General features: G+C 38.0%; 7 protein-coding genes, 2 non-coding genes and 1 pseudogene across 13 annotated transcripts; 6 read left to right on the top strand and 4 right to left on the bottom strand.

The window, feature by feature from the left end:
* The first annotated feature begins 27,853 nt into the window (after positions 1-27,853).
* Positions 27,854-27,965, top strand: LOC142175005 (small nucleolar RNA R71). The gene has a single exon (XR_012704202.1). It is a non-coding gene; the product is annotated as a small nucleolar RNA R71 (small nucleolar RNA).
* A 4,421-nt stretch (positions 27,966-32,386) lies between these two features.
* Positions 32,387-32,468, top strand: TRNAS-AGA (transfer RNA serine (anticodon AGA)). Its single transcript has one exon. It is a non-coding gene; the product is annotated as a tRNA-Ser (tRNA).
* Positions 32,469-45,185: 12,717 nt separating this feature from the next.
* LOC142174591 (uncharacterized) lies at positions 45,186-46,672 on the top strand. The gene is made up of 2 exons (XM_075240412.1): positions 45,186-45,650; positions 46,385-46,672. The coding sequence occupies exons 1-2, from the start codon at positions 45,186-45,188 to the stop codon at positions 46,670-46,672; spliced, it is 753 nt and encodes a 250-aa protein (XP_075096513.1).
* Positions 46,673-47,040: 368 nt separating this feature from the next.
* LOC107805083 (pentatricopeptide repeat-containing protein At1g31430-like) lies at positions 47,041-49,870 on the bottom strand. Its single transcript, XM_016629063.2, has one exon. It carries the CDS (start codon positions 49,644-49,646, stop codon positions 47,721-47,723), a length of 1,926 nt encoding a protein of 641 aa, XP_016484549.1. The 5' UTR covers positions 49,647-49,870; the 3' UTR covers positions 47,041-47,720.
* A 3,838-nt stretch (positions 49,871-53,708) lies between these two features.
* LOC107805084 (uncharacterized) lies at positions 53,709-57,119 on the bottom strand. 2 transcript variants are annotated; one of them, XM_016629064.2, is made up of 3 exons: positions 56,989-57,119; positions 54,725-55,104; positions 53,709-54,598 (listed from the first exon to the last, which is right to left on the bottom strand). In XM_016629064.2, exons 2-3 carry the CDS (start codon positions 55,097-55,099, stop codon positions 53,849-53,851), a joined length of 1,125 nt encoding a protein of 374 aa, XP_016484550.1. In that variant the 5' UTR covers positions 55,100-55,104; positions 56,989-57,119; the 3' UTR covers positions 53,709-53,848. The 2 variants fall into 2 exon arrangements, with proteins under 2 accessions (XP_016484550.1, XP_016484552.1); XM_016629066.2 differs by having other exon boundaries at positions 54,725-55,113; positions 56,989-57,115.
* Positions 56,721-67,480, bottom strand: LOC107822682 (ribonuclease TUDOR 1). Of its 2 annotated transcripts, none has more exons than XM_075240503.1 (17): positions 67,210-67,480; positions 64,698-64,863; positions 64,518-64,592; positions 64,322-64,435; positions 64,132-64,233; positions 63,138-63,344; positions 62,839-63,051; positions 62,653-62,760; positions 61,484-61,654; positions 61,203-61,400; positions 60,765-61,115; positions 60,449-60,679; positions 59,809-59,997; positions 59,658-59,735; positions 59,337-59,531; positions 58,376-58,753; positions 56,721-57,679 (listed from the first exon to the last, which is right to left on the bottom strand). In XM_075240503.1, exons 2-17 carry the CDS (start codon positions 64,845-64,847, stop codon positions 57,491-57,493), a joined length of 2,949 nt encoding a protein of 982 aa, XP_075096604.1. In that variant the 5' UTR covers positions 64,848-64,863; positions 67,210-67,480; the 3' UTR covers positions 56,721-57,490. The 2 variants fall into 2 exon arrangements, with proteins under 2 accessions (XP_075096604.1, XP_075096603.1); XM_075240502.1 differs by lacking the exon at positions 67,210-67,480 and adding an exon at positions 65,615-65,879.
* A 7,670-nt stretch (positions 67,481-75,150) lies between these two features.
* On the top strand, positions 75,151-79,029 carry LOC107822685 (inositol polyphosphate multikinase alpha). 2 transcript variants are annotated; one of them, XM_016649242.2, is made up of 2 exons: positions 75,151-75,279; positions 77,782-79,029. In XM_016649242.2, exon 2 carries the CDS (start codon positions 77,862-77,864, stop codon positions 78,858-78,860), a length of 999 nt encoding a protein of 332 aa, XP_016504728.1. In that variant the 5' UTR covers positions 75,151-75,279; positions 77,782-77,861; the 3' UTR covers positions 78,861-79,029. The 2 variants fall into 2 exon arrangements, with proteins under 2 accessions (XP_016504728.1, XP_016504729.1); XM_016649243.2 differs by having other exon boundaries at positions 75,160-75,279; positions 77,862-79,029.
* Positions 79,030-79,147: 118 nt separating this feature from the next.
* LOC107822683 (protein FRIGIDA-like) lies at positions 79,148-88,852 on the bottom strand. 2 transcript variants are annotated; one of them, XM_016649241.2, is made up of 3 exons: positions 88,116-88,852; positions 80,229-80,404; positions 79,148-80,120 (listed from the first exon to the last, which is right to left on the bottom strand). In XM_016649241.2, the coding sequence occupies exons 1-3, from the start codon at positions 88,774-88,776 to the stop codon at positions 79,305-79,307; spliced, it is 1,653 nt and encodes a 550-aa protein (XP_016504727.1). In that variant the 5' UTR covers positions 88,777-88,852; the 3' UTR covers positions 79,148-79,304. The 2 variants fall into 2 exon arrangements, with proteins under 2 accessions (XP_016504727.1, XP_016504726.1); XM_016649240.2 differs by having other exon boundaries at positions 88,083-88,851.
* Positions 88,853-90,653: 1,801 nt separating this feature from the next.
* LOC142174590 (uncharacterized) lies at positions 90,654-91,697 on the top strand. Its single transcript, XM_075240411.1, has one exon. The coding sequence runs from the start codon at positions 90,654-90,656 to the stop codon at positions 91,695-91,697; it is 1,044 nt and encodes a 347-aa protein (XP_075096512.1).
* Positions 91,698-121,979: 30,282 nt separating this feature from the next.
* Positions 121,980-140,370, top strand: LOC107761111 (4-coumarate--CoA ligase 2-like; annotated as a pseudogene).
* Positions 140,371-144,179: the final 3,809 nt, after the last annotated feature.

Below are 144,179 nucleotides of genomic sequence, written 5' to 3'. Positions count from 1 at the left end.
GCCTCCCAAGAAGCGCCTGATTTAACGTCGCGGCACGACGCATGTTACCATCAAAGTCACTTCAAATGAATGAGTTCCACCACGTGGCTGTCATCAAACTTTCCCAAGTAATGCTTGACACGATGCACATTGACCCGGAAAACTTCACCATTTTTGTTCTTGAGATCAATAGCACCAAATGGGATTACACCAACAACTTCAAATGGACCACTCCACTTAGACTTAAGCTTTCCCGGGAATAACCTCAACCGGGAGTTGAACAGAAGAACCATGTCACCAACTTTGAATTCCTTCCCTCAGGCATACTTATCGTGAAGGTACTTCATCTTGTCCTTGTACAAGGACGAGCTGGAGTAGGCATGAAATCTAAACTCATCTAGCTCATTGAGTTGCTCAACCCGGAGATTCGCAGTGACATCCCATTCTAAGTTCAATGTTCTCAAGGCCCACATAGCCTTATGCTCCAATTCCACCGGAAGATGACAAACTTTCCCAAACACCAACCGGTACGGAGACATACCAATCGGGGTCTTGTAAGCTGTCCGATAGGCCCAAAGAGCATCATCTAATTTCTTCGACCAATCGGTCCTATTGGCATTGACAGTTTTGGACAAAATACTCTTGATCTCTCGGTTGGAAACCTCAACTTGGCCACTCGCTTGAGGATGATAAGTAGTGGTCACCTTGTGATTTACACCATACTTGGCAAGCAATGAATCAAAAGCTCGGTTGCAAAAATGAGAACCACCATCACTAATGATTGCACGTGGAGTGCCAAACCTTGTGAAGATAATCTTTTTCAAGAACGCCACCACACTTCGAGCTTCGTTGTTGGGAAAAGCGACGACTTTGACCCGTTTTGACACATAATCAACAGCTACCAAGGTATAGGTGTTCCCAAAAGAACTAATGAACGGCCCCATAAAGTTGATACCCCACACATCAAAAATGTCCACCTCTAGAATTGTGTTGAGAGGCATCTCATCCTTTTTTGAAATCCCACCGGCTTGTTGGCATTCATCACATCTCTTGACAAAATCACCGGCATCTTTAAACAAGGAGGGCCAATAGAAACCGCAACTAAGCACCTTAGAAGTCGTCCTCACCCCGTCATGATGGCCACCATAGGGAGAGGAATGACAAGCCTCCAAAATACTCAACTATTCTTCTTCCGGGACACATCGACGAATCACACCATCGGTGAAAATCTTGAACAAATATGGTTCATCCCAATAATAATCCAAACTATCCTGCTTGAGCTTCTTCCTTTGGTTAGAAGGGAGCTCATACGGGATTATACCGGTCACAAGATAATTTGCCACATCGGCAAACCACGACATATCATGCATAGATACCGCAAGGAGTTGTTCATCCGGGAACGCATCATTGATCTCAAGGCCGTCAGAAGACCTCCCCTCTTCCTCCAAGCGAGACAAGTGGTCCGCCACTTGATTTTCACTTCCTTTCCGGTCCACAATTTCTAGATCAAACTCTTGAAGAAGTAGCACCCATCTCATCAACCTTGCTTTTGAATCTTTCTTGGTCATCAAATACCTAAGGGCGGCATGATCGGTATGGATAATCACTTTGGCCCCCATAAGGTATGGTCGGAACTTTTCCATGGCAAACACAATAGCTAGCAACTCCTTCTCGGTGACTGTATAGTTTCTTTGAGCTTCATTCATCGTCTTGCTTGAGTGGTACACCGGATGGAACATCTTGTTGATTCTTTGGCCCAAGACCGCCCCTACCGCAACATCACTAGCGTCGCACATGAGCTCAAATGGCAAGCTCCAATTGGGTGCGGTAATGATAGGGGTAGTTGTCAACTTGTGTTTTAGAAGCTCGAAAGCCTCCATGCATGTCTCATCAAAGACAAACTTGGCCTCCTTCTCTAACAACTTGCACAATGGGTTAGCTACCTTAGAGAAATCTTTGATGAACCTTCGGTAGAAACCCGCGTGCCTCAAAAAGCTCCTCACCCCTTTGACAGAAGTAGGGGGAGGTAACCTTGAAATGACTTCAATTTTGGCTTTGTCAACTTCAATACCTCTCTTTGAAATCTTATGACCCAATACAATACCCTCTTCTACCATAAAATGACATTTTTCCCAATTGAGAACTAGGTTTGTATCTTCACATCGGGCCAACACACGGTCCAAATTTGTCAAGCATTCTTCAAAGGAGTCCCCCACCACGCTAAAATCATCCATAAAGACCTCCAATATATCTTCCACCATGTCGGTGAAAATTGCCATCATACATCATTGAAAGGTCGTTGGGGCATTACACAATCCAAACGGCATCCTCGAAAATGTGAATGTGCTGTAGGGACAAGTAAAGGTCGTCTTTTCCTGATCTTCCGAGGCGATGAGAATCTGATTGTACCCCGAATACCAATCTAAAAAGCAATAGAATGACCGACCCGCAAGACGATCAAGCATTTGGTCAAGGAACGGCAACGGGAAATGATCCTTTCGAGTCACCTCGTTAAGCTTTATATAGTCCATACAAACTCTCCATCCCGTCACCGTCTGAGTAGGAATCAACTCATTGTTAGCATTGGTTACCACAGTCATCCCACCCTTCTTCGGTATGCATTGCACTGGAGAAGTCCATGAGCTGTCAGAAATAGGATACACCACACCGGCGTCAAGCCACTTGATAACTTCCTTCTTGACCACTTCTTGCATAGCTTCGTTGAGTCTCCTTTGGTGTTCAAGTGAGGGCCTCGCATCCTCCTCCAATATGATCTTATGCATGCAAAGGGCGGGGCTTATACCCCGAATATCCGCCAATGTCCATCCGATCGCCCTCTTGCGCATTTGTAGAACCGCCAAAGTGGCGTCAACCTACACGTTAGTCAAGCAAGATGAAAGAATAAAAGGAAAAGTGAAATTAGGGCCCAAGTGTTCATACATAAGGTGAGGAGGAAGTGGTTTCAACTCCAACACCGGCGGCTCCTCAATAGATGGCTTGGTTGGGGGAGTTTTGCGATTCTCAAGATCCAAGGATAACTTCCTAGGCTCATAAGAATACGAGCCCATACCATGCAAAGCGTTTACACATTCAACTCTCTCGGCATCATCATCAACATCCATGTTCAAGAGCACGGCCTCAAGTGGGTCCTCAACATTCACCATTGCGCTTGTGTCATCCACTATCACCGCCGTGACAATGTCAACAAACGAGCACACCTCGGTGCTATTCGGTTGCCTCATAGATTTGCACACATGGAACACCACCTTTTCATCACCAACACAGAAGGTCAACTCTCCCGCCTCGACATCTACCAAAGCCTTTCCAGTAGCTAGGAAAGGTCTTCCAATGATAATTGGCACCTCAAAATCCACCTCACAATCCAAGATAACGAAATCGACCGGCAATATGAACTTATCAACACGAACAAGGACATAATCAATAATCCCTAAAGGCCGCTTCATTGACCGGTCCGCCATTTGAAGCCTCATAGAAGTTGGACAAGGTTGTCCGATTCCCAAGGTCTTGAAGACCGAATATGGCATTAAATTGATACTTGCCCCCAAGTCACAAAGGGCTTTTGCAAAGTCGGCACTTCCAATGGTACATGGGATAGTGAATGCACCGGGGTCCTCAAGTTTCGGAGCCATAGAATGTACAATTGCGCTCACTTGATGGGTCATCTTGATTGCCTCACACTCCATTGATCTCTTTTTTGTAACCAAATCTTTCATGAACTTTGCGTACCCCGGCATTTGCTCGAGTGCCTCCACCAAAGGCACATTGATAGTCAAACTCTTCATCATCTCAATGAATTTCTTAAATTGTTTGTCACCCTTTTGCTTGGCCAACCGTTGAGGATAGGGCAGAGGAGGCCGAGGTAAGGGTGCTTTGGCTTTGGGCACCACCGGCTCGGGCATATCAATCACGTGTTCCCTAGAAGGGTTCACGGCCTCTTGTGTCTCATCTTCAACCTCATGAATATCAATCCGCACATCATCTCTCACACTTGGTTCAACCACATCTTCAACCACCAAAGGCATTTCATTATCTCGTAACTCATCTTCATCCACCATAACTTGGTTTCCTCTTGAGGCATGCACATCACCGCCTCTTCCACTTCACGTTGTCACCTTAATCACATGATTATTGTGCCCACCCTTGGGGTTTACTACTGTATCACTTGGTAGAGCACCCTTTGGGTGAGTATTTAAAGACTGAGAAATTTGGCCAAGTTGTACTTCCAAGTTACGGATAGAAGTGTTGTGGGAGGACAATTGAGCTGCGGAGTCTTGGTTCTTCTTCATCATTTGCACAAACATAACTTCAATTCTACCAAATTCATTTCCCGAAGAACTAGACCCTTGAGATTGAAACGGCGGCGGGTTGTTTGGTTGTTGAAACATCGGAGGCCTTTGAAAGCCTTGCCCCTAATTTCCTTGACCACCATTGTTATTCCACCCACCTTGCCCATTGTTGTTGTTCCAATTGTTGTTGTTGTTTCCGTTCCAATTCCCTTGATTACCCGAATTGTTGTTCCCCCAATTTCTTCCTTGGTTGTTGTTATTGTTCCAATTACTACCTTGTTGATTGCCCCAATTTCCTTGGGGTCTCCATTGTTGGTTCCCTTGATTACCTTTATTCCCTTGATAGTTGTTGACATATTGGACTTCCTCACTTTGATCATCATAACATTCATTCAAATAGCCACCACCATTATCATAGTTATCAAAATTTCCTTGAGGTTGTTGCCCTCTTTGCCTCCTTTTCATCATATTCACTCCTTCCATGGCGTTGACTTGGCGCGGGTTTTGAACTTGTTGTAACTGCGCTTTAGCCAACTGATTCATTGTTGTTGTAAGTTTGCCAATGGCTTGGCCGTGATCATGTAACTCCTTATGCAAATGTATGATGTTAGGATCACCTTGAGACACATTATCCTGGCTTGGCCATACCGATGATGTTTCGGCCATCTCATCTAACACATCACAAGCTTCATTGTAAGGAAGCTTCATAAAATTTCCTCCCACCAGTTGGTTCACAATACATTGGTTGGTTGTGTTGATACCCCTATAGAATGTTTGTTGGATCATCACATCATTCATATCATTGTTAGGGCATTCTTTCACCATTGTTCTAAACCTCTCCCATATCTCGTGTAACGGTTCAGTCGGCTCTTGATTGAAGGCTAGAATCTCGTCTCGTAGAGCCGCCATGTGACTTGGAGAGAAAAACTTAGCGATGAACTTGTCCTCCAACTCATCCCATGTAGTGATGGAATGATTGGGGAGCCTCTCCAACCAATCTAACGCCTTCCCCCGAAGTGAGAACGGGAAAAGTCGAAGTCTCAATGCATCTTCCGAAACATTTGTCTGCTTGCTACCCCAACAAGTATCCACGAAGCCCTTCAAGTGTTTATAAGCACTCTGATCAGCGGCCCTCGTGAAATAACCTCGTTGTTCGAGCAAGGTGAGCATCATATTTGTAATCTGGAAGTTCCCCGCCCGAATTCGGGAAGGAACTATTGCACTTGCGTACCCTTGATTGGGTAGAACTTTTGGTGCCACTCTTGGTGGAGGTGGAGGAGGGTCTGGTATATTCTCATTTGCATTGGCATTTGCATTGGCATTTCAACCTCTCCTAGGAGCTTAAGGTAATATGTCTTCTTGTTCTAGATCCTCAACCTCCTCCCCCACGACCAAGTTTCCAAGAGGGTCATTTGCGTTTAAAGCCATGTGTACCTGAGTGAATTGACACAAATAAAATTAGTAAAAAGAAGGAAAGAGAAGCAAAACACAAAACTAGCTACACAAATAGTCAACACCGTAAGATCCCCGGCAACGGCGCCAAAAAGTGGTCGCAGCAAACTCAACCTCACACAACGGTAGGAAGAGCGGGCGCTAAGACTTTTACCCGAATAGTGGTATCGGGGTCAATTTCCACAGGGAGCTTGGAATGGAGTTGCGTATTTGTTCAGACTAGGAATGTGTGTTTGCTCCTAATTGTACTTCTAACATTTTTTGGGGTTTTTGTTTAATAACTACTATTATCAACTATAAGTTTAAGCTAATTTATGCTGAAGGTATATGTTCTAAGTTGTGATTAATATAGAGAAAGGCACTAGGGTCGTGGCATCACCTAGGTGGTTAACTAACGGGTAGAGACTACTAATAATAGATTGACATATTTGGGATCAATGTTATAACCGTTGCACAATTGTACCCACTCTCACACCTCTCGGTAGGGAGAGCAAATTTGCCCAATTGACTCTCTCGAGACCAATTGGGTAGGCCAATTAGACCAAGCAACTTGGGTTCAAGTATGGTGATTACTCTCTCGAGGTTTAACCCGTTAATTGGGACTACCATTTCTTATGGGTCTACCCCAATTCCTTGTTGGGTCAATTTTGGGGTCATGGACTCTCTTTCTCAAGAAGAGTCAAGACCCACTAAGCTAGAATCAATGTTTGCAACCATCAATCCTTAATTAAACCATAAAATTAACCCAAATAACAAACACCCAATATCAATCTATCATTAAGAAGCAACACCCATTAATTACCCACACTAGGGTTAAGCCACAACCCTAGCTAATGGGTTTAGCTAGACATAATTAAAGAAGAAACTGAAGAAATAGAAGATGAAACAACCATATTAATTAATTACTAATGTTAAACTACAATAATCTATGATGAAACCAAGCAACAAATGCCCAAAATAGGCCAAAACATAAGTCTCATGAGTGCAGCAGCTATTATATGTACCAAACTTAACCTAAAAATGGTAAAATGTTCTATTTATATTGGGCTGGAAAAATTGGACAAAAATGCACCTGCGGGGTTAGTGCGGACCGCACAAAGTTGGCACGCGGCCGCACTGGGTTGCTTGACCTCTGAATCTTGCTCTCTGAAGATGGTGATGCGGACCGCACAAAGTTGGAATGCGGTCGCATGAAGACTGGCACGGACCGCACAAAGTGTTGTGCGGCCGCATGAATGGTTTTGGCAGCTTCTCTGAACTTCACTGACGTGGACCGCGTGACCATATAGTGCGGCCGCATGGAGAGAGACGCGGGCCACATGAAGTGGGACGCGACTGCGTGGTTTGCTTCTGGAATATGACACTCTCTGAACTTCTTGGACGCGACCGCATAGAAAGATTATGCGGCCGCATGAGTGAGACGCGGGCCACATGAAGTGGGACGTGGCCGCATGAGTTTGACTTGTAATTTCACAGTCTCTGAACTCTTATGATGCGGCCGCATGACATGATGGTGCGGTTCTCACCAAGTTCTGAATGTCCTTACTTTAATGATCTTTGACACTTGAGCAGGTTTCACTCCGATTTGAGTCGATCTTTAACAATTTGTCACTTTATAGCTCAAACCTGCAATAAAGCATAATCTGTAAGCATTTTGGGACTATTTTGTAGCAAATTACACTCAAAGCGCAGGCAAGTATGGGTATAAAACATGTTAAAATCCTACTTATCAGTACCCAATAACATAACTGGAGGAGAAATGGAAAACATGGTGGGGCAAGTATTGGAGAGTCACAAAATCACTTTCCACGAAGATGAGCTGCCACCTGAAGGGCTAAGACACAACAAGTCCTTGCACATCACTGTGCAGTGCGAAGATCATTTCATCACCAGAGTCCTGATTGACGGAGGGTCCATCCTCAATATTTGTCCATTGGTGACTCTCCGAACACTGTAAAAGAGTTGCATGAGATCAAGGATGGAGCCATCAATGTTAAAGCTTTTGATGGATCCCAAAGGTCCACTATTCGGGAAATCAGTTTGTGTCTGCAAATGGGATCGACTTGGTTCGACGTTGATTTTCAAGTGATAGACATCCCAACATCTTACAACTTGCTATTAGGACGGCCCTGGATCCATGCCGCTAGGGATGTGGCATCAACCATACATTAAGCAGTGAAGTTCGAATGGAATCACCAAGAGGTAATTATTCACGGCGATGGTAGCAATCCCATATACAGTCGCTAGACCATCCCAGCAATCGGAGGAAGAAGGAAGATAGGCAGAGAAACCTATCATCACATTGAGCGAGTCAATGCCATGGACAAGGACAAATGGTGGGATAGCAAAATTGAAAGTGTACTGAATTGGTGCAGATACGAACCTGGTAGGGGACTTGGCAAGAATCTCCAAGGAATCACTAAGCCTATCAAGTTGAAGAAACACGGTACCACTTTCGGTTTGGGATATAAATACACTTGAGAGAAATTCAACCACTGGTCGCCACCATGGTGCAGTCCCTACTACCCACTGGAGCATCCAATACCTCGCTTAGAACAGACTTTCCAGCCTACCAATGTCATATATGGGTCAGGAGAAGAGGAAGCACTAGCGGCGATGAGGAATTTGTTTTTGGAAGATGATAATATGGACTGTTGTGTCATTTTCGAGTAGGAGGGGAGGAAAGCCCTTCTATACAAGTTGTGAGCCGAGGGGCACGCCTCAACAATTGGTCCATTAGAACCACCAGGGCCCGAAAAGTTTCGGGGTAGCAAGGCTGAACAAAGCACCATGCATTATCTTTATTTTTTCGCTAATTGACTTTCTTTCCTCATTTTTTATATTGAAATATGAGCTCCAATGTTCAAAACAATTATAAAAAAAATTATCAAAGTATTTCAGTTTCTTATAAATCTTGCTCTTATTACTTTTTATCGTTTACTTTATTCACACAACATTACGATTACTTATCTTGATGAACCGACGATTGTGACATGCGACGAGGCAATGCAATAAACGGATATGGACTCAGAAGAAGAGGATATACCAGAAGAGGTTGTGAAAGAGGTTGAGGATTTTGAGAACAGAACTAAGTCTAACCTGGACGAAACTGAGATCGTCAACCTGGGAGATGCAGAAAATGTCAAAGAAACACGAATCAGCATTCATCTATCACCATCAGAAAAGAAAGAGTACACCAAAATTCTAAGGGAATATGAGGACATATTCGCCTGGTCTTATGATGACATGACTGGTCTCAGCACATCTATTGTGGCCCACAAACTATCAACTGATCTGATATGTCCACCAGTAAAACAGAAGCTCAGGAAGTTCAAACCTGACATGAGTTTGAAAATCAAGGAAGAAGTCACCAAGCAAGTCAAAGCCAAGGTTCTCAGAGTAGTAGAGTATCCAACATGGTTAGCCAATATTGTGCCAGTGCCGAAGAAGGACGGGAAGGTTAGAGTCTGTGTCAACTACCGGGATCTCAACCGAGCCAGTCCGAAAGACGACTTGCCGAACATACACATTCTAATTGACAATTGCGCCAAGCATGAACTGCAGTCGTTCATTGATTGTTTTGTTGGGTATCATCAGATATGGATGGATGAGGAAGACGCAGAGAAAACGGCTTTCATTACACCGTGGGGGATTTATTGTTACAAGATGATGTCATTCGGGTTAAAGAATGCTGGGGCCACTTACATGAGGGCCATGACTGCTATTTTCCATGACATGATACACAAAGAGATCGAGGTATATGTAGACGATGTCATCATCAAATCCAAGAGAGCCAATGACCACATAGAAGATCTGAGGAAGTTCTTTAATAGACTAAGAAGGTACAACTTGAAGCTGAATCCCGCCAAATGTGCATTCGGGGTTCCTACCGGAAAACTACTTGGGTTAATTGTGAGTCATCGAGGAATAGAACTGGATCCATCAAAGGTCAAAGCTATCTAAGAATTGCCACCACCGAAGAACAAGAAAGAAGTTATGAGTTTCTTGGGAAGGCTTAACTACAGCAGCCGGTTCATAGCTCAATCCACTGTTATTTGTAAGCCAATCTTTAAGATGTTGAAGAAGGATGCCGCTACCAAATGGACTGACAATTGTCATAACGCCTTCGACAGAATCAAGGAATACCTGTCAACGCCGCCAGTTTTGGTCCCGCACGAGCCGGGTAGACCTCTATTACTTTACCTTGTAGTATTAGATGGAGCTTTCGATTGTGTTCTGGGGCAGCATGATGAAATGGGAAGAAAAGAACAGGCCATCTATTATCTCAGCAAGCAGTTCACCCCGCACGAGGCCCGGTACTCTTTATTGGAACGCACCTGTTGTGCCTTGACTTGGGTAGCTCAGAAGTTGAGACACTATTTTTGTGCCTATACTACTTACCTCATATCAAGAATGGATCCTTTGAAGTACATCTTTCAGAAACCCATGCCCACTGGCAAGCTAGCCAAGTGGCAAATCCTGCTGAGCAAATTCGACATTGTTTACGTGACTGAGAAGGCAATCAAAGGACAAGCACTAGCAGATCATCTTTCTGAAAATCCTGTGGATGGAGAATGCGAGCCTCTAAAGACGTATTTTCCTGATGAAGAGGTATCTTTCATAGGAGAAGACATTGCAGAATCCTATGACAGTTGGAGAATGTTTTTCGATGGAGCAACAAATTTCAAAGGAGTTGGCATAGGAGTAGTCCTAGTATCAAAAACCGGTTAGTATTATCCGGTATCTGCCAAGCTTAGGTTCCCGTACACCAACAACATGGCCAAGTACGAAGCCTGCATCTTAGGGCTCAAGATGGCCATTGACATGAACATTCAGGAATTGCTAGTGATCGGAGATTCAGACCTACTTATACATAAGGTCCGAAAAGAATGGGCAACCAAGAACTCCAAGATACTCCCTTATCTGCATCGTGTACAGGAATTGAGGAAAAGGTTCACAAAGACAGAGTTCCAACATGTTCCCAAAGTTCAGAATGAGTTTGCCGATGCATTAGCTACCCTATCGTCCATGATACTACACCCCGACAAGAACTTCATTGATCCTATTCCGATAAATATCTATGATCAGCCAGCTTACTGTACTCATGTAGAAGAAGAAGCAGACGGAAAACCTTGGTTTCATGATATCAAGGAATATTTGACAAAAGAAGAATATCCAGAACTCGTAAATCCTACTCAGAAACGCACACTTCGGAGACTATCTAACAACTTCTTTCATAGCGGAGGAATCCTGTATAGGAGGACTCCTGATTTGGGGTTACTAAGGTGTGTCGACGCAAAGGAAGCATCCAGGCTATTGGAAGAAATTCATGCAGGGACTTGCGGTCCGCATATGAACGGCTTTGTCTTAGCTAAGAAGATACTCTGAGCTAGTTATTTTTGGATGACTATGGAAACGGACTGCAAATGCCATCGCTGTCAGATACATGCAGACATGATAAAGGTGCCTCCAAACGAGCTTACTGCAACAAACTCGCCATGGTCGTTCGCTGCTTGGGGAATGGATGTTATCGGACCTATCAAGCCTGCCGCATCAAACGGGCATAGGTTCGTTCTAGTGGCAATTGATTATTTCACCAAATAGGTTGAAGCAGCATCGTACAAAGCAGTGACTAAGAAAGTGGTAGCAAATTTTGTCTGCGGCCGCATTGTTTGTCGGTTCGGAATTCCGAAGTCAATCATCACTGATAATGGTTCCAATCTCAACAGGGACCTGATGAAAGCCATGTGTGAAACCTTCAAGATCAAACACAAGAATTCTACAGCTTACAGACCTCAGATGAACGGAGCTGTAGAAGCCGCCAATAAGAATATCAAGAAGATATTGAGAAAGATGATAGAAATGCACAAGCAGTGGCATGAGAAGTTATCATTTGCCTTGTTGGGATACCGCACCACAGTCTGCACATCAATCGGGGCAACTCCCTATATGTTGGTTTATGGTACAGAGGCAGTTATTCCCACCAAGGTAGAAATTCCCTCCTTAAGAATCATACAGGAGGCCGAACTTGACGATGCAGAATGGGTAGAGAGTCGCTACGAGTAGCTAGCTCTTATCGACGGAAAGAGAATGAATGCAGTTTGCCACAATCAGCTCTATCAGAACAGAATGTCCAGAGCCTTCAACAAAAGAGTCAAGCCGAGATAGTTTACACCGGGGCAACTGGTGCTAAAGAAGATTTTCCCACATCAAGAGGAGGCCAAAGGGAAGTTCTCTCCCAACTGGCAGGGTCCATACATGGTTCACCGGGTTCTAACAGGAGGAGCCCTCATACTTGCGGAAATGGACGGTGAAGTTTGGCCGAAGCCGATAAATACAGATGCAGTGAAGCGATACTATGTGTGACTTTTATGCTTTCCTCATATGATGTAATTTGAACTACGCCTGACCTGATTCTCGTTTAAGAGGGGATATGTAGGCATCCCTATGTGTTCGGTCATACTTCAATAAAATTTTCATTTCCTCCCGCTATTGGAAACTGGGGCAGAATTTTGAGGAGGACCCTCAAAATTCCGAAGTGATTTCAGCCATTCGACGCAAGCAACCGTCGGAAGTAGCAGCCCGGTAAACTGGGGCAGAATTTTGAGGAGGACCCTCAAAATTTCGGAGCGAGAGAAGTTGCAGTATCTTGAACCACGTCGTTGTCGTCAGTTCATATAAAGAAAACTATTCTTAATTATGTATTTATTGTCACATTTCTTTACTAAATCATGCATGTTCATTACTAAAATTGCCTTGTTTACCAACGCTACCCCAATGATACGAACAGTATCACCAGATCAAAGCCAAGCAGGTCAAGCAAAGCCAGTGGGGATATGAACTAACTTTTCCCCTTTACAAACTCATGATTTTTTTTGGATGCAGGCACTTGAGTTGCAAAATCATCAAATATACTATAAACTCATGAGACTCACATTGCTTAGGAATATAACTCTCGAAACCGTTGCACTTACTCACAGCTATTATCCGCACAAAATGCTCCCAGCAGACACAGTATCCCCAGCAGTCGCAATATCTCGATCTGCTACCAGCTAAGAAAATTCTATCATCATTTTGCCCCTTTACTCCCTGCATAAGGCTACCTTTCTGCCTTCCGAGGTTAAGCTCTACCTCCATCTGCATTTTCTGCATTGCATAAGGCTACCTTTATGCCTTTCGAGGTTAAGCTCTACCTCCATCTGCATTTCTCTGCATTGCGTAAGCCTACCTTTCTGTCTTTCGAGGTTAAGCTCTACCTCCATCTGCATTTCTCTGCATTGCATAAGGCTACCTTTCTGCCTTTCGAGGTTAAGCTCTACCTCCATCTGCATTCCTGCATTGCATAAAGCTACCTTTCTGTCTTCTGAGACTAAGCACTGTCTCCATCCTGCATTACTCTGTATTGCATAAACCTACTATTCTGCCTTTCGAGACTAAGCACTGTCTCCATCCTGCATGGCTGAAATATCGCCACTTTATCTCTCTTGCATCAACTGAAATATCGCCACCTTCTGCATTTCATGGGCTGAAAGATCGCCAAATTGTCCAAAGGCGTCATTGTTCGGAGGCACCATTTGCATTGCCCGAGAACGCCATGCCATGGCCAGAGGACCACATTGTATCTCTTGCATATCATTATTCAAAGGCATCATAGTTTGGAGGCATCATTCTCATAGCCCGAGAACATCATTTCATAGCCTGCGAATCCTTTATCATACACTTCATGGCCCAGGACGTCATGGTCCGAGGACGTCATCCTAACCATCCGAGGACAACATTTATGGTCCAATAGGAACTTGCATCACGTTTAAATTTATGCACAATATATGCTCATTTGCACGTAAACCAGCTAGCAACGGCCGTCTCAGCAGGGGAGATCTCGCCCCAGTTCCCGCAGCCTATCTGACTCTGACCATCCTTCTCAACCCAAACACCGCGTCCGCTTTTCGAAATCTACATCGGTATATTCCGCCAATGGATCCTAAACTACATATGGCCTGATTCCTGTAAGACCAGGGATATGTAGGCAGCTCAAGAACCAGAGCTCGGTCAAAATTCTTCAAATCGTTTCATTCGGTCAAAAATTGGCCATCATATCTTTACCCGGCAACTCTTTCATCCTTTCCGGGTAAAGAGGGGCAGTTGTTGATACCCAACTTTTTCTCATATATATACAGAATACTTTCAAAATAGCATATACATACATACATAAGCATACCCCAAGTTTTTTAGTATTTTTCCGATCTTTTGAAGAGTTTTTTAAAAATTAATTTACTATCCATTTTAGCAGTACTAAATCCATAATTATTCCCAAAATCATCAATTTTGGTGAATAATTTATTTTATTCCCATATTTATACCAAAATATAGTTAAGATAATTTTTGTAGATTTTTACAAATTTATTTGGTATTTAAAAGACTAAATTGCATGCAATTGCAATTATAGCCTATTTTAAGATTAATAGCATTTCATAATTGTAAAATTTATTCCAGTATTTTTAAATGAATATTTGCGTATTATTAACTGGCTCAGTACTTTTAATTTGCTTTTAAAATCATTTTTTGCCATTTTTATAAAATAAAAGGGAAAAAATGGCCATTTAACATTTAGCCTCATTTCATTTCAATTACAGCCTATTTACATTTCAATTTTAGCCCTCAAATTAACCCAATCCTAACCCCCAACTGGAACGGCTCAATTTCATCTTTTACCCGACCCATGACCCAATTAAAAATACCGGCCCGGTTTCCCATTTGATCCAGGCCGTTGATAATTTTGATCAACGGCCATAATTTCCCCTTTCCTTTTTAATTTCCCAAACACCCCTAACCCTAATCACTTTCACCTAACTAGCCGCCTTTGAATCCCTTCATCTCTCAAACTCTCTCAAAGTTTCTTCGTAACCCTAGTCGACCTCTACCCTTTTCAACTGTTACTCCATCGGAATCCATGGCTTCTCAGGTCATGGATGGCTTGTACTCACCCCCCTCCACCATCAAACCGTTGTTGTTCGAAGCTTTGAGGCCCGACTCTGATGGCTCTCTTCAGATCCTTCTCGGATCTATAGTTCTATGGCTTCTCCGGCCATGCTCCGGCATATTCAAGCATTAGGAGCCTGATTCTAACTCATCCGACTCAAGATCGGACCTTCTTCCAAGACTTTCTCATTTCTAAGGTTTCGCTGAAACCCTAAGTTATTCGAGGTTCTTTCTCTGTTTGTTTGCTTAGATATCTGTTGCATCTATGCTTTACTTGGCATTTAAAGTGTTTTCCCCAAAAAAAAAATCAAAATCGTTTGTCTTCGATTTAGGGTTTCTGAAAGGTTTTTTTCAAAAAAAACATCTTTCTGATTCTTACTCTTCTTTCTTTATGTGTGTTTGTATATATCATGCTTGTGTGACTTCTTTTACTATGCATGTACTGTCCTTCTACTTTTCTTTTATACATGATACTCCTGTGCTCATATGATTATCCTTGTTATGTTTTCATTACTCTTCTACTATATGTGTTTACTGTTAAGTTCTTCAATTTTGTTTGCTTTACTGGACTCTGTTCGTGTTCTTGCTAAATGTGTTTCATCTACCGCTTCTTAAGTTTGTATCACTTTTCTAGTGAACTTGCTTAAGTTCTGAGTTTTTCTCAAAACGTGTTCTCCATGCTCTTGATTGTGTATCATGTCTGTTTGTTTCTCATGAGTCTCTAAAAGAGACCTCTGAGCTGATTATCTGTCCTTTCATCTTTGCTTCTAATTAAAGTTGAAAACCCTAGGCTTTGGGTTTTGGCAAGTTTTATCTTGGACCAGGGTTCTACTTTGGGACCCTATACTCTCAGACTCATTATGAGTCTACAAACTGAACTTTTATCCCTTTGCTTATGATTCTGAACCTTTCTATGTTAGATTCTTTTCTAAGTAACATGACAGTTCCTTCTTGATTCACCTATTTGTGTGCTTTATATATGAGAAACTCTGCTTTCAAGAGGTTTTTACCAACTAATGATTGATTCCGAAATCCTCTAATGGGGGTTTGATTGATTGTTACTGATTTTCTTTGATTGAACCTCCTTTACCTTTTTCTGACTTGGTTCATTTGAATTGAATTTGTAATTTTGATTTCCCTAGCTGTTTGATTGATTTCCTTTCCTTATTTTTCACAAACCGTGTACCATTGGACTTTTGCCTTAAATAAACCCTGTGTATTTACCCTTCTTGTACTACTTTGGAAAAGATTTTAATCTAATTATTTCCTTAACTGTCTTCTACCCGTTTGAAATCAGAATCCCTTAACTGAAGGGAGATTTTGTGTGATTTATTGCAAACTATTCCCTTACCTTTTCTTACTTGTTTTCTGCACTATAAAAGGGGCACGGCCCTTCTGCACTTAGACACCTTGAACCTTCAGTTCAATACTTCGAATTCAACACTTTACACACGCACCTCTCAATTACAATACTATTTCAACATTCTACTCTTTCTGAGATCTTTTGGAATTGTCTTCTTGCAACTTGGCTTTCTTAAGACTGCTTTTACTTGTTTGTTTTCCCTGAAACTGGTATGTTCTAATTTAACTTTTCTGCCTCACTCCCCTATATGTTTATTTACAGTTTCTGCAAGCTTGTTTACTTTACTGTTCACGTTCAGTGATTAATGTTAACTAGGTAAAAAATATTTCTTTGCATCTACTGTTTGTTATGAATTCCCTATGCCCCCACTCCTTTCTATGTGTTTGAGTTAAGATTCATGGCCTGACAGCATCCAAATTGCTGCTTACATCTGAACTTGATCCTCAATGGATATCAACTCTCAAAATGTGGCTAATAGGCTAGTCAGGGGTGTGCCAGCACTCCTGATTGTTGGGCATGACCACCAGCCTGTCATGGCCTTCCCCTAAATCCCCTCTATGCACTTACACTTACTCTTAAATTCTAAGTTCTGCCCCCCTCTTATGAGCCTTGCTTTGGGACCTTGAGTTCCTTCTGAACTTGGACATCTGAGGGCTGGCATTTCCACACTGCACTATGCTCTTAATTCTGCAATATTTGGGTTGTAAGCATTTCCCGGAGTCCATTTGAGGCTCTTGAGGAACTTTGACACATCCCAAATAAGAGAAGGCTTTGGAAACCTAATCCTGGAAGTTGGTTCACCTCATATTATTGGACCTTGAGTCTGAATTAGGCTCATTGGTTGTAGCTTAATTTCTGATGTAATTTTAGTTTTCTTAATTCATTCTGGTATGTACTATATTGTAATAACTTATGGGGTTCTAGTGAAAGGGGGGGTCACTTATGTATGCAAAGGGTAGACAGCATCCTCATAGGTGTTACCATTTACAATTTCTGCACTTCTGCACTAGAAATCCTGCCTATAAGTTTTCCGCACCTCTGCATATATAGAAATCCTGCCTATAGTTTTCTGCATTCATGCACGTCATATAGAAATCCTACCTATAGTTTTCTGCATTCATGCACGTCATATAAAAATCCTGCCTATAGTTTTCTACATTCATGCACGTCGTATAGAAATCCTGCCTATAGTTTCTGCATTTCTGCATCTTATATCTATCATTAGGCAAACAGTCATAGGTTAAATAATAATCAATTGCATTCTAGATACCATGTCTATAGGACTCTTGCACTTTCATAATCGTTTAAAACGATAACACCTAGAAATCATGCATGTAGGAGTAACCTTTGAATCTGATTCGCTTATGTTATCTACAAGTTTAAAATCAGTTGCAATGTTGTCTAAAATTTGCGGAACTTTTGTTTTTTTTATAATCAGTAAGTTTTCTTTAAAATCAGAGCAAGCACTATTAGATATCATGCCCATAGGTCTCACTTAGGCAAAACATTAGGTAATTAATTAACTGCATCAATCTTTGATAAATTACAACCAGGGAAGGCTAATTCGGACTCCTCATCTGAGAAATATGTGATGAATCAGCCTATCCCACGCTTTAATTTGACTTCAGACCATAACCAGTACAGGCAAGACATGCTAAACAATCTGTCTTTATATGAGGAGGCATGTTTGAGCCCTTTAAACTGTTATGTGTTATCCCCATACCTGCCTTATATGTTTTGATTATCGCCCTAGAAATTTGTCCTTTTAAAACTCTGAAAACCAAATCTCCCTTCCCTTTAGGACTAGTAGTCCCAAATGCCTCTGGGACTGATAGGATTGGGCGGGTACTAGCATGCAATAAGTAATGATACTATTTCGCGCTTAGTACCTTAACGGGATGGGAAAGTGTAAATATGGATATGATGACTGGTGCGCAAATACCACGTGCAACCCCTCTTCTGAGGAGAGATTGCCGGGTATTGCATTGATGTGATCCATATTGCTTGTAAACCTAGGACCCCCTTTTCTTTTAACTTGTTTTATTGTCCGAACTATTTCTACTTTCCTTATTCTCTCCAAACTTTCAATTTTCTTGTAATAAGATGTGAAAATCCCCTTCTATTTGAGGCCCTTAATTGCCTACTTAATTATGTAAAGTCAAAATTGTAACATGGCCGGGAACCACACTAGTGGATCTTGTGGGGTGCCTAACACCTTCCCCTCGAGATAATTTCTAGCCATTACTCGAACTTTGGATCTTCAAACTCAAACCCTTCTTAGTGTCCTAATGCACTTAATCATTAGGTGGCGACTCTTCAACTTCCAAAACCCAATTCCCAAAAGGGAACGAGTTGTCCTCCTAAATGTCACAAGCCCGATTTCACGAGAAAAAGGGGGCGCGACATCGATCATGAGCACTGTTACTATCGTAAATCGCTCCCGGTTAATTACGATAATTTACTAGACGCACTCTCCCGAGTTACACTAGCTGGATTTTCTTACAGCTCACTTAGATCGCACCCAAGGTTTCGTTATTCCTAATCCCACCTTTAAACACTCAGTTATTGATTCCTCATATACTTTGGGAGCGGTGTTGTTCAACAACTACCTAAATATGCACTCTATCCCGAGTAATACATATTAAATAGGCACAGCTAATTGAGGATCCTATCAATTAACTACAACAAGAACGTAGTTGAACAAATAGAGATTAAACTGGGCAAACTATATTAACACAACAAGAAGTTCATCCCTCAACAGGTTCCATCAAAACCCTAGACTAAATAATTAGCTACTCATAATCGTGTTCATAATAACAGCAGCAAAATTCATCATGAATGATAAAAATAAAAGAAAGAAAGGTAGAACTCGTTGCGAATTATCCCCATTGCCTCTTGCCTCTTCTTACCTCCAACAAAGCTATAAAAACCTTGATAATCTCTTTTTGGGCGAGCTGGGCCTCTTATAGGTTAAGTGGAATTACCCCCAAACTTCCAAGTTTACCCCTAAACTTGTTGTGCTCCGGAGTGACTAGCGCAGCCGCGCTCGAACAGTGCTAGTGGCCGCGCATATGGCCAAGTGCACTGTCCCATTTTACTGCTCTAGCGCGGTCACGCTAAGGACGCGCTTGGCCTGCGCTAGAGTGGATCATCATTTTCTCTCTTCTTTTTTTTCTTCTTCCGCATGTACTCAGCTCCGAGGGGCTTTCTTTGCTTTAATTTAGCTCCAAACATTGTCCTAAGTCCTCATAAGCACAACTTGCTCCTGCAAAACATGATATTCACAATTAGAGCTAATTTATCGTCATTCAACCTTCCTAGAACGATGAAACATAGTCAAGTTGGGGCATAAATAGTCGCCAAACTACATGAATCTAGCCTATTATCAACACCCCACACTTAAATTATTGCTAGTCCCCGAGCAATCCACCATACTCTATAAAGGTTCCCTCACTAAGCTTTTCCCAAACGTCTCACACCAAGAACATATCACCAAAGTTGCGTCTAGTAGTGTAACATCTTTGCCTCAAGAGTCGACTCTCACGTGTCATGCAATATTCATACTTACTCAAATTACTCTATACAGAGGTCAACACTTACCTTTCCTTCATGAATCAAATGCCCTCGCATCACACAAGAGAGTAGTTCTACAAATAATAATATTAAGAACAATTAGGAACTTAGATAGACAAAATTCACTCACTCTCAGAAAGAACATTTATATGCCACAAAGATGCACCATATGCTTGCCCGTAGTGTACTACTCTACTAATTGAGCTCATTCAGTCTAAGATCAATTAGGACTTCATTTGGTTGTAATGTTGGCTAAGGGACGGGTAGGATACATTTGGATATAGTGACTAACCTCCGTAAGCACTTTTAATACAATCATTTTTGCATTCAGAACCATATTTATGTCAAACCAGACATTCCACCACACTTCTATTTATAATACCCCCAAACTCCTTTAGGTGCAATTGTATCAAGTCACCACGTATCAAGGACTAAATTTACTTATTTTTTTCTCTTTTTTTTTCTTTTTAAGTAACGTTTATTATTTCCTTTTTCAAAGCACTGCACCTTTTTTCTCTATTTCTTTGGTTCCACTCGAAAACCAAACCATCACCTCACACTTTAACATTTACATATTTCATAACCATTCAAGTGCTCATGGGAGGTATAGGGGTTCAAACAGATGGGCCGTTCAAACACTTGGGTAAGGTTTGTAATGTGGTTGCCAAAGAAACAGGCTTATAGGCTCAACGGGGTTAACTACGATGTATTGCATTTAGGTGGGTCTACTTTATATATTTGGCTTAATAAAGAAATGTCTATATCACTTCTAAGACTGAATAAAGCTACTATTTTGCTTTGCAAACACACAGGACAAGTTCTAGGCATCAAATGCAGAGCATAGAATACAATACAACTCGCATACACATGGCATATGACTCACTCTAGATTGGCTTATCAAAACACTCTCGTTTGAGTACTCAAGTCAGTTACAAACATACAAATTAAGGCACTCTAACAAGAATCAATAACTGAGACTAAGCGTCACACTCTAGTGTCTACTGTGTTCAGGTGTATCAACGCTAAGGGCTTCTCTTCCTATTTCAGCTCATAGCCCATAAGTACCTACTAAAAACTAGAAACAAAATAAACAAAAACTAACTACACCCGGTTCAAGCAAAATCATTGGAAAAGAATCGTGGCCCAAAGAAAAACCAATAGGGAGTTACTACACTACCTAAAATAGAAAATCTTTTTTGGTATTTTCTTTAGACTTACTTCCCTCAAGAAAAATGTCTAAAAGATCCGTCATCAGGAAGAGTCCAACATATTTCTGGTTTTTTTATAGAGATTTTCTTGTCAACTTCGACCCTCAAGAACACCGTCGAAAAAGATCTGTCATCGGGACAAGTCGACTTACCTAGTTCGACTGCTACTCAAAACCACAAAAACAAAGAAAACATAAATCAATCAAGAAAAACAAGGAAAATATAAAACAATCAAGTTCTCACATATACATACATACATTGAAGTATCTCCCACCCCACATTTAAAAGGAAGACATGTTCTCATGGCATACAAAATAAAGAAATGTGAGGTAAAGGAACTTCCCGGATGGATCAATCTTGATCGGAGACCATCCCCGAGTCCAGATGACATGCACGACCTAGAGCTCGCAGCCAGCCCATTATTTTCTTCTCAGATTTAACCTGCTGGTTGGCCACCGCATCAACACGCGTACCTAAGTCCGCGATCGAGGTACGCAACCCTGCCACCTCCTACTCTAAGGCTATTAATCGGGTAACCCGACCAACCTTAGATGGTCCTGCAGCTGTTGCAACCTGCGCATGGGCAAGCGACTCGGCTCTTACTTTCTCCTTCTCATCCTCCCCTTTCTCAGATTCATTGGAGTCAATACTATCATCACCACCAGGTGCCACAGGATCCTTCCCATTAGTCACCTTATCAGCTCGAAACTTGGAGTCTCTCGGCACTATCCTATCCCCATTCAAATTTTCCAGCACCCGAGCTGCCCTACAAATCCTAGTGACTAGTGAGGGGAAAAAGAAACCATACCTCTTCACCGAACAACGTGTAAATATATCCTCTTGAATAAGCTTGGCCACATCAAAGTTGTGACAATTTATAAAGCACCAAATTAAAGCATCTTGAGGAGCATTCACTTCCGTGGTGTTGGAGGACAGGAGCAGACGGTTGTTGATGACATACAACCAGCACTTCCCTTCAAAGGTGAGTGCCACTAAATAGAACTTCTTCCCATATTTCATCCACACAATCTCCTTGCCAGGTACACATATGGTTTCAAAGAATCTCTCCCACTGAGTGTATTTCTTGCCATATAGTTCATAATAGTCTTCATACTCATCCACTGGTGCGGGCAGCTGGTATATCCTCCGAATAGCCTCAACAGAGGCATCCACAGCCTTCTTGCGCATTGTTACTACACCATTCACATGTTCTTTTATGTTGGTATAGAATTTGCGTACAACCATCAAAGTCCCATCGTCCGGCTCTTCAAAGAAGATTTGTAGCCCACGCCTGACCAGCTCATTATACAAGTTGAGGCAGCCAAGTTGGAGCGACCCTATATCTATTCTCCTCTCCGGTAATGGTTTCTTAGAAGCCTTATCAGCAAAACGGTCCTGAGCCTTGGCAGAGACGAACCTGTTACTATTAAAAGGACGAGTAGGATCTGACCCGCGCGCCCTAGAAGATCCAGCTTGACCGATGGATGAAGCACCAGTGGTTCGGCATTTTTTGGAAGGTGTCATAGTGCCTAGAAGAAGGATAGCATTAGCACAACACAAAAGGTGTGACTCAACTGCGGTTACTCAGACTTCACCCGCACAATTGGTCATAATTACCATTGACACTCACTATGGTATTTAAACAAACACTTTGTGGGAATCATTTACCGGAACCCCCAATTAAACATGTTGTAACCCAAGTACTACCACAATTAGCCCAAATTCACCCAACTAAGTTAAGAGATACAACTCCACAAACATCACCACCCACAAGCACTACGTAAACACTACAAATTACTTCTAAGAAAAGAGAAGAAAAATTACTACATAATTAAGAAGTGAAACGAAAATCCACAAAAATTGGCAAAAAGAAAACCTTACCTGCAGTGGGAAGAGATTGTGAGAAGTGAAGAAGAGTAGTGGAGGGATTGGCTTGAACCTTTTGGGGAATTGGGGCTGGGATTATTTGGGAATGAAGAAGAAGGGAATTTGGAGAAGAGGGGAATTAGGAGAAGATGGGAATTAGGGCTGAGATCGTGGGGTGGGGATAGGAGAAAATGGGAATAGTTAGGATGGTAATAGCTAGGGTGGGGGGAATAAACAAAATAAAACAATTAACATACAAAATAAGAAAATAAAAAAAATGTTAAGTTAAACAAATTGGCAGCTTGAACGGAACTAGCACGGTCGTAGCACGGTCTGAGCACGGCCTCGCTAGCAAAACAAAATGTTTAGCCATATGTGCAGTCACTAGCACGGCCACTAGCACGGGCGCGCTCCTTGGCAGAAAGCTGAGGCAGAATGTTTGGCCATATGCGCGGTCACTAGTGCGGGCGCGCTCCTTGGCCTCAAAATTTTTCCACTTTTTTTACCTTTTCCTTCAGCGTCTGATGTTCTTGTCACTCGCCCAAGCTCACCTGCACTGGTTAGTACTTACCAAACTCAAAAATAACAAATACTAACTATACTAAAGTCACTATGCATTGGGTTGCCTCCCAACCAGCACCTTAGTTAATGTCGTGGCATGACAGTTACAACAAGTCAATGGGTTGCCTCCTATGCAGCACCTAATTTAACATCGCGGCATGACACAGATGAGCGCATTTAAGGCTCACTCGACCTCTGAGGTTCAGTCAGATGGATCACTGACACTTCCTTGGTTTCATAATGCCCACATACGGTTTCAATCTTTGCCCATTGACTCTAAATGTAGGGGAATCTTTCTCTGAGGCAATCTCTATGGCACCTGAAGGGAGCACTTCGACCACCCGAAATGGCCCAGACTATCGTGACTTGAGTTTACCCAGAAATAGCCTTAGTTGTGAGTTATAAAGCAACACCATGTCACCGGGATTGAAATTTCGCTCAACAATGTTCTTGTCGTGGAACCTCTTCATTCTCTTCTTTTATAACCTCGTGCTCTCGAAAGCAAGAAAACGGAACTCGTCTAGCTCATGCAATTCTATGACTCTATTTGTTCCCACAGCCTCAATGTCCAGATTTAGTTGTTTCATTGCCCACCAAGCTCTATGTTTTAGTTCCACTGGCAAGTGACAGGCCTTCCCGAACACCAACTTGTATGGTGACATGCCAATTGGTGTTTTGAAAGCGGTTCTGTAGGCCTGGAGTGCATCATCTAGCTTTTTTGCCCAATCAGTTCTTGTGGCGTTCATAGTCTTGGTCAGCACACTCTTTATTTATCTATTCGACACTTCGACCTATCCATTGGTCTGAGGATGATATGGGGTTGCCACCTTGTGGCGCACATCGTACTTTGCTAGCAATTTCTCGAAGGCTCGATTCCAGAAGTGAGTGCCTCTGTCACTGATAATAGCTCTCGGGGTCCCGAAATGCGTGAATATATCTTCAAAAACCCCACCACCACCCTTACATTATTGGTGAATATCCTCTGCCTCAACTGAGTTTTCAGCTACTTCAAGTCGTGATAGATGATTAGCAATCTAGTTTTCTGTGCCCTTACGGTCACGAATCTCCAGGTCGAACTCTTGTAGTAACAGCACCCAACGAATCAGACGCGGTTTAGACTCCTTCCTCTCAATCAAGTACCTGAGAGTAGCATGATCAGTATATACAATTACCTTAGAGCCAATTAGGTATGATCTGAACTTGTCGAATGCGAACAGTTGGAAGCCCCCATTTTCATCAAACATCCACCACAGCCAGCATCTCCTTTTTAGTCACAGTGTAGTTCAGTTGGGCTCCACTCAATGTTCTACTGGCATAGTAAATTCGGTGCATCATCTTGTCTTTCTGTTGTCCTAGCACTGCCCCCACTACATAGTCAGTGGCATCACACATGAATTCGAATGGTTGCTCCCAGTCGGGGGCAACAATGATGGGTGTTGTGACTAGCCTCTTTTTCAACTCCTTGAATGCTACCCTGCAATCATCAGAAAACATGAAAGAGTAATCTTTTTCTAACAACTTACAAAGAGGTTTGGCAATTTTTGAGAAGTCTTTGATGAATCTCCGATAGAAACCGGTATGCCCGAGGAAGCTCCTGATTGCCTTGACTGATGTAGGGGGTAGGCAGCTTTGCTATCACATCAACTTTAGCACGATCCACCTCGATTCCCTTGCTTGATACCCAGGGTCCCAAGACTATACCCTCTTGTACCATGAAATGACACTTTTCCCAATTAAGTACAAGGCTAGTCTCAATACATCTTTTCAACACTCGGGTCAGGTTTGTAAGGCACTCATCGAATAAGTTTCCTACCACTGAGAAATCGTCCATGAACACCTCCATTATGTTTTCGACCATGTCGGTGAATATGGCCATCATGCACCTTTGCAATGTGGCGGGTGCATTGCATAGGCCAAAAGGCATCCTCCGGAAGGCATAAATCCCATATGGACATGTGAATGAGGTCGTCTCTCTGTCCTCTGGTGCAATGGAGATTTGGTTGTACCCTGAGTACCCATCCAGAAAACAAAAATAGGACCTCCCTGCCAGTCTGTCAAACATCTGATCAATGAAGGGAAGTGGGAAGTGGTCTTTCCGGGTGGCCAGATTCAATTTCCTATAGTCCATACAAATTCTCCAGTTGGTGATGGTTCTTGTAGAGATCAACTCATTGTTATCATTTCTTACCACTGTCATACCACCCTTCTTAAGAACACATTGCACCAGGCTAACCCAGTTGCTATCAGAGATGGGGAAAATGATTCTCGCATCCAACCACTTAATGACCTCTTTCTTCACCACCTCCTTCATGTTGGGGTTCAACCTCCTTTGGTGCTCCTTGGAAGCTTGTGCCCCTTTTCCAGTAGAATTTTATGCATACAGTATGCCTGGCTAATCCCCTTAATGTCTGCCATGGTCCACCCGATGGCAGTCTTGCACTCCGTGAGTACCTGCAAAAGTTGTTGTGCCTACACATCTAACAAACTAGATGAGATAATAACAGGTAATGTGGAGTTAGGTCCTAGGAATGTATACCTGAGATGGGCGGGCAGTGGCTTCAACTCCAGCTTTGGTGGTTCTTCTATGGATGGCTTGGCTGGAGGAGTTTCTCTGTTTTCTAAGTGCAGGGGCTCGAATTCAAGTGTTCTCTCCCAAAACCCTCTGCCCTCTAGATCCAGCACCCATTCTTCCAATTCTTCCCCATTCACCTCATCTAAATTCACAAGACATGCAGCAAGAGGATCTTCAATAGTCAATGTCTCATCATCCTCTTCCACGATTACATCTACGGCATCAATAAGAGAACAATTGGCGAATTCACTTGGTCGCCTCATAGATTTCTGCATGTTGAATATTATCTCCTTATCGTTCAACCTCATCTTGAGCTCCCCAGTTTCACAATCAATGAGGGATCTCCCTATGGCCAAGAACGGCCTTCCCAAAATTATGGAAATTTCTTCATCCACTCTACAATCCAGAATCACAAAATCTGCAGGGAACACAAATTTTCCTACCTGTACTAACACGTCATCCAAAATTCCTGAGGGTCTTTTCACAGTTCTGCCAGCCAGTTGCAACAACATAGATGTGAGTCTAGCTCTTCCAATCTCCAACCTCTTATAGATCGCCAGGGGCATAATATTTATGCTAGCCCCCAAATCACAAAGTGCCTTGGCAAAGGAAAAGTTATCGAGTGTGCAGGGAATTGTGAAACTCCCTGGATCAGACAACTTCTCAACAACTGGTCTGCTCACCACAACACTGCAGGTCTGAGTTAGAGTCACTATGGCCAAATCTTGGAAGTCGAATTTTCGGGACATCTAGTCCTTCATCATTTTTGCATAACCAGACATCTCCTTCAAAGCATCAATCAATGGAATATTTACCTGGATTTGTTTCAACATCTCCAAGAATTTCTTGTATTGTTCCTCTTTCTGGTATTTGGCCAGCCTCTGTGGGAATGGTGCTGGAGGTCTCTTCTTCCCAATGATTTGGGGTTTCTCTTTGTCAGACACCACCTCAATTACCGATTCCTGGGCTGTCTCAGCTTCTTTCTCAGCCTCAATCTGTGTATTGGTTTCTTCCTGGGCAGGCTGTACTGTCACCTCTGTCAGTTTTGCTGAATCATCTAGCTTAATAGGCACTGGTACAAGTGTCTCAGCATGTCCGCTTTCTTGAGCTCTCTCTTGCTTCAGGTCTAAATCTCTACCATTACGTAGACTTACTGCCATTAGCTGCTTCGAGCCTTGATCTTTTGGATTTACCTGAGTGTCTACAGGCAATGTCCCATGAGGATGATTACTCAAAAACATCGAGATCTGGCCCATTTGCACTTCAATATTCTTTATGGCTGACTCATGTGCATCTACCCTTTCACTCATTTTCGCATTTGACCCAATAACCTGCTGCATCATTGCCTTGAGTCTAACAAACCCATCTTCCTGTCTCCCACCATGTTGTTGCTAAGGAGGATGATAACCCTGCTGCTGATTTTGGTTGTTGTATCCCTGTGGCCTTTGGTAGGGCGCCATATTATTGTGAGGTCGCATGGCTACCATATTTCCATTTTGTATTGTGGTTGGACTGGCATGTATGACTGATTCTGCGGGCCCCAATTCTGACCACCCTATCTCTGGCCCCCATAATTAGACACATAATTCATGTCATTAGGGTAATGATGATGATCATTTTCCGCATTCCACTGGCTACCAATTGGCTGACTAATGCAAGATGTGCATAAGCCCCCATTGGTTTTATCTACAGTGTGCACATGCTGCTTCTGCCCTGACTCTTCCACCTTTTTGGTGAGTATGCTTATTTGTGTCATTAAGGTGGCCATATTTTTAGCAAGAGGGTTAGCTGGATCTAAGGGCACTGAGTGAACTACTAGAGTGATAGATGCATTCCTGGTTGTCCACCCCGAATTCTGTGCCATCTTGTCAAGCAAGATTTGGCTTTTTCTCCATGTTTTGCTCAAGAATGTCCACCAGCTGAAGCATCAACATTAGCCTTTGCGCTATCTATTAGACCCATGTAAAACCGATGCCCCAACATCCGGTCTGGAATACCGTGGTGCGGACATATAACCAATATCCCTTTGAATCGTTCCCATGTTTCTTGCAACGTTTCCATTGGTTTCTGTTTGAAGCTCAAAAATTCATCAATTTGCTGAGTAATCTTGTTAGGTGGATGAAACTTATTCACAAATTGCTTGACTAATTCTTCCTAAGTCGTGATGGAATTAATAGGGAGTGAATTTAGCCAAGTCTGGGCAGCACCTGTCACTGAAAATGAATACAACAACAGCTTTATTGCTTCCTTAGTTACGTTGGGCTGCCTTTGAGTTTTGCAGATTGACAGGTTATTCTTCAAGTGATGTTGAGGATCTTCAATGTATGACCACAAAAATAGTCACTTGTTTTGCAACAAGTGCAGCATGTTGTTTGTGATTTGAAAAGATTCAGCCTGTATCTGCGGGACTAATATCGATATGGCCAAATTCTCTATTGTGGGTTGTGCCCAGTCATATAGAGGAGCCTCTGGCACTAGAGGCGCCACTACCTACGCAGCTGGTTCTACCACGTTATCCCCATTGTTGTCTCTGTTGTTTACCTGGTCTGCCATGTCTGGTTCAGGTTGTTTAGTTGATTGTTGTTGTTTGTTTTTCCGGTTGGCCCAATTCAAGTCCTTGAAAACTTTTTCGGGATCTGATAATGCTTCAAATACTTCACCAGTTCTCGATGAGTTTCTAGGCATGCACTTGTACAACCAAGTTAACAAACGTTAAAATTTCAATGTATGGATTGAAAATAGAGAAAACTTAATACACTAAGAATTTTTGTATTTCTTTCAACTGTAAGTGATAACACCGTTAGTTCCCCAGCAACAGCGTCAAAATTTGATCACGCCCAACTATGCCTTATAAAAAGGACAAGTGGTCGTTGCAAATATAATCCGAGTATTTAGCCCAGAGTCGAATCCCATAGGGAATTAACCTACCAATTACTTTTGTCAAACTCACTGAATTCTCCGTAATCAACTTCCCAGATATTTTGAATAACACTTGGTGATAATTCTACTAATTATAACTGAATAAAATTAAGTAAACTAAAAGCTAACTATGACTGAGTTGTAAACAAATAAGAGAATGATCTAAGGTTGTGATTTCCCCTATTGATAGAATCCCTTCCTGTTATGTTTCGCATAGATTTGCCTAATCGTCTCTATCTATCATGAGCACTCTTACTATCGTAAATCTATCCCGAGTAATTACGACAATTTACTAGACGCACTCTCCCGAGTTATGCTAGCTGGCTTTTCTTACAGCTCACTTAGATCACACCCAATATTTTGTTATCCCTAATCCCACCTTTAAACCCTCGGTTATTGATTCCTCATATACTTTGGGAGTGGTGTTGTTCAACAACTACCTAAATATGCACTCTCTCTTGAGTAATACATATTAAATAGGCACAGCTAATTGAGAATCCTATCAATTAACTACAACAAGAACGTAGTTGACCAAATAGAGAATAAACTGGGCAAACTATATTAACAGAACAAGAAGTTCATCCCTAAACAGGTTCCATCAAAACCCTAGACTAAATAATTAGCAACTCATAATCGTGTTCATAATAACAACAGCAAAATTCATCATGAATGATAAAAATAAAAGGAAGAAAGGTAGAATTCGATGTCGAATTATCCTCCTTGCCTCTTCTTACCTTCAACAAAGCTATAAAACCTTGATAATCTCTTTTTGGGCGAGCTGGACCTCTTATAGGTTAAGTGAAATTATCCCCCAAACTTTCAAGTTTACCCTTGAACTTGTTGCGCTCCGGAGTGACTAGCGCGGCCGCGCTCGAACCGCATTAGTGGTCGCGCATATAGCCAAGTGCACTATCCCGTTTTCTGCTCTAGCACGGTCGCTCTAAGGCCGCGCTAGAGTGGATCAGCATTTTCTCTCTTCTTTTCTTTCTTCTTTCACACGTACTCAGCTCCGAGGGGCTTTCCTTGCTTTAATTTAGCTCCAAACACTGCCCTAAGTCCTCATAAGCACAACTTGTTCCTGCAAAACATGAAATTCACAATTAGAGCTAATTTATCGTCATTTAACCTTCCTAGAACGGTGAAGCATAGTCAAGTTGGGGAATAAATAGTCGCCAAACTATATGAATCTAGCCTATTATCAATGCACGAGGCTTCTGCCGTGCGGTTTTTGACATTGTGATGCACGAAATTTCTGTCATGCGGTTGTTGTTATGGAGTTGCACGAGGTTTTTGTCGTGCTATTATTACTGTTGATATTTGCACATGTGGTGTGACAAGGCGGGATATATATATATATATATATATATATATATATATATATATATATATATATATATATATATATATATATATATATGCGGGTTGTATGTGGTGAGACAAGGTGCGAATATTATTATGCACGTGTGGCGAGAGAAGGGGGCTTTCACTTTACTATTGCACACGTGGTGAGACAAGGTGGGCTATGTCGGGGATTGATTGTGATGATTTGTGATAGCCTGGGGGAATTCTTATTGTTGATATTTGTGTAGTGGTACATTTACCTGCGTGAGCTTTATATTGTGAAGGTTGTGAGAAAATATTCTACGTGTTGTCCGCTCTTTTTCTTATGCTTACTAGCTGGTATGAACTATGTTATGACACTTGCACAAGTATACACATAGTTAAGCACTCTCATCGGTTAAGAGTTTTCCTGAATATTATTGAGTATAGATGCACGCCATTGTTTACTTGCCTTCTATGTAAGAATGGCTCTATTGGCACGTGAATCGCCAGTGCGATTATGAGGTATTATTGAGGCACATGATGCCAAGTGTTAGGGTTCAAGTATTGAGACCCGTGAGTTGTGATTTATCCAAGGTTCGGTACCTCGTGGAGTTTGTTGACTAAAACTTGATGTAAAAGTAGTTGTAGTTGCTGAGTTATTACTTGTCCTAGTTGTATATGTGATTCCGAATTTGGATTGTGTTCCATTCACTCTTCTGTGTCATTTTTTATGGTATTCCGTTGACACTTGTTGTTTCCTTTCTTATTGCAATTACTGTATTGTTAGCCATATTACGTAGTCTTTAAGTAGATATCATATTAGGTTCTTCCTATACTTATACTTGTTAAGTTTATTAGATTAGTGGGTGTCTCGACTATTCCTCGTCACTACTCTACCGAGGTTAGTCTTGATACTTACTGGCACCGCTGTGGTGTGCTCATACTACACTTCTGTACATTTTTTTGTACAGATCCAGGTGTTTGATCGTTATTAGTTGTGCGGATTCTTGCTGAGGAGACTCAAGGTAAACATGCTGCTGCGTTCGCAAGCTTCGGAGTCACCTTCCTATTTTGTATTCACATCGTTTTTACTTATTTCTAAACAGTTGTATTTAGAAGTTCTAGCAAACTCTGTAGAGCTTATGACTTGTACCACCGGTTTTGGGAATTGTAAATTTTGTTGAGATTTCTATTTCAAAGACTGTTAGATGTTATTTAAATATTGTTGTTATTTCATTAAATATTAGGCTTACTAGTCCCTAAGACTAGATGTCATCACGATACCCAACGGAGGGAAATTTGGTCGTGACACTTGTAATAACGCTTAAGCAAATTTTTCAATATTTCATTACAATTTTTACAAGTATTGATGGGTCAAGTCAGTGTTTTCAATATTATTTATATCTTATCCATGAATTTGGCGCTGGCACTCCTACGAATGACAAAATTGGTGTTATTAGTTAGATCATCCCTCATTTGAAATCTCCACCTTAATTATTTTTGATGATCAAGGGCTTTCAAAAGATACATAACAAACCAATTATCGATGGTAATTACGCTCTCTTTATAATTTCTCTTCCTTTTTTTTCCAGGGCCTTCAAAAGATTCATATTTAATGAGTGTTTTTTCTTTTTTGTGTAGTGGGAACAAGTTGAATCTAACACCATGGATCACGGGCGGAAGCAGAAGTTGAGCTGCGAGTTCGGTTAAACTTAGTAGCTTTTGCTTAAACAGTATATTTGTGTTAATAAATCTATTAAATATATGTAAATATTAAATTTAGAACTCAACCATTAATATTTGAAGTCGTTATTCTAAATCTAGAGCCCATAAGATTAAAATCATGGCTCCACCGCTACCATGGATAAGCCTATATCTCTATGCTTAATTTTGGAAAGAGCGATACTAACTAATGAACCACCAAGTGGCCATGTAACTTGTCCGCTAAAATAATGTACTCCCTCCGTTTCAATTTAGACGAGATAGTTTGACTCGGTATGGAGTTTAAGAAAAAAAAGATTTTTGAAACTTGTGATCTTAAAAGCTTTGTGGGATATGACATTTGTGTGGTTATAAAAGCTTCTCATTAAGGGTAAAATGAAGAGTTTAAAGTTAAATTATTTCTAATTCTAGAAATGTGTCATTCTTTTTTGAACAGACTAATTAGGAAAGTGTGTTATCTAAATTGAAACAGATAGAATAATAGCTTTAAGAAGCATTTGCAGACTACTATTAATTTATTCCAAATACAATAAAATAGGTTAAGCTGAAATCCAGCAAGAAGGTGGACGTGCCGGAGTGGTTATCGGGCATGACTAGAAATCATGTGGGCTTTGCCCGCGCAGGTTCGAATCCTGCCGTCCACGTATTTCTTTTCTTTTCCTTTTCGCTATTATCTTTCTTTCCCTGACCTTTTCATTCTGCTTGGTGGTCCTGGACAGGATCTTTGAGGTATCCCTTTAATGAAGAATGAAGATACAGATGAAACAAAATTAATGTTAGGTTTACCTTAAGCATATGCTACAAAATTTTGCTAAATTTTTGTATACATGAATTTTTCGACCAAAGGTATGAACTTACCGCCCTTCACGGTAGCCTAGTAGCTCACTTTGGTGCATGTCTGTAAAAGAATATGAATTTTTTTTTTTGGAATCACAAGGAAACTCGCAATCGCTATAGTCTCTGCCCTTCAGGCGAGTTCTCTGTGTGCACTAGGTAAACTCTCACTATGTAACAGCCTGCAAACCACACAAGGGATGTAAACCGCACTAGACAAGCCTTGTGCGACAGGCTCGACCAAGAAGGCATTGAGGGGTATCGACATGCCATGTGGGTTTTTACTAATGGAAAGCCTTCCGCATAGCTACCTATTATACTCATTCGTTCTCCTTCCTATTATAGCACTATGGTGTATATTTGGTTTTAGAATAACGATGTTGGATCTAGTTTTGTAAGAATTAAAATTAAAAAAATATTGTGTTTGAAAATACTACGTGTTGCAAAAGTTTATAGGAAAATCACAAACATTGCCTAATCTCCCAAAACCTTAAACCGCCTCTCAATCCTATGAAGCCCTTATATAAAATTCCAAATATGGAAGAGCTCCAGTTGAATATATTGTAAAATTGTTCTTCTCATAAGTTGGTATGCAGGCTCAACGGTTTTACTAAAGAAGGTAATTTATTTTTCAGAAATTTTAGCAGCTATACACATCATCTGCACTTGATTTTACTTAATTCAACATCTTTGTTTATTGTTTTTATTTTCTTCTCTTTCTTTTTAAGCTTAGTAGACAGTATCCATATAAAATCCAGTCAAGTTTAACAATTGTAAAAGTCACCCTTTTTAATATTTTGCTTCTAATCAGGATAGTATGCAAGTATCCAGGTTTTTCATGGTGGGGTTTAATTTTACATAAACCAAGTTAATGCCTTCAATTTCCGCCAAAAATATAAGCTTTACTGACATAACAACAATAACTACAACAACAAGAAGAATCGAGTGGAATCTCACAAGTGAGGTCTGAAGAGGCTAGTATGTACGTAAGAGCTTACCCCTACTCTGGAAAGATAGAAAAACTACTGTTGTGTCTCTTTTGGCTTGGTTGATGGGTGCAGTTTGGATTGTGCCTTTCAATTAAGCAACTATTAGCTTCGAGGACAGAGTTGTATAGCCTATTTGGCCAAACTTCTCCAAAGCCAAAAGTATTGATTTTGAGTTTTTTTTTTCAAAAACAAATTGAAGTTTTTGGCCAAACTTTTTGACGAAAAAACTGCTTTTGAGTAGAAGCTGGAGCAATTTTGGAGAAGCATCAAAAAGTGGCTTCTCCCCAAAAGTATTTTTCTGAAACACTTTTGAGGGAAAAAACTTCTCAAAATAAGCTGATTTTAGAAGCTTGGCCAAACAGGCTAGTATACTGTTTAACCAAAAATAAGAATTTTGGTCAAAGCTTGTTTTTAGAAGAATTCGGGTTACTGATAATCAAATAGAAATAAGAATAAATGATGTAAATAATAGCTGGATAAAAAGTAAAGTAAATCAGTATATTCCAATAGCATTTTGTGTCCTTACAAATATTCATTCCTCACCTTTTATAGCTATTTCTAAGTAATATGTTTCTTTCCTTCCTTAATGGAGTTATTATGGACAATTAATGACATTTAATGTAACGTTATAATTGGCAATCGCGACTGTTCAGTACAGATTCTATAACGTTTCCTGTAATAATACGTATCTATATTCTTTTGCTATCTAGGTTCATTCTTCCGATGCTTCTTCAAATTATCAAGAGGTTTGAGCACCCATCCCTTCTGGTTTTCTTGGATCTTTGTTCTGTCTGTTAAAGCTCGTGCCTCTTCAACTATTCTTCGCCAACTGTCATTGCTTTACTGATCCATGTGTCATGACATGTCATCACATAATTAATTCGATATATTAACTTGATTTTTCCCAATACAGATAGTCTCTCCACTTACCATTTATTCAACAATAGAATATTTGGGAAGTGGATCTCATTAAAGCGGGAATTTTTGCTACCATTACACCTTCTCTGGAACTGACGCTTCATATGTCACTTCCATTTAATGCTCGTGACATGTGGCATCTTCTGATTTGATCTGCGGCTCTTCAGCATCTTTTAGGGCTTTTTTGCGGCTTCATAAATTACGAAGTGATAATTCACATCATGACGTTTCCATCATTACACCTTTTTCTTTGATGGTTGCTTTTGAATATAAATATAGATTTTGTTTTTGCCTTTCTCATAAAAAGTTACTTATCTTAGAATATTCATTCTTGTTTTCTTCCTTGTACAACCATGTCTTCTTCAAACCCTAATCCTCGAAGAGTCCCCATTGTTGATGAACTTTCTCTTGTTCTTATTAGAAGTAGAAGAGAGGGAAGATTGCGTAGTTTAGGGTCTTCGTCTATACAAGGTGTTTCTTTACTCCAGTGAGTTCTACCTCTCCTTCTAGAACTAGGGGTTCTCATTCACATAGATCTTCTTCTAGAGGTAAAGATTCTAGTGAACCAGTTTGTGAGCCTTTAGTAGATGAAATTGTCCCTTCTGAACTATCTTTTTACTCTGATAGAGAATCGATTAGGAATCAGGTTTCTTCTATGTCTTCTTTGGATCGTGCTGATGTTTACCCTTCTCAGATTACCGAAGGTTTAATTTCTGTTATCCGTAGGGATTGCCATTGGAGACCTGACTTCCCTATCATAATTCCTAATGCAAACCAAAGAATTACATCTTACATGACCGAATTTTTGTTTGTGTATACATATCCCTTTACACTGAATTTTAAACCCCCAATTGATCCTGTTATCATTGAGTTCTGTCATTTTTTCAACGTTTGTCTAGGATAGATTGGCCCCATTATGTGGAGGACTGTTTCTTGTCTAAGGCACTTAACAAGATTGGCTAATTTGCCTTTTACTTTTTTCCATTTGATCCATCTCTACTCTCCTAAGCTTTTTCGACATGGGATCTTTACTTTAGTGGCGAGTAGTAAGAGAGTGCTAGTTAGCCCTGAGGATGACAAGGGCCGTGGCTGGTATGCCAAATTTATTGTTGCCCCTACTGTAGGTTTAGTAGGTGAAGAAAATGTACCATTCCCTGAAAAGTGGAATTTTGCACGTAAGTTTTACTTTTGCAATTTTCTCTCTTTTTTTCCTTTTCCATTTTGAAAGGGTTTATTTTTCCTGCGGCTATTTAACTTTCTCTTTTTTCAGCAACCATGGGAACTGTTGATGAGATTCCCAATTTTTGTGGTTGGGTAGAGAAGTTATTGATTGTTGCCCCGATGGAAGTAGATCTTGAAAAAATCTTTCACACAGGTTTGGTTGGAAGGTTAAAACTCATGGTAAATGCTTTATCCCCTTTCTTTCCATATTTTTGTTCATCTTTCCTTTAGAATTTAATTGACCCTTCTTTTTATCAAGGTTCCCCATACGTGGTGTAAGTGCTGAAGCAGTCGCAGCTTCCAGAGTTTCTTTGGAAAGAGCTCAAGAGATAATCGTGAGTTCTTCATTGGAAAGGAAGGCTGATGCGACCCAGGATTCTGAGAAGGAAGAGGAATAAGATGGAAGTTCCTTGGTTAAAAGGCCGCGGGCCAGAAGACGCGTCTTTTCAGATGATGAAATGAATCCTCCCCGTTCTGTTCCCGTGACCGAGCCTGTTGAAGCCACCTTGGTGAGTTTTGATGAAGATACTCTTACGGCAGCTCGTGACTCTGATGAACAGCTTTTTTCTCGTGAGTTTGATAGTGAAAATTTAGATTTAGTTTCCGATGAAATACCCCTTGCCTCCTTTACCATGTCTATCCCTGTGGTGCGTTCTTTGCCAGTTGTTACTGCTACTGTTTCTGCTCCGCCCCAAACTGTTATGACTTCCTCTACAGTTCCTAATACTACCATTCCTCGTACTGAGGTTAGTTCTTCAAGTGGAAGTGGAGCAATGAAGCAGATTACCATTGAGGTCCCTGCCGATGGTAATCTTTTGAAAAAGTCAGATCGGGCTGACGTATGGTTGAAGCCCTTGATCGATCCAGTCGAAAAGTTCAAGCTTGAGAGTCATAGTTCTTTGACTTGGATGAATGATATAGTGCAATCATCACTGAAAGTATTTGCTTTTTTTTACGCTTTATTCCATTCTTTTTTTATTAAGGTTCTTACCCCTTTCTTCTTTTTTAGATCAATCTTATTGGCATAGAGATGATAAAGAGAGTTTCTCATACGGAGCAATTAATGCTTGATTATCAAATTGAAGCAAACAATTGGAAAGAGCAATATGAAAGTCTTCAGCTTGAGATGGAAGTTCTAGAAGAAAGTAAGTGTACCTTGGAGCAGCAGCTAAGAGTTATGGCATCGGAGCTAGCAGTTGAGAAAGCTTCTTCCAATCAGACTGGAAAGGATAAAAATCTCCTTAAGACATCATTTTCCGAGCAACTCTCCAAAGCCAGTGAAGAGATTAGAGGATTGAGGGCCTTGCTGAACGAAAAAGAAGTTTATGCAGGTGAACTTGTTCAGACACTCATCCAGACCCAAGAGGATCTTCGTGTGTCTTCTGATAAGGTCAGATTTTTAGAAAGTTCACTTGCCCTTTGCAATCTTCTTATGATGCTACTTTGGCCGAGAAGGAAGAGCTCAAAAATGAGATTGACCAAGGGGAAATGGATTATGAAGCTCTTGAGGACAAAACTACTATTGAAGTGAATTGGGCTATTTTAAACACACGCCATGATACCCTAGTGGAGGCTAGCCAAGAGGGTTTTAATTTGGATGCTCAGTTAGCTAAGATAAAGGAAACCATTGAGAAAACTCAGCAAGACCAAAGTTTTCCTTCTCCCATGGCTGATACTCCTGAGTATGTTGAAGCTAATGTAGGTGCGCTGGATGTCCCAGCTCCTTCAGATCAAATCGAGCCTTCTGTTGTTGATGATATTGCTTTAGACTCTTCTTCTGCTCCATAGTGAAAGTTTATAAAGTTTGACTCTTTTTTTTTCTTCTTGGTGGAATTTATGGTTTTACCCCTAGTCCCATTTGGGAGTTAAGTTTTTGGTAATGACAAGTCCTCAGACCTTTTCGAGGTATTTTGTAAAGAATAACAATCAGATTATAACTAAGTTCATACTTAGTATAAACTTAATATTACAAGACTTTTTATTTCAACTTAATTATCTTGAGCTTCTGTTTTACTCTTTTTTGCCTTGTTTCATTATATAAATTCAAGGTCTTGCTTTTTAATTCATGGGTTTTCGTCTTACCCTTTTTGCATTTTTTTTATAAAAAAAATAATTTTTTAACTTCATGGATCTTTGAATCAAACATGAAATTATAAAATAGGGCCCTTTATATACGACATTTAATGAAGAAGACGTTTCACTTCAAAATGGTGTAAATATACGAAAAAGGAAATAGGAACACACATGTTTCTTGAAATAACTTTGATAAAGTTTTCATTTGAACTTTGTCAAGTTTAAATAACAGCTTACATGTATTTAAATATCTTCTATTACTTTTTCGTAATTGTTTTCTTTACAACAGATTTGCAAAAAGGAAAGAAAATCCAAGGGTTTTTTTATAATCCATGGCTAAATACTGCCTTTAACCTAGACATCATAAGATTATGAAATCTATATGAAGGTTTTTTTATTGTCTTGTCTTACATGTTCGTGACTTTGCTCTGAACTTGATATACTTGATGAGTAGACTTTTGGGCTTGACTTGAACTTTAATTATTTTCAGTCTTCTTTGCCTTCTTTATACATATATCATATGTATATTATATAGTCCCCCAAGTATTTGAGCTTTGAAGTATGAAATCTCGAGCACTTGATTATTCCTTCCATGCGATCCTTTTCCTGAAAAGGAAAAACATACGGGACTCGGAGGTATGATTTCAGATGAAGACTACTTAACCCATTTAAATTTCCATCATAATAGTTGTAACCCTAGACCGGGAATTATGTTCTTTCCACATGTCTTTTCAGGTCGTAATTCATCATTTAGTGCAGGCTAGCTTTTTGCATATCATCTAAAATCGTTAGTAAAATTTTAAAAATTCAAAAATAAAAGTTATTAGATGAGGATACCTGCACGTGGGTATTTCTTTTCCTTAGAAATAGTATCTCTTCAGATGAACAACATTCCAATTTGAAAGTAGAATCTTGCCATCCAGTGTTTCAAGTTCGTAAGCTCCTTTTCCTGCGACACCATGAATCTTATAAGGCACTTCCCAAGTTGGACTTAACTTTCCTACATTAGCTGCCCTCGTGGATTGGAAAACTTTCTTGAGTACGAAGTCCTCAATCTTGAAGTATCTGATACGAGTTTTCCGGTTATAGTATCGCTCCATAACTTGTTTTTGCATTGCCATCCTTATTAATGCAGTTTTCCTCATTTCTTCAAGTAAATCTAGGTTTACTCGCATCTCTTCTTCATTGATTCCTCAGTAGCTTGTGTATATCTCGTACTTGGTTCCCCTATATCAACTGGAATCAAGGCTTCAGCTCCGTATACAAGTGAGAATGGTGTTTTCTCCATACTTGTTTTTGTGGTTGTTCGATAAGCCCACAAGACCCCAGGTAACACCTCTGGCCAATTGCCTTTAGATTCTTTCAATCTTTTCTTCAAGTTGTTGATAATGACTTTATTTGTTGATTTAGCTTGTCCATTACCCACCGGATAGTAAGGTGTTGAAGTAATCCTTTTAATTTGCCAACTTTAAAAAAATTCTGTGATTTGTGTGCCTTGCCTTTAATAGCGGACCCACGATATCCATCCCCCATTTCATAAAAGGCCATGTTGCAATGACCGGATGTAATAATTTAGCAGGTCGATGCATGTTGTTACCGTATCTTTGGCACTTGTCATATTTAGCCACAAAATTTTCCGCGTCTGCTTCCATTTTTGGCCAGTAATAGCCAGCTCTAATCATGGTTTTTACTAAAGATCTTCCTCCCGCGTGATTTCCACAATGTCCCTCATGTATTTCTCTCATTACATACTCTGTTTGAGAAGGCCCGAGGCATCTTGCTAGAGGACCACCGAACATTTTACGATTAAGATTGCTTTGCTTTAAACAGTATCGAGCAGCTTTTTTGCAAAGTGCTTGGGCCTTTTTCTTATCATCAGGTAAAATTCCATACTGTAAAAAATTGACAATCTCGTTCCTCCAATCCCAAGTTAGATTATTGAAATTTACCTTATTTTTGTCTTGATCAAGTACGGAATGAAATAAATGAATCACAGAAGCATCTTCATCATTCGTTGCTTCTGCAGCAGATGCAAGATTAGCTAGGGCATCAGCCTCTGCATTTTCCTCTCTTGGTACATGCACGACTTTCCAAGTTTGAAATTGCCTGACCAAATCTCAAGCCTTTTCCAGGTATTGCTACATCCTTGCCTCTCTGGTTGTGTAAGTCCCCAGCATTTGGTTAACTACGAGCTGTGAATCGCTTTTGATTATGAACTGTTCTATACCAAGATCTCGTGCCAGTTCTAAACCTGCAATCACAGCTTCATATTCTGCCTCATTGTTAGTAATAAGGTGACATTTTATGGCTTGTCATACGGTTTCTCCCGTGGGTGGTATCAAAACAATACCTAAACCTGCCCCTTTCACATTCGATGAACCATTAGTAAATAAGGTCCAAGTTCCTGGATTAGACTCGTTTAATACCTGCAGTTCTTTTTCTGCTTCTAGTTGTATCCCTTGACTAAAATCTACCACAAAATCTGCTAAAACCTGTGACTTTATTGCAGTTCTAGGTTGATATGTAATGTCATATTCACTTAGTTCTATGGCCCACTTGGCTAATCTACCTGATAACTCTTGTTTATGCAATATATTACGCAAGGGATAGGCGATTACTACAGAGATGGGATGATATTGAAAATAAGGTCTTAACTTCCTAGATGTCATAATTAATGCAAGTGCAAGTTTTTTTAGACGAGGATACCGAGTTTCAGCATCTAATAATGACTTGCTAACATAATAAATCAGAGACTGTTTGCCTTGGTCTTCTCGAACTAACACAACACTTACCGCTTCTTCTGAAACAGCAAGGTAGATGAGTAGTTTCTCCCCATCTTTTGGTTTTGCAAGCAACGATGGATTTGACAAATATACTTTCAAATTTTTAAGCGCCTGTTGACATTCTTCAGACCATTCAAATTGATCCTGCTTTTTTAGGGCTGAAAAGAACCTGAAGCATTTTTCTGATGATTTTGAAATAAACCTTCCCAAAGCTGATATTCTTCCTGTCAGTCTCTGTACTTCTTTTTTACTTATCAGTGTATCCGGAATTTCCTCAATAGCTTTAATCTGCAAGAGATCTACTTCAATGCCACGGTTAGAAACAAAAAATCCTAAGAACTTACCTGACGAAACTCCAAATGCACATTTCTCAGGGTTTAATTTCATGTTAAATTTATGAAGAATTTGAAATGTATCAGACAAGTGTTGGATATGATCCCCTGCTTGTTGTGACTTGACTACCATATCATCTATATATACCTTCATGGTTTTCCCTAGATGTTCTTGAAATATTTTGGTCACCAACCTTTGATATGTGGCTCCAGCATTCTTGAGACCGAATGGCATTACTTTGTAACAGTAAATCCCCCTGTCTGTTATAAATGAAATTTTTTCCTCATCTATAGGATCCATTTTTATCTGATTATACCCTGAATATGCATCTAAAAACCTAACAATTCATGTCCTGTAGTAGCATCAATTAGTTGATCTATATGCGGTAATGGAAAAGAATCTTTAGGATAAGCTTTATTAAGGTCAGTATAATCTACACAAACTCGCCATTTACCATTCTTTTTAGGTACTGCTACAGTATTAGCTAACCAATTTGGATATTTTACCTCGCGGATGGACCCAATTTTTAAAAGTTTTTGCACCTCATCTTGAATCACCTGATTTTTGAAAGATCATTGCTTTCTTTTCTTTTGTTTTACAGGTGAGTATGATGGATATTCATTTAACTTGTGGGTCATCACTTCCGGAGGTATTCCTGTCATATCAGAATGGGACCAGGCAAAACAATCCACCTTAGTTTTCAAAAATTCAGTCAACTTACCTTTGATTTCTTGGCTTAGGTTGGCCCCAATGTAGACTTTCCTTTCAGGTTGAGGTGCAAATAGTACTACAGCCTCCAATTCTTCAATCGTTGTTTGATGTTTTCATTTTCCTCTGGCTCTTGCATGGTATCAGGCCTAAAGTCTACATTTGTTCATCCGTGCTTAGTTGAGGCTTGTGTTGCAGCATCCTCAACTGGATTTTGTGATTGCTATTTCTCTTCGCTTTTTGCGCTCGAATCTGCTATGGAATTAATACTCCTAGACACTTGTTGATCACCACGGATTTTCCGTATTCCCCATTGTGAAGAAAATTTAATAACTTGATGCAAAGTCGATGGAACAGCTTCCATTTCATGAATCCATGGTCTACCAAGAATCATGTTATAAGCCATATCCATCCGCTTGAAATTTGGTGTCTTTGACTACTCCTTTAGCGAATGTGGTGAGTGTTAGTTGTCAAAATCGGACAATGTATGAGCCTTGGGTATCAACTTATCATCAGCTTGCATCTCATTTACCACTCTTAACAGAATGATATTTACAGAACTACCTGGATCAATCAAAACTCGTTTCACGTTAGTGTTATGTACAAGTAAACATATTACCAGTGCATCATTATGTGGAGTTAGCACGCCATCCGCGTCTGCATCATTGAAGGTAATATTATCTTCTTCCAAAATTTGCCGAACTCGCTTCCCGTGTGTAATCGTTATTTTTGACACCTTCCTCGCTGCTGTTACGCCATAGACTTCTTCTCCTCCGTTTATGACATTAATCGTCCTTTTTGGTGAAGGGGGTTTTGGAGGCTCCTGCCTATTTTTCATATATGACTGTTTTCCCTTTTCACTAAATAATTCAGTTAAATACCCTTGTTTCAATAAATGTTCTACTTCACCTTGCAGTAATCTACAATCCGCCGTTTTGTGGCCGTGATCATGGTGAAACTCGCACTAAAAACCAGGATTACGCCTATTCGGATTTGATCTCATTTCTCTTGGCCATCGTACCTTGTCGACCATATTCCTTAAAATAACCACCAATTCGGATGTGCTAACATTAAAACTGTAACCGCCGATCTTTGCCTTCGTGCTTTTGTCAATATCACGTGTTTCTCGCGTGTTTCGTTCTTTTCTGAGCCTTGATGATGAACCTGATTCACTATCTCTTGATCTATGATCGTACCTTAGGTTTTCCTGTTTTGAACGTAAGTCTCTTCCCGCTGGTCCCATGTAAGGCTCGTACCTATTTTTACCGGACCTTTTTTCAGTTTTAGTTCGCCTTGAACTTACCTTTTCATCGCTTCAAAATTGAATGATGGTATTTTCTTCTATCCGCAGCTTCGTGCTATATCTATTGTAAACATCATTCCAAGTTGTAGCTGGAAATTCTCATAAACTTTCTTTGAGTCTCCTAGTGGCTTCTGAACTTTTTCCATTTAGATTGCTGGCAAACGCCATACCTGCCCAGTTATCTGGTACACGTGGCAACGTCATCCTTTCACGCTGAAACCTGTCTACGAATTCCCTGAGTAGCTCTGTATCTCCTTGCTTTATTTTGAAAATGTCGTCCATTCTTTTCTCAACTTTTTGAGCTCCCGAGTGTGCTTTGATGAATGAATCTGCAAGTTCAGCAAAAGAATCTATAGAATTTTCGGGTAGAAAATAATACCATGTTAAAGCTCCTTTAGTGAGTGTTTCTCCGAATTTTTTGACCAATACTGATTCAGTTTCTTGCTTGGTTAAGTCGTTGCCTTTTACGTCGGTTGTGAATGCAGTCACGCGATCCCGTGGATCTGTTGTTCCATCATATTTCAGAATATCGGACATCTTGAATTTCTTCGAAATCGGTAGAGGAGCTGCACTTGGCTTCCAAGGTTGTTGTGAGTATTTGTCCATATATATTCCCTTGATTACAGGCGGTACTCCAGGTATTTGCTCTATGCGATCGCTCTGCTCCTTGAGCTGTTTCTGCAATGTTAGTACTAAATTTTGTAAATCAGAATTGATTGGGTTACCTGACCCTCCATCACGAGATTCGCTAGGAATTCCTCCAATGCCCGAATTAACGAGTCCTGAGCAGGGATTTTCTAAAGTGTTGTTGTTTGGATTTGATGTTGGCGGCGCAGCTGGCAACTGGTTAGCGAAAGCCTCAAGAGCATTGCTAACTTGTTGAGCAATTAACTTTTTCAAAGCTTCGTTAATAGCCTCATCATTTTGCATTTGATTGAGATCCATCAGGAGTTCCTTCTCGAGATTGTCGAGAAGAATTTCGTGGGGAAGGGACTGGGGTTCCATCGCCTTGATGATTCTCCTGTAACTGATGGTCTCCTTGATTGTTGTCGTTGACATTTGACATGATTGATTTTTACAAAAAAGGTCAATTCAGAAAGTAATAGATTATCAGATTCCCGGTAACGGAACCAATTTGTTTAACCAAAAATAAGAATTTTGGTCAAAGCTTGTTTTTAGAAGAACTCAGGTTACTGATAATCAAATAGAAATAAGAATAAATGATGTAAATAATAGCTGGATAAAAAGCAAAGTAAATCAGTATATTCCAATAGCATTTCGTGTCCTTACAAATATTCATTCCTCACCTTTTATAGCTATTTCTAAGTAATACGTTTCTTTCCTTCCTTAATGGAGTTATTATGGACAATTAATGACATTTAATATAACGTTATAATTGGCAATCGTAACTGTTCAGTACAGATTCTATAACGTTTCCTGTAATTAATGCTCATTAACTACCGGTAATACGTATCTATATTCTTTTGCTATCTAGGTTCATTCTTCCGATGCTTCTTCAAATTATCAAGAGGTTTGAGCACCCATCCCTTCTGGGTTTTTTGGATCTTTGTCTGTGCCTGTTAAAGCTCGTGTCTCTTCAACTATTCTTCGCCAACTGTCATTCCTTTACTGATCCACGTGTCATGACATGTCATCACATAATTAATTCGATATATTAACTTGATTTTTCCCAATACATATACGTATACTAAGTTTTACTAATTGTTTACTACTCTTAAACTGCTCTTTGCTTTGTTATTGATGCAACCAGGCAATTATTACTTCGTTACTGATGTAATCCGGCAATATTGGCCTTTTAGCTTTGGTTTTGTTTTTAATGTCTCAGCAACAAAAAAAATTCCCGCTGTAGCCCCCCTGTAGTAATGGAGGACAGGCTTAGCCAATTGCCAGATGACATTCTTGTATCAATTCTTTGTAAGTTGACACTGAAAGAAGCAGTGCTCACAAGTTGTCTTTCAAGTCGATGGCGCTACATATGGACACTTGTCGCACGTCTCAACTTTAAGGAAGCGTTGAGCCAGATTTAATCATGTCTTGAGTTTGCACAAGTCTTCTCTTTTAGAAGATTCACTGTCTCTTCTCTTTTTCATAGTAGTTTTCAACGTGACGTTGATAAGTTGCTGAAATTTGCATTATCAACAAAAGTCCAAAGCCTTAAGATAGAATTATCCCTCTAGGATGGCCAAATTTCAGATATGTTTGGATTTGAAAAAGTTCCAGGAGTACTTATCGTCCTCGCCAATCTTTGGATTTAAGAATCTCAAAGTGCTGACTTTAGGCAGTGTTGATGTAGACAATCAAGTGGTCAATATTTTCCTCTCGAGCTGCCCCCTTCTTGAACAATTATCTATAAGAAAATCTCAGGTATTAAAACATCTGGAAATCGGTCCTTCCCTCAAGTTGAAGCATTTGGAAATATATGAATGCGACATACATTATCTGGAGATCTGTAATGTCAATCTTGTCTCTTTCTATTTCTACGGATCTGAGAAAACAAACTTGCGTATAGAGAATGTTTCTTCGATTGTTAATCTTGAGATTGAGATTTACTATGGATCGCTGCCTAGACTCATTGATTTGATTACAACGAAATTCACTCAACTGGTGAAACTTCCACTTGAAGTAAAAACTAGCCAATATGAGGTAAGCAATTTTCCCCTCCCATAAAGAACAAATGAAAGTTCGAGTGCCCTTTTTTTAACTCTTCTTTATTTTTTTCCAGGATGTTGATTATTATTTTTCTTTTCCAAAATTCAACAATCTCAAATGGCTTATACTTACTATTGACGAAGCTATCGATAGCAGTCTACTTAATGTTACTCCACTTTTGCAAGCGTCTCCATACCTGGGAATGTTCGAGTTCAATGTATATAGAGGTGTTTATTCTTTTTAATTAATATGTCACCCTTTTTGGCTTGTCCATCTCAAAGGCTGGATGATTTTCATGCAAAAGAAAAACCAACTTTCTCCTTTTTTAGCCTTATCTGTCCTACAGTGTTTACATTTTGCCCTCATGTCTGAATGACCAACTGCTTTCATCTTTTGTTTTTGTTATTATATTCTTAACATATATTACAATGTATGGAACTTTTGAGGGTTAGATATATGTCATCTAGTGTCTTACTTGCTTTTGTACTTCTCATTGGAAACTAACGTTGGATGTTCAGAGGAATGTAGTACTGTACATTATAGGATGTGGCAAAACCGTGAAGGATCGAACGATTATCATAATCTATACATTGTCAAATTAAGTACAGTAATACACAACTTTCTTTGATATACACACATTCAATTTCTGATTTAGATTTTGAAGGAACCAGTTACTCCACTATATTTCAGAGTATAATTGTATTTTTTTTTTTTTTTTGCCTTTTCAGGTTAAGTGGACTAATACAAGGATCTTTGATCAATTTATTCTGGACATACGTAGGCAAAATCCATATCAACATCTCAAAGTGGTGAGATATGGAGGTTATCTTGGGGGTACAGCTGATAAGGAATTTCTTAAAAAATCGTTAGCACTTGAGAAAGCCATCGTTAGACCTTGCGATCATTCTTCATATTCAAGGAAGAAGAGTTCCAAAGTTGAGAGAAGGTCAAGAAGCCGGGCTTGGAGGCAGCTACAAGGGAAAGTTCCCAAAGGAGTCGAGCTTGTGATACTTTAACTCACCCCTCTCCTTCACAAGTTGATTTCTTTTCCCCTTTTTCCTCCCCCTCTGCGATTAGGCTTCGAAAGTTATTATTTAATCATTCTTCTTTTCTTGTTTATTCGATCGTAGTTAGTGCAGCTAATCTACCAAAAGTATTTAAATTCATCTTAGTCAGGAATTCATTATTGTGATAATGTTACAAATTGCCATTTAAAAATGCGCGTTTCCTTTCTTTTTCTGCTAAAGAAAGAAATGTCGATGCTCTTTCTTTCCTTCCATTATTTGTTGCTTTTCTTTCTGTTAACACCGCAATTTCCCCCTTTTGCACGCCCTCAACCATGACATATAATGCACATACAAAATAACAAACGCCAAACTAAAGGTGGATCCAGAATTTGAACTTTATAGGTTCTGAATTCTACAACAATGATTTCAAGCGCTAATTTAAAATTTGTATATATTTAGTGAATTTCAAACCACAAATACAGGGTTTAGGACAAACCTACTGGGTTCGGCCGAATCCATAAGTTGCCTTCAACCTCCGCCCCTGAATATAGTACTCCCTCCGTCTCAAATTAAGGATGAACTCCAGAGACTGCTGGATGGCATCACTTAGTAGCTCCTTTAGTTGCTGGTCTTTAACAAAATATGGGCTAAGCAGCTTCAGGTAGGTGTATCTCACACTTCCAGCAGAACATGAGCACCTTGGATCCAGACCAGTAAGCATCTCTGCATTGTCAAATTTTGCATGGGATTTTCAACAATTCCTGGAAGGTAACATCCAACTTTGGCCCAACATATGCAGGGATTTATAATTAAGCAATGGTGTAAGATACATGCAGTTGACTTAAATGTAATAACCACATATACTTCTCATGCTCCCCAGAAGAATTGTCAAATATGTAACACAATACAGAGTCTTCAAGACACCAGCTTCTCATCCTAATGCAGATATGAGCATGAATTGCTTCTAATCATAGCCATTTATATCGGAAAAAATTAGCCAATGGGCTTATATGTTGGGACGATATCACGTGATAACTGGAATATTATTATATTAACACTAATAATCCAGAAAATCAAGCTCAAATACTCTTGATTTAAGAACTAAATTCATTGCTTGAAGTGTATCACATATGACGTCAATCTGAGAGTGTACGCTATCAGCAACAAGAAATTCATGAACAGAACCATCTACTTCAATAAAAGAACATCCAGGTTGCTTCTGGATTCCCTCAGCACCCATATTCCTCCTTACCATTCTCACATCCTTCCACCTAGATGCAGAGGCATAAGCATTAGACAGCAGTACGTGTGCCCCACATTTCTCTGGCTCCAATTCACTAATCTTTTTGGCAGCAACTTCCGCCAACTCTACATTTCCGTGTCTACTACAAGTGAAAAGCAGGGATCGCCAAATGATAGCATCTGGTTGAATGGGCATGGAACCGATGAACTCCATAGCCTCAACCAGAAGATTTGCACGGCCCAAGAGATCAACCAGGCAGCCATAGTGCTCAACCCCGGGGGACAATTTGTATTGCCCGGTCATCTTCTCAAAGTAGTAAAACCCCTCACCAACACACCCACCATGACTACAGGCAGATAAGATCCCGAGAAATGTTACGCCATTTGGCCTTACTCCACTCGATCCTTCCATTAGTGAAAATAATTGCAAAGACTCATCGGATCTTGCATTCATAGCTAACCCAGAAATCAACATACTCCATGAATAAACATCCTTATTAGTTAACGAATGAAAAACTTCAAGAGCCTTATCAACTAATCCACATTTAGAGTACATATCAATCAAAGAATTCTTCACTACAAGGTTCATTTCAATACCACTCTTTTCACAATAATTAAGCACCCACCTTCCCAAATCTAGTGCACCCGAATGCCCACATGCAGAAACAACACATGCAATTGTGGCAGGTTCGGCCTTAACCCCAGCCATCTGCATCTCCCTAAATAACTCTATTGCTTCCTTAAACATATCCGACTGCAAATAACCTGCAATCATAGAAGTCCAACAGACTGCATTTTTATCTAATAATCTATCAAAAACCTTCCTAGCATCCTCTAACTGCCCACATTTTGTGTACATGTCAACTAAAGAAGAACCCAGAAACACATCAATCACAAGCCCATAAACAACAATCAACCCGTGAATCTTCTTCCCCAAATCAAGCAACCCGGTTCTTGCACACGCAATAAGAGCACTCACAATACTTACATCATTCAACCTCACACCACTTTCGTGCAACATTTTTCTAAACGTTTTCACTGCTTGATGACAAAATCCACATTGTAAATACCCAGAAATCATACTATTCCAAGTGACAACGTCTCGACCTGAGTCGGGCATAAAATCAAACACCTTCTGTGCAAGCTCAACAACCCCACATTGGAAATACATATAAACCAATGCATTTTGCACAAATACATCAAATCCAAACCCCATTTTCAAACTCACACAATGAACTTCAACACCCTTGTGAAAACTATTTAACCTACCGCAAGCTTTCAGTACAAAAGGGAAAGTGAAATTATCAAGAATCATACTTTTCCGCATCATTTGATTGTAAAGACTAATGGCTTGTTCAGGGAATGAACTGTGGGAGTATGCACGGAGGAGGAAATTACAAGAGAGGACATTAGGGTTTGTGATTTGGGAGAAAAGGGTGTGAGAAAAAGCAAGGGTAAAATCAGGATTTGAAAGACAGTGGCTGAGGAGTTGGCTGGAAATGTATGGGTTAGCGAAGAAGCCTAAAGTGAAGGCATGACAGAGGATTTGGGTGAAATGGTTGAAGTGTGTATGGGTTTGCAAAAGAGATAAAGAGAATGTGTGATAAGATGGTGATGTTCGAGATGTAAGAAGAAAAGAGATTAGGGTTTTGGGTTTTGGAGGTTTGAGTTTGAACGGAATCCTCAGTAGCATTTGACAATGGGCGTGCAAAAATGGCTTCATTAAAGGGAAGTTTGGCATGAGTGGAATCTAAGAATTAAATAAAAATTCAATCTATTTCTATTCTTTTTTGTCCTAGGTTGAGTTTTACGCTAGATACTCATCAAAGAATCCAAATTAAGTTGATTACGACCTTGGCTTTTTAATCTAGGAGTATAAATTATATTCAAGCACTCACCAAAGTCTTGTTCCGTTGTATCTAGCTTCATCATAAAATAAAAATATACTGCTCCTATTACTTATCAGGAAATGGTCAATCATACTTTCATTTTGATATTTATCTAAAAGTTTGCTGTAGTTGAGACTTGAGTAGATGGGCACTAACACAACGATATAGCAACACAGGATGGTCCACTACTTTTTAGGAATTTTTACCTCGTTTAACACCTTATTTATTTTAAATAGATACCATTTAAAAAAATTATATTTTATAGATACCTTTTAAGGTTTATACCAAAATATTTAATTTTGATTACCTCCTAGCCCTAAGCCACTAAATACGCTAATCGGTTATATTATTTTTTTTCTCTCTCTACTTTGATACATCTCATTCTCTTCCCCCATCCCATTAAAATTTTTGATCTCCTCCTCCTTCCACCGTTTTTGTGCAAAGCCCACTTCAGAAATTACTGTATGTGTTTTGATTAAAATAATACCCTCGGCTTCAGCAATGGAAATAGTGCATAATCGGAATCGATCGCGGAGTAAGTCGGTGGCTGCTTCTTCCTCTTCTCTGTCTAGTTCGCTTGTCATTTCTCCTCCGTCGATATCCTCCATTGTAGTAGGAGAATTGTTAGAGTATAGTTGCACTCGCAAATTAGGTGTTGATTGCGAAGGATGCGCGGGAAATAGGAGGGCGGGTCGAAGGAGTTGCTCAAGTATATTTGTCTCTGCCAACTTCGATTTGTTAGTGGAGACAAAGGTGTCTCCAAAGATGGTGAGCCTAGAGATATGGATGTTGTAGGATAATTTTATGTTAATATATTTCAATGTATTTTCATGTATTTCATTGTATTCATTTGTCTTTTTTTCATTGTAATTCAATGTACCTCGTTGTATTCCATGTATTTTATTGTATTCACGGTCTTTTTTTCTCATTGTATTTCAATGTATCCCGCTGTATTCTATGTATTTCATTGTATTCACTGTCTCGCTATATGCCATGAATGTATTCATAAGTTTTTTTTAATTAATATAATTTATGTATTCAGATGTATTATATAATTTCTCTGAAGATTGCTATGTTTTTGGGGTATTTTTCGGTTGAGAATCTTTTTTATAACTGAAAATACAAAATTTGTGTGTTATAATTGAGTTTGTTGAGTTATATTAGGAGTATATTATGTTAATTGATTCACTTTCCGTTTTAAAACCAGTGTAATCTCCTATTTCATGCCGTGAATACAGTCGAATACAATAATCTGTCCAGCTGTAATCTCATGTTTCACTCCATGAATACAGTCAAATACACTCGAATACAACAACTGATCAGCTAGACTTTTCTGATTCACGCCTATTTTTGCTTGAATACAATAGCTTAAATATATCAAATATATCTTATAACCACATAAAAGGTATTTATAATATGTAATATAGCAAATGGTATCTATGAATGACTAATTACTACTAAAAGATAGTGCTTTATGGAAATGTTCCTACTTTTTACAATGATCGGTCTTTCATAGCAACTTAGACCATGTTAATACTGTTAGAAATTGCTTGAGCAACATCGGATTGCATTAACGCGCCATTAAAAGCATCAATGATAGGAACCATTGATTGCATAAAAGTCTTGATGTCCCTGACATATTGGAGTGATATCATTTTAATTTCTCGTACATTCTATGTTCACTATTATATATATATATGGTGGAGGTGGTGAAATAAATCAGGTATAAGCAAACTAATTGATTGGGTTATGATCGGCGCCGGCTCTAATGTTATTCCAAGTAAGGCTTTTGCCTTAGGCCCCCAAATTTTGGAGGCCCCTTTTTTTAGAAATAATAGGTTTATAGGTGTTTAAAAAAAATAGTAATATTTAGTACTTTTCATACAAAAGTAGAATTTTTCTATAACAATTGCATCAAAACAAAGAAGTTTTGAAGATTATAATTGATAAAATTGTACCTGAGATTAACAATATCTAAAGATAGATTAAATGGGTTGGCTATATTTTCAATTGAAAAGGAATTATCAGAGGAAATCGATTATAAAGAAATTATTATCAACTTTCTTTTAAAAATTTAGGCCTCACATTAAACTTTGGTTTTAGGCCACAAATATGTTTGAGCCGCCCTGGTTATAATGTGTCAAAGTGGGAACAGTAACAAAGATGCAAATCTAACAGCTTGGTTAAGTTTTAGTTTAGTGTTAAAATTATGAGGGTTATGAGAATATTCTAGAGTCAAATACAACGCCTCTCGTAACCCTCAATACTAGTGTCATCAGTTGCTCTCTTAACTCGTTCCACGCTAATAAGAACGTCCACTTGTACTTGATGAACGGTTTTTAGGGCAAAGCTAAAACTTTAGTTGATTATGTCAAAGTATATTTCTATATAACCAAAATCGTACTAATTTATAGTCCATTTGGCCAAGCTTCTTTTGAGGCAAAAGTATTTTTTTGGATCAAAAGTGTTTTTTTTTTCTAAAATTAAGGTGTTTGGCCAAACTTTTGAAAGGAAAACAGATATTTTTGAGGAGAAACACAAGTAGTTTTGGAGAAGTAGAAAAAAACAGTTTCTCTCCAAAAAGTACTCTTTTGAAAAATACTTTTGAAAAAAACACACTTAAAAGTGATTTTTTAAAGTTTGGTCAAACACTAATTGCTGCTCAAAATTGCTTTTTTAATTAATTAGCCAAACACAGATTGTTTCTCACCAAAAATACTTTTGAGAAAAAACACTTCTCAAAATAAGTTGATTTTTACAGCTTGGCCAAACGGGCTATTAGTTTCCCTTCTCTTTCTCTGTGGTCATGGTCCATAAAAGCCAAGTTCAGACCACCCTACGCATTGTTTCTTTGATAATTTTAAGGAGGTGGTGGTGGGAGGGAAGCACACTACTAAGTACTGAGTAAACTCTTTCTCAACTTGCAATTTCAGTATTCAAAGGAGAGGCTTAAGGATATTTTGCAATAGATCAGATCAATATAGTTGAAGCCACTTTTCTTGGTCATTGATAAATCCGTAAACCTTTGATGAAGACATACAAGCATTCAAAATTCATCAGTAAGTTAGAACAAGAATAACTGAATTATCACACTAGTTGCTAGAAAAATATTCCTTGCCTTCACGCGGAATCGTCACACCCACAAAGGCATGACAGACAACGGGAGGCAGCTTCATTACAAGTCAATACAAATTTTAAAAAATAAATAAAAGGAAAACAAAATTTATCTCACCTCTCAAAAGTCAGTTTCTAAAAGTTACAAGTGTATAAATAACACATTAAGGGGTCGTTTGGTTTGAATACCCCTTGTTCTGGGATAAGTTATGCTAGGATAAGTTATGTTGGGATTAGTTATGCTGGTATTGTTTTGGTATGTTATATTAAAAATGACATGCATTGCATAATTTCTAAGAAGAAGCTATTTGTTTACAAAAATACCCTCCATCTTATTTAGCCTCCATCTTCTTACTCCTTTATCCAATTGACGTACGTCAATTTCCAATTCTTACATCAACAAGTACTAAATAATTTTTTGAGGCTCTAGTTTTCATTTGTTTGAAATATATCTGCTGATTTCTTCTTCTAAATCTGCTTCCTAACTTAATTCCATGTTTTCTTCAGATGTAAGATCGCTAATTGCCATGTATAATATACTGATTTCTTGGTCTTCTCAATTTTCATGGAATGTATTGTGATTTAAAAAAAAAACTCCACATCAGAGGTTCAAACCAAGATCCACAAGTTGGCTAGAACATAACCAAAACTATAGAATTTAGAGGCATCAAAAACATAGTTAAGCTAAAAAGAGAAATTGAAGAATTGTCATAGTAGTAATATAATTACATATGTACATAACATTTACACTAGAGTTAAGCTATTTAATAGATATTAGTTACACAAAAAATATAGCATCCTCGTGCCCACCAGTCATAAACAAAAGAGTATGGACATAACCCGAGGTATCAAAAATAGCACTACAGTTTAACTTTAAAGTTGTTAGTCGAGCAAAAACTATCAAACTAGTACCACCACATATACACAACTTTACCATACTTCAAAGTTTGCCATTAATAATCATGAACATCATTGTTTGGTGCTCAAGTTCACCCATACGTAAAAATAATTTCATCTTTTTGACATCTTCACAGAGAATCATTGTAGCTTTGATATATTCTTGTACAGAGTACAACTCAAATGCGGGAGACTCAAGGATGGAATAAATTTCACTACGAATATCGGATCGGTCACAATTGTCAATCTTATCAATCAAGGCACCCATTCTTTTATCTTGACTTTCAATAAAGTTTTTCATAACTTCTGTCATACCCTTAAGAAATGTCTCACTAGAATCTTCCACAACCCTTTTTCTTTTCTTGCTTTTCTCTTTTTCATTGAAATTAGAAGAGGATCTATTAGCATGTTCACCTTGTTTATGATTTTGTTGGAATCCTGCATGTTCATTTTCAAATGCTCCAGCACATTCTTGTTCAGATGCTCTAGCATCTTCCTTTTCAGATGCTCCAGTAAAACTAGGTCCATCATAAGTATTTTCATTTTCAGCTTCTCCAGTAGCTATATTAGGTCCATCACCAGCATCATCTTCTCCTTCATCATCAACAACAATAGGCCATCCTAAGCTCATGTCATTAGAAATTCCTGAAGCTTGACTCCTTAGAATATCCTCAGCAACATCTAGCGGCCCTTTTGTGAACTCTCCTGTCGCTCTATCCTTGCCAAAAATTTCCTCCCAATCCTCAAACATTGGCCATTTCTTAGTTTTCATGCTTTTTGCTTTTGGATCCATCTAGAAAAAATAAGGAAAGAAACAAAAGTAATGACATATGCGTCAGTTATAAACTATGATGGGAACTCAGGAAAATTCCTATATGAAGTAACAATATTCTAATAACTTAAGCAAAGTATAAATTACCTTTATAAAGTCATCCCACTGTTTTGGATCGTCAACAATTATGGTTCCATCACTATATTGAAATCTCAAACCACTTCGACTCTTTAATAAACTTATGTTTGAATAACATCTCTTCCACGCTTTTACTTTATTATTAACATGTGGTTCACCTTTCAATTGACTACTATGATGACATTCATGCAAATAGTGCTCTAATTCCATCAAGTATCCTCGCCTAAAGGTTTCATTATCAGCTCGCCAACCATCAGCACGCAATTTTTTTAAACCATCTAAAAGAGCACTTTCTTCTACTGGAGTCCAGATCCTTCGGGAAGAAGGTGTTGATTTTCTTGATCTTATTGGCAATAGCTTTGAATTTTCTGCCTGTCTATTCATTATATCTGTATAATCTTGTGAAATAAATCATCATAAGTATTAGTTATCTCCACAAAAAGCATAAGTATCTCCAATATTATTTAGCATCACAAAAAGCATATGTATGGAAGTATAGAACTATCAAAAAAGAAACGCTAACTAAATATAAGTAATCTTCACAAAAATTAAAGTAAGTAACTATTTCTTATAATCACAAAAAAACTGAAAGTTGATACACCTTACAATCATACAAAAAACTAAAGAGCAAAATACCCAAACACCACAAAATATAATACAAGCATGGAACGTTTTGAAACGATCAATTGTTTAGACTTGCATTCCACATTGATTGAGCCAACTCATCCCTCCATGTGGTCCACTCCTGAGATGATTCAACAACATTAATGTTGTCATGTTGATACTCCACTTGTTCTTCCATATCAATATTTAAGGGATCCACTTCCATCTCTCTACGAATAAAGTTGTGCATCAAACAACAAGCACTAATGATCCTATTATGAACCTTAACTGAGTACCACGAAGAGTTTCTAAGAATTCCCCAATGCTCTTTCAAGAGACCAAATGCTCTTTCGATAACATTACGAGCCCTAGCATGCTTCATATTGAAAAGCTCTTCTCGACATCGAGGTGGTGGATTGTCACCTTGCCAATCCCTTAACCAATATCTATACCCTCTGTAAGGTGAAAGAAAACCGTTTCCATTTGTATATCCTCCATCGCACAAATAATAATTTCCTATAATATAAACATAAAATTTTGTTACTTTTACGTAGCATTCTTTTTGTGATATAACTTGAGTGTATAAGCATACGTATGGCATACCCTCAGGGATTTTCAAACCATTCGTTCGCACTATAGCATCTCGTAATACACGACCATCGGTAGCTGATCCTTCCCAACCACGTAATACATAAGTAAAATTAAGATTTTTATCACAAACTCCCAATACATTAGTTGTTATTTCTCCTTTTCTTGTTTTGTATCTTGGTTTGTACTCGAATGGAACTCTAATTTGAATGAAAGTACCATCAAGTGCATCTAGACATCCCTATAAAATCAATTATAGATTATCTCAAACTATTAATTTCTTTTCGTATGATTATATATTTTTTTAGTTTTACATAAATTAATATATGCTCAAAAGAAATTTTACATACCTTAATTCATCTCCATTGATCTTCAACCTCATCTTCAAGCACTGGTTTGAGATTAACAAGTAACAATGGAGATGATACAATTCAAATGAGATATAATTTTAGGAATTCGAACACTCATACGGTACCTAATCACACGCCTATTTCTATGTTGTATTCTTATAGAATAACCATAAATAGTCATTAAAAGAAATATAAATACAACAAGTTGTTGGCACAATATCTCCTCAAGGATAATAACGCATTCAATATCGGACAATAGTTGATGATCCATAAGAAAACCTAATTTTGCCATTACAAATATGAAAAGAATTAATATACAAAAAATTACAATTAGAAAAAGAAATCTGTGAGTAAAAATTTATAATTTTCAAGTACATAAAGAGAAACAAATGAACCCAACAAATATTTGGAAAGAAGCTAAACTAAGATTTCATCATCAACATAAAGAGAGAAGGGCTAATAAATGGCAGAAGACAATCCACAACTATGATTTGTGGTACTCTTTCATATATTTCAGCTCTTTCGGCACTACATATTGAGTTTTAAAGGCTATGATTTTTCTCAATTATTTGCTAAATAAAATTCAGCAAAACAATTACGTACCATTCATAAAAGAGTTCAGAATTTTACTATTTTGGTAGAGAAGAGGACTGGACCCAAATTATGCAACAAAGAACTTATAAATGATAACAAGAAAGAATAAGAGAAATAGGTTTTGATAGAAGTTTTAACCTTGTGAGAAAAGCAAAATGGAAGATAATGTCTTCTTCAATCACTACAACATAGCTTCTGCATTCAAAGAAGAGAAGAAGTTTTCCCCGAGAGCAGAGAAATTTGTAGCGGCGTTGCTTTACCAATGTTGCGTAAAGAATGGGAAAAGTGACGTAGAAAAAGGGTTTGAGGACTTTAGGGCTATTTTGGTGAATTTCGCTATTTCGTCAGGGGATAATAATCGCAGCATTAATTATCCCACCTCCTGAGAGGTATAAGTAATCCCGGTATTAATTTTAATACTGGAATAACTTATACCAGATTTGGTAACCAAACAAGGTATAAGCTGGTATTAAATTTTTATATCAGCGTTATTTTTACTTATACCCCATACCAAACGACCCCTAAAGCTAAGCCGGACTTTCCACCTCTCTATTCTTGTAAACAGCAATTATCTTGTCTGCAGTTTGTAGACTTTTCCTGGCAGAGAGAGCTCATCTAAATTAGTACAAGAAAGTTCCGTTCACCGTTTCCCAGCGGCTTTTCTAGCAGAGGGAGCAGAATCCTCATCATCTGACTCAACATCTCCGTATTCCCACATTCCAAGTCTTTTATCTTTTGCTTCTTTTTGGTATTTTTCCAATTCATCCATAGCCTGTTGTCTATCCTTTGGCTCAAATCTCCTCCTTTTCTCCAACCTAGCAAGTCCTTCCTGATATTTGAACAGCTCATTGTCAGTAAACAAGAATGCTGTAACCCCCGACAAACATAATCCTTGCTACAGACTATTTAGAGGGCTAAAGAAAAGCTCAAACAGGCAAAGAAAGTGATTGAAATGAGGACCATATGTTTCTATTGATAGATCTCCTAGTTTACATCAATTATTATCACAGGAATGTAGTCAAACATTGAATGCACTGGACATACTTCATAACAAGTCCCAGCAACAAAAACTCTCTGAGGCACCCACAGGTGTAGCAAAGTGCTCAATGAAGTGGGAGGACACCACGAGGTCTTAGGTTCAAATCCTATCAGAGGCAAAAAATACTACATAATTTCTTCCCATCTGCCTATGCCTTAGTGGCCAGAGTTACCCCGTACCTGTTTTGGTGGGAGGTAACGGGTGCCTGGAGGATAGCCGAGGTGCACGCAAGCTAGCCCAGATACTACCATCGTAAGGAAAAAAAAAAGAAATAACTCTTTGAAACTCAAATCAGTCATCCTTCACAATAATATGGTTCTACCAAAATGAAACTTAATTTTTTGTGAGTTGGTGCTCGGGTAACTTTAATTTTTTGTGAGTTGGTGCTTGAGTGGGGTTCTTTTTGGTTTGGGGGGGTTTGGGGGGTAAACATTACTAATTTAATTCAATAATTTCCAAGGAAGAGGAGGGTTAAGTATTTCAAACCTTTAACAAAGTAGCATTTACACTGACATCAGTTTCTGGATCAACCAAAGTCGCCAAAAAGATTGTCCCGGTTCCTTGACCTTTAACTTTTCCACCTGAAGTGTCTCTTTCCTCTATTATGGCCTTAAATTCTTTAGGGGCACTTAATACAAGCTCACTTAGACGATAAGCAACCTCTTGGCCATAATCATCTTCCAGGCCAGGAACTTTAAGATATGCAAAACTGCACAGCTGAGCAAGACCAGGTGTAGAGGACACAGAAGCATCAAGGAGTCGCAACTGACTGTAAGGAACCACTTCTTGGTTTCCGTAGTCGATGTAGAAAACTTCAAACCTGTCTTGAGAAGACTGTACAGCACCTCGAGGAGCATTTACAATCTACACATATTTTAAAGTACAAAATTAGGAAGAGGAATAAAGTATGACAAGCAAGAGGAATAAGTATGACAAGCAAGAAGAATAAAACATGCAATCACCTCTGTAACTCAGAGAAATAAAGTGATATTTCTAAACCAACAGAGAGAAATAACCCAACCATCATGAATATGTGTGTATATATATACATATATGATCTCTCTCTCTCTCTCTCTCTCTCTCTCTCTCTCTCTCTCTCTCTCTCTCTCTCTATATATATATATATATATATATATATATATAATAAAAAAAATCATGTCAAATTATGATTTCATCCACCAGGCATGCTCTCACACTTGACACCACTACGATATAACATGCAATAGATGTCTCTGCTATAGTTTTTGGAGCTTTCCTATGCCATAATATTGCTTTCTATAGACATGTTAGAATATGCAAAGCTAGGTCCTATGAGTAATTTGATTAACAGCTGCTATCTATTCAAATCGAAGCATAACAAAAAGAGATCAGTGACCTATGAACCTTCACGTTGGAAAACTACATGTATCAAAATATAATACAAGAAAGAGGATGGTTGGAATTTCACCATTGCTCGGTTCCATGAATTATCTGCACTGAATTGAGCAAGAACAAGATCTCCTTTCTTTGGATTGAAGGCACCAATTACAGGAGCTTCCTGAAGGTTGAGAGAGGCAAGCTGCCTCTGAAGGGTGGCGACTTTCTGATCTGTGACCGACTGAACATAAAATTTTCCCCCTCCCAAAACTTCAGTGACCGTGACCTGAGAATATAAATGAATAACATTATAGAAGGCCATGTAATCAAAACACAAACTGCATACAGCTTCAGCTCAACAGCAGTACCTTATGTCCAAATAATTGAGAAGCACCATACGTAACTACATTACCTTCACCTCTTCTTTTTGACGTCTTTCAGCAACAGCACCATTTGAAACTACCTCTCCCTCGACATAGTTCTCCCATATCTGCACTTGTGCAAGTTAATATTACAAGAATGTGGGACTAATAAGTGTGATATATACTGTCTAAGTCACTTACCTTCAGTTTCTGCCTTTTGGCAGCCTGTTCAGCTTGCATGAGGAGGTGAGCATCCTGCAATCTATCAGCACCAAAGGAAGTTTGCGTTCTAGCCAATCCAGCTTCTAATAGTATCACTGCCACATTGGATCTTGACTCCCATAATGTGCCCAAGAATGTTCCAGTTCTATCAACTGTTTCTACCTCAATCTGAGCGAAGAACATGTAGGAAATGCGAAATAAGAGAAAATTTCAAGGCAACTAGTTATATGATAAGAAAACGGACCTCAGGCCTAACTCAACTCCAAAATTTAGCTCATGAGGTAAGGATTGTCAAGATCACACAAGGAGAACAACTCACACCCTCAACCAATATGGAATACTAATATCCCCCCCCACCCCCACCCCCACCCCCCAAAAAAAACACCGAGAACTAGATATTTGGAGCATGGATAACATGACATGGAGGTATAACATAGGGTAAACTAAACAGGGATGGGCTTGGTTTTGATACCAAGTTAAGAAAGAGGACCTTAGGCCTAACTGATCCCTGAAAGCTAGCTCATGAAGTGAGAATTACCCAAGAGCATATAAGGAAACACAGCCCATACCCTCACCAATGCGGGATCCTTAACTTTATAAATCTACGAGGAAAAATTACCTCAACGTCCCTTTGCATTATTTTTCGCCTCATTAAAGCAATAGCTTCATTGGAGTAAGGCTCATCACGACCCGGGCATCTCACACCAGACAAGGAGAAAGCAATACTGCAAGTCTCCTTGGGAATGAACAGCTTATATCGATGACCACTTAGGACATACTCCACAACAGCAGGCATCCTCCTGTTGCGCTGCAGGAAAGGCAAGAAATCCTTGGATTTCTTTGCAGAGGCCTGAAGGACATTAAAAAGAAATATTAGATGTTTACCATGGTCACTGCATAAGGAGAGAACCAGATCATATGACAAGGATACTAACCGTTAGTAGGTCTGTTACGTGCATCACTGGAGGCTCCTTGGGCGAATGCATACCCTTTTTCCCAGAAATAGCACGCGATTCAGCAGCCAGAAGGGCATCATAATAGTTTGATCGTTCTTCAAAGTCACGATGTCTAACCACTGTTGCAAAGCCACGGCCAACCAAAAGCTCAGCAACATTCACACCAGCCTGCTGACTGCCTGCAGCAGATGGAGCAGGTGACACATCCTCCCCATCCTTGGACGCAAGGAAAACAGTACCAAAATCCATGATCCTTGAATCTGCACTAGCAGAGGGAACAGGTCCATCTGCCAAGCTGACCTTCCGGGAGTACTCCATTGAAACATGCACCTAAAAGGAACTAAGATAAGTAAATCCTCCCCATTCTGATTCTATCCTAGGAGAATAGGAAAGTGATATTAAAAAATAAAGCCATACCTGTCTTCCAATAAGGCGATTTCTTAAAAATTCCTTTGCTTCCCGAGCATAGGGAGCAGGTTTTTCATCTCGACGAGGATTCCCCAATTTAGGTGTTCTAATACTTGAAAGATTGACTCTTCGCTCAGCTGATGGATCTCCGAATGACAGAGAATCATCAGCTACAATAATGCAATCACCGCTTACAACCTCAACCACCTACAGAAAGCCAAGCAGATACATATGACCTTCAATAGTAGAAAGATAAATGACCATTTACATGACCATCTGATAATATCTACCTTTCCTGCAAAATTCTGGTCATGAATAGCCTTGGAATTTGTTGCTGGGGGTACATAGTTTGTCCAGATCCTCAAGCGAGTCTTCTTAGCTTGCAGCTCTGCATTTTTCAAACGCCTCTTGGCATCATCCTCAAGCATGTTTGCACTCCATTCAACATATTTAGCAAAGCCCTTTGATGAGAGACGAGCAAGGTGTCAACTTTAATTTTGAGAGTGCCTTATAAGTTCTAGAGCCACAAAATTTAATCTTTTTTCTCTTCTAAAGAACAACTAGTAGACAATCAATATTAGTTAAGGAAGTGAAACAGCATAAATGACTCGAACCAAGTCTTTTTATCTTTTCTCAACAAAACCAAGTCTATACAATACCTTGTGCAAAGAGATTCACATGACAATAAGAAAGAAACAGTTAATACATATCATTGCATGAGAATCTCTTCGTCAGTGCCAGGAAGAAACCAAGATATTGAGAAGAATGGTGATTGACACTTCACCATTGTTTAAGGAGTTCATTCCTAATGCTCATGCATTGCGAGATAAAAGTTTCCAATTTCAGAAAGAATATGCGTCAAAATATGGCAGATACTTCAAACTAATGCAAACTTATCTGATCAAGAGGTAGATATGGAATAACGACCTATCTAAAAATGTTAATACTGAAAGATAAAATTGATCAAAATACAGAAAGGAGACTATATATGATGAACACCAAGTCATAATTACGTAGAAATCATCACTCTTACTGTTATAGAACCAACAGAAAACTAGGGATATGTGTCTAAGCAATAAACATGAGATAGCCAAATCTCCTCTTGAGCATATAAAATCAATCAAAATATCATCAAATGGAGAACCAACAAGACAAGGACATCTGAGCTATAACAATCTCCCATTCCTTGGAGAAGAGTTGAATACCAACTGGTGAAAACAAGAAAAAAACCCATTTACAGAAATTCGCTAAAAGCTTGTATTTCCGCGTAGAAGAACAGGTAAAAGCAAATGTATCAGAAGAAAAATGACAGCACCACTGCAGGAGAAAAAAAGGCTGTTGAATCATCATAGTGAAAAGAAGATAGTGCCCAATATTAGTATGCGCACACACACGCACAAAAAAAATTCTTGTAATCTGAGTCTATGACATAGTAAGTGCAATAATGTTTATAACATACATTTTCAACAAGCTCCAATCCCAGGTCCTTTGCCGATTCTCCATCAGGATAATACACTGAGCCAATCAGATTGCTATATTTGTCAACGCCCTCAAGGACAATTCGGACCTGTAAGTTAAACCGTCTTAGAAGAGAGCAACCTTGAATACACAAGCCAAAATTTAACGGTAATAACTTGAATCTCACATCTCTGCTTAATATGCGGGTTTCAGTAAAATGCTTTGCTTCTCTGCCATATGGATCAGGGGCAACTTCTGCTATAGATGCTTTTGAAGCTGCAAGTCTCTGAGCTGATGTCAGTGCACGGGGTTCGCTTGATGATTCTCCATTTGGTTCATCAGAGGTAATATCATTGTTAACAACAGTTTCTGCTGCAACTCTTCTTCCCATTGTTGGTGCCTATTCACAGAAGTAAAAAGTAAACCGAAGAGCTAAATGCATGATAAACCTCATCAAAGGAAAACATAAATTTCTGCTGTATCAACCTGTATTCCCGCAACGAAAACTTGGACAAATTGAAAGTCTGGAAGCAAGTATACTCGTAGTGTACTTCCATCACGAACCTGCTCCACAATTGCTTCCATAGGCTTACCTTTATTTGAAGCCAAAAGACCCATCGCATCTAAGTTACTAGGATCAACCATGGCAGAGGGAGGAAGATTCCTGATCGATGCCTCAGAAGCACCAGGTGCCTGAAACCACCAGTAAGCCAGATTTAAATATACAAGAAAATGGTATCTAGGTGGACTTAACATAAGAATGCGATTCAATGGAAAAAGATAAAATGAAGTATACCTAGAGAGAAGCAAATCAATAACTCATACCAAGCTCCATGAATTCATATTATGAGAAACAAAATGAAATCACAAACAAGCTATGGCAGAGATTCACCAGCCAGAATGACAGGAGCACAAGTGGTGTTCACTCAGAAGGTTACAACTTATGCGGGTCAAGACTCAAGACGGCCACTAAAAATTTGTTTTCATGGCGGCATATTCTACTTAGCAACAATAACAAGTCAGAACATATAAAACAAATATATTCCGGAGGGGAAGACCCCACTATTTCATCAAAGATCCTTAAAAGCTAACACCAAAGCTCAGTATACAGTGGATTAGATTGAGTTACTGATACTGTACAGAGCTAACACGTTGCCCAATTTAAAGTGCAGACAGAAACAGACCACAAAATGGAAGCCATTCTACATACTCCAAATCTCATCATGAAAAAGAAATCCTAAAAAACACATCTGCCTGACTAGAAAAGCAAAAGAGACATAAGACTTATCAAAGAAAAAATGTGTATTATACGTGGTGTCCACCAAGAAAGGAGTAAAGGACAACCTCCGGTGCTCAGCCACCTCACACCCCATCCCCCTCCTCCAAAGAAAAAATAAAGTTTTGCGAGAAACTTTGTGAAGAGCATTTGTCCAATGGTTTAACAGAAATCAAAGAGAATGAGAATATAATATGAACAGACCCTGCTCCAACGGCCTAGACCTTGTTGCTTTGCTTGGTCTTCAAGATCAAGCAGGACTTGTAAACTCGAGCTAACTTCACCTTTCTGTTGACCATCCCTAATCTGAATCCACCGAAATTAGTTCGTGCATGAGCTTTAGATCCTAAAATAAAGAAGAAACATTAGAAACGAAAATAAAAGGTAATGCAACCTTGGCCCAGCCTGCAGCAATAACCAGCATGGCAACATTCTTGTCACCGAGAAAAACAGAGCCAAATTCTCGCCCTATAGCTGGCACAGTGTACTCCACTCTGAATGTGACTTCCTGCATATGGAACCGAATGTAATTAGTCTTATGAAAAAAGAAAATAAAAGAAATTAAAGCTAGTATAATAACTGAAAAACACCTTTCCAATACAAAGCTTCCTTAAAAACTCTTTGCTCTCCCATGCAAATGGCTCATCCACCCCACCACGACGGGCCTACAATTGGGAATACAGAATGAGCAATGAAAGCAGAAAACAGTGATAGAAACAAGTATTACAATGAAGATATAGTACAACAAAGAATGAAGAATTCATTATTACCAATCGTGGAGCACCTAGATGCGCTAAATTTATTGTTTTTTCAGGGGGAATTTCAGCCTTGGAGCTCCCAATTATCACCAAAGTGTCTCCAGAGGGAACGGCTTTCACTCTTCCCTTCAACCATCTTATGGTTTCAGCTGGAGCTGCCATTACAACAGCTACACGCCTGCAGCAACACTCATGTGATGAAGCATAACTGTGAGGACATAAAATCTTTTTCTTTTTCTTTCTCTTTTTTGTTTTTGTTATTAAGTCAAAATTGTTGGAAATCATACTGTTGAAACTTGAAACCAAAAAAAGCCTTTTCCCCTTCAACATACATGCACTCACAAAACAAGTAAAAATCATGTGTACTTTTGCAAAGAAAATGCTGAATTGGACGTTACACATTCAAAGAAACATCTTTTCCTTTTGGCACAAAAAGCTCGAACCTTTGCAGGAGGAATACCGAATAAATACTGAAAATTGGTAGAAAAGTGGGATAGAGGAAATAAGAAAAAAGATATTTAGTTATAGATCGCCGCAAAAAATCCTCAAGCAAAATATGTGCGCAATTAGTAAATAGAAAAAAAAAAAAAAAAAGACTCAAAAGGCACTTAGTAGTAGCGATTAATGCATATCCCAAGCCCAAGACATTGTAAAAGCAGACAATACTCATTAAGAATTTGCAGATAAATGCAAAATAGTCACATTAAACAAAATCTTAGGGAAACACAGATAAACATATTCAGAAAATCGGATTGCATAGCACACTACAAGCAAACATGAGCATACAGTCTTGCTGTAATTGCCGGGAGGGGCGAAAGCTGACCTATGTTTAGGAGTGGGGTACACTAGCACCCCGATGATCTGCAAGAACTGTGTATATTTATGGTTACATTTCATTAAAAAGTAGCTATATAGACTACTTGACTTACCTCATTCACAATAGAGATAGGAGTGCACATGTTGCAAAAATGTGGCTAATGACTGCCGTATGCGTCCTTCTGGCATCTACGGTGTATTCTGTCTTTGCCAGGGCTTCGGCTCTTCCTTTGTTTTCTCTCAATTTTTTTCTTTATCTTTGCTATTCTCTCTTTGAAGAACAGCCGGGTTCAAGCTATGGAATTAGCCATTGGCGCTTGTGTCGGTAGGCTGCCTACATCACTAACTACGTTCGTGTGGTGCCCTTCCCTGGACCCACTGCATCAACATCGGGCGACCCTTTTTTAGCTATTTTGTTTGTCGGGTCTTCATCTTTTTTCTTTCCTTTTCTCCAATTTTCCTTTTTCTTTGCCTTTGTTGTTCTTTGTTTTTTCCTTTCTTTTTTTCTTTATTCTTCTTTTTCCGTTGACGATAATAGACAAAAATAAAACTCGAAACATTTTAAATCCTTAAATCGAAGCACTATCGCTTAACCAAATCCGAGCTTTCTACAAGTTCGCAAAGCTTCGATTCTCTTTCGGAACTCTAAACTGAGAATAAAATTAAATGTCTATTTCTTTTCTTTATTAGATTTGAATTTAGAAAATTTGAGATTATATATGGTGTTAATTCGCTGTAGAACTTTTTGATGTTTAAATTTTGATGAGAATGATTTATGCGTCAGTATAGAGATAAAACCAATTCTCTGAGTTTTATCCTTTAGAATTTTTGGTTTTCCTGTTCTACATATACATGATATAATTTATTTTGCTTGAATTTGATCTTCTTTTTATTCATAGAATCATAATCATTTGCATAAATGGCATTTTAAAATTAAGATAGGGCACTAGTTTTGCGAATATTATGTTCTCATTCTGCTGCTTTTCAATTAATTGTTCAAGATATTGTCGATTAAATCCAGCACTTAAGTTAAGCTAAAAATATGTATACACTTCTTTTAGTTTGTTGATTATGTTTAATTTACGGTAAAATATTCTAAATTACATAATTGTGCCTAGTAACTTCATTAATTTAGTGGTAAGGCGCACGCTTTATTTTGCAATAAACAACAATTTCAGCTTGAGGCTTGGATTTCTAATTGAATAATTATTGAGTTTTATGTATGCCTTTACTTCGCATTATGAATCTTAAAATTGATAACTGTGTGAAGGAAAATATGGATTTAAACTGAATCATCGAATCGGATCTATCCAATACACGCTCTACTCATACTATATAACAATGTGACGTGCACATCAAAAGCAATGTGGCATCTAATGACTTCAAATCCTGGATTCGTCTTTGATTGCCGGACTGGAAAAAGTGATTGCCGGACTGGATTCATCAAAAGTATAGATTCCACTACAGCACAAATACATGCACGCGCGCGCACACACACAAAAAAAAAAAGTGATATTCCATGGAATCTTTAAATCTACAATTATGCAGCAAAAACAACGAATGCATGTATACTAAACAATAAAACGCACATAATAATACAGAGATCTGCAAATGCATGGATTAATATAATTACAAAAAAAAGGGTTAAAAATAAAAGCAGCTCAATTCAATTGATAAGTGCATGCAAAAGCACAGATAATTACGATACCTGAATGATCAAGCTAAATGGATCGATCGACCGGAAGCGGAGAAAGGGAAGAGAAGTTTATCGATCTTATAACAAATGGCTTACAAAATCATGAAAATTCCGATTTTTTTAATGGGAAAAATTCTAATTGAATACTTAGCGAGAGTACAGAGGCGGTGACCGGAGGCTGACGGCGGATCCGATCAGAGAGAATGAATATACACCTCCTTCTAATTGAATACTTAGCGAGAGTATCGTGATGTATGTGTAATGTTTATATCCGAATTGGGGTAGGGGGTAAAAGAGGGGAAATGGGGTGTATAATACACCTCCTTATTTAGTAAAATAACCTTCAATGCCATGGTAGTTTGGCCGGTATTGGCAGTAAAGGTCCAAATTAATACACCTCCATTTTGTTAAAATCACTAAAAAAATTATGGTAATTGAGAAAAATATAATTATTTGTTCCCGCTGTCACAAGAGTTTGTTGTATTTCTGCAAGAGGCTATTTTTACGGTTCGAACTCGTGATCTTCTGGTCACACTGCAACAACTTTACCAGTTACGCTAAAATTCACTTTCGATTTGAGTTAAACACTGAACTGAACGTAAATAAATATTTTCTCGCATTATTTTTAGGTACTAATAAGAAAGGTAAAATTGCACCCCCATTTTTTGGTAAAATTGCTTTAAATACCATAGTAGTTGTTCAGGTAAGGGCAGTAAAGGAATAAAATACATCTCCATTTCGGTTAAATTACTTTAAATGCCAAATAGGCTTTTGTGATTTGGTTGAGCTGAAAAGCTGACTGTACTTGGACTTGATGAGGACGGGTAGATTTGCCGTATTTATACAACAACAACAACCTCCAAATAGACTCCCTTGCTCTTGGGAGACTCGAACTCACAACCTCTCGGTTGGAAGTGGGGGTTGCTTACCATCGGAGCATTTATGACGAAAACAAAAAACCAGGTAGGAAAACTCAACCAATGAACACATGACATGTCAGAAAGAGAGAGGTACTTTTGCCAAATCAGCAACATAGTATAGGCTGGAGTGTAAATTTGAATTTCACCTCAGCAGACAGCAGTAATTATTTTTACGCGATTTGTGCCTCTGTCTCATCCAAAGAGTAAGTTTTGAAAGCCGCAGTTACTATTTTTTGAAAGAAAAATAATTACTCCTTTAAATTTGTCCGCTTGCGTAAAAATAAGGACTGCAGTCAGATTTGCAGAAAATTTAGTTTCACAAATGTAGTACCTCTATTTTAATTTATGTGAACCATTTTGACTGAGTACGGAGTTAAGAAAAAATAAAGATTTTTGGATTTTTGTGGTCCTAAACAAGTTAAAAAGGGACCAGAGTATTTGTGTAGTTATAAAAGCTTCTCACTAAGGGTAGAATTGTAAATTTAAGTTATATTGTTACCAAATTTAGAAAGAGATCTTTCTTTTTGGAACGGACCAAAAAAAAAATAGGTTCACATAAACTGGAACAACGGGAGTGGTACTTACGTAATTATTACCAGCTCAGATCCAATTTATATCTACTTATTGTTTTAACAGTTTAGTACACCTCTTAAAGGAAATATTTTAAAGTAGTTTTAATCACAAAATTATTAAATTAGAATATTATTTAATTTTTTTTACTGTCTATCTTCCTTTTCATCTGGTAGATTTTCAGATTTCCAACCAGCTCATCTATGGTCAGCTCCTGCAAATCCTTTGCTTCAGTAATAGCATTCACTTTACTCTCCCATGAACTGGGCAGGATACTAAGAATCTTCCTCACTAGCTTGTTCCTAGGAATGACTTCACCAAGTGAGTGTAACTCATTTATGATGGAGGTGAATCTTGTGTGCATATCTTGAATAGATTCATCGCTCTTCATCCTAAAGAGTTCATACTCGGTGATGAGCATATCAATCTTAGATTGCTTTACTTGAGTGGTTCCCTCATGTGTTGTTTGCAAAGCTTCTCATATCTCCTTGGCGGTTTCACAAGCATATATCTTATTGTATTCATCAGGTCCTATTCCATACATCAAAATTTTCTTGGCACGAAAATTTTTCTCCACAGCTTTCCTGTCTGCGTCAGTGTATTCTTTTCTAGTCTTTGGCATCGTCAATGGAAGATCTCCGACGTTCTTCGTTGGGATATAAGGACTATCACATATGACATCCCACAACTCATAATCTTCAGTCATGATAAAATCATGCATTCTTGTCTTCCACCACCTATAGTATTGCCCATTGAACCTGGGTGGTCTATACGTAGATTGACCTTCTTCAAAATTTGGTGGAGCAGCCATAAGGATCCTTCCTAGGTATTAGCTTGGTAGGAGGAACCCGCTCTGATACCAATTGATAGTTTATATGAGTCCACTAAATTATAGAGTACCAGGTCCTCTATGAGTTTCCACTAAGGATACTAATAAAACAGTAAGTAAATAAGACGTGGAGTTTTACATGAAAAAATCCCTGCTCAAGGGGATAAAAAACTATGACCTACACTGATAGGATTTCAACTTCACTATGAACAACTTTTAGATTACAATCTATGCAATCTAGGAATTAAACTCGTAATCCCTCATTAACTCATAATACACCTATTACAAGCCACTTTACAATACACCTATTACAAATACTTCAACTCATGACTAACTCTAGTCACGACACAAACACAAAGGGTTTATGGTTTTACAAAAGGGGTTCCTAAGCAATGCTTCTAGCTAAGCAATTTAGGAATTACAATGAAGAACAATTACAAAGTTACAACTCAACTAAGAACAACAAAATACTAGATTTAGGAACTGGTCCGTATTAGCATTAAACTTTGTTCTTGAGGTTCTTGAGAATTAAATTCAGTGTCTCAGAAGGCTTGAATGCTTAAAGTGAATTCTCAAGTGTTCAAGTGATGTTTTGTTGTAATACTCTTGTTAATACACCTTTAATGACATCACTTGAATGATATAAGCACTTGGTTGGTCAAAGGACAAGTGACTGCAGAACTGTGTTGCACTCTGTGCACTATTTCTATGGCAATCACTTTTCAGTTGTACACAGTTAACTTTCATACTGCTGGCAGGGACACACAAGGGATCAGGTCCCTGTGTTGGTTCTCTGTCTTCTATAGTTGCAGCAGTTCACATTAGCTGGAGTCCATTGATTAGCAATGTATACTAAGTGTGTCAGGTTCCCTATCTGGTTCTTGATGATAAGTTTGTTAGATCATCAAAACATAAGGCTAATACATTGAAAAAACATCATAAAGCATATTGAATTAGATTTGTGCGAATATTGCATTTACGGGAAACAAAAGATAGTTAGTTTTTCAAAGGCAGGACGGACGCCAAAGAAAGAGAAGCTGGAACTAGTGCATACGGATGTGTGGGGACCAGCTCATGTAGATTCTCTAGGAGGCTCACGCTATTATGTCACCTTCATTGATGATTCCACGAGAAAGGTATGGGTTTATTTTCTGAAAAATAAATCTGATGTGTTTGTTACCTTTAAAAGATGGAAAGGTGAAGTTGAAAATCAGACAAGCCTAAAGTTAAAATGTCTAAAGTTTGACAATGGAGGATAGTATGATAGTCAAGAATTTAAAGCATTCTGTTCTGAGAATGGGATCAGAATGATCAAGACAGTTCCTGGAACACCGGAACAAAATGGCGTTGCTGAGATGATTAATAGAATCCTGAATGAATAAGCCAGAAGTATGAGAATACATTCTGGGTTGCTAAAGTATTTTTGGGCGGAGGCTATTAACACGGAAACTTACCTCATAAGCAGGGAACCCTCTATACCGCTGAATTTTAAAATTCCTGAGGAGGTATGGATAGGAAGGAAGTAACTCTCTCACATCTGAAATTTTTTGGTTGTGTTGCTTATGTGCATGTAAACTTTAATGATAGATATAAGCTTGATCCTAAAGCCAAGAAATGTTTCTTTATTGGGTATGGTGATTATAATTTTGGTTATCGATTTTGGGATGATTAGAATAAAAAGATCCTAAGACACATGAATGTCATATTTAATGAATATGTGATGTACAAGGACAAGATTTAAGTAGAACCAACCACCACAACAGACAGACATCTGAAATAATTGAGTTAGAAGAAATCTCAGGAAATGAAGTGGCTAGAGACACTACAACTGGATCTGAAATTGAAGATGCCGAACCAGAAGCTGAATCTAGATCAGAACCAGAACCAAAACCAGAACCAGAACCAGAGATAGAATCAGATGGAGAACCAGATCTGGAGTTAGGACTTGAATCAAATTCGGGATCAGTTAATCCTGAAACTACATTAAGGAGATCTAAAAGAGTCACGAATGCTCCAAATAGGTTAACTCTCTCTATCTCTCTCTCCATTATTTACTTCTGACTGATGCTGGAGAACTAGAGCATTTTGTTGAAGCAATGAATGTGATAAACTCTGATAAGTGGAAGCTAGCCATGAAAAAATGGATGAATTCTCTTCAAAAGAATAAAATATGGATACTTACAGAGTTACCAAAAGGAAAGAAGGCACTGCAAAACAGGTGGGTGTACAGGGTCAAGGAAGAGCATGATGGTAAGAAGAGATACAAAGCACGGTTAGTAGTAAAAAGCTTTTAGCAGAAGAAAAGGATTGACTACACCAAGATTTCCTCTCCTGCAGTCAAATTAACTATTATCAGATTGGTGCTAAGTATCATAGCTGTAGAAAATTTGCATTTGGAGCAGTTAGATGTTAAAATTACTTTCTTGCATGGTGACCTTGAAGAAGACATCTACATGAAGCAACCTGAAGGTTTTCAAGTTTCTGGTAAAGAAAACCTTGTGTATAAGTTGAAGAAGAGTTTGTATGGTTTGAAATAAGCTCCCCGATAATTGTACAAGAAATTTGAAGGATTCATGCATAACAATAATTTCACACGATGTGAGATGGACTATTGCTGTTATATCAAAAATCTTGATAAATCCTATATTATTTTACTGTTGTACATTGATGATATGCTAATTGCAGGATATAACACAAATGAGATCAATATAGTTAAGCAACAACTAGCGGAGGAGTTTAAAATGAAAGACTTAGGACCAGCTAAGCAAATGCTTGGAATGAGGATTAGCAGAAACAGGTTTGAAGCAACCTTAAAATTATCTCAACAAAAGTACATACAGAAGGTACTAAGCAGGTTTAGTTTTCATGATGCAAAGACCAGAATCACTCCACTCGAAAGCCATCTTAATCTATCGAAGGACCAATCACCTAAGATAGATGAAGAAAGAAAGTACATGTCCAAAGTTCCATATGCTTCAGCGGTAAGAAGTTTGATGTATCTCATGGTTTGCACAAGATCTGACATAGCCCATGCAGTTGGAGTTGTCAGTAAAGACATGTTAGATCCAGGAAAGGAGCATTGAGAAGATGTAAAATGGATATTGCGATATCTCAGAGGAACCTCAGGTATGACACTTTGTTTTAAAAGGAGCAATATTATCTTACAAGCTTTTGCTAATACAAATTTAGGCGGCGATCTGGATAGTAGAAAAAGTACCATAGGCAATGTGTTCACCTTGGGTGGTACTGCTATTAGTTGGATGTCCAAACTTCAGAAAAGTGTTGCTCTATCTACCACTGAAGTAGAGTACATGGTAATCTCAGAAGCTGGAAAAGAGATGATTTGGCTCAAGAATTTTCTTAAAGAGCTATTTAAAGAGCAGGACAATTGTGAGCTTTTCAGCAATAGCCAGAGTGCAATTCATCTTGCCAAAAATCCAGTATTTCATGCAAGATCAAAGCACATCTAGTTGAGGTATCATCTTATCCGAGAGTTGATAAGTGAAGGAATTCTTTCCCTGCAGAAGATACCGGGATCAAAGAACTCATCAGATATGTTGACCAAAGTTGTCGGTGTTGACAAACTAAGGCCGTGCATCGCCTCAGTTAGCCTTCAAAACTGATAGAGTGAAGGCGCCATTAGAGAATAGAAAATCTTTTTTTAAAAATATCTTTCTTGATATAACATAGGTTTGAAGGGGAGAATGATGGGAGCAAACCTTGCTATTATTTGTAAAAGAAAGAAAAGAGAGAAGACATAATAAAAGTGAAAAATCTCAAAGAAAGAGGAGAAAAAGATATGTGAAAAAGACAAAGAAAGAAAGGCCGGCAGAATGAAAAAGACTGCAAAATCTGTATGCATTAAATTTGTTTACAATCGCGATGCCGTCCTGCCGTATGTTCATATCTTGCTGAAGATTTCAGCTGATTCCTCTGCCTATAAATATGCATTCCCTTCTTCAGTTGAAATCATCCCTCACAACATTCTTCTTTCTCTCTTAACATCAATATAGAGCTATTCTTTGTGTGGCCATGAAGTAGGCAAAAATTGCCGAACCACGTAAATTTTTGTCTTGTCTTACGACTTTTTATTATTTTTCTCTTTGAAATTACTACATCCTTCATTTAATCCGACACGCTTGCCAACAATGTTCAACAATACTTTTAGATTTTCAAATAGTTCTTTACTTCTATTGCTCTGTAAAATCTTATCTAAGATCAACAATATCACAAGAAAGATTAAATGAGTTGGTTATATTATCAGTGGAAAGTGAACTATTAGAGAAAATCAATTATAAAAAAATTATTAACAACTTTATATATCAAAAAGTTAGTAGAACAGACTTCGAATAAAACATATCTTATAACTTTCTTTTAAAAATTTAGGCCTCATATTAAATTATGTCTTTAGGCCCCGCATGTGCTTGAGCCGCTCCTATAGTTAAGTTTCTAATCACCCTTAATCACATAAGCTGCATGTGTTCATCTGCAATCTGGTAAGCCTCTCCTTAGTTAGCAACCTGCCTTGGTTAGCTAACCAGATAATAAATCTTTGTTTTGGCTGCAACATTATGGTCCATATTAGACTGGCCTCTTGTAATCTTAATTACATGTACCCATAATAGAGCATGGTAACTTCTATCACTGAATATGCACCATTTGAAGTGAGTTGATTACTCCCCATCCTGATATCACTGAGCCATGAGGACCTTGAGCAAATTCAGCTTCTTTTAATACCAGCTATAATAAATCAGTGGTTTGTGACTCCAAATATCATTCTTCTTTTATTAAAAAATAAATAAATTATATCTACATTTTCGAGCTCACATCCTCAAGGTTAAAATTCGTGAAAAGTTCTTTAAAATTCGTCTGCAGAGATTCATGATGTTTATTTCCAAAACCTTACCTCAAGGTTAACATTATGATATGTTGAAGAGATTGTTTGGTAGGATGCATTAGAGAAAATAATGCATGCATTAATTTTTGGTATTATTAATCCCTTGTTTGGTATACTTTTTAAACATATGTATTACTAATTTTGATATTATCCTATGTACAACGACACAACTAATACATAGTAAACCATGATATTAGCAATATCAAGGCTATTAATGCATACATTAGTATGGTTAAAAGCAAAATTATCCTTAAAGTCTCTTAAAACTAAAGAATATGTATTTTAATTTTTAATACACATTACCAAACAGTGGATAAGAATTAATTTTTACATAATTAATGCTTGCATTATTAAATCATGTATTACTAATACAGCTTATTAAGTACTACAAAAAGTCAAATTTTGGATTATATCAAAAGTAGCCAAAATGAAAGAATATTTTCATGAGAGGGATCTTTCGTTGGCAATGTCAAAAAACAAGAACATAAAAAGGGAAAAAAGAATACATACATTTATAGGAACATCTTTTTTGAACAGATTAATTTAGTAAATTAAAAAATAGGCATGCGGAAAAGCGAATACTCCTTTTGAAGTTCGGATCTGATACGAATACTACTTTTAATCAGTTTTTATTCTCTACAAGCTTCCAACAACAAGTATCAGTACAATTGGTAGGAGCTAGACAGAGAAATAACACGTGTCAGATTATAAATCTTCCACATCACCGCCTTACTACAGAGCTCAATGAACCCGCAGTAGTCAATCTTATTCTCCTCCTATTTAAACCTTGTTCTTTCCAAAATTCTCACAACTAAAATCTCACTTTTCAAATCATTGACTGCTTCTTCGAAGGAGTTGAAAGAGAGGTAATTATTTGAATTTTCTAATTCAAAACTTGCTTTATTTTTTTTTTTCTCGAATTTTGATGTTGCTTTATGTGTAAAGATTGTTAATACCTATAAAACGTCTTTTTTATTTTTCAACAATGTTTTATCCTTTGGCAGTGATTCAGATTTTTAGGCGGAAGAAAACTTCAGCTTTGCTTTTATTTTAGCATGTAAAGAGAAATAAATACTTAAAGTTGCAAACTTTGGTCTGATTTCTATGGTTTATTATTCATATGCTTTTGTATTTTTCTTATTGTTGCTATCACATAGGCCAAGCTGGTTTAATTTTCTAGTTCAGTTGTATGTTTTATATTGTGAAAGAACTTAATCTGACACCACTTTTTCTATTCCTTTTTGTAGATTTGATTTGATTTTTATTTCTAAGTATACTGCCAAAGTTGGGATTTTTTCCCAGGTTTCTTGCATTTTCTTAATCTTAGAGCGATATTTTGTTCCTTTATCTGTCTAAAACCCAGTGATTCATGTCTATGTTATGCTGCAAATCTGTACTTTACCTGTGATCTACCTATGCAACTCTTTAGAGGTCAATCCAAGATCTAAAGGCAAGGGATGTACCATTAAATATATATATATATACATATTTTTTGAAATTTTTCTTTGACTTCTCTATATACATATATTGTCCAAGTTTGAGGTCGTTGGGTCGTGCTGGATCTGCCTCTGCGACTGTTCAGAACGGGAAACTTAGTGCAACCTTTACTAAAATAGAAGTGGTTTAAGTTTTTTCCCGGCCCAGAATATTACATGACTATCTTTCGCTTTTTTCTCTCTCAATCCACTTGTACATTGGATCAAATTGGACACGGAGGTTTCATATAGCTAATTTTAACTTTTTTTTAGATTGATGCTTACTTGATTGATAATGTTGACTTATTAATTGGAGGAGAATGGATACAAATGATTCATATAGTAGAATACGACTAAGTTAGGATTCAGGTTACGTGATTGATATATGTCCAACTTATTCATTAAAGGGAATGTACTAGACAATTTGTTTGTGCAGATAACTCGTGTAATTCTACAAGAATGTGGTGCAAGCTAACTGGGCATCTTGTATTTCTAACTTGTTTCCTGTTTTTTTTTCCCTTAACCAACTATTCTCTGCATAATTTAGTGATTCTGTTATAGGTGTTATTTCGTTTTGGTCTTGTGACTTGTGTGTTAATGTATTAGAGGTCAAATTTGTGTTGTTTGTCCTGGAAATTCATTATCCAAAATGAGAATGACACCGTGTGGTTGTCCTGGTGGATAGTAATTTTTAAATCCATCCGTCAGCGGTTGAGCCGTTAATGGAATCATTGTTGGTGATGGACCGGGTGAAAGAAAGTCTAACAAAGAAGAGAAGTACCTGCATAAGCTTCGGCATGGGAGTCAGGAAAGGGTACCTCAGGAATAAATGAATTGAAACAAGAAGTTTGGGTTATAGTCTTATATTTCTCGTCTTGTTTAAAGAGTTTGAGTACTGATAGACAGGACCAGCTAAAGAAGAAAACTAGAGGGTGTTTGGCTAAGCTTATAAGCTGGTCAAACTGGCTTATAAGCACTTTTTGGCTTATCTACGCTTTTGGTAAAATTAAAAGTGCTTATAAGTTAAGTGCTTATAAGCCAAAAATAAGTCAAAAGCCATAAGTTGGTCTCCCCCAACTTATCAAATTTCAGCTTATAAGCACTTTAAGTTTGACCAAAATATTTACTATTCTATCCCTAAAATACTTCTTTTTAAAACAAAACTCTTCGTATACCCAGTTCTTCAGCTGCATATTATTAATTTCAGCACTTTTATCCAAACACATAACTGCTTATTTTTTAAATCAGTTTCAGCACTTAAAAGTGCTTTTCAGCACTTAATGTTTATCAGCTACTCTAAATTAGCTAAGCCAAACGGGCTCGTAATCATATCTTGGATGATCAACCTTGATTGGCTTTGTAGTGTATCCTTAAATTCGTGCATCTCTTGTGTAAGTTGGTTTCCTCTGGTAGTTTCTTTTAGCTTGTTTGAGCATAAGATTTGGGAAAATAATAGTAATGAAGTGACTTAAATTTGATTAATGTCATAAAAGGTGTTTCCAGGAGACCATGAAATATTTGACCACTCGGACTATATGGGAAAAATGTAATTTCTCACCAGTGATATCCTAGAGATAAAAGCATAACTAAGTCTTCGTGTATGAGACAACTGATATATTTTCTTTTTCTATTTTTTGATTTTTACTTTTTCTTTTATCTTTGGGCTCTTTTGGTTCTTGGATCCGTAGTGATGATCATGGTGAAAGTTAATTTAAGTTATATGTGCTATTGCAATCCCAATAACAAAACTGGAGTTCGATTCAATCTATTACTTGAATATCTTGGTTTTGCAAGTACCAAGAATTCAATGATTTTCCTATTCCTTTTACTCTGTTGCACTTTTTGCTTTTCCTTGAGGCTGATATGAGCTGTAACTGGGTCTCAATTTCACAGGAACGACTTTTTGTGTCAGAGACTTTGATTGCTAGATATTTCCCTTCTTTTTATTCTGAAGTACTTCACTTTCTGTGAAGATGCTTAAGGTCCCTCCCCATCAAGTTGCAGGACACGAAGCGGTCGATGGAAAGCTGGGTCCCCTCGTGGACGAATCAGGGCGCTTCTACAAGCCTTTGCAAGACGATGAACGAGGGTCCAATGAGGTTGCTTTCTATAGTTCATTGTCTACCAATAGTGGGATCCCGGAACACATTCGAAGATTTTTCCCCACCTTTTATGGCACTCAACTCATAGAGGCATCTGATGGATCTGGCTTGAAGCCTCACTTGGTCTTGGAAGATCTTGCTCGAGGTCAAGTCAACCCGTCAATTATGGATGTAAAGATTGGTTCAAGAACCTGGGCACCTGAAGTATCCCAGAAATACGTTGAGAAGTGCTTAAAAAAGGATAGAGAATCATCAAGCCTTCCATTAGGGTTCAGGATATCGGGGTTGCAAATCTTTAGAAACAAAGAATTAGGCTTCTGGAAGCCGGGAAAGAAAGCTGCTCAGAAACTCTCTACAGAGGAAGTCAAGTTAGTCCTGAGAAGGTTTGTTTCTTCGAATACATTAAATGACTTGGATCTGGAACCAGACTGCGGTCTCGCGTCAACTGTCTATGGCGGCTCTGCCGGCATTTTATCTCAGTTATTAGAGCTGAAAGCTTGGTTTGAGGATCAAACTATATACCACTTCTATGCTTGCTCAATTTTGCTGGTCTTTGAAAAAGAGCTGGCATTGGAAGGAAGGAATCCAAATGCTCAAATCAAGCTGATTGACTTTGCTCATGTTAACGAAGGACGAGGTGTCATCGATCATAACTTCTTGGGTGGTCTCTGCTCGTTGATAAAGTTCGTTTCTGAAATTCTTACTGCTCCTAATGAGTACAAAACAGAAGTCTCTGCAAAAGATGGTCAGAAGAATCTTATTAACACTGATAATGGTGTTGTAGCTGATCAGGAGAACCTTATTAACTCTGGTAATGGTGTTGTCGCTGACCAGAAGAATCTTACTAATGCTGTTAATGGTGTTAGCTGAACCACTTCAACACTTTGGAACCATTTAGGAGCATGGATTCCAAGCACACCATGATTGTCCACTTACACGCGTTTTTTAAGATTTATTTGAAGTGTAAAGACAAGCAACAACATTTTTGATTGGATTGATTTGATGTTGCAAGCATAATTCTATGATCATTCTTTGTGTGATACTTTTTGCATATTTGAAAATTTCAAGTGCCCAATACAAGAGCTTGCCAAACATAATATTTTACTTTATCGAGGAAATGGAATTTTGTTAAGAGAGTAGAAACGGAGAGATTCGTATACCAGGCCTTGAAAATTGAGCAGGATCATTTACTTAAGCTAGTAAAACATAAGAACATTCCCCACACTTGTGCATCTTTGATGCAATTAGCATATCACATTACAAAATTTTGTATACTACAAGAGATTACCAAAGTTCTAGAAGTTACTGCATGCCTTAGGGATAATATGTCCTTGAGTACAAGTAGGAAGAACGATGGTTAACAGAGGGAACAGCACCTACTGCATATGAACCACTGCTCTGATATGGTGCACTTCTTGGAACAGTATTAGCCAACTGATAAGGATCCGAAGCAGAGCTCAGGCGACCGACACCAATGGGAACACTGTTTGGCAACCCCATAGAGCCTTGCCACGGTGGTGGTGACCCGTATCCATAGTTGCGAGAGACGGACCTCTCATGCATGGATGCATCCCCTTGCCATCCATATAACTGATAGTTATAATTTCTTGCTTGCCTGGCTCTACCAACAACCGGCATCCTTCCACGAAATCCAGCATATGAGTCAGCTTGTAGAACATTATCTGTGCTTCTTGTTATACCTGAACCAAATCCACCCATAACCACACATCCCCTACTTGCTGCTAGTGAGCCAGGAACAGTATCAGCTATCGAGCCAGCAATAGGTCGTGGTGACAAAGAATAATCATAAAAGTGGCCGGCAGTTCCACCTTCTAGCAAGGGTCTCTGGCTACTGACGTGATTAACAGCTCTTTGCTGTTCTGAACCTGGAATACGTGTGCGCTTTGCTTGTCTGTCATCGAACCTTCTAGACAACCCAGTTTCATCAAATTTCCAGTTTTGCACCATCTTCTCCCTTCTTTGATCATTCCTAGCTATTTTTTTCTCCAAGCTCTCAATTCTGTCACTGATACGAAACCGTGGAATAAGCTTTGAGGGATCAATGTTATGGGCTTCCAAACATTCGATGACAGATTTCATAGTAGACAATTCCCTCTTGTTTACTTCATTCTGTATGATGTAACAAAGAGCAGTTATGTTTAGGACATAGGAGAAGGAACAAAAGGGTTGGGGGGTTGGGGTGGGGTATTAGTGTTCGAGATGAAATTCAAGAATTACCACAACATCATGTGAACCATGCGATTTCCATTTCCTTTTCTTCAGCGATTCTTTAAATACATGTAAAAACGATGACAAAATTGTGCAAGGGCTAATTTTTTCCTCGACGCCAAAAGTATAAGCAACATCAACAGCCTCAACTTCCATCTTATGCTTCACCATGCCCTCTATTATTTCTGTTGCAAATTTACATAAATCAAAGTTAGGGGGTCAGATAAATTAGTAGGTCCTCATGCGGGCCAAGGGCCCAAGTATCAAGTGGGGAGAATAAAGCATGTATCCAAGGTAGCATATAAAATAAGTTAAGTCATAGTCACTTATTTGTTAAAATATATGAGGTGGATTATGCGCTCCTGGACTTGACCTGCAGGTTTTCCCCTATCAAAAAATTTCCCCCAACTAGAAATGAAAGAAAAGGGCACCCAAGTACGCGACCTAGTGGTTAATGAAGTGGATGAAAATTATCGGAGACCATGGTGCAAATCCCACTAGAGCCAATAAAAACGAAAGGTGAATAGGTGATTTCTTCACAACTGCCTAAGCCTTGGTGGGCAGAATATATAATACTCTGATATTTGTGCCGGTGGGGAGTAGCAGCTACTCGGTGGAATAGTCGAGCCTCGCACAAGCTGCTTCAAATGCCGCTAGTGTTTTTGAGAGCCAGAAGAGCAAAAAAGCGACAAGGGCTTGTTTCTCTTAAATCGAGAAATGAACGACATCTTTATAGAAGTACCAAAATATACCTTGCGTGCGCGCACACACACAACACACACACACACACACACACACATATATATATATATATATATATATATAAAAGCAAATCTTTCAATTTAAAGACTAAAAAGTCGAGTCTCAAAAATCTATGTATATATAAGCAAATCTTTACAGTTATAAGCTGATTTCTTATAATAAAACAAAAGTTAAAAGGAATTGAAAGATAAAAACAAAAAAGGAACAAAAGCAAAATAGCTTTAAAAGAAATATATCTCTAAAACAAAGAAAGAAGGGAACAAGTAACTGTAGCAGTTGCAGCAAACGTATTTGAACAGTGAAGGGAAAAGAGGTGTGGAATGAAGGTGCAAACTAGAGAACCAAATTCAGGTAGAGTAACAGGTAATGAAAGGTCACATCGCGACCTTTGATGAGATCTTACATGGAATATCACGATATAGAAAAACTGTAGCACCACAGCAAGGAGAGAAAATGAAAGGGATGTAGCACCACAGCAAGGGAAGAAAATGAAAAGGGAAGTGCAAAGGTGCCAGAAGAGATATATAAGTGGTTTTCACCAATTCAATATCTTTAAGCTGCTTTACGATTTTAACACCATTACCATAACGCAGACATGAAAGCAACACAAGATTCTCTTTATTTCGATGCCTTTAAAAATGGTTACTTACCACATCAAGAACAAAGGTGCTGATTTTACCTCCAAAGATATAGTTCTCGCGATTTTCTAGCATTATCACCTTAAACATTTCTTCTCCACATATAAGAACTTAGTTGGAATAATTAGCAACTAATACAATAGCATCATCCTAAACAGTATAAAAGCCTCCTTTTTCCCGGTATAAAAGCCTCTCTATTTTACTGAAATCATCTACTTCAAATTACTTGATTGAGTGTGTGACGACCCGGCCAGTCGTCTCGTGAGTTACCGCTCTGTTTTTTCCCATTTCTGCTTCCTATTGCTTTGTTTATCGGTTCTATATGTGATCGGGTTGGTTGGCTCGGGTTCGGAAAGGTTTTGAGAAGGTTTGAGACACTTAGTCTCTTTTGAGGAAGCTTAAATTGGAAAAGTCAACTGAATATTGACTTATGTGTTAGAGGGCTCGGATGTGAGTTTCGATGGTTCAGATAGCTTCGGGAGGTGATTTGGGACTTAGGAGCGTGATCGGAATATGTTTTGGAAGTCCGGAGTAGATTTAGGCTTGAATTGGCAAAAGTAGATTTTTGGCGTTTTCCGGTTGATAGGTGAGATTTTGATATACGGGTCGGAATGGAATTCCGGAAGTTGCAGTAGTTCCGTTAGGTCATTTTGGATGTGTGTGCAAAATTTCAGGTCATTCGGACATGGTTTGGTATGCTTTTTGATCAAAAGCGTAATTCGGAAGATTTTGGGAACTTAGGCTTGAATCCGATGTGTTTTGGTTGATTCGACGTTGTTTGAGGTGTTTTGAAGATTGGTACAAGTTTGGATGGTCGTATGTGACTTGTTTGTGCCTTTGGTTGAGGTCCCGGAGCCCTCGGGGTGATTTCGGATGGTTGACGGAAAGAATGAAAATTTGAGATGGCAGCTGAAGTTGAAGTCTACTGTCATAACCGCATCTGCGGTTGGGAGGCCGCAAGTGCGACCCCCGCAGACGCGGAAAAGAAGTCACAGAAGCGGAAAAAAGCTAGGAAGGCTGTGACGGCAGAAGCGGTTGGGTAACCGCACCTGTGATGGCGAAGGTGCGGAGCGTGCATCGCAGATGCGGTATTTAGGACTTAAGTGAAAAATCGCAGAAGCGGTTCATGGACCGCAAAAGCGGGATTTTGGCCGCAGATGCGAAATCCCTGGGACAGAAGGTATAAATTATTTCCTTCGCGATTTTTGAGCCATTCCACCATTTCTAAGTCGGTTTTGGAGCTTTTTGGGAGATTTTGAAGAGGGATTCAAGGGATATCGTTTTGTTGAACCTAAAACTCGTTCCTATGGTATTATCTCACGGATTAGAGCTGTAATTAATGGAATATAAGGGTTAAAATTGGGGAAACTAGGGTTTGGTGTTGGAGACCTAGACTTGAGGATTTGAGGGACCATTTGTGGTCGGATTTTGGTACTTTTGATATGTATGAACTCGTGGGGAGATAAAGAATCTATTGATGTGAATTTTATCGAATTTTGAGACGTGGGCCCGAGGTTGGGTTTTAGCTAATTTCGGGATTTATGTTGTAAATTGATTATTTTCGCATCGGCTTCGTTCCCTTAGCATATTTTGACGTCGTGATTCTGATTTTGGATAGATTTGACGCGAGTTAAGGCCGATTCGAGGGGCAAAGGCGTCGCGGGCTAGAGTTTAAACCGGATTGAAGTGAGTAATGATTGTAAATATTGTCCTGAGGGTATGAAACTCCGGATTGCACATCGTTGTGCTATATTGAGGTGACGCACACGCTAGATGACGAGCGTGGGGTCGTGCACTGTTGAGGATTATGACTTAATCCATCCTGAATGATTGTTTTACCGCGTATTTGACTGAAAACTGTTTGCTATCATCATGTTTTGGGCTGAATGCCATATTTGGGCCTCGTGCTAACTATTTGAACCCTTAGGGAATTTTTACTGATATTTCCTCACTGTTTTGACTTTACACTTGTACTCAGTCATGCTATATTCTACTGTTTTCATAACTCAGTCATGTTTACTCTGTTTTAACACTTAATATGATATATTAAATGATATTTTGAGGCTGAGCATCATGTTTTACTGTTTGCCCGAGTGACTTATGAGATTCTGACTGAGTAAGGCCGAGGGTCTATGTTTTGAGAAAACACTGATTATGATTATGAGGCCGAGGGCCTGAGATTTGTACGCCACGATGTGGCTTGTTGATATGAGGCCGAGAGCCTATGTGACTACGCCACGAGATGGCTTGATATTGCGCTTGGGCCGTAAGGGGCCCCTCCAAGAGTCTGCACACCCCCAGTGAGCGCGGGTACCCATTGTGATATATGTTAGAGCCCGAGGGGCTGGTATTGTTCCATGTATTGCTCGAGGGGCTGATTCTGTGGTATTGTGCCCGAGGGGCGGTTCTTTATGTGTTTATCTTTCCTAATTGTCTGTCATTTACTTGCTTAATTGTTAAAAGGCATTCCAAAGAAGTTTTAACTGAACTAAAGTGACTTTGCATATTTTCACTGTTTCATTACTTTTACTGGTTTTCACTACTTCCTTATAACCTGAAATATGCCTTACGTGATTTCTTATTTCTCAGTTTTCATTTATTATTATTACTCACTGAGTTGGAGTACTCACTTTACTCCCTGCACCCCGTGTGCAGATTCAGGCGCTGCAGATCCTGCTTGCGAGGGTTGAGAGCTCCTTGCAGATTTTGGAGTTCACGAGGTAACTGCTCGGCGTTCGCAGCCCCGTGTTTCTCCCCCTATCTCATTTCTTCTCTTGTTAGTGATTCTGTAATAGCTGAGTAGACTCTTCAGACTTGTAGTATATTGATAGATGCTCATGATTGGTGACACCCCGATGTCGGGATGTGTTGGTTTTAATTCCGCAAATTGTACTGTTTACTGCTTATTTTGGGATTTTATCATGTTAAAGGCTTAATACTTATTATTTTAATTGCTTAAAAATGAATTGGAGGTGTGTAGGCTGGCCTTGTCTTCACGAGAGGCGCCATCACGATCGGGTCCGGGTTTAGGGTCGTGACAGAGTGACTTTTGATTCTTCCCACCAAAACAATATATGCAAATGAAGAAAGCACCGAGTCAATTTAGTCATCAAGTCCATAGCCTAACATATCCCACTTCCTTCATGGGAAAGCAACAGACTCACCCGACCCTACTTCTAAAGATAGATAGGAAATTAGGGGGTTAACTGCTGAATGTGGGTAGTGACAACTGAGAGCAATAACAAGAAAAGCTTCTTCAGTAGCATCTTTGGTTGTTTGTGTAGAACAAAGGAATGAATATCGGACCCTACTGACGTTTAGTTGACAACCTACATCTGAACACAGGAACAGTGTATGCCATTATGGGGCAAGAAAAGTAGAGCATGGCATTTCTAGTCAACTATAACTCCCCAAGTTAGTATAGATATGCAATGTGCATTTTTTTTTAATATATAAGTAATATACTAATATGCATGCACAACATTGTCATTTGCATTTGAGGTAAAGGTTTAGTATAGTTTCTTAACCCATTTAGTTTTTCCAAAAGAAACCTCCTATGCACGAGCTTCTACTAGAGAAATTTGTCAGAAAAAACATACATCTGTTGCCATTGCTTGTAAACTAATTGTAGGTGGATGTGGAAGGCACATGGAAGCTGATGCGCTTCGCAAGGTTGGCCATAAAGTACCATAAGTTGGTCAGATTGATGCTCCGAGATTTGTTTACAAGGCTACCAAGTAGAAGCAGTCCCTCTACTCCTCCGGAGTAGGGGCAAGATCTGCGTACACAATACCCTGCCCAGACCCCATTTGTGGGATTAAACTGGGTTGTTGTTGTTGTTGTTGTTTGTTGCTACCCAGTAGAAGCAACCAAATAAAGATCGGGTTTCACTAATTAAAAAACAAACAGGGTTGGAAGCTCTTAGCGTCTCTGGGGCATTATGGAGAAAAAGCAAAAACACTTCTGAATACATTGAGACGAGCAACAATATATACCAGGATAGAAGCTGTTGTAGAAATAGCAATATACACCAGTTAATGCAGTGAAAGAGATTATTCTTTATGGTTAGCCAAATCTAAAACTAAAGTTATGCTTAAACAGCTAAGTATCTAGCTAATTTAAGTTGAATGGCAGTCTTACTGGGATACTAGTCTGTATTTAGGGATGGCAATGGGGCGGGGAGGGTTTGAACCTATGCGGTTGCGGGGCGGGTTTGGGCCTGAGCGGTTGCAGGGCGGGGCGGGTTCACTTTAAAAATAAATATTTATGGTTGCGGGCGGCTGCGGGTTCAAATCCTGACACAAAATTAAGAAAGAGATGAATCTATTCTACACAAACCTATTGCTGGCTATTTTAAAATCCAACCCCCTCCCCTCGAACACACCACAACCCCACCCCCACTCCTGAAGAAACAAAAAGCAGAAGATAAATTAACAAGTATACTTTGATAATGAAAGAAGGAAACGCCAAATATCTCTTCTAAAAAAAGTTATTTTGATTAATTTCAGCTTTGTAATTCATCTGCATTAATTATTTTCTGTTTTTTATGGGTTAAACTCCTAATAGCTGAAGCATATTCTTCAGCAAGATACAACTGAAGCAACTGAAATAGCTCTAATCATAAATGTAACCCAGATTTAAAATCCCAAAAGAAACATTCCATTTGATATATACCATTACCAAAGTAATGAATTAGTTTAATGAAAGTAAATATAATTAACTAACTTAAAAAGCTTGAGCAGAAAATTCAAAGCTAAAAAAATAAAAATATTAATTGGAGCGGGGCGGGGCGGGTGAATGCGGGTGCAGTTGCGGGGCGGGTGGATGCGGGTGAACATGCTATGCGGGGCGGGGCGGGTTGAAATTTTGTGGGTTAAAACAGAACCCGCACCCGCCCCGCCCCATTGCCATCCCTATCTGTATTTATTGGAAATATGGGGTTTCCCTCTGGCCCATCAACTCTTTTTGAGTGTTCACAGTCTGCTTCTTAAGTTCCTTACAACTTCCAATATACAGATATATCACCCATTTTGTGGTGATGAATAAAATACTTTACTAAACTCAATATAGAAATCTTTAGGGCCTAACAGAAGGTAGAAGTTTAATAATAGCAATACATGTAACTTCAATAGGCGACATTGCATACATTGACACATAAAAAAACGAAAATAGAGTGACATATCAACAAGTAAACAACTATGACATAATGACACGCATTACCACTAGTAAAGGGAAACAAAACTTCCCAACAGGTCAAGCCGTCAAGGCAAAAGAAAGAAAGAGAAAGGGGGTAGAGGACAAAGTGAACAGCTATGCTCCGGTACCTTATAGACATGTTGCTAGGAACTGCCAGAAGTTAAGGAACAACTCTTTCACTACTCACCCACCATGTGCTGCAATCTTACTAAATCCTTTGCAGTAAAAACTCTCACTTCCACAAGAAACTGCCATAGTCAGACTGCTTTGAAGACTATGGATTTTAGGAGCTCTCTGTATACCCCAGACTGGAACTCTAGCAACAACATAGTCACAAGGTATAACAATGAAGTCCAAGACTAAAATTTACCATCACAAATTTTATTACATGCACTGTATTGTGGTATAAATAAACTCAGTACTTCAAAAGACTAAACCAGTTGATTTTCCTACAAATCCTCAATTATCTCGAAGCAGAATAAGTAACCTTCCACCTAAGAGGTCCATCAAAATTTCTTATTTTCCCACAACAAATTTCTTACTTCACATGTTCTCTTTTCACGTCAGGCCTTTCTACACTTGCATCTAGGAGACCCAGCTCTAGTTTTGCCGTTTAGAGCAAACTGATGTATGCAACACCCACCTCACTAATTGAAAGTACAATTAGTTCAAATGCACTTCATATTCATACAATCAGTTCCAGTCAGCTTGATGAATCTTGTATGTCCATTTTGTTCTATACAGGTTTATTTCATTCCAATACTAAATAATATCTTTGTAAGCAAACTTAAGAATCCCCTAATCACACGCTTATCTCTACACATTCAACTAGATTAATCCCAACTAGTTGTTCCCATTGTGTTATGTTTTAGCTCCATCATGTTACATGTTTAGCTAACTCTGCATTGGTTTCAAGAGATTTTAGATACTCTAAGACACCTTCTCTCCATGTGGTCTTAGTTCTACTTCGCCTCTTTTTACTATCTTCAATCATCAAATTGTCACATACACTGATTGATGCATCTAGCACGACTCATCTATAATTTGGCAAAGAGTTTAAGTTCTACGCATTGACAGTGTCAGTTATCACGTAATTACAGGTAAATTTTTTGTAAGCATTAATTGGAAGTCTAGTAAACATTGTAACAAACCTGCTATCACAGATTAAAATTCACTAAATAATGGGAAAAAAATCTTAACATTATCGGTGTATAAAACTTAAATCCTTTTAAAAAATGTACTGCAAAATGATGAAATGCAAATGTACCTTGCAGATAAACAGATAGAGTGGAGGACCGACCTGGAATCTTATCGATGAGCACATTTGATCTCCTAAGTGCACTTTTAATCTCCCTGATGTTACTCTTCCGAATCAAGTCCCTAATATCCTCATTCCTAAAAACTTGTGGAATCCCAAAACACCCAATAAGCAATAGCAATCCCCGCGCATCCCTTTCACTTGCCTTTTTTATACCTCGTTCATCAACCAACCTTCTCCTCCATATAATCGCTGCTTGTTCAGCTTCTTTTGAGACCACTTCATCAATTTCGTCCAAACCCATTAACAAAAAGCACTCCAAAACCAATGCCGACGCTTCCCTATAGGAAATCATCTGCGTATCCTTATTAAGATCTTTGCCTCTTTTAGCATAAAAGTCTCCCACACAGCTGAGTACAAGCTTCGCTGCGTTAGGTGCAAGCTTTAATGCCTCTGAGAGTTGTTCGCGCAGTGTGTTTTCTTGCTCTGGGAGTGGGAGTTGCGATATTATATAAGTTCGAAGTCCCTTGCCGCACATCGTCTTGCAGAGGGTTTCGAGCTGTGGATTTGGAGGTGGTTTTTTTGAGTCTTTTTCTTCGGCGGCTGCCGGTGGTGACGCCGGTGATGGGCTGGTGGTGTCAGCCGTCTGCGGCGTGGCGGCGGTGGAGGTTGGGATCGCGGCTGGACCAGCCGGATTCTCCATTGAAGATGTGATAATCAAAAAGCCTCTCCAATGCCATTTTATTTCATCCTTTCAATTTATATTAGTAGTACAATGTTTCCATTTTAGACGTTAAATACAAGAGAAAATATTTAACAGTACTAAATATAGTATATAAAAACTTTTTATATCTTTGTCTGGAATTTTTAGCCAAAATTATCCCTTATCTATAGCGGTAGGCTTAACTTTGTCCTCTACATATAAACATTAGCACTATTTGTCCTTTAAGTTTATAAAACTTGAGCACTTTTAGTCTCACTAACGGAAAATACTCACTCCTGTTAAAAACCTAACAGAGACATAACACGTGATTTGCACGTGATGCTTAAGGGTAAGAAATACCCGCTCTTTCACCCCCAATTCAGTCAATTTCCCTCCTTTTTCAAGAGCCCCTTCTCCAATTCACTCATTTTTATCTCTATTGCATTCGGTAAAAAAACTCTAGCATTCTTGATTACATTTCAAGTTTTTACTACTTGTGATCCCAGCACTGATTATTAGGAACAATGGTGAAATAAACCCAAGTTATGGTAAGTGTTCTTGCTACTTGTATTTTGTAAATATTCCTTTTTAATTTATTTTCGAAATCTCCACCATTTTTACAATACTTTACTTTTTTTGAAGTTCTATAATATGTGGCCCTTATCTCGAATTCATATAGTATGTCTAAATAAACTTTTAATTTTTTTTATGCAGATCCTTTGTACGAGGCAGATTATTTTACCATTAAAATAACATATGGTGGTTTAATGAAACTCAAGCCTACAAGGCATTATGTTGGGGGCAGAATGAACTTTATTGACTATGTCAATGGGGCTGAACTAAAGTTGTCGATATTCAAATCTATGGCTGAATTATGCGGTTATGGGAATGACTCGGTAACTTTTTGGCACAAGCCCGAGAGGCTAGGTGACAAAATGAGGCTAGTTTCAACTGATAAGGAAGTCGCCGTTGTTGCAAAAGATATTTCAACTGATCGGTTAGTTGATGTGTATTTTGAACATTTGGATTTGTATATAGAAATGGGTATTGAGGATGCTATCTATGAGGGGCAAAACAATTCAAAGAATGATAATCATGTTACTGTTGAAGAATATCAAAAAGAAGTTGGAGGTGAAAATTCTTCAAGTAGTGAAGATTTTGAAGATTCAGAAAATGACTTGTCAGATGAAAATGATTTATCAGAAAAAATTAGAAATGAGAAGCGTAGATATGAGGTTAGTGAAGAGCTACAGAGAAAGTGGAATGTTGAAGATGGGGAGTCGGACTGCTGCAACTCTGATGACACGATGAGCTTACAAAGTGATTCGGATACCGAAAGTTTAAACTTTCCAAAGTTCAACTCCAAAACAGATGGAAAAAATCCAAAACTACCATTAGAGTTAACATTTGGAAACACGAGAGAGTTCATACATGCTGTAATAACTCATGAAGTTAGTCAAGAAAAATACATAAAATGGCGAAAAAATGATAACACACGAGTGAGAGCAATTTGTAGACATTCAGGTTGCGAATGGGAGATTATGGCTTCAAGAATGCATAGGGATAGGGCATTTCAGATCAAGACATACAATGATTATCATAGTTGTAAAGGATGGAACCATAGGAACAACACCATAACTTCTTCCTACATTGCAAGAAGATATCTTGATGACATTAGCAGGCATAGTGATTGGAATGTCAAGGAATTTAGAGATCATGTGAGTGTAGAGCTAAGAGCTCATGTGACATTACATCAGTGTCGAAGAGCTAAGCAAAAGGCGCTCAAAATAATTGATAGAGATCTAAATGCTCAATACAAGGTAATGTGAAACTATTGTAATGAAATTGGGAGGACAAATCCAAATACTTCTATCTATATGAAGTTGGCTGAAAATGAGGTTCCTAACAAACCTAATAGATTTAAGAGAATCTATATTTGCTTTGGAGGTTGTAAGGAAGGTTTCAAGAGTGGTTGTAGAAGGATAGTTGGAGTAGATGGTTGTTGGCTTAAAGGTCCAATGTATGGGACTCAGTTATCAACAGCTATTGGAATTGATCCTAATAATAATATCTTTCCAATAGCATATGCAGTTGTGGAGAAGGAAAGAATGGAGTCATGGGCTTGGTTTCTGAATTATTTGAAGCGTGACTTAGAGATTGATGATGATTATACTTGGACTTTTATGTCAGATAAACAAAAAGGTTTGATTGAAGCATTTAATGAGGTGTTGCCATTTGTTAGTCATAGATTTTGTGTGAGGCACTTGCATAATAACTTTAAGAGGGCGGGATTTAGTGGTATCTCGTTGAAGAATGCACTTTGGAAAGCCGCAAGGGCATCAACAGAGAAGTGGTTTAATACTTGCATGGTTGAGATTTTTGATTTAGACTCTGAAGCTGCTAATTGGTTCCGAGACAAATTACCAAGTGAATGGTCTAAATCTCACTTTTCTGAAAATGCAAAATCTGATATCCTACGTAATAACATGTGTGAAAGTTTTAATGGAATGATCCTCGAAGCTAGAGACAAGCCAATAATCACTCTATTGGAAAAGATAAGGTATTTATTTATGGCTAGAATGCAGGCAAATAGAGATAAGGCTGCCAGGTGGGATATTGGTGATATATGTCCTAGGATTAAGGATATATTGCATAAAAATCAAGCGGGTGCTGCGGAGTTCATTCCTAGAAAATCTAATGAGTGGAACTACGAGATTATAGGGGCAAGCATACATGATAAGTGGGTTGTTGACTTGCTAAACAAAATATGCAGTTTTAGGAAATGGGATCTGACAGGAATTCCTTGCAAGCATGTCATTGCTGCAATTTGGGCTAAAAAGATGAGATTAATTCCTATGTTCATGATTGCTATAAGGTGGAAACATATAGAAGGGTCTATGACTTTGCTATTCTTCCTATGAATGGTCAGCATATGTGGCCTAAGTCCATCAACGTGCCTCATTTGCCTCCACAACTAGTAAGAACAAGCACAAAAGGAAGAAAGCAAAAACTAAGGAGAAAAGAACCAGATGAAGTAGGAGCAAGTAGAACTAAAATGAAAAGAAAGCAGAATTCCTTGCTTTGTAGCTTATGTCATGATGTTTGCCACAATAAAAGAACATGCAAATTTAATATTGTTCAGCCAGATTCCCAAGTTGATGAGGCTTCATCTTATGCTCTTGCCTCGTCAACTCGTGCAAAGCTTCCGATATCAATAACTTACAATTGAATTCTGTTTATTACGTTATTATAATATGAAGTAATAGTACCATATATTTTGTTTGCAGGTAAGAAGAGGACATGTGGCGCATGAACATATGCAATGTGCTCAAGAATTTGATTCTTAACATGACTGAAGTTCTGATATTGTTGCTGCTGAAATATTGATATTTTGTTGCTGAAATGGTGATATTTTGCTGTTGAAATGCTCGAATGAGTACTTTTGCCTCTGAAATGCCGAATTTTTGCTGGTGACATGTTGATTTTCGCTGTTGAAATGCTATTTTTCGCTGCTGAAATGCTAATATTTTTGCTGTTGAAATGCTGTATTTTTCCCGCTGAAATACTGATTTTTGTTGATGAAATGCTGATTTTGGCTGCTGAAATGCTGATAGCTTTGCACTTTGAATACTTTTTTACTGTTGGAATGCTGGTTTTGTAGCTGAAATGCTGATTTTGGGTGCTGAAATGCTGATAGCTTTGAACTTTGAATGTTTTTTTTACTTATAGAATGCTGATTTTAGTTGTTGGAGTGCTGATTTTGCTGCTGAAGTACTGATACTGTTGCTGTTTGAAGGCATTTTTATCATTGAAATGTTGTCCATGATAAAGATTATTTTTGCTGTTGCAAAGAATTATTTTTCTTCTGTTAGATACTCCAATTCTGCTGAATCTGTTTCTTTTCTTCCTTTTTTTATAAATAACATTCTGTTAGTTTTTTAACTGAAGTTATTTTAGGTTTCTGTTAGTGCGAATTTTTAACTGAAGTTATAATTTCTGTTAGTGAAACTAAAAGTGCTCAAGTTTTGTAAACTTAAAGGACAAATAGTGCTAAGGGTTATATTAAGAGGACAAAGTTAAGCCTACCCCTAAAGATAAGGGATAATTTTGGCTAAAAACTCTCTTTGTCTGCATAGTTTTATCAAATTTCAAACTTCTCAAATTGATATAGTTTGTTAGTCCCATCATTTTAATTTATAAGGTATAATTTGACTTTTCATAAGTTTAAGAAAATAATCAATACTATTGACACTTGTGGTATAAATATGTTTTCATATTTGTATAGCTATAAAACTTTAGAACTGTTATGAAATATAACTCAAAGTAACAATATGAAACAAGAAAATAAAAGCAATTTAGTAAAACATGAACAAGAAATAGAGATAGAGAGAAGGAAGAGATTTCTTCTTCAATTGTGTGTATCTTTCCATTGCAATTACATAGCCTTTTATAGGCATAAAAAGTAAAGATGATGGACATAAAGTAGGAGATTTAATCTTTAAGTTATTCACAACATGGGAATCCAATGTAGCATCCAATGTAGTATCCAATGTACAAACTATTCATAACACTCCCCCTTGGATGTCCATGTAAGATAATGTGCCTCATTAAGAACTTACAAAAAAAAATTGGGATGTACATAATTATTTATAATATGCATTGCTTGCTGCCTCATTAAAAACCTTACCAGGAAAACCCAGTGGGACAAAACCTTGGTTAAGGAAAAGAGTGCAGCGTGTAGTTACTCCCCCTGATGAAAAATCACTTAATGTCTCGAAGACGATGCATTCCAATCTTATATATCAGCTTTTCAAATATTGATGTTGGTAATGCCTTAGTGAACAGATCAGCCAAATTATCACTTGAACGAACTTGTTGTACATCTATTTCACCATTCTTCTGAAGATCATGAGTGAAAAAAAATTTCGGTGAAATGTATTTTGTTCTATCTCCTTTGATATATCCTCCTTTCAATTGAGTTATGCATGCATCATTGTCTTCATGTAATATTGTTGGAATATTCTCTTTCGAAGAAAGACCACACATTTGCTGAATGTGTTGAGTTATCGATCCCAACCAAACGCATTCTTGACTTGCTTCGTGAATGGCTATTATCTCTACATGATTTGAAGAAGTAGCAACCATAGTTTGTTTTGTTGAACGCCATGATATGGTTGTACCTCCATTTGTAAATAAATAGCCTGTCTGAGATCGACCTTTGTGTGGATCAGAGAAACATCCTGCATCTACATAACCAATCAATGATGGCTTGGATTCATTTGAATAAAATAAACCCATATCAATGGTCCCTTGGAGGTATCTGAATATATGTTTAATACCATTCTAATGTCTTTGTGTTGGCGAAGAACTAAATCTTACCAATAAGCTTACTGAGAAAGTTATATCTGGTCAGGAATTATTGGCAAGATACATTAATGCCCCAATTGCACTAAGATATGGTACTTCGACACCAAGAAGCTCTTCATCATTTTCATGAGGTCAGAATGGATCTTTCTTTATATCAAGTGATCTCACAACCATCGGGGTACTCAATGGATGTGCTTTATCCATATAGAATCGTTTTAAAAACTTTTCGGTATATGTTGATTGATGGACAAATATTCCATCTTTCATATACTCAATTTGTAGACCAAGATAAAATTTTGTCTTTCCAAGATCTTTCATTTCAAATTCTTTCTTCAAACAGTCTACTATTTTTGAAATCTCCCCAGGAGTTCCAATGATATTTAAATCATCAACATACACGGCGATTATAACAAATTCAGATCTAGACTTTTTTATAAAAACACAAGGACAAATTGGATCATAAATGTAACCTTCTTTCAACAGGTATTCACTCAGGCGATTGTACCACATACGACCTGATTGTTTCAATCTGTATAAAGATTTCTGAAGCTTTATTGAACAAGTTTCTCGAAAACTTTTATATGCTTCTGAACAATTTAAATCCTTCAATGATTTCCATTATATGCATATCAAGTTTTTCATGTATTGCCAGATTAAAATCTTAAATGACTACATCCACCACAAGAGAACATGTCTCTATATAATCAATGCCAGGATATTTACAAATATTCTTGTGACACAAGTCATCTTTATGTCTATCGACTTGACCTTTTTCGCACAAAAACACATTTAGCTCCACTGGATTTATACTTTCAGGTGTTGGGACTCCGTCCAACTTTATATTTTTCAAGTGAAGTCAACTTTCATTGCGTATTTTTCATTTGGCCAATTATTTATCTGTCCAAATTTCATGACAGATTTGAGCTCAAGATCCTCGTCAATATTAATAATATTGAGCGCTACATTATGTTAACAATATCGCCGACGATCATTTTATATCGGTTCAATTATTATCTAATAAAGACATAACTTATTGAGATCTCTTTATCTCATTATTTCAGGTACCTGAGCCTCTCCCATGAGGTCTTATGAAATATTATGTCGTGGTGCTCTTCTAGAGCATTTGCCTCCTTTTTATGACCATTTTGAATATTTGTCCCTCTCCTTCTTCAAGGAGTTTTATCTTTGGAACCGATTGGTCTGTTACGCTTTATGCGTGGCATACACTCTGTCCCCCATGGACTTTATTCTATTTGGAGCATTAGCAGCTGAAATATGACATTTAGCTTTGGGTCAGCAAATACGTCTGGCAATAATTTGTAAATGAATTATCACTTGAACTTCAAGTTCATATTTTCTTGTACGGGGATCTATATGTATTCATAATAATTCATTTCACGTATCACTTTCTTAGCTGCCCATTTTCTCCCCCTAATGTTGGGATCACCAACACATTTCCCAACTTTCTTTGGGAACACATCTTTGTGCATTGTGGTGGAATAATTAAATCATATAACACATTCATATTTCTATATAGAAATTATTTGGTTCCTGACCCTGAACCGATTGTGATAGGAAGAAATTTTCATAACTTGGCTAGATGCGTACAAGTGCTGCTGTATATTAAATAATACATCTCATACAAAATTTCGTTTTTTGAGAGTTTTGTTCTCATAACCAATGATTTAGCTATAACTGGAGGCATACAATTTCTGCTAAACCAACTTGGATTTAAACCAGTATTATTAAGATAAATTATCATAATTTATATTCTGGAATTGTGCTATAATAATTTGAGCAAGCAATCTTGCAAAAGCCAAACTGCAAGTTGATAACAAATGCACATGTGACCATATAATAGATGCATCTATTAAAACTATATAATAGTAAACGGTCCACATGTCAGGTGACTGAGCCCATATATTTATCACCTTTTATTTGTTCCAGAAATCAAGGGATGCAATCCCTACCTTAACTGGTATATCATGAGAATAAGCAGCATAAGAGAATTCTTGAAGAATCTTCTATTCTTCAATATATGCCAATGTAATTCTCAATTAATTTTTTTTCGCATCATAATTGAACCGGGATGGTCAACCGGTTATGCCAACTAATATTTGTTTTAGTAAACCTCTAGTTTACTTGTGGCATATGATTAAAGCATCATGCTTATATTTGTGTAGTACAAATAAAAATAAAACAAGGTAACCTTTCATATTTACCCGATATGATTATAGAAATATGAATATATTCAATCTTCCTTTCATTTATTGTCTCAATATGATAATCATTTTGACTTGTACATTTGAAACTCAAAAAGTTTCTTCTGAGACTTTACAATATCAATGTCATGAATAATTTTATTCATCCGGAGCTCTTAACAAATTTTGTACTACACGATCTTTTATCAAACCATTCATATGAATGTCTCCTTCACGGAGAAACTTATATTATAATAAATTGTCATGGTCAAAATCATCATAAGCAAAATCATTTATTGCTTTAATTTTGACTTTAATAACTTTTGTAAGGCATGACAAAATAATATTTGGCGTATCACATGTACGCGACCAATGACATATTTATGTAACCACACAATAATATTTATTCTCTTTATTTCACTCAAACCTCCCTTAGAGGTGAGTTGTGTGGTATTCATATAATCATGAATTGCATGTCTTTATTCATTGCTTTTATCACATATTGCCACATTTTTAGGAATGGGTTTGCATTCTCAATGCTTATCACAAGTCACATTCTCTTCAAGGAATGGATCATAATCAGCGACATGCTTTATTATTTTCATACCAATTTTATGGTAAACATTGCCTTCACATTTTGAAGGACTATTTTGAGAGCCCTTATTGTTTTCTTTTAAAATCATAGTGATGATTATTATTATTTTGATCTTTGGAAAGCCCACGTTCATTGTTCAACCACATGTCTTCATTTAAACTTATTATGTACTGCTACCACATTCACTTCAAGAATGAAGCAAATCAAGTGGGACAATCTTCATGCCTTTAATGAAAAATATATTATTTTTCTTTAGTCATTATTATACCATCAATATGGTTCATTGGGACTCGAATCCAATGTATTACCCATGTAAAGGCATGTTTGACGATAATGACTTGAAACTCTATCAGGATTCAAATCCATGTCTTACCCCAAGCTTTAATTTATCGAAATCTATCAGGATAATGACTCGAACCTTGTATTTGCATTGAAAAATTTATCGAAAAGATATAACTATAGAACGGCAAACCCAATAACAAAAGGGCTCTGGGTTCCGTGGTAAGTGTTCTTGGTTCGGAAACAGTTTATGAGCGCGCACCATACGGGGTCGATTCTCCACAGAAGAGTTAAGGTTTTAGAAAGTTTTGTCATTGTTTAAAATCAAAATCAAAAATACCAAATTGTCATATTTTTCTTCAAGGTCCATCCCTGCTATTCCATCTTCTTTTCTACTTTTATTTGTTTGCCTTCCTTTTATCATTTGATTTTTTTAGGTAAATATTAACTTGGTTTTAAAAATTTTGTTTCCAAATATTCACGAGATATGAAGATTTGTTTATTTGCTTAAATTTGATATTTTCCTTGGCTACTACAATTGTAGAAAGAACTTTTAGTTTTATGAAGTTTTGCACCGGTGATATCTTTTGATTTTTTAAGTAAATATTAACTTGGTTTTAAAAATTTTGATTCCAAATATTCACGAGATATGAAGACTTGATTATTTACTTGAAATTTGATATTTTCTTTGGCTACTGCAATTGTAGAAAGAACTTTTAGTTTTATGAAGTTTGCACTGGTGATAACTTTTTGAATGATTGTTTAGTTTGTTATATAGAGAATAAAATGTTGAAACTTAAAGACCTGCCTAATGATGTGATCATTTTTTTTTACAAAATCTGACAAGTCGTCAAGTATAATTATAACGATAATATTAAGTGGTCGTTACTTTTTAAATAAAAATTAAATATTAGTACTCGTTTCTTAGTATTGTAATTATGTATATTAGCTTGAGGTCGCGGACCTGTCTTAAAATTCAAAACGACAGAACCCTTACACTTAAATTTCTGGCTTCGCCTCTGGCTCTAATGGTGCAAGTGTAGACTATCTCTCGTGCAATGGTAGTCCAATCCCTACTCTTCTTTTAAAAAATCCTCAAGTTCCTTTCTATCCAGATGGCATGTGAGATTTCTACATAGACCATCCGAAAGACTTTTGCTATTTGAGATCTCCCTTTGGCATTCTGCAATGTCCATTGTAGATGTTGTTCCCAAGTTGCTGCCATTCTATAGTCCTGTTGCATCCAGTATCCAATCTTGTTCTAGATATTTTGAGCAAAAGCACACTTGACAAACAAATGCTCCCTGTTTTTCTCGTGACCATGGCATAATATGCATTGTGAATTCACAGTCATTCCCCATTTTGTAGCCTATCTATAGTGAGGAGCCTACCTTGTAGCAGCATTCACATAGTAAACGGAGCTTTAGGCCTAGCAGTGTTCTGAAACACTAAGCATTTCTGAGGAACTCGAGGTCTATCTCCCATGAGTTGTAGATATATGTGCCTAATCATGCTCTTCCTAACATTAAATCCTTGTATTTGACTCAAAGTGCTTCTAGCATCGAATATTTGTCAAATCATCCAACAAGCTTGCTGAAGCACTATCATATATGTCACGACCCAAATCGATGGGCCGCAACAAGAGCCCGAATCCTACATGTGGAACACCCTTAAGCATGTGACTAAGATATAAACATGAATAATATCTGCTGAATTACGAGAATAATATGTGCGAGGAAAACCTGTCCAAAAGACATATATACATATACGTGCGGATTACGGTGGGCGAGCCGGCAAGGCCGCTATAGACACCTATATACCCAAAACTCAAAATTGACGAGGCCACATACTATCCAACTATACATAACTGTCTACGGACCTCTAATGAAAATACAACTGTACAAAGACGGGACTGGGCCATCTCATACCCATATATACATACAAGCATATCGTACCAAAATCAAAAGCAGCTCTGGATCAAGTGGAGCACGCCAACTCTTGCTGATCAAGGATGCTAAGAAGGGGGACCGTCAGCTTGCCTACCTGCACCTGCGGACATGAAACGCAGGCCCCGTGAAATAGGGCTTCAGTACGAAAAATGTAATGAGTATGTAAGTCATGAAAATCAGTACGTAAAAGACGTAGATGAAACATGGAATAAAGAAATCCATCTGTAAATCTGAATAACTTTGTAAATTCTGAAACATTTAAAATGTCATGCACGTGCATATAAATGTCATGTCATGCATAGGTATAAGTGTACATAATATCATCAAGCCTCTGAGGGCATCCCATCATATCGTCTCAGCCACTGAGGGCAATATCACCAACATATACCAACTGATCAGGTGGTGCGTATATGACGTCGTAACCTTTTCCCATATCCCATATACATATAAATACGCGTATATAACGTCATCTGTTCATGGGTCAATGTACATGTATAAATGAATGAAATGCATGAAAATATGTTAATAATCTCAACATTCCCTTCGGATAAACTTTATCAACTGTGTATTATTCTGAGACCCATGAACAGAAGATATAATAATATGTACATGAGGAATCAAGAACACAGAGACCCCCTAGTATTTCTATGAATAGAGTCGTTTATGAAAATTGTGCACTTGCTCGTTTCTTTTGTATGAGTTGGATCAAGCCAAAAAAAAGAAGGGATAGGCTTAACATACCTGGGGTAGGGAAAATCCGTAAAGGTTGTACCGTACTCCTTTAGAACCGCAAAATTTTACGTTGCTAACAATTCTCGTTGGATTTCCTTTAGATGCAATAATTCACGTTATTGTTGAAAATCATAAGAGTGGCTACCGAAAGACCTTGTATTTGGCAACTCATCAGAATGCTAAAGTGATATATGGTTTGGGTTTTAGCTTTTGTTCTTGAAATGCTTTTGAATTTGAAAGAAAGTATATGATTTCTATTACTAAGAGACTTATGTCTTATGACTAAGAGACTAAGTAGACTCTTTTACACGTTAAAGTCTTACCACCTAAGCTAATATGACCCTCATATGTTTGGTTAGCTTATTTGCTGCCACGTTTGGGGGTTGTTAGTCTTATCTTATATTTTAATAATTAATTAGGTAATGTCCCATTATCCGATAATTAATCAATTACCCGCATAATTAATAATTATCTCAAATTATTTAAGATTTTACTTATTTTTAATATAATTTATACATCATATTACCGTGGTGATATGGTACCTTGCATGGTATTAGTCCATAATTATTGGGTATTATCGCTCGACCCGTATTTTATCCCAAATCGGCCACCTTCAACAAAACTCATTTTCTTTAATTCGTGTACTCTTTATCCTTCATGACACTTACTTATCGCTTGTTATAAATATCATAAATACGTTAACCTCAAGGTAATCTCATCCCCGAGTCTACGTCGATTAACTGAAGACAAAACTTTAACATACGAAACACGAGATGTAACATCCTTCCCCCTTAGAAACATTCATCCTCGAATGTTCAACTCCCCGGGATCTATATAAATTTGGCAGAGTCACTTTTGTAACAACACTACCACTAACTCTTCCTGTAGAAACCCAATAATTCAACGCCACATAGTATCATGGTCATCAATAACAACAATGGCCTTACACGACCAATGATAATAACTAACACAAGAATCCATACACATACCTTAAGGTTATGACGTCTCAGTCGGACCCTTCTCTGGAGGAGGAAATAAGTAGGGATATCTAGACTTCATGTCCTCCTTGGCCTCCCAAGTCATTTCTTCCACATTGTTGTTTCTCCAAAGTACTTTCACCGAAGCTGCGTCTTTAGTTCTCAATCTTTGAATCTATCTGTCTAATATAGCAATGGGAGTTTCTTCATATGATAGCTGCTCTGTGACCTGAACGTCGTCAACTGACACAACTCTGGAAGGATCTCCGATACATTTACGGAGCATAAACACATGAAAAACTGGATGTACAGATTCCAAATCAGAAGGCAAGTCTAACTCATACGCTACCTGGCCTACCTTGCGTATGATCTTATATGGTCCAATGTACCGAGGAATAAGTTTTCACCTTCTTCCAAACATCATAACGCTTTTCATCGGTGATACCTTTAGGAATACCCAATCTTCAACCTAAAATTCCAAGTCTCGCCATCGATTATCTGCATAAAACTTCTGACGGCTTTGAGCTGCTAATAACCTTTCTTGTATAAGCTTAATTTTCCCGATTGCTTGTTGTACCAATTCTGGTCCTACTAACGTAGTTTCCCCAACATCGAACCACCCTATAGGCGACCTATACTTCCATCCGTAAAGAGCTTCGTATAGAGCCATCTGAATGCTAGAATGGTAGCTATTATTATATGCGAACTCAATAAGCGGCAGATGATCATCCCAGCTACCTTTGAAGTCTATCAGACCAGATCATAACATATCCTCAAGTGTCTGAATAGTACACTTAGCCTGTCCGTCTGTATGGGATGAAATGTTGTACTAAGACTTACTTGAGTCCCCAATCCTTTTTGGAAGGACCTCCAGAAGTTAGTTGTAAATTGAGATCCTCTATTCGAGATAATAGATACAGGGACACCATGCAGTCGTACTATCTCCTTAATATAAAGCCTTGCATAATCCTCTGAGGAATATGTAGTCCTAACAGATAGAAAATGAGCTGACTTTGTAAGCCTATCAACAATCACCCATATTGAATCGAACTTATGCTCGGTACAAAGTAAGCCTACGATGAAATCCATATTGATTACTTCCCATTTCCAAGTCGGAATCTCCATAGCCTGCAATAATCTACCAGGTTTTTTATGCTCAAACTTAACTTGCTGACAGTTAGGGCACTAAGCAACAAACTCTGCTATATCCCTTTTCATTCTGTCCTACCAATATATATCCCTGATATCATGATACATCTTGGTTGCTCCTAGATGAATAAAACAACGAGAATAGTGAGTTTCTCCCATAACCTGCCGACGCAACCCTGCAACATTAAGGACACATAATCGCCCTCGATATCTGAGGATCCCATCTTCTGTAATTTCAAACGGTGTCTTCTCCTTCTGAGGGGTGGTACCCTATAATGAACTAACACAGGATCCTCGTACTAGCATTCTTTTACTTCAGTTACTAAAGAGGATGTTGTCGTATCCTGAATAGTAATTCCAATATCACCTGAGTCTAGTAACCGAACTCCAAGACTAGCTAGCTGATGAACCTCGTGGGCTATTCCCTTCTTTTCTGGCTGTAAATATGATAGGCTACCATAGATCTATGGCTGAGGGTGTCGTCTACTATGTTCGCCTTCCCCAGATGGTATAAAATATCAATTTCATAGTTTTTAAGTAGCTCCAACCATCTCATTTGATGTAAATTCAATTCCTTTTGCTTGAAGATATACTGGAGGATTTTATGATCCGTATAAATATCAACATGAATGCCATACAAGAAGTGCCTCCACATTTTTAGTGCATGAATCACCACGACTAACTCTAAATGGTGGGTCGGGTAGTTTTTCTCGTGCTTTCTTAGTTGTCTAGAAGCATAAGCTAAAACCTTACCATGTTGCATCAGCACACAACCCAATCCAACGCCTGAAGTGTTACAATAGATCACATAACCATCGGTCCCTTTTGGGAGCATTAGAACCGGTGTTGAAGTTAATCTGTCCTTTAATGTCTGGAAACTCCATTCGCAAGCATCGGTCTATTGAAATTTTGCTCCCTTTTGAGTCAACTTTGTCAAAGGTGCTGAAAGGGAAGAAAATCCCTCTACAAATCTCCTGTAATAACCTTCCAAACCGAGAAAGCTACGAACCTCCGTCGGTGTTGTGGGTCTAGGCCAAGTTTTCACTACCTCAATCTTTTGTGTATCCACCCGGATGCCTTCACCCGAAATGATATACCTAAGGAAAGCTACAGAGTTCAACCAGAATTCACATTTAGAGAATTTTGCATACAACTTCCCTTTTTATAGAACTCTGAGCACAGTACGCAAGTGATCTGCATGCTCAGCCTCTGAACGAGAATATACCAATATATCATCAATAAATACAATTACGAAGAGATCTAAAAAGGGCCTGAACACTTGGTTCATCAAATCCATGAATACTGCTAGGGCATTGGTCAAACCGAACGACATAACACAAAACTCAAAGTGCCCGTATCTGGTCCTAAATGTTGTCTTCGGAATATCTTCCTCCTTAACCCTTACCTGATGATACCCGGACCTCAAGTATATCTTTGAAAAATACTTGGCACCTTGCAACTAATCAAATAAATCATCAATCCTTGGGAGCAGGTTCTTATTCTTGATCATCACCTTATTCAACTGTTTATAATCAATACACATCCGTAAGGAATCATCTTTCTTCCTCACAAATAACACAGGTGCTCCCCATGGTGATGTGCTAGGTCTGATAAATCCCTTTTCAAGAAAATCATTTAGTTGTTCCTTCAACTCTTTCAGCTCTGCGGGGGCCATTCTATAGGGATGAACAGATATTGGATGTGTATCTGGTAGTAGGTCACGGGAAACTTATTAACCACAGGGATGGACTGAATGGTTGGTGACTCTACTTCCACATCCTGAGCCCTTTCTGTTCATCTTCCTTGCCTTGAGATAGGAAATAAATGTTCCTTTTGGCGACGCCGTATTACCTTTCCACTCCAAAACAAGCTCCCCCGGAAATTGAAATCGGACTATCTTTGATCTACAATCAACGTTGGCATGACAAGAAGCCAACCAATCCATACCCATTATAACATCAAATTCTACCATATATAACTCGATTAGGTCCACTACGGTAGATCGACTATGAACTACTATTATATAACCCCTATAAACTCGCTTAGCTATCACTGAGTCCCCAACAAGTGTAGACACCTCAAAAGGTTTAGCCGATTCAGGTTTTATTCCAAACTTACTATCAACCAACGGAGTAACATATGATAAGGTGGAACCCGGGTCAATCAGTGCATATACATCATATGAGGAGACTGATAATATACCTGTAACAACATCAAGCGATGACTCCTGATCTTATCCTCCTGCCAATGCATAAATGCAGTTCTAAGGACCGCTCGAGCTAGATGCTCTACCTCTACAATGACTCATTTATGCTTGTGAACCTTGATGATGACGAACCAGCTACAGATCCCGTTAGCTGAGCTGTGCTTGCATTGCCTCTCGTTAGATAATCCCTCATAACATGGCCCGAATAACCAGAAGTATAACAAATACCCAATCCTATACGACACTGCTCGGCATGCTGCTTACCACACTAAGTACATCATGGAAAGGGCAACCTCTTCTGAATTGACTTACCCCTATACTGAGAACGTGAGGCCCTGGAATTCTGACTAGACCCTAAATATATGGAACGATCAAATCTCTTACCGCCAAATTGAGGGGATGCGCTAGCCGATGGTTGGGCTGGATACCTCGGGTACTATTGCCTTTGACCACCTTGAAACTCACCATAAGGACTCAAAGACCACGCTCTCTTATTCTGGGCCCTATCATGCTCACGATCGGCCCTCTATTTTTGCTTACGCTCCTCTATACCTTGAGCGTATGCCTGAATATGAGAAATATCCATGTTTGGCTGAAGCGAGACCGACATACAATCGTTAAGCAAGTGTGACTCTAATCCCATCATGAACTGGTGAACCCGATCCTCTATCTTAGATATAATAGTGTGAGGATACCTAGCCAACGAATCAATCTGAAGACTGTACTCCCAAACACTCTGTTACCCTGCCGAAGGGTCAAGAACCTATCAACTCTGGCCCGTCTAAGCTCTGGTGGCAGATAATGACGAAGAAAAGCTTTTGTAATCTCATGCCATACTACTGGAGGGGCATCTCACCTTTGGACAATTCCCAAGACTCGTACCAATTAACTGCAACATCTCGGAGTCTATAAGAAGCTAGCTCAACTGACTCAGTCGTAGTGGCCTTCATTACCCTTAACGTCCTCTGCATTCTATTAATAAATACCTGAGGGTCCTCGTTTGGATCTGCCCTAGTGAATACCAGAGGGTCTAAACTAATGAAGTCACAAACCATCGCACTGACAAACCTATCTACATGACCAATACCTACTTCCTGACGCCGAGCTTGTGCGGCTACTAATCGAGTTAATAGCTGAATAGCATCTCTCATCTCCTGACCCGGTGCATCTGGCTGAGGTGTGAACGTACAGGGGCGGGCGCTGGAGCTGGTGCCCCTCGGAGCTCTTCTGGAAAGGGCGGGGTATGTGAAGTCTGAGATGGAATCTCACTATGAGACTCTCCCCGAGCCCTGGTAACTCATGGCGCTCGACTAGTAGTCTCACCAGCCATGGACTTTCCTTTTTGGGCGGCTGTAGTCATTGGAGGCATCGCTGAAAATATAACATATTGTTAGGAACATGAATTCTTATATCGCACAATCTAAGATAAAAAGAGAAGGTAACATCCTATATGTCCTGTAGCCTCCTGTCTATAAGTGTGATGCACAACACACCCATAAACATGACTCTACTAGACACGGTCTGTAGACAATCGTAGGATAGAATTGCTCTGATACCACTTTTGTCACGACCCAAACCGATGGGCTGCGACGAGTGCCCGAGTCCTACCTGTCCAACACCCTTAAGCATGTGACTAAGATATAAACATGAATAATATATGCTGAATTACGAGAATAACATGCGTGAGGAAAACCTGTCCAAAAGACATAAATACATATACGTGAGGATTACAGTGGGCAAGCCGACAAGGCCGCTATAGACAACTATATACCCAAAACTCAAAGTCGATGAGTCCATATACTATCCAATTATACATAACTGTCTATAGACCTTTAATGGAAATACAACTATACAAAGACGGGACTGAGCCACGTCATACCCATATATATACATACAAGCATATCGTACCAAAATCAAAAGCAGCTCCGGATCAAGTAGAGCACGCCAACTCTCGCTGATCAAGGATCCTAAGAAGGGGGACTGTCAGCTTGCCTACCTGTACCTGCGGGCATGAAACGCAGCCGTGAAATAGGGCGTTAGTACGAAAAATGTACTGAGTATGTAAGCCATGAAAATCAGTATGTAAAAGACATAGATGAAACATGGAATAAAGAAATTCATCTGTAAATCTGAATAACTTTGTAAATTCTAAAACATTTATAATGTCATGCACGTGCATATAAATGTCGTGTCATGTATAAGTATACGTGTACATAATATCATCAAGCCTTTGAGGGCATCGTAGCATATCATCTCAGCCACTGTGGGCAACATATACCAACTGATCAGGTGGTGGTGCGTATATAACGCTGTAATATTTTCCCATATTCCATATACATATACATATAAATACGTGTATATAACGTCATTTGGTCATGGGTCAATGTACACGTATAAATGAATGAGATGCATGAAAATATGTTAATAATCTCAACATTCCCTTCGGATAAACTTTATCAACTGCGTATTATTTTGAGACCCATGAACAGAAGATATAATAATATGTCACATGAGGAATCAAGAACACATAGACCCCCTAGTATTTCTATAAATAGAGGCATTTATGAAAACTGTGCGGTTGCTCGTTTCTTCTGTATGACTTGGATCATGCCAAAAAGAAAGAAGGGACAACCTTAACATATATGGGTAGGGAAAAATCCGTAAAGGTTACACCGTACTGCTTTAGAACCGCAAAATTTTATGTTGCTAACAATTCTCGTTGGATTTCCTTTAGTTGCAACAATTCACGTTATTGTTGAAAATCATAATAGTGGCTAACGAAAGGCCTTGTATTTGGCAACTCATTAGAATGCTAAAGTGATACATGATTTGGGTTTTAGCTTCTGTTCTTGAAGTGCTTTTGAATTTGAAAGAAAGTATATGATTTCTATTACTAAGAGATTTATATCTTACGACTAAGAGACTAAGTAGACTCTTTTATACGTTAAAGTCTTACCACCTAAGCTAATATGGCCCTTAGTCATATGTTTGGTTAGCTTATTTGCTACCATGTTTTTTTTGGGGGGGGAGGTGTGTTAGTCTTATCTTATATTTTAATAATTAACTAGGTAATGTCCCGTTATCCGATAATTAACCAATTATCCGCATAATTAATAATTATCTCAAATTACTTAAGATTATAATTATTTTTAATATACTTTATACATCATACTACAGTGGTCATATGGTACCTTGCATGGTACTAGTCCATAATTATCGGGTATTATCGCTCGACCCGTATTTTATCCCAAATCGGCCACCTTCAACGAAACTCATTTTCTTTAATTCGTGTACTCTTTATCCTTCATGGCGCTTACTTATCGTTTGTTATAAATAGCATAAATACATTAACCTCAAGGTAATCTCATCTCCAAGTCTACGTCGATTAACTGAAGACGAAGCTTTAACGTACAAAACACAATATGTAACAATATGTGTAAGTTGTTGGCCTTTGATGTAGTAGGTATGAATCCATTTGATCCAAAGTCTGTCTTGTTTATTTGCAGGATCCCAACAAACTTTTGCAATTGTAGCTTTGTTCCACAATTGGAGGTTGACTAAGTTCAAACCACCTACAGACTTTCGAGTGCATATCTTTTCTCATACTACCAGTGACTTCTTAGTGACATTACTATCAACAGAAAAAGTATAGCTTTTACAATAGGCATCAATAAGTCTCAGGACCTTAATAGGAAGAGAGAGTAGTTGAGCCGAGTAAGCCTGGATGCCAAAGTGTACACTTTGCACCAATTGCACTCTCCCTGGATTTGAGAAATTCTTAGCTGTCCAAAAAGACACTCTTGTCACTATTTTCTGAATAAGAGGTTACCATTGAATTAGTGAAATCTTCTTTGTCGATAGTGGTATGCCTAAGTACTTGAAAGGCAATTCTCCTTGTCTATATCCCAAGTGTTGCAAGATCCTTGTTCTCTCAGCCTGAGAAACTCCTCCAGAGTGAACAGAACTTTTGCCTAAATTAGCTTGAAGCCCTGAAGTTTGAGAGAAATAATTGAAATATCTATACAAGGCAATAACTGATTGTAAATCTCCTCTGGCAAACAAAAGTAGATCATCAGCAATACTCAGATGAGTGATGCCTAGTTTAGCACACTTTGGATGATATTTGAAAGCTTTGTCTCCTTTTAATCTATTTAAGCTTATAATGAGGTATTCCATGACAATTGCAAATAGAAATGGGGAGATTGGATCCCCTTTCCTAAGTCCCTTAGCAGCATCAAAATGAATAGTAGTTTATCCATTCACCAGGATGGTATAATTGATAGTTTTGACACATTCAAGTACCCGACCTGTGAATTTTGTAGGGAATCTCAGTGTCTCTATTACCTGCTCCAGAAAGATCCATTCTACTAAATTATAAACCTTCTACAAATAAATCTTGATCATACATCTATCAGAGATATGATTCCTTGTGTATGACTTGACTAACTCATGAGCTAGAATAATATTATCAGCTAGCCATCCTTCTGCCAGGTATAAATCCAACCTGATTCTCACTAATCACTATTGCAATGATTTTCTGTAATATTGCTGCTAAAACTTTAAATATGAGTTTATACAGTAAAATGTAACATGTTATAGGCCTAAATTCTTTTACTGTAGTAGGCTTGTCAACCTTAGGAACTAAGATTATGGTAGTACAATTAATATCTTTGTACATCCTACCATACCATAGGTAAAAAAATCTTTCACAATTCCACAAACCTCCTTCTTAATAATGTGCCAAGTTTTTTTCGAAGAATTATGAATTATAACCATCTACACATGGGGCCTTGTCATCACCTATAACATGTAGTCCTCAATAATTTCCTAGTCTGTAACATCTACACACAACTGGAGTTTTTGTTGCTGTGTAAGGGTATGTCCTTGCTTCATGGATTCTCTGTTAATGGCAGGAAGGAACTGTGCAGCAGCTCCCATTAGAGATTTATAAAAGTTGATGATCTCTTGCTTTATCTCCTCAGGGTCTTTTAATACCTGTCCATCAAGGGAAGTAAGCTCCCTAAGTTGTTTCTTCTGAGTTCTTTCTTTGACTATAGCAAAAAAAAGATTGGTGTTTAAATCACCAAGTTTAATCCACCTGACCCTGGACTTCTGCTTCATTACACTCTCCTCAGTGAGGGACTATTTCTCTAACTGATTCAGCATAGTTTTCTCTTGACCCAATAAAAATTCAGAGTATTAAGAAGCAATTTATTCCTGTATATTTTGCAGTTCACTTCTGGCTTGTTCAATATTCATAGTAATAGATTTAAACTCTTAATTATTCAATGCCTTAAGCTTAAGATTTAATGTTTTAAGTTTCAACCAGATACTCTTCATCTTCCAATCTTTTTGTGGCAGTCTCCGTACATCTTGCACTTATTGGAAGAAACTGGCATATTCTGCCCATACATTGAGAAATCTTAATGGAATTTTGCCATCCTTAGCAGCAACAATTATAGATATCATCATAGGTGAACGATCAGAGATAAGTGGCAAGTCATATTCAGTCTGTACATGTCCCCATTGCATCATCCATTTAAAATTACCAAAGACCCTATCAACTCTGCTACTTACCCTATCTGATCCATGTTGCTTATTGGACCAGGTATAATAATCACATTTCCATGATAATTCACTGATCTGTAGAACTTGAATACAGTTAGTGAAATCCTGAGTTTCAGCATATGTGATTGGGTTGCCCAACAACTTGTCTTGAGGATATATAACAACATTGAAATCTCCATAGATTAGCCATGTTGTAGTTATAGTTGTGGCTAGCCCTTGCATGTCAGCCCATAAGTTTTCTTCTGTTCCGCAGTATTGTATCCATAAATCACTTTCAAACAGGAGTTCAGCTTCCTAGTGTAATCTCTTATGTGACAGTGTAGGAATTGTGCACCTGTTAATACATTTATAGTGTACCATCTTGGATCCCATATAAGCCAAATTTTACCATTTTGAGCATGTTGGGTAGTTAGTCCTAACATCCCATCCAAGTGCAATAACTTTGCTTATTCTGCATGAATTATGCTCCTTGACTCTTGTTTCAATCAGTCCTGCTAATTTGATATTCTTAGCCTTAATATATTGGTGCAGCTCTTTTTGCCTATATCTCTTATTGACTCTCCTTACATTCCGAAACAACCAGTTAATTAGCATGTAAAATGGCCTCCATCTCTATCCAGAGGCAAGTTGTATATATCACAAGGTCCACAAGGTAGCACATCAAAAGTGTTTTCACTGTAACAGCAGACAATAGAAGGAAGTTTATCATATTGAATTCATGACTCCCTGTCACTTGTTTCCTTCTATGATTCTCATTTGACACATTAGCAATAGTAGGAGATGGAGTCATATTTTTTCTTTAGATAGGCTTAGGAATATTGCTGGTAGAGGCTACATATATAGTTTATTGATCAGCTGGCTTCATTGTTGTAGTCTGCTGATCAGCTGGCTTCATTACTATAGTCTGCTGCATCTCTTGTTGTATAGGTCCCTTAGTTCTCCATTCCATAGTCACCTTCTTAGACTTTTTTTTTCTGCATAAGTTGTTTCACCTGCTGGTTATCCACTTGATTATTTGGCCTCTTGGTAGCCTTGCAGTTGTGCCCAACTACTTGACACTACTCACAGAAACCAAGCCTCTAATCACAATACACACCATGTGCAACTACTTACCCATTTGGATTCATAACACTAATCTCATTAGGTAGAGGTTTTGTAACATTAAACTCAATGAGCATTCTAGCAAAGGACACCCTTATCTTCTTAGTAGTACACTCATCAGCATATATCAGCTTACCAATTGTAACGACCCGACTGGTCGTTTTGAACAATTGCATTCGGTTCGGCAATTTGAGTTCAAGGGCAGCTTCACATTATGTATATCGACTTGTGTGCAAGGTTGGATTCAGTTTTTGGATGAATCAGAGTCGAATTGGAAAGAAGGAATATAGTCCTGGAAGCTTAAGCGAAGAGAATTTGACTTTTGAGTAAACGGCTCCGGAATGAGTTTTGAATGATGTCAGTAGCTTCGTATGGTGATTTTAGACTTGGACGTGTATTCGGATTTTGGTTTGGAGGCCCGTAGGGTAATTTGAGGCATTTTGGTGAAAGTTGGAAAAATTGAAGTTTGGAAAATGGAGAGGTTTGACCCATAGTTAACTTTTATATTATCGAGGTCGAAATGCAATTCCAAAAGTTGGAACAGCTCCGTTATATCATTTGGGACTTGCCTGCAAAATTTGGTGTCGTTTGGAGTTGATTTGATATGGGTCAGATGCTTGGTTGCAATTCTAAAGGTTCTTGAAGTTCATAGTGATTTTCATGCATTTGGGCATCTAATTCATGGTCTTAGCGATGTTTGAAGTGATTTGAAAGTGGGGTCTAAGTTCGTATGATGTTACGAGATGTGTTGGTACATTTAGTTGAGGTTCCGGGGGCCTCGGATGAGTTTCGGGGTGAGTTTTGAGCGAGTTCGGATATTTCGGCACTCAATTTGTTACGGATCGTGGGAGGACCGCGGTTAGAAGTGATATTTTGCTGCAGCAGTGGAATTTTTGCGGTAGCAGAAAATGGTTCGCGGTGAGGAAGAATCCGCAGGTGCACTGGTCTGACTTCGAAAGCCTATATCTTTTGATCTACAAGGAATTTTGAGATGATTCAAAAAAGAAAAGTTGTAGGCCTTCGTGTCTAGTTTCCAGAAAGGTAAAGAAATTACAATTTGGACATCTGCAAAGAAAGTTATGGCCAAAATACTAAAGCATGTCACTGCAGTCAACATTCTCCGAAGGTAGCGGTGGATTTACCGCGGTCAGTAGTGGGTTTTTTCGCGGCCAGCAGTGATGAAAATCTAGGAGGTGCACTATAAATACGAGGTTTAGGGTTTTATTTTATATTTTTACCTAGATAGCTCGGATCTTGGCGATTTTTCGAAGGGTTTTCAAGAAATTCATCGGGGTAAGTGATTCTAACTGGGATTTGGCTAGAATACATGAATCTATCATTGAATTTATCATTTGATTCGTTATTTGGGATGGAATTTGGGAAAATTGTGAAATCTTTCAAAAATGTAAAGTGATGATTTGAAGGACCAAATGGTATCGAAATTGGATAATTTTTGTATGGGTGAACTCATATCGGAATGTGTATTCGGTTTTTGTAAATTTGTCGGTTTTCGAGGTGCGGGCCTGGGGAGTTGACTTTTTGTAAATTATATAAGAATCATAGTTTTGTTAATTGGAATTATTTTCTCTTGCATTGTTAGATGTATTCAAGTCGTTTTTGGCTAGATTGAGTCGAGCATTGATGAATTGGTAAAGAAAAAGCTAAATTGAGTATTGAATTGGCCGGATTGAGGTAAGTATCTTGCCTAACCTTGTGGGGGGAGGACTTCCCCTTTAGGATTTGAGTCTTCTATGCTCATTGTAGTCTGTGCATGCGAGGTGACGAGTGTGTGCTCAAACTTATTTGTGGGAAATTTGCTCTAGGGTTCTTAGGTCCTTATATTCATTATGTGGAAAGTATCCCGTTATGATTGGGTTTAATAATTGCTTAAATTGCCTCTATATGCTCCATATGATGTTGTTAGCTTTCCTCTAAATCTTACGGGTTACATTGACCCTTAATTGCCTTAATTGAAGTGATTGTCTTCCTTATTATTTTGATACTTCTTGATTGTGAGTTCCTCTATGACTTCGTGCAAATAGGTTACATGTCCAATTGTTGTGGTTACCGGTGTAGTTATCACGTGCTTATTATGTCATGTTATTTTGTTGAAGTTATCGTGCTTCTTGGTTTTTCCGTGATCCTTATTATGTACTTGTTGATTCCCTTTCCGGGATGTTATTGCTTACGATATTATTTCCCTTACCGGGATATTATTGTTATACTATTGTTCACTTGACGGGATATTATTGCCTGGGATTCTTTTATGATTGGTGTTAATTTGTATATTGAGATCGGGTTGCACGCCGCAATAATATCATATGGGATCGGGTTGCATGCCGCAACAATATCATATTGGATCGGGTTGCACACCGCAACAATATCATATTGGATCGGGTTGCACGCCGCAACAATATCATATTGGATCGGGTTGCACGCCGCAATAATCTTATATGATTTGGATCGGGTTGCACGCCGCAACATCATTATATAATTTGGATCGGGTTGCACGCCACAACGGTATTATATGATTGGGATCGCGTTGCACGCCACAACAAGAAAGAATAAAAGTGAATGTTGATTCTTATGGTGAGAACGAGAGTAAAAGCACGAAGGGTGAGGCCGTACACTTTCTGCTGCTGTGTTTATTTGTTGTTATCAATTCAAGTGTTTCAACTGTTTTAATTCCTTTATTGGTGTGATCCTTTGTGTTAGAACCTATAATGTTTTCAATACCTCACCGTATTTATATATATATACACATATTCCAATACTTCAAACTTCAATAATTGTTACATTTTTAATTCAAATAGTTTCTAAATTATATCCCCTTAAACCGTCTGAGGTTGTATTTTACTTAAAAAGGAATTTCTACTAAGTTTTGAATTATTAACTCTCATGACAAAAGTAATAATTCTTTCGATGTTGTATTTTAATTGAAAATAGTACTTTCTTTATTCAAATGATTTCTAAAAATTATTTTATCTTTTCTTGCTGAGTTCCTAATTAGCTTAGAAGTTGTACTCTACTTTATGTTATGTAAAAGAGGCTCCTTGAACATCTTAACTGCATTAATTATAGACCCTATGTACTGAGTAACATGAGAATGTTGTTGTGTAAAGAGAGATGGAAATATGTGGGCACAAGGTGCCAGGTGTGCTAAAAGTTTGGTAATTGAGGTTATGATATGAGACATCGAGTTTGAGATGGCTGGGAATTGTGCATCAGAAATGATATGATTTATTGAGCTGACATAGCCTTCCTTGTTTGAGTACATTTTTACTCGTCTGTGTCCCAGCTATGTTGGTGTTAAATTATTTGGTTATCTTCGTTTCCACCCGTGTTTCTCTTTATTGTTCCTACGGATTGTAGTTTGTTCTTTCCCTGTTGTTGATATTACTATGTCATTTCTAGGTTGATAGTTTATTATCAAATCCTGTTCAATTTATTTGACCAGTAGGTGTCTGGACTGTTCCTCGTCACTACCCTACCGAGGTTAGTCTTGATACTTACTGGGCACCGCCGTGGCGTGCTCATACTACACTTCTGTACATTTTTGTGTACAGATCCAGGTATTTGATCGGTAGTAGCTGTGCGGGTCGTTGCGGTGGAGACTCAAGGTAAACCTGCTACAGCATTCGCAGGCCTCGGAGTCACCTTCATTTGTACTTATTTCTATTAGTTCCTTTTATTTCGGAGCAGTGATGTATTTATTTTGTATAACTACTCTGAGAAAGGCTTGTGGATTGTACCACCGGTTTTGGGAATTATAAGTTGTTCAGAGTAATTTAATTTAAAGTTAGTAAATATCAATGTTATTTCAGTTTATGTTAGAAAGAAATAATCCTTCAAGTGATATTATAACCATATCACCTTAGGAGCCTCCAAGTAATACAAAATCATATCACCTCAGGAGGATTCCCTTGTGCCTTACCCGGGATAATCAAGGCAACAAGCCACAAGACTCAAAGATATCATGAGTTTATGCAATGTCCAATTGGAAATAAAAATAAATAAATTATCATGTTAGTCATAAGCATAACAGGTATCAAATAACACAAGCTTGCATAAAAATAGAATTTATCAAAAGCAATATCTCAGTCAGCAATTATAAAGTAACTCCCACTGACTAAAGCACATCAAAAGACTCTAAAATACCCATATTTTTAGCATGTTCATTAAACACTACAGGCCTAAGACCTTTAGTCAAAGGATCAGCCAACATAGAATCTGTGCTAATATGCTCAATACATATATCACCTTCTTTTATCATATCTCTAACCTTAAGAAACTTAAGGCTAACATGCTTAGAGCTTCTTGTTCTCTTGTTATTCTTGGAGAAGAACACAGCTACAGTATTGTCACAGGAAATAGTCACCGGCTTAGATATAAAATCTACAATTTGCAATTTAGTAAGAAAATTCTTCATCCAAACATCATGTGAAGCAGTCTCAAAATAAGCAATAAACTCAGCTTCCATTGTAGATGTAGCAGTGATACTTTGCTTCTCACTTTCCAAGAAATAGCACCTCCACCCAACAAAAATATATACCCAGAAGTTGATTTCATAGTGTCTTGACAACCTGCAAAATCAGAATCTGAATATACTAGAAGATCCAGATCATCAACTTTTTTATATACAAGCATGAAGTCTTTGGTGCGTTGTAGATATCTCATCACTTTCTTTGCAGCCACCCAATGTGCCCACCCAGGATTAGAAGAAAATCTTCCCAACATGTTAACAACAAATGCAATATCAGGCCTTGTACAAACCTGTATGTACATCAAACAACCAACAACACTTGCATATGGCACATCTTTCATATTTCTCATTTCAACTTCATTTTTCGGACATTTATCCTTGCTAAGTTTGTCTCCTTTTACAACAGGTGCAACTCCAGGTCTACAGTCTTGCATATTGAAAGTTTTAAGAACACTCTCAATGTAGGAATGTTGTGATAAGAGGCTTCACCAAGATCTTTCATATCAAAAGACCTAGACAAAAATTGTTTGGTCTCATTCATCAACCCCAAATCATTTGTGGCAAGCAAAATGTCATCAACATAGAGAACCATAATAATAAAATTGCCATTAGCTATTTTGAGATAAACACATTCATCAAGCTTATTTTTCACAAATCCAAATTTTGTAATAATTTTATCAAATTTCAAGTACCACTACCTGGAGGCTTGTTTAAGCCCATATATGGATTTGTTAAGCTTGCACACTAGATGTTCTTTACCAGCTTCTTTAAATCTTTCTGGTTGAACCATATAAACTTCTTCAAGTAGACTCCCATTCAGGAAAGCAGTTTTAATATCAATCTGGTGCAATTCTAAATCAAAATGAGCCACAAGAGCCATCACAATTGTAAATGCATCTTTGGATGAAACAGGAGAAAATGTTTCTTTATAATCAATACCTTCTTTCTGAGTGTAACCCTTAGCAACCAACCTTGCTTTATAACGGTCTATGTTTCCCTTAGAGTCTCTTTTAGTTTTAAACACCCATTTGCAACTAAGAGGTCTAAAACCTTCAGGCAATTCAACTAACTCCCACACTCCATTGTGTTCCATGGAGAGCATTTCATCTTTCATTGCCTCACGCCATTTATCAACAAATGGAGAGGAAATAGCTTGAGCATATGATAAAGGATCAGTCAGCTCTCCAGTATCACTAAGATTTTCAGTCACATACACGATAAAATCATCAGATATGGCAGACCTTCTTTCTCTTTGTGACCTGCGGAGTGGTTCATTGTATACATTTTGTTCAGGAACTATGGGATCTACGTCATTGTTCCCTTGATTCTCCCCCTCATGAATAGGTTGGTTTACCACCTTTTCATGTATAACAGGTACAAGGACAATGACTTCCTTCTCTTTCAATACAATTTCCTTACCACATGAACAATCACAATCACAAACATCATGCTCAAGAAATTTTGCATTAATAGACTCAACGATTCTAGTGTCATGCCTAGGACAGAAAAACCTAAAACCTTTAGAGTGATCTGGATAGCCTATAAAGAAACAACTAGTAGTTTTAGGATCAATTTTCTTTTCTGTGGGTGAATAAATATGAACTTCAACTGGACATCCCCAAATGTGAAAATGGTTCAAGCTAGGTTTTCGGGTTGTCCATAGTTCAAAGGGAGTTTTCAAGACAGATTTTGTAGGAACACTATTCAGGATATAGCTAGCTGTTTTTAAGGCTTCACCCCAAAGAGACTCAGGTAGGCTAGTTCTTGACATAATACTTCTCACCACTTCCATGAGAGTACGATTTCGTCTTTCGGCCACACAATTCTGCTCACGAGTACCTGGCATGGTATATTGTGCTACTATCCCACATTCTTGTAAAAATAAAGCAAAAGGCCTCATACATTAACCAAACTCATCATATTTTCCATAGTACTCACCACCACAGTCAGACCTCACTATCTTAATAGACTTCCCAAGCTGTTTTTCAACTTCAGTCTTGTAAATTTTAAACTTATCAAGTGCTTCAGATTTTTCTTTTAAAAGATATATATAACAGTACCTTGAAAACTCATCAATAAAGGTAATAAAATACTTATGATTGGTCAAAGTAGGTACATAATGTCCACTAATATCAGTATGAATTATTTCTAAGAGTTTGGAGCTCCTAGTGGAACCCTTTCTCTTAACCTTAACACAATCCACACAAGTTTCAAAATCTTTTGGATCAAGAACAGGTAAAATATTTTCCTTTATCAATCGTTCAATTCTTTCTTTAGAAATATGACCAAGACGCCTATGCCATAATAGGTAAGACGTTTTACTCATAGCAGACTTTTTGTGGGCAATATTTTCAACATGCATTGCAGAAAAAGTTTCATTCATTATATTCAAGTGATATAGACCATCACTTTAAAAAGCAGCAGCAACAACATGTGAATCATAGGAAATTTTAATAATACCATTATTTTGTTGAAATGAATAATCAGCTTTGTCCAAAAGGGAAACCGAAACTAATTTCCATCTCATAGACGGTACAAAAATAATATTTTCTAAATGAATACTAGAATTATTCTTAAAAGGTAAAATATATATTCCTATAAACTCTACTTTTGCTTTGAGTCCATTGGCCACAACACTGGCTTCATCCTCTTTTGGCTTTCGTCTGCTTACTAGGTCCTACAAGTCATTGGTTACATGAACAGTTGCACCACTATCCAACCACCATGAATTTAAAGGAACATGAACAAGACTAGTTTCAAAGTAGACAAAAGCCAAAAGATTACCTGATTTCTTTTTCAGAGGACAGTCATCTTTCTTATGACCTACTTGTTTGCAATCCCAGCACTTGATTTCTTTCTTAATTACAGCTTGAGGACCAAGAGAATTATGAGACTGACCTTGGTTAATACCAGGCTTATTAGCAAGACCACTATTACCACCTGGATGATGAGAATGACCATGTTTCTTTTTGTGAAATTTGGGTCCACCTTTTTCTTTTATAAGAGGGATAGTCAGCTGTTCTAGACGAACTAACAAAGTTCACTACACCCTCAACTTTCTCCTTTTGGATCCTCCCTTCCTCTACCACACAAACAGTAATAAGCTCATCAACACTCCACTTATCCTTTTGTGCATTATAGGTTATCTTAAGTTGGTTAAACTGCTCAGGAAGGGACCTTAGAGATTGGTGAACAAGAAATCATCGGTAATGGTTACACCTAAGTTGTTCAGTTTGGTAGCAATGTTAACCAATTTCATAATATGATCACGGACACTACCTACAAGGTCATACTTTATGGTGGACAAGGAATCAATCAGGCTACCTATCTCAGCTTTATTAGATTCTAGGAATTTCTGTCCAATGGCACTCAGGAAATCTTTTGCATTTTCATTATCCTTAATTGCACCTTTTATGTGATCAGAAATGGATCTCTTCATGATCATAAGACTCAATTTGTTAGCCTTCATTCATTTTTCATACTTAGCTTTTTCATCAGCAGTGCTAGTAGCTGTGGGGTCAACGAGTTTCTGTTCAATCAATGCAAAGTCCTGGTCCATCAGACCTAATACTATTTCAACATCCTGTTTCCACTTCTTGTAGTTGCTACTAGTGAGAGTTTCAATGAAATTCAATTGAGTAGTCATGTTGTTAACAGATGTATAAGCAAACAATACACAAAAAAATTAGATAGGATTATGGGCAGGAATATATTAAATCAAAAGAGTCAAAGACATCCATTATACCCCTCCTTTGGGTAGAAGATGCAACCGTTTCCCCTTTCTTTTTTAAAAAAATCAAGGAGTCCAAGGCATTCATTGTATCCTCACCTTTAGGCAAGAGATACAAAGCCTCCCCCTATTATCCAAAAGTACAAGGCATACATTTTATCCTTCCTTTAGGTAAGAGATACAAAACCTCCTCTTACAACATGAGAATCCAAGATATTGAGCTTCATCCTTTGGGTTGAAGTATAATATCTCATCTCATAATTAATTTTGTGTCACTAGTATCAAATGAAAAACCTCCAATACTAGCGTACACTCTATTAAGGATAATTTAGATATGGTACATTGAGAATATTACAATGACTCAAATAAATAGACCACTTTGATGGAAACTATTCATTAATCATAACCCTCAATCCATGTATAATATTATTTCACATGTATAAAGTTCTAAGAATTTCCAATGATTCCAAATAAATAGACCACTTTGGTAGAAAATATTTATTAATCATAAATTCTTATTTAAACATATAATATACATGTGATAAAAGTAAAGCCCATTTAATTTCAATCCTTTTAGTAGTGTGTTAATTGTTTTAATTTCATTCTCTGACTAAAATGATAAAGTATTTAACAGGCATGATGATTATTCTAAATTTATGATAGTATAAGTATTTCGGTATGCCCCATATAAAGGCGTAGTAAAGGAAACACATATAATTAATATCTCTGTTGGACTACATGCTAAGTAAATCTTTAAAGAAAAGAATAATAATTGTTGGTAAATTAGGCCCCAAAGCCCAAAACATCAACGGCAGAAACCTAAAGTTTCTACTCCGCTTGCTCTTCTTCTTTAAAGATGCTGGTTTTGCTTTAGGCATGACTAACTACCATAAGATACACAAATCTAGACCATTAATAATCCAACAATGACAGGAGTCCTTCCCAATTACGTGCTTCAATATATTTATTTATTATTTTAATTCTTACTTGCCATAACTAAGCAAAAGAAAGAGAAGGAATTCACACCCACTTTGACACAATCTGCGTCGTCACCACAGGGAGCATTTAATGGCAAGCAAATCAATATCTTTATTTGTTTGATTCAATTGCAAACAGTATTTAAATATTAAGTTTTGAAATCTACGAAACGCAACACATCAGACAAGTTCGAAGTTTCATCGCTTCATCGTCGTCGACATAGGAAAAACGACGATTATTCTGGTTTTTCCTTTTGAAACACAAGATTAATATTTGATCTTAATCTCTAACTATGGTGGCTCTGATATCAACTGTAAGATTATTAAATCGCAGCTATATCAGAGATTAAGATACAATTATGTAATTAATCTAGAGTTAGAGTTCAAGGAAGCGTACCGTTAAACTCTATGGATTCAGCAAGGACAACAACCGGCGATTAAGCCTGAGACCAACTTCCACGATCCACTAGCTACGCGCTAGCTACGCGCTCTCACAGCCTGGAGAACTTGACTAATGGGACGTCTACCGTTACCACATATTCAAGAGGCAGAATACGCTAGGGCTTTTCTTATAGCTATGTAAAGGGGGGTTGGCCTCTATTTATAAAGAGTACCTACCCATCACAGGCCAATAGTTATTGGGCCTCACTTATCCACACACAATATTTAATATTAGGCTTTTTATTTATCCACCACTTGGACCACGTTACTAACCTTTCAAACTATAACCAATTGACGTAAGTCCAAATTCCAATAACATAGTCAAGTTGAGGCATAACCAGTCGCCAAATTACATGAATCTAGCCTATTATTAGTAGTAAAATAAGCTGGCTAGTCAATCGTGCATGTATTATGTATATGTGATATATGTTGATGGAAGTGAGCCTGGCATCCAATAAAGATGTTTCCACTAACACAAAATCATTTAAAAGAAAAGAGTTGAAAGAAACAATTACTATCATATTTTTATTAATAGAATTTTTTTGGTGCGGACTAAAAAAAATATATTATACATAAAAATAATATAAAGATAATACAATTGCAGTATTTAACTTTAATTGACAAGATATTACGTACCATTCCGTTAAAAGTTTACTCATATTATGTGTTTACACTTTTCTATAATTACCATTCAAACAGTTGAAAAATCAAAGTAAACCTTCTAATAATGAACAAATGCGTTTACGTTTTTGGTAAATGAATTACAATCTTCTGCGAAAGTTTCCAAATTCCGATGCATGCGCTCATGCTCAAGGTTTTTCTTAATTTTTTGGCCAGTTCCTGCGGTACTGAAATTTGTAGTAACTGATTGAGTCAAATAAAATATAGTATAAAGTTAATTGTTCAAGATATCTCATATTGTACGTGTTCGTGCTATAGAGTATGATCGATCCATATCATTCACAAGTCAAGGTAGGTGAAGTTTGAAAATACCACGTTAAAAAGTCTGATATTTAAAATATTTGTACACACAATGCAAAGTAAGTTTACACAGATAATGTAGTTTAACTGGTTATAATAATTACTATTAAGTTATCATCTTTTACTATCAATTTATATCATAGATAGTTATTCATATCTAGTTAGTCTTCATATAATAAATAAGTACTTAATTATAAAATATTATTATACTATTAGTGTATAAAAGTTAAACGTCCGTGCAAAAAAGGTTTAAAGAAAGGCAGTCTGGTGCACAAGGCATTCCGCGTTCATGTAGGCTCTGAGGAGGGCGGCACCCCACGGGGCGTGATGTAAACTGCCAACCCTAATGCAAGCATTATGGTTGCTTCCACGGCTCGAACTCGTGACCTATATGTCATACAGAGACAACTTTACCATTGTTCCAAAGCTCCCATACAAAAAAAATTCCGGCCCATCAACTTTGTTCACCAACTCTCGTGATCTGGTTTCAACATCAAATGCTCATACATATACTCAATCTATGAAGAATTCATCTTCAGACACCTAAAAGTCTATACCCTTTTAACTCAATCCATTTCAGAAATATTTCTTCGGTATCTAATTTTTCTTCTTCACTATCTTAAGAATTAATTAAGTACCCAAGACGCCAATAGAAATGGATACAAAGCAAGGAGACATAATTTTCAAATCAAAGCTCCCTGATATATACATCCCTAATCATCCTCCTTTACATTCTTATTGCTTTGAAAAAATCTCAGAATTCAGTTCTCGTCCTTGTTTGATCAATGGAGCAAATGACCAAATTTATACGTATGCTGACGTTGAGCTCATTTCAAGAAAAGTTGCAGCTGGATTTAACAAGCTAGGAATCAAACAAAAGGACACTATAATGATCCTCTTGCCTAATTCTCCTGAATTTGTATTCACCTTTTTAGGTGCATCATATCTTGGAGCTATTTCAACTATGGCAAATCCTTTGTTTACCCAAGTAGAGGTAGTAAAACAAGCCAAGGCCTCAAATGCCAAGCTTATTGTTACACAAGAGTGCAATTTGGACAAAGTGAAAAGCTATGCTTCTGAGCATGATGTGAAGGTCATTTGCATTGACTCGTCGTCAGAGCGCTGCTTGCACTTCTCTGACTTAATTTTAAATCCTGGATTCGCTTCTGGTATAGAACATGACTTGCCCGAGGTGGAAATCCAACCGGACGATGTACTGGCATTGCCGTACTCGTCCGGGACCACGGGGCTACCAAAAGGGGTCATGTTGACACACAAAGGACTAGTCACTAGTGTGGCACAACAAGTTGATGGTGAAAATCCAACTTTGTATATTCATAGTGAGGATGTGATGCTTTGTGTTTTGCCTTTGTTTCATATTTACTCTTTGGATTCTGTTTTGCTTTGTGGATTAAGGGTTGGTGCAGCTATCTTGATTATGCAGAAATTTGATATTGTTCCATTTTTGGAGTTGATACAAAAGTACAAAGTGACTATTGCACCTTTTGTACCACCTATTGTTTTGGCCATTGCTAAGAGTGCAATGGTTGATAATTATGATCTTTCATCAGTAAGGATAGTCATGTGTGGGGCAGCTCCATTAGGAAAGGATCTTGAAGATGCAGTTCGAACAAAATTTCCTAATGCTAAACTTGGTCAGGTAAGATTATCATTACATGCTTATTCCATAAGATTAAGGGCATGTTTGGCCATAAAAAAAATTATTTTTTTCCGAAATCGATGTTTCGCCATGAAATTTTCAAATTTCACTTAAAGTTGAATTTCGGAATTTTTCGAAAACTTGAAAAACTCTAAAAGGCTGTTTTTAAATTTTTTTACTTTAAATCACTCCCAAAATTCAAAAACATCTCCAAATTGTATTCATGTCCAAACACAACTCTAATTTTCAAATATCATTTTCAATTGAATTTTGGTTTTTTTACTTTTTTTCCAGAATTTCACAATTCTTATGTCCAGACACCCACTAAGTTGGTGAAAAAAGGGAAATAATCTGTTACAACTTACAAGTGCAAATTATTCCCATTATCTGTATATAAAACTGTACATTTCCTCCATGTTTTACTTTTTCTTAGTCTGTACAGAATAAGTGCCAACTTTTCACACATATATATAGGTTTTTAAATTATACAACATTCTAATTTTATTCTTAATAACACTCCCTTATAGGAATAATATGATTTATTTAAAACTACAAGATTCAACATATACTTTTAATATGTTATACACACTTTTAATATAAGTTCACACGATTCAAAAGTCTTCTTTACATATTCTAATTATTATTTTTTCCATCGATATATGTTACGTTGCCCTTAAAAGGAGTCATATGTTGATTACATTTTTACTTATTCAAAGTAGGATCTTAATTCATACGCTTGCTGACTTTATGATTATTGTTTTCACATTATCCAAGACATTAGCTTACCCTAATTTCAATGTTGCTTTAATATTTCCTCCCTCTGGATTCAAAAAAACAAAATAGAAAATCTGTTATTAGGTAAACGTCTATTTCAAATGTTGGTGAAAAGGGGTTATCTTTCTCTCTTTTTCTACTCCAACAGAATGCTTATCCTCCTTTTGCAACTTTAGTGTAACGCCTCAAACTTTAAACAAAGTTTTACATCGGCAAAACACAAAAGCAATGTTGGGTAACAACCTATTCCGCTAGTAATATTATGCGTTCTGGACCTAGGCCTTTACGGGTTTAAAATGCGTCACTAAAGTTTAAAACTGGTTAATTTATATACCCACCATCCCTTATGTATTTTGTGGATGTGGGATTATATCTAAAGTATAGGTGTTAATTCAAGACTCAAGAGAAGGGTTATCCACTAGAAATTAAAATGAACAACTGTCCTTTTCTTACAATTATAATTTTCTTAGAAGTGTATATAAATGTTTTAACTTCTTTATTACATAAACAAAAGCTAATTGGATTTTTTGTCAGCACATCTAAAGTAGCATGATATTGACTTCTTCCGTCACCTGTTTTTACTTGAAAAATTGCTGGAAGGCGCTTGGTTAATTTCGGAGTACCAGAATCAATACATTTAAATTTTAATCTAAGTTTAACATTGATTTGTTAATTTCAATAAAAAATTTAAAGTTTCACATTTGATAAATTGAATAAAATATTATAACTGATTTTTATTTTAAAAATTACAATTGAATAAAAATATTTAATAAATAATAATAATGGTATTTTATTCTGAACAAAAAAGTAACACCGACTGACATAATTGCGTGACATATTTAAATTATATACAATATTATTTATTTGGAAGGTACTTACTACTTTTAAGATATTATTTATCAATCTATAACTATTTAGTATATTATTCTATATTTTTGAGAAGTTAATCTGAACAAAAGTTTATTTAACTATATAATTATACTTGTTCAATCAAACATGATAGCGAGAATTATACAAAAGCGAACTATGTGTTATGTTGAGGGTTACCGGCATGGGCGGAGTCAGAGTGCCGACTATGAGTTCGGCCGAACCCAGTAATTTTGATTAAAATCTTGTATTTATCTTAGAAAGTTCATTGAATGTGTACAAATTATTAATTTAGAACTTAGTAACTTAAAAGAATTCGACTCCCGAACCCATAAGCTTGAAATCCTGGTTCCGCCTCTGGTTACCGGACCCTGTAAGCTTCAGCAGAAATCTTCTATATGTATATGTATATTTCTTAAAAATGATTAGTTTAAATCACTTGACACCCGAAATGCTAAAAGTCTTTAGGAGGCACTGGTTGACAATGGTGGATCTACATAGAGAGTTATGGTGCTCAAGCACCCATTGTCTTTACCCGGATTTAGTATATTTACATAAGCAATTAGCAAAAATTTAGGTAAGTAATGAGTGAGCACCCATAGCTTAATTCTTTTACTGTCTTTTTTCAAAATTCTTTTCGAGGAGCACTCATGACTTTAAAATCTTTGATCCGCCACTGCTGGTTGAGTAGAATATTATGCGCCCGTCGCGTTAAAATCTTGGATCCGTCTCTAAAATTATACTGTAATTACATTTTGACAAATAAAAAAGTCATTGTAATAATTACCGGGGCGTGTAATTACCACCCGAGTAATTACACACGACTTCCCAAAAAGACCCTAATAGTGTCCATCAATGTATAGGGTTATGGGATGACGGAGGCTGGTTCAGTGTTGGCAATGTGTTTGGCATTTGCAAAAGAGCCATTTGAGATAAAATCAGGGGCCTGTGGAACTGTTATAAGGAATGCTGAGATGAAAATTGTGGATCCTGAACACTGGTAGCTCTCTTCCTCGAAACAAACCTGGAGAGATTTGCATACGAGGTGACCAAATCATGAAAGGTAATTAGCTCCAAATGATACTTTGTTTATCAATTATTTTTTATGTGCAATTTCTTTTTATAGAATTAGTATAAATTTTACACTAATCAAATCATGAAAGACTATTTACAACATTATTAGCTACAAGTAGATTGATGGAAAGAGTTTCTACATCATCAATATAGAGTAATCAGCCATAATATGACATACTTGTAATACTAAGCAATAATGAGTCATAGTTCAAATTAGATAGTGGTACTAGTAACCCTAGAATAAGGTCGTCCTACCTTCTTTTCACAAATTAGAAACGTTAAAATAGCACGGTCTAGCCCGTTTTCGGACTGGTCATTCAAAAATAGTCAGTATTTGTCAAGTCATTAAAAAATAATCACTATTTTGCTGCAATAGAGACCGGTCCAACATAATATATTGGAGTTCGGTACACCTATGTATGAACGTCCAGCATATTATGCTGGACCAGTATACTTTGCTGGCTCCAGTTAGGGGTGTTCATAAAAACCTGAAATACCGAACCAAACCGATCAAAAAAAACCGATACTTTTTGGTTTGGTTTGGTTTTGGTTTTGAATTTTAAAAACCGATCAAACTTGGTTTGGTTTTGGTTTTAATAAAAAAATAACCGGAAAAACCGAACCAAACCGACTATAGGAGTAGCTATTTCAAATTTATTATTACACCTATATATATATATATTTCTATACAAAGTTTCAAAAATTTTATGGTGAATGTTAATCGTTTGCACTTTTAGTATAGTTCTTTACCTTTACATTCTAGTTTGATTGATGGTTTTCTTTTGTTAAGCGTAAGAATCCATTTCATGTTAAAAAAATATATTTTTAATTGAGTCCTTAAATTATTCATAACTATTTGATTCAATTATTATATATATATATATATATATATATATATATATATATATATCTTACTAGTAAATAATAGATTTCTCAAAGGACAATTGATTTGATAGTGTTACGCTGAAAATGTGGTCGCCGGAATATGTATTTGGTAGTATATGTCTTATATTTAAGAAAAAACCGACAAATAATCGAAAAAACCGAAAAATCGACTAAACCCGACATTAACCGAATTGAGAAAAAACCGACTTAATTAGTTTGGTTTGGTTCGAATATTTGAAAAACCAACTTGGTTTGGTGCACCTGTGTATGAACTCCAACATATTATGCTGGACCGGTATACTTTGCTAGCTCCAGTATAATATACTGGAGACTGGAGCACCGGTGCTCCAAACTTCAGTATATTATGTTGGACCGGTATATTATACTGGAACTCCAGTATATTAGACTGGAGTTACAGTATAATATATTGGAGTTCCAGTATATTATGCTGGAGTATTTTTTCAGATTTTGAACAGTGTTTTCGTTCAGATTTATCTTTACATGAAAAGTGGCTAAATTTCAATTACTTTTAAAACTGTGGCTATTTTTGAATGATCACTTATAAATCTGGTTATTTTTGAATTTCTCCCATTGAAAACTCGTGGAGTCATAGTTCAAAATAATTTACCACAAATAGACATGCAATGCTGACACTTTCACTAACACTCATGTTCAATTATGGAACTCTTTTATATTTGGTATAAGATTTTCACTTACCAAGTCTCAATTCTTTCTATTTGTTGAGTCCCATATCGGTGTGATATGAGTTTTCTAGTCTCCTTATAAAGTCTCAATTCTTACCTCATGAGCTAGCTTTTGCAGTTAAGTTATGTCTGAGATCCATATCCAAATATTAAAATCCTGAGCATAAAGAGGTTTCAAGTATACGGTGTCTATTTTTTTGGTATTGGACAAAAAGGAAAAAAGAAAAGATTAACCAATAAATTAGGACGGAGGAAGTATTTCTTAACAAAAGCATTAAAAATTTCTTCTTTTTTTTTCCGTAAAAAAACTTATTGTGTGCATCAGGTTACCTGAATGATCCTGAGGCAACTGCACAAACAATAGACAAAGAAGGATGGTTACACAGTGGTGACATTGGCTACATTGACGACGACGACGAGCTTTTTATTGTGGATCGACTGAAGGAATTGATTAAATACAAAGGATTTCAAGTGGCTCCTGCTGAACTTGAAGCACTTCTCCTCAACCTTCCTAATATTTCTGATGCCGCTGTTGTCCCGTAAGTTTCTAAGGTCCCGTTTGGTCATAGATTTCTTTTTACTTTTTTTCGAAATTTTATTACTTTTTTTGAAATCAGTGTTTGGTCATATAATTTTTATTTTTCACTTGATAATGAATTTTGAAATTTTTCGAAAATTTTAAAAACTCCAAAAAATTGTTTTTCAAAATTTTTTCACTTCAGATCACTCACGAAAAATCAAAAACATCCCAAAGTTGTATTCATGTTCAGACACAACTCTAATTTTAAAATATTATTTTCACTTGAAAAAAGGTTCACTTTTTTTTTAGGAATTTTATAATTCTTATGTCCAAACGCTCACTAAGTCCTCACTTGTGGGATTTTTACTAGGTTGTTGTTGTTGTTGTAAACGCCCACTAAGTCCTTTCTTATAATCTTCAATAAAGTCAAGTGTACGCATTTACTATCTTTTGTCCGAATATATAGTATCTTGCACTCAATATTAATTAGAGTAACGATAAAGTTATATTTTGTGTGACCTATACGTCACTAGTTCGAACAGTGGAAACATCCACTAATGCTTGCATTAGCATAAGCTGTATACATCACACCCCTTGGAGTGCACCGGGTAGTCCTTTACTTAACACTTGTTAGGATAAAAAATCAGGTGTTATACGGAAGCTAGCAAAGCAAACCTTGAGCAACGATAAATCATACAACAAAAGAGAAATATACCAAAGAGACACAAATATTTAACGTGGTCCGGTCAACTGACCTACGTCCACGGCGGAGATGAGCAATCCACTATAATAAAAGAGAGTACAAAATATCAAGAGAACAACCTCACGAAGAGGCAAACACAAGTGACACACTAACACTTGTCCCGTAAAATTCTCCCCCTAAACACTACTTTCAAGCCCCCTATGGCTAGATTGTGGATGCTGCTGAATGAGAAGTAAGGGTTCTCAATTTATAGAAGTCCAAACCTTTTCCTACAAGAAAAAGGAATGGCCAAATATGGGAGATTTGTAATTTCCTTTTACAAGAAGGAAAACCCAATTAAGGTAAACATGTTGCTCTTTCCTTCAACAAATAGGAAAATCAAATATGGTAAGAAAATTATGGCAAACACCTAACAATTCTCCCCCTTGACCTGAATTTTCTGACAAAATAAACTTGATCCACCTTCCTCACATAGCCGTCAACAAACCGCATCTCCAAATCTCTACCAAGAAGTTTGTCTCAACGTATGTATGACATCAGTCAAATTTCTTAAACAGAAATTATGATTATCGTCAAATACGTTGCGGATAGAACTGAACCCGCCAAGATGAACCTGTCTTGAACTACACTCTGATACCACTTGTTAGGATAAAAAATCAGGTGTCATACGGAAGCTAGCAAAGCAAATCTTGAGCGACGATAAATCATACAACAAAAGAGAAATATACCAAAAAGACACAAACATGGCAGAGATGAGCAATCCACTATAATAAAAGAGAGTACAAAATATCGAGAGAACAACCTCACGAAGAGGCAAACACAAGTGATACACTAACACTTATTCCGTAAAATTCTCCCCCTAAACACTACTCTCAAGCCCCCTATGGCTACATTGTGGATGCTGCTGAATAAGAAGAAAGGATCCTCAATTTATAGAAGTCCAAACTTTTTCCTACAAGAAAAAGGACTAGCCAAATATGGGAGATTTGTAATTTCCTTTTACAAGAAGGAAAACCCAATTAAGGTAAACATGTTGCCCTTTCCTTCAACAAATAAAAAAACAAAATATGATAATAAAATTATAGCAAACACCTAACAACACTTACTAAATTAAGAAAGAGAAATGCATAACTGAAGTAAAAAGTTGATAAACTTAGAGATCCACGGCAAAAAGAAAACTTGTTTTCATTAATAACTGGAAGTGACCGGAAAAAAACTAACAATAGAACACTAAATAGAAGGGGATGAGACACTAGAAGAAGGGGATGAGATATCAGAAGAATTTGGGGTGAGAAGGGTACAGAGTATTCATAACATTCAGCATAGCTAATACGTCGAAACTCTGCCAATTATATAACTACCAGATTCCTTGTCCCCCACTCCACTAATTTACCCTTATCCTCTAACCATGGTTCACAACATAGTCACCAAGTCTGCAATTTGGCTTTTTAATCCTTTGACCTCTTCTTCTATTATCCACATCAGCTCCTTGGTCCACCATGTATTCCCAATTACTAGCCAAACCTTTCTCATTCATAACAGTACCTCCCTCTAAATTTAAAACCTTGTCCTCAAGGTTTGCATCAGCTGCAGATTCCAGTTCTTGAGGAAACAAGGGAATGACTTGTTGATCAGGTTGTCCTACACACCTCTTGAGCAACAATATGTGGAAAACAGAATGGATGCGAGCAGAATCTGGCAAGTCTAATTTATAAGCCACATTTCCGATCCTCTTAACGACCTTAAGAGGTCCAACATACTTTCTGCCCAATTTATGATGGCGTTGGAGTCTCATGGAGACTTGGTGGTACGGTTTGAGCTTGATATATACCCATTCATCTTCCTCAAACTGTGCATCAGTGCGTTTCTTATCCGCCACTAACTTCATTCAATGCTGAGCCTTAAGCAAATTGGTCTTCAAATTATCCAGCACTTCATCTTGTTTAAGCATATACTTCTCCACCAAATCATCAGAGGAGCTGCCCAAGATATAACGACGTAGATTGGGTGGCTCTCTACTATATAGGAACCTGAAATGGAGTCATTCCTGCTGTATGCTGTATTATACCAAAACTCAGCCTAAGGCAGTACTTGAACCCAATCATGGGGACTATCGGCAACAAAACAACGAAGGTATTGCTCAATGCACTTGTTAAGGCTTCGGATTGACCATCCTTTTGTGGTTGGTAGGCAGTACTCATGGCCAAAGTAGTTCCTTGAAGGCGATTGATTTCTTTCCAAAAGGATTGAAAGAACCTAGCATCTCGATCACTGACTATAACCCGGGGTGGTCCACGGAGCTTGATAATGTCGCCGACAAACACACTAGCAATAGAGATTGTTGAAAATGAAGATGGAAGAGCAATGAAGTGGCCATACATAGAAAGTCGATTCACGACAGTCATTATAGTTGATTTATCCTTCGAACTAGGGAGACAAGTAATGAAATCCATAGCTATCTCCTCGAAAACTATGGAAGGAATCGGTAGTGGTTGAAGCAGTCCAGCCGGGTATTCTAAAATATCCTTCATTTGTTGGCAAACTTGACAAGATGCAATGTGTGTACTCACATTCTTCCTCATGTGCTTCCAATAAAAATTAGAAGATAGACGGTGGAAAGTTCTGGCTACCTCGGCATGTCCCCCCACCGGTGAATTGTGAAATTCTTGCACTAGATGCTGCTTAAGGGAAGAATCAGAAGGAAGAACCAATCTACCTTGAAACAATAATAATCCTTCCCTGAAGGAAAATTCTAGATATGATGTAGGATCACTGTCAAGACCACTTTGAATGGCAAGTAACTTAGGATGCTCTTTATTTGTCAAGCGTAATTCATCCACGAAATCGAAAGTTCTGGTTCAAATGGCCATCATTGAGGTTTCAGGAGGTCGAGATAATGCATCTGCATCCTTGTTACTTCTTCCTGGCTTATATACAATGTCGAAATCATAACCCACCAACTTGGTCAACCATTTTTGTTGTTCCGGGGTTTGAATGACTTGGTCCCTGAGATTTCGCAATGACTGCTGATTCGTAAAGATAGTAAATCGTCTTCCCAATAAATATTGCCTCCATTTGGAGACTGTTTGCGTGATTGCAAACATCTCTCGATTTTAATTGGAAGCCCGTTGCATTTTTGGACAAAGCTTCTGGTTGTAATACGCAATTGGGTGACCATTTTGAGATAATACAGCGCCTATGGCTAGTCCTGAAGCATCTGTCTCTAAGGTGAAATCTTCTTTGAAATTAGGTAGGGCCAATACTGGAGTGGAACTTAAGCGACCTTTTAAATCCTCAAATGTTGATTGGGTTTGGGTAGTCTAAACAAATGAGTCCTTGCGCAGGAGATCTGTTAGTGGGTTGGTTAAGGCCGCATAATGCTTAATGAAGCGGCGATAGTACCCTTCTAAGCCCAAAAAGCTTCTAACATCCTTAACGGACTTGGGCGTGGGCCAAGATTGTATCACCTGAATTTTGGATGGATCCATAGCCAGCCCTTCAACAGAAATCATGTGACCCAAGTATTCCACCTGAGTTTGCCCAAACAAGCATTTTGATCTTTTGGCCACTAGGTGATTTGAGCGAAGCAAACGCAGAACTTGCTCCAAATGTAGTAGATGGGACTCCCAAGAGGTGTTATAGACCAAGATGTCGTCGAAGAAAACTAGAATAAAATGATGCAAGCGTGGTATGAATATCTCATTCATTGTAGCTTGGAACGTCGACGGAGCATTTGACAACCCAAATGGCATGACTAAGAACTCGTAATGCCCATCGTGGGTACGAAAAGCCGTTTTTGCCACATCTTCTGGCTTAACTCGTATCTGATGATACCCTGATAATAAATCCAGTTTGGAAAAGAATTTGGCTTCGTACAGCTCATCGAACAATTCATCAATAGAGGGAATAGGAAACCGATCCCGAACTGTGATCGCATTTAAAGCTCTATAATCAACACAAAATCGCCAAGTACCATCCTTCTTTCGAACTAGCAACACTGGAGAAGAGAACAAGCTAGTACTTTGGCGGATTATACCCTCAGACAGCATATCGGACACCAGTTGTTCCATGACTTGTTTTTGAAAATAGGGGTATCGATAAGGCTTCACATTAACTAGGCCGACATTTGGAATTAATGGAATTGAATGATCTTGCTGGCGAGGCGAAGGCAACCCTTGTGGTTTTTTAAATACATCAACAAAGTTCACAAGAATGTTAGACAAATCCGGGGGATGATCTAAATTAGAGGTGATTCCCTCTTGAACCATCATCAGGCAAAAATAAGATGTTGCTGCCTCAGTCGTGGAATAACGACGCAAGGTCTGCAATTGCACTTGTTGCACATCCAAGGGTGGGTCTGCTATCCAATGAACCCCTTTATCCTTGAGTGTGAATTCAAAACTCGACTAGCATAATCTCTCATTACAGATCCCAAAGAGGCTAGCCACGACACACCCAAGACAATGTCTGCCCCATGCATGGGTAGGACATATAAATCCAGAATAAGTTCAGAGCCCTAGACTGTAAGGGTTACTTGAGGTACTGGCCCTTCACAAATTAGGCTTTGCCCACTACCCACAACAACAGGGTAACGAGGAATAGCAGTAATAGTGAAATTGAGAAACTTTGCAGCCCTGGTTTGCACAAAATTGTGTTTACTGCCTCCATCTACCAATACTTAAACCGGTGAGCCACTCACATGGCCCTTAAACCAGAATGCCCTCCTACCAATGCATGATAGGAAATAGCAGAATGGTCCTGAAGTTCCAAGTTTGTGAACTCTTCTGAAGGAATCTCATCAGAGGCAATGGGGTCTGGAAAACAAAGTTGGGGTTCTGGCTCATTATCAAAAAGAAGGAGTTGGGGTAGGTTTTTACACCTATGGTTTGGAGTGTATTTTTCGTCGCAATGGTACATAAACCCTTTTCACGGCGTTGTCGGAGCTCGATTGGCGAAAGACATTTAAAATGAATTTTGCCAGAAGTAGCAGTGTTAACACTAGGGGTAGGTCGTGTTTGAGTGAGTGGAAATTTAGAAGGGGTTGGAAAGAGAGGTTACGTATTACCCAGGATAGGTCTATTGGGCCCCCGCTCTAACTCAATGCATTTTTCGTGGAGATGGGCTAAACTCATTGCCTCCTCCAATGTTTTGGGCTGTTGGATTAACAAATTAGTTTGAATATCCGAATTAAGGCCCGAAGTGAAGAAGTGAACTAACTATGAGTCTAATATCTTCTCTGTTTCGTTAGACAAAGCCTCAAAACGTGAGCGGAACTCTGCCACTGACGAGGTCTGGTAAAGCTTAGAAAGACAACCTTCAGGTGACTGTAGGGTCTTTTGCCGGAAACGGCGAATCAGCTTCTCAGAGAAATCATCCCAACCTACCAACTGGTTGTTACGGTGCATCCACCGGTACCAAGCCCGAGTTTCTTCGTCAAGATAAAAGGATGTGATGTTCAAACGATGCTCCGTGAGGATAGAATAGAAATCGAAATACCTGGTCGCATAAAAAATCCAATCATCTGGGTTATCGCCACTGAAACGGTAGAGCTCAACCGCAGCTGGTTTGTGTCGTAGAGACACTGGACCACTTGTTCCAGATCCTTGAGAAATGACAACCTCCGACGGGTTCCGTGGTGAAGGCTCACCCACAGAATCATGCATACGAGCACCAATATTGGATATTTGTGATAGGATCTCCTGCATCAGCTTGTTTTGATTATCCATAGCAGTTTTGATATCAGATACCTCACGAGCTAATCCGCTTTGGCCGTCTTCCAAGACCTTAAGTCGTGTGTACACCATTGGAACGTCAATGAAAGCACCAATGAAGTAAAAAACTGATAAACTTAGAGATCCACGGCAATAAGAAAACTTGTTTTCATTAATAACTGGAAGTTACAGGGAAAAAGCTAACAATAGAACACTAAATAGAAGGGGATGAGACACTAGAAGAAGGGGATGGATGAGATTTCAAAAGAATTTGGGGGTAAGAAGGGTACAGAGTATTCATAACATTCAGCATAGCTAATACGTCCATGACTCTGCCAATTATATAACCACCAGATTCCTTGTCCCCCACTCCACTAATTTACCCCTATCCTCTAACCATGGTTCACATCATAGTCACCAAGTCTGCAATTTGGCTTTTTAATCCTTTGACCTCTTCCTCTATTATATACATCAGCTCATTGGTCCACCATGTATTCCCAATTACTAGCCAAACTTTTCTCATTCATAACATTACCTCCTTCTAAATTTAAACCCTTGTCCTCAAGGTTTGCATCAGCTGCAGATTCCGGTTCTTGAGGAAACAGGGGAATGACCTGTTGATCAGGTTGTCCTACACACCTCTTGAGCAACGATATGTGGAAAATAGAATGGATGCGAGCAGAATCTGGCAACTCCAATTTATAAGCCACATTTTCGATCCTCTTAATGACCTTAAAGGGTCCAACATACTTTTTGCCCAATTTATGATGGCGTTGGAGTCTCATGGAGACCTGGTGGTACGGTTTGAGCTTGACATATACCCATTCATCTTCCTCAAACTGTGCATCAGTGCGTTTCTTATCCGCCACTAACTTCATCAATGCTGAGCCTTAAGCAAATTGGTCTTCAAATTATCCAGCACTTCATCTTGTTTAAGCATATACTTCTCCACCAAATCATCAGAGGAGCTGCCCAAGATATAACGACGTAGATTGGGTGGCTCTCTACTATATAGAACCTGAAATGGAGTCATTCCTGCTGTATGCTGTATTATACCAAAACTCAGCCTAAGGCAGTACTTGAACCCAATCATGGGGACTATCGGCAACAAAACAACGAAGGTATTGCTCAATGCACTTGTTAAGGGCTTCGGATTGACCATCCGTTTGTGGTTGGTAGGCGGTACTCATGGCCAAAGTAGTTCCTTGAAGGCGATTGATTTCTTTCCAAAAGGATTGAAAGAACCTAGCATCTCGATCACTGACTATGACCCGGGGTGGTCCACGGAGTTTGATAATGTCGCCGACAAACACACTAGCAACAGAGATTGCTGAAAATGAAGATGGAAGAGCAATGAAGTGGCCATACTTAGAAAGTCGATCCACGACAGTCATTATAGTTGATTTACCCTTCGAACTTGGGAGACAAGTAATGAAATCCATAGCTATCTCCTCGAAAACTATGGAAGGAATCGGTAGTGGTTGAAGCAGTCCAACCGGGTATTTGAAAATATCCTTCATTTGTTGGCAAACTTGACAAGATGCAATGTGTGTACTCACATCCTTCCTCATGTGCTTCCAATAAAAATTAGAAGATAGACGGTGGAAAGTTCTGGCTACCCGGGCATGTCCCCCCCCACCGGTGAATTGTGAAATTCTTGCAATAGATACTGCTTAAGGGAAGAATCAGAAGGAAGAACCAATCTACCTTGAAACAACAATAATCCTTCCCTGAAGGAAAATTCTGAATATGCTGTAGGATCACTGTCAAGACCACTTTGAATGGCAAGTAACTTAGGATGCTCTTTATTTGTCAAGCGTAATTCATCTACGAAATCGAAAGTTCTGGTTGAAATGGCCATCATTGAGGTTTCAGGAGGTCGAGATAATGCATCTGCAGCCTTGTTACTTCTTCCTGGCTTATATACAATGTCGAAATCATAACCCACCAACTTGGTCAACCATTTTTGTTGTTTCGGGGTTTGAATGACTTGGTCCCTGAGATTTCGCAATGACTGCTGATTCGTAAAGATAGTAAATCATCTTCCCAATAAATATTGCCTCCATTTGGAGACTGCTTGCGTGATTGCAAACATCTCTCGATTTTAATTGGAAGCCCGTTGCATTTTTGGACAAACCTTCTGGTTGTAATACGCAATTGGGTGACCATTTTGAGATAATACAGCGCCTATGGCTAGTCCTGAAGCATCTGTCTCTAAGGTGAAATCTTCTTTGAAATTAGGTAGGGCCAATACTGGAGTGGAACTTAAGCGACCTTTTAAATCCTCAAATGTTGATTGGGTTTGGGTAGTCTAAACAAATGAGTCCTTGCGCAGGAGATCTGTTAGTGGGTTGGTTAAGGCCGCATAATGCTTGATGAAGCGGCGATAGTACCCTGCTAAGCCCAAAAAGCTTCTAACATCCTTAACGGAATTGGGCGTGGGCCAAGATTGTATCACCTGAATTTTGGATAGATCCATAGCCAGTCGTTCAGCAGAAATCATGTGACCCAAGTATTCCACCTGAGTTTGCCCAAACAAGCATTTTGATCTTTTGGTCACTAGGTGATTTGAGCGAAGCAAACGCAGAACTTGATCCAAATGTAGTAGATGGGACTCCCAAGAGGTGCTATAGACCAAGATGTCGTCGAAGAAAACTAGAATAAAATGATGCAAGCGTGGTATGAATATCTCATTCATTGTAGCTTGGAACGTCGACGGAACATTTGACAACCCAAATGGCATGACTAAGAACTCGTAATGCCCATCGTGGGTATGAAAAGCCATTTTTGCCACATCTTCTGGTTTAACTCGTATCTGATGATACCCTGATAATAAATCCAGTTTGGAAAAGAATTTGGCTTCGTACAGCTCATCGAACAATTCATCTATAGAGGGAAAAGGAAACCGATCCCGAACTGTGATCGCATTTAAAGCTCAATAATCAACACAAAATCGCCAAGTACCATCCTTCTTTCGAACTAGCAACACTGGAGAAGAGAACGGGCTAGTACTTTGGCGGATTATACCCTCAGACAGCATATCGGACACCAGTTGTTCCATGACTTGTTTTTGAAAATAGGGGTATCGATAAGGCTTCACATTAACTAGGCCGGCATTTGGAATTAATGGAATTGAATGATCTTACTGGCGAGGTGGAGGCAACCCTTGTGGTTTTTTAAATACATCAGCAAAGTTGACAAGAATGTTAGACAAATCCGGGGGATGATCTAAATTAGAGGTGATTCCCTCTTGAACCATCATCAGGCAAAAATAAGATGTTGCTGCCTCAGTCATGGAATAACGACGCAAGGTCTGCAATTGCTTTTGTTGCACATCCAAGGGTGGGTCTGCTATCCAATGAACCCATTTATCCTTGAGTGTGAATTCAAAAACTCGACTAGCATAATCTCTCATTACAGATCCCAAAGAGGCTAGCCACGACACACCCAAGACAATATCCGCCCCATGCATGGGTAGGACATACAAATCCAGAATAATTTCAGAGCCCTAGACTGTAAAGGTTACTTGAGGCACTAGCCCTTCACAAATTAGGCTTTGCCCACTACCCACAACAATAGGGAAACGAGGAATAGCAGTAATAGTGAAATTAAGAAACTTTGTAGCCCTGGTTTGCACAAAATTGTGTTTACTACCTCCAACCACCAACACTTGAACCGGTGAGCCACTCACATGGCCCTTAAACCAGAATGCCCTCATGCCAATGCATGATAGGAAATAGCAGAATGGTCCTGAAGTTCCAAGTTTGTGAACTCCTCTGAAGGAATCTCATCAGAGGCAATGGGGTCTGGAAAACAAAGTTGGGGTTCTGGCTCATTATCAAAAAGAAGGAGTTGGGGTAGGTTTTTACACCTATGGTTTGGAGTGTATTTTTCGTCGCAATGGTACATAAACCCTTTTCACGGCGTTGTCGGAGCTCGATTGGCGAAAGACGTTTAAAAGGAATTTTGCTAGAAGCAGCAGTGTTAACACTAGGGGTAGGTCGTGTTTGAGTGAGTGGAAATTTAGAAGGGGTTGGAAAGAGAGGTTGCGTATTACCCAGGATAGGTCTATTGGGACCCCGCTCCAACTCAATGCGTTGTTCGTGGAGATGGGCTAAACGCATTGCCTCCTCTAATGTTTTGGGCTGTTGGATTAACAAATTAGTTTGAATATCCGAATTAAGGCCCGAAGTGAAGAAGTGAACCAACTATGAGTCTGATATCTCCTCTGTTTCGTTAGACAAAGCCTCAAAACGTGAGCGGAACTCTGCCACTGACGAGGTCTGGTGAAGCTTAGAAAGACGACCTTCAGGTGATTGTAGGGTCTTTTGCCGGAAACGGCGAATCAGTTTCTCAGAGAAATCATCCCAACCTACCAACTGGTTGTTACGGTGCATCCACCGGTACCAAGCCTGAGCTTCTTCGTCAAGATAAAAGGATGCGATGTTCAAACGATGCTCCGTGAGGATAGAATAGAAATCGAAATACCTGGTCGCATAAAAAATCCAATCATCTGGGTTATCGCCACTGAAACGGTAGAGCTCAACCGCAGTTGGTTTGTGTCGTAGAGACACTGGACCACTTGTTCCAGATCCTTGAGAAATGACAACCTCCGACGGGTGCCGTGGTGAAGGCTCACCCACAGAATCATGCATACGAGCACCAATATTGGACATTTGTGAGAGGATCTCCTACATCAGCTTGTTTTGATTATCCATAGCAGTTTTGATATCACATACCTCACGAGCTAATCCGTTTTGGCCGTCTTCCAAAACCATAAGTCGTGTGTCCACCATTGGAACATCAATGAAAGCTCCAATGAAGTAAAAAATTGATAAACTTAGAGATCCACGGCAATAAGAAAACTTGTTTTCATTAATAACTGGAAGTTACAGGGAAAAAGCTAACAATAGAACACTAAATAGAAGGGGATGGATGAGATTTCAGAAGAATTTGGGGTGAGAAGGGTACAGAGTATTCATAACATTCAGCATATCTAATACGTCCAAGACTGCCAATTATATAATCACCAGATTCCTTGTCCCCCACTCCACTAATTAACCCTTATCCTCTAACCATGGTTCGCAACATAGTCACCAAGTCTGCAATTTGGCTTTTTAATTCTTTGACCTCTTCCTCTATTATCCGCATCAGCTCCTTGGTCCACCATGTCTTCCCAATTACTAGCCAAACCTTTCTCATTCATAACACTTACATATTTATGCCAGTGATAGTCCAAATTATGATAATTTATTAACTAAATTGGTAGCATGAAAGATGAGCAAGCAGGAGAAGTTCCAGTGGCTTTTGTTGTTAAATCCAGTGGATGCACCATTACTGAGGACGAAATCAAGGATTTTATCTCAAAGCAGGTTAGTTCTAGTTTTATCTTCATTGAATTCTTTGGTTTTATTTAAAAAATGGTACGTACTAATTATTTCTCCTTCTCTCAAAATGACTTTAATTAATTGGAAATAAAATAAAAGAAAATAGGTCATTTTCTTCATTAGTATATTTTAAAATCAATGTCCGAATGTACGAATAAATATATACATTATATCTTAGACTCAAAACATTGGCATTCCTTTTAATTTTCAGGTGATATTTTATAAGAGAATAAAGCGAGTATTTTTTGTGGATGCGGTTCCTAAATCTCCATCTGGCAAAATACTTCGAAAGGACTTGAGAGCCAGACTAGCAGATGAGCTTCCGAATTAACATCTTGGGCTTTGGGCCCAATTAGGGCACTTAACTAAATCAGGCCCACTATTTCTTAGACTACATGTTATTTATTGCATACCTATACACTATTAAAAACTTTATTACTAAAATTATCCATGTTTTATTATTTACCCGACCTACACAAATTTTGTTTACAAAAATATATACATTACACCTTAAAAAACTCCCAATTCATTATTAATGCCGTGAATCAAGGGATTTAGTTGAGCAACCACAAATTCAAGTCATATATCTGTTGGATGATGGACAAAAGATTGGTATTGGTATATGAAGAACAAATACAACCATAGACAGTCGTCTTTAAACATCGCATTATACTCATAAAGTTATGCCCTTTGGTTGTACTCTATTAACGTTTCAACAAATCAAATTTATCACAAAAGACTCAAGTTTCTGCTTTCTGACAAATTTCCAGGAACCTACTTTATTCAAATTAAATATCGGAACCAACTTGGTTTCTTATCTACCATCATAAATATAATAAGTCAAACTAGTCCCACGATCTCTTAAAGAGAAACAAACTACATCATATAAATGGAACAACGACAACATCTACTTGAACTAAAAAACAGAATAACTGTTTTGGTTTAATGGCATGGTCTACATGAATTAATTTCCATACCTGGACAGCTATGAAGGAGTACAACTTATTTTATACAAGTAATTATATAATATATAACTTATTTATAACTTATCAACAACTTTCATACATGCTAAAAATAAAATTCATACAACTAAATATACGGTATATACTTATCTACAACTTTTGTATATTATTTCTACCCAATTATATACAACTACAATATCATACCACTTAAATACAGTTTTTATACAAATTTTATATAATATATTTTTTCTATATTTTGTATCCGATTTATATATATAGTAAAAACAAATTTCATACAACTAATTATATATTATACAACTTATCTACAACTTATCCACAACTTTCACACATTATTTCTACCCAGTTATATACAACTACAATATCATACAACTTAAATACAATTTTTATACAATATTGTTCAACTTTCATACATATTAAAATAAACAACATAATACAATTTTTCTATAATTTTACTACAATTTTAGTACAATTTCTCCAGTATAATGTATGTCATGTCTTCTTCTTCGAGTTTCAATCTAAAATTCAGCCAAAATCAAGTTTAATCTTCACCAAAACACCCTCAGAATTGAGATATAAACTCAAAACCATATTCCCAATTGTTTGCAACAACACTCAATCCAAACAAATAATGATTTTTAAAAACCCAAATTCGAATGCAAAACTTCAAAGCTTTTTAATGGCTGTCAATGGTGGAATTGCTGCTTTCTTTTCCTTAGCTTTACATTATTGAAATTAGGGATTGAGAGATAGAGAGAGACGTAGAGAGAATCCTAATTATTTGCAACAACACCTAATTCAAACAAATAATGTCTTTTGAAAACCCAAATACGAATTCAAAGCTTCAAAGCTTTTTAATGGTTGTCAATGATGGAATTGATGCTCTCTTGTGAAAGATACGTGGGGGAGAGAGGTGGGATGTGGAGAGAGAAACGTCGGGGGAGTGAGATACGGAAAGAGAAATGTTAGGGAGTGGGATTTGTACGTTACAGTGATCGTAGGAATTGATTAATTATCCTTAAATCCTAAAAATGTACATAATTGATAATTTTGTATATAGGCGGTAATTAAAGTAAAACTTGAGTAGGGAGGGTAATAAAGTTTCCAATAGCGTATAGGTAGGTAAAAATTCCTTATTGTTCCACCTCTTTGGTATGCTTTATTTGCGAGGGAGAAATGTCTGCAAAAATGTTTCCTTTACTATCTTTTGAGGATGGTTATGTGGTATTACAAGTTACATCATGGACAGTCACAAATTTTATAAATACTGCTTTTACTAAGGCTATACTCGCACGGTCATCAATGGCATATATTTTTGTGGAAAAAAATATGTATTGCGTAGTTAATTAACAGTCACTTAAAGCGTCTTAATCTTAAATTGCCAATAGGTACCCTTATTCATAGCTTGAGAAGATATATAAATTGGTAATCAGGTACCAAAGAAAGATATTCGCATATAAAAAAACATTGGATTGGCTTTGAGGCTTTATTTATGTTATAAAATTGTTTTCTGGATTTTTTTTTATCAATGCGAGGTTATCGTAGTACAGTATATACGTCTCGTGGGCAATCCAATCTATCTTCCGTGTGTAAAAAAAACTGCCCTTATGGCAGGCTTCCTACTTACATATGTTTTGCTTGTGTAAGTGTGCTCTTTAGAAAACAAGAAAAAGCTAATTGTGATATGATATATTTGGGGAGAAATTCAAAAATAGCCAGATTTACGACTGGTCGTTTAAAAATAGCCCAGTTTCAAAAGTAATCGAAATTTAACCACTTTTCATGTAAACATAAATCTGAGTGAAAACACTGTTCAAAACCGGGAAAATACGCCAGTATATTATGCTGGATAAAGTATACTTGAACTTCAGCATATTATACTGGAGTTCCAAGATAAGTACGCTGAAACTCCAGCATAATATGCTGGAGTTCCAGCGTAAGTACACTAGAACTCCAGTATATTATACTGGAGCCAGCAAAGTACATCATAATATGCTGGAGTTCACAAACAGGTACACCGAACTCCAGTATATTATGCTGGACCGGTCTCTGTTGCAGCAAAATAGTGGCAATTTTTCATTGACTTGATAAACGCTGGCTATTTTTGAATGATCAATCCGAAAACTGGCTATACCGTGCTATTTTTACTATATTTGAGGGGACAATTCTAATCAACTGGAGGCGGTCATATTAAAACAAGCCCATCCACAAAGTGATACATGAAAAAAGACCGCTTTCGCACTCTGTGCTTAATAGGAAATGATCTCTTTTGACCGCTTACAATTTGAATAAAAGAAAATAATTTTTTCAATCTCTTGTGTATTATTTTCAGATCTCTTGTAAAAAAGACATAAAACTAAAATCAAATTTGTAAAGGACTACAAAACCAATTTCCCCCATCTTGATCCCTAGTATGAGTTGTTGCGATATACCAAAAGGAAGGTTGATTTGGTATTAAATGAAGTAGATGGAACCGTCCTGTGCAGAGTCAGATCTAGGTTTTCTAAAACATGGGTGCACCACTAAAGAAAATATTAAGTGGGATCAATCCTTGTTTCTTTAGGTAAATAACTCACCATTCAGCCTTTTTGAAGCATGAGAACCAGCTGATAGTATTAGATCAATTCTAAAAATTGCGTACATAAAATACCTAGTTTGACAAAGAGACTATAGGTTCACATGCACTATAATTTGGGCAGTAAATCTGCCCCTGCTCCTATGCCAGCATAACAGGATTCACTCAGTAAAGTTCCCATAATCACAAGCTTAGTTTTTCTTTATGTGTTTTCATCAAGAATGACGCAAAAGTGCTGTCAGTTCTGCAGTCATATCTCCCACTATAACACAATTATGGTAAACTAGATGCTTCATCTTCAAACAGGTTCATAGACCAAAAAGGATCAGAAAGGAGAGATATCCCTTTCCTGCATAATTCTCACAGTTCATCTCCTTCAAGTGAATTTAAAACAAAACGATCAAGTTTCAGTGGGGAGCCACCAGTTACTCCAAATACTTCTTTGAGTCCACTCTAAGTACTGTAGAGACATTATAGCACAAACAAGCATCAGTTGGAGTAGAAACCTTCAGTCTCATTATCCTAAGAAACAACTACCACTTGGACCGGGAAGTATAAACATGTTAGCAGCTATTACAACAATACGGTATACAGCTAGTAACAACTCCATGGAAGCTCACATTAATTCATAATCTGGCTGCAGACATCGGGAGCAATGAAGGGGAACCTTGGCGCAACAGGTAAAATTGTTGCCATGTGACTAGGAGGTCACGGCCTCTTGCAGAAATGCAGGGTAAGGTTGAATACAATAGACCCTTGTGGTCCGGCCCTTCCGCGGACCCCGCACAAAGCAGGAGCGGGAGCTTAGTGCACTAGATTTCCCTTAG

The sequence above is a fragment of the Nicotiana tabacum genome, chromosome 20 (assembly GCF_000715075.1).
Source record: "Nicotiana tabacum cultivar K326 chromosome 20, ASM71507v2, whole genome shotgun sequence".
Classification (NCBI taxonomy): Eukaryota; Viridiplantae; Streptophyta; class Magnoliopsida; order Solanales; family Solanaceae; genus Nicotiana; species Nicotiana tabacum.
Note: the sequence above shows the minus strand (reverse complement) of the source record. Positions and strands in the feature narration are given on the sequence as shown.

Coding starts and splice junctions, on each gene's coding strand:
- LOC142174591 (XM_075240412.1), top strand. CDS start 45,186: ATGGCCAAATTTCAGATATGTTTGGATTTGAAAAAGTTCCAGGAGTAC. Junction 45,651..46,384: donor TAAAAACTAGCCAATATGAG/GTAAGCAATTTT, acceptor TTGCCTTTTCAG/GTTAAGTGGACTAATACAAG.
- LOC107805083 (XM_016629063.2), bottom strand. CDS start 49,646: ATGCCAAACTTCCCTTTAATGAAGCCATTTTTGCACGCCCATTGTCAA.
- LOC107805084 (XM_016629064.2), bottom strand. CDS start 55,099: ATGAATAGACAGGCAGAAAATTCAAAGCTATTGCCAATAAGATCAAGA. Junction 54,599..54,724: donor AGTGGGATGACTTTATAAAG/GTAATTTATACT, acceptor TATTTTTTCTAG/ATGGATCCAAAAGCAAAAAG.
- LOC107822682 (XM_075240502.1), bottom strand. Junction 63,345..64,131: donor GTCTAGGCCGTTGGAGCAGG/GTCTGTTCATAT, acceptor TGGTGGTTTCAG/GCACCTGGTGCTTCTGAGGC. Junction 59,532..59,657: donor GTCAAAAAGAAGAGGTGAAG/GTAATGTAGTTA, acceptor TTATATTCTCAG/GTCACGGTCACTGAAGTTTT.
- LOC107822685 (XM_016649242.2), top strand. CDS start 77,862: ATGCTTAAGGTCCCTCCCCATCAAGTTGCAGGACACGAAGCGGTCGAT.
- LOC107822683 (XM_016649240.2), bottom strand. CDS start 88,776: ATGGAGAATCCGGCTGGTCCAGCCGCGATCCCAACCTCCACCGCCGCC. Junction 80,405..88,082: donor TCTATCTGTTTATCTGCAAG/GTACATTTGCAT, acceptor AATTTGCAACAG/AAATAATAGAGGGCATGGTG. Junction 80,121..80,228: donor ATGGTTCACATGATGTTGTG/GTAATTCTTGAA, acceptor TACATCATACAG/AATGAAGTAAACAAGAGGGA.
- LOC142174590 (XM_075240411.1), top strand. CDS start 90,654: ATGAAGTTGGCTGAAAATGAGGTTCCTAACAAACCTAATAGATTTAAG.